We start from the raw sequence: 144,179 nt of genomic DNA, 5'->3' as shown, positions 1-144,179 counted from the left end.
TCGAGTCAGTTGATGTTCACAAGGCCCAGTGGTTGAAATTGAGACTCAAATGAATCTGAAGTTTAGAAATAAGAAGGACTCTCTCCAGGTTACATCTGGCTTGTTACTGTGTAGTCCTGAAGCAAATTGTAGGTTAAAATAAGGCTTTAAAATTATTGTGGGGGTTTTCTTCTGTCTACCATTCCCCCCCCCAACAAAATCCTACAGCCCAAAGCAACTAGTAATTAAGTGAATATTTTCCAACTGTAAATATATAAAATTTTTTTCATGTTACCTATTGATTTTCTATGACATGAATGATTACTGAGCTCCTACATCACCTCATGTTCCTTCTAAAAAAATACACATTTATCTCCCCCATCCACCCAATATAATTATATCAAAAATTGTATTTAAAATATTTTTATTTAGATCAATAGTTGATATTTCGTATATTACAACTACATAAACATTGTTTACTACAGAAAAAAAAATATTGTGGGGGTTTGCAGAGGGAGAAAGCAAGATGGAGTAGAAGCAGCAGTAACCTGAATGTTGGCAGCTGTGTTCCAGCCCCAATTAGGAGTGTGACTGGGGCCATGGCTGCCCTTCCAGGAGCCGTTACTTTATTTGCAAAAAAAGGGGCTCATCATCCACCATCTTTGAACCACTCCTGGGAGGGAACTTGCCAACACAGATATGGCAATTCTGGCCGTGTCATCTCTAAGATACTTTTCCAGCTTTCAAGCTTAATGTAAAGTGAGACTTGACATTGTGAGGCCGTGGCCTTGGGGACGGTTATGTGAGAAGCAGTGAATTTACATGCATGGGATGCTTCCAGTTCTACCGTGTCTTAATGACATTCACCACGGTCATAATTCATCAAGCTTACCTCTTTCCAAATAGACACCATGCTAGTGTAAGTCCAGTCCATCTGTAGAGAGAGGCAGTAGCCCCTGGACAGCTTTGGAGAGGCCCTCCACCTTGAATTATGTGGCAGCAGTCACATAATTGGCCCTCTGAATTATGCCTTCTAGACGGGCATCAGCATGAGTTTACCTGCCCAAAACTAGCACCAGCAGACACGGTTAAGGATGGCTTTATCCCTAGAGCAATTAGTCCATGTTGTAAAGGGATCCTAAGGATGCTGCCAACTATCTTGGGATAATTGGGACCTGACAGCAAATAAATCCTGCAGAATTAGGACTAGTTTTCTTATCCCAAAGCCCCAAAGTGAGGACCACCTTCCAAAAGCTCAGAATCCAAAGTCTGTTATCCCCTTTGTGGATAGCACCTGTCCTGGACTGCACGCCCTACACTCCTCGCCTGGAGTACCCATGCAGGCCAGCGACCCCAGCTGGCAGCACGGTGCCACATGGACAGCGGTCAAAGAACACCCAGATGCAAACTGCAGCTGAGGGCCAGACCTTTCGGGTCAGCGGCTGCTGTGCTCAGTTCTCTCCCTGCCTCCCCAAGTTCAAATGCCAGCCTGATTTCTATCTGGAAGCCTCCCAGCCCAAACATGGAACAAAAGTTCCCTCTGACAAGCCCATTCTGGGTTCCAAAGTATGTTTTTATGTTTGTTGGCAAATGGAAGTGTCACCAACAACAATAACAACACTGTTTGCCCTCCGCTGGAGCTACTTCATTTCTTCACATTTGTTCCAGGGCTGGAGCTGGAGAGATGAATAATGCAGGCTAGGCGGCTGGCCCGAGCCCTGACCTCGTGCCTCCAAAAGCAAACATGGTGGTGAACGTGGAGACTTGTTTGTTTGAACTCTCACTGGCTAACTTAACAAAGGACAAGAAAGCAAAAAGAAAAAAACACCTACCACCATCCCATGTCATCATTGTAGCCACTGAAGTTTTATTGTTTTGCTTTTTCTTTTCCTGTTTTCACTTCTCACTTTTTGAAACAAGGAGCTACAGCCCTCTACTGGTGCAAGAGACGACGCCAATTCACCAATCGTCGAGGCTACCCTGCCATCTTGTGGCCATCTTACCAACGTGCAAGTTTAGAGACAACCAACTGCCCAACACCATAAAACACAGGTTGCTTGAAGGAATCTTCCAAATATTTAGACAGGCTTTCATTGCAGACACCTTGAGAAGACAGATCTGATTATTTGGGGAGGATATAGATTGGGTTTGGAGTCAGAATGTCGTTCTGTATCTCAGCGCCCGTCCACCTCTTGAGGCATCACACTTGAGCAAATAATTTCATTTTTATGAAGTTGTTTTTTCATCTGTAAAGTAGAGGTCATAATAAATGCTTGATTTTTGAGTTTTGTGAAGCTTAGATAAGACTGCCTATAAAAAGTGACTTGTAAACTTTATACACAAATACACATAAATATGAGCTTCCCAGGTGGCTCAGTGGGTAAAGAATTGACCTGCAATGCAGGAGACACAGGGAAAATCCACTGGAGGAGGGCATGGCAACCGGCTCCAGTATTCTTGCCTGGAGAATCCCATGGACAGAGCAGCCTAGCGGGCTACAGTCCACTGGGGTCACAAAGAGACAGACACAACTGAAGTGACTGCGTAGGCACACATAAATATATGTTAATATCTCTAAAGAAGTAGATTATCTCACTATACTTGGTAAGACTTTTTTCAGAGACTCAAAGCCTGTTTCGCTACCTAACCTCCTTTAGGATAAAGCCTGAGCCTTAGGCTTAAAGGGAGAAGGACTTCACATTGTTCCACGCTTTCCTAAATGCACACTGTCAAATTCCTTAGCTTTCACTTTCCTGATGCAGGTAAAACCAGTTTCTTCAGCCTTTCTTCATAGGGCCAGCAAATCAGTCATGGGGAACAAGGAACATCAGTGAGTTTTGGAGGTTAAACTCTGCTTACCTGGAGTCAGAGAGTGCCCATCAACGCCTGAGCTTGAGTACTTGGCTACCTTGTCTTCTGGAAAAAGCCTGAGCCAGATGCAGCTGCTGAGGAAGCACCCGTAGAGGCCTGAGCAGCACAGGGCTGACGCGGGATGACTCATCAAACACAAGATGGGTTTGGCCGCTGCTTCTGTGCAGCTGTTTAGAGGAAGCCAAGAATTTCTGGCGCCTTGCTCTGGACTTGGTGAACAAACCCAAGTGTTGCAGTCCTCACTTTGTGCTAAAATTTCTGCCTGGCCTGGGTTGGCAGATTAGCCGGTACTGGGTCTGCTGATAAGAATGTCCAAGGCCCTAGCCTGAGCTCAGAGGTTTCCCACCCATGGACTGGCCCTTTTCGTCCTCCAGTTACAGTTTATCACACGTCTCATTGATGCAGGAGGCAGGCTTAGGGCACATTTAGCAGCAGGATCAATAGTTTTGCAGAGAGAAAATAGCATGCCAGCCAAAAGGACATCAAATCTTTGGGTGAGTGGTGAGGAGCTGTGACTCAGATTTCCAGGCCATCTGCCCCCCAGGCTGGGCTCCACTTCCACCTGTTTCCAAGTTTTGTTCATCCAGGCCTGTCCTCAGGAAGCCACCTTCAGATTCCTGAATGTTACCGGTGTGTTAGCAGGTGAGGGGACCAAGGAAGGTCCTGTGGCAGGTGAGGGGGATGGGGAGAAGGTCATGCTCCTGTCCTGCCCAGTGAGGGTCTCCTTCCCAAGGCCGAGCCACACCTCCACAGCCAGAGAGGCCACTCATTCCCCTTCTAGTCCTCACTGGGCTGCCCCAGAATCTCTCACAGAGACCAGCCTGTGGAAGAGCCTTTCTACACAGTCACCCCTACAGAGGTGATTCTTCCTTCTGCTACAACTGTGAGGGGCAGCAGTCAAGGTCTTTCTGTCTGGAAGCTATAAGAGAGTCAGGTTTTTCTTCAGAGTTTTCCTCACTTTATAAACTATTTATATCAGCCAAATGAGAGTAGGAACCAAAGGTATGGTGGCCAAACGTTCTGAGCTGAAGTTCATATGACTTGACAAAGCAAAGGCGATTGTCAGCGCACTGAGACTGCTGACAACATTATTAGTTTTTGTTGTGTGTTGGTAAAGATGGATTTTGGAAATTCAAGCACGTAGGTTTGAGTGCCAGCAACGTGCAAGAGGCAGCCAGATATCAGAGTGTGGGGGTGTCAGAACGCACTCGGGACTGGGTGCTCTCACATTCACACGCTCAACTGTGATCGGTGACGTGGAAGCAGGGGCACTATCAGCTTTAAATATGACATCTATGGCTGCTACATATATACACACACTATATATGTAGGGTAATATGTATTACACATGTGCTGTGCTCAGTCATGTCCAACTCTGACTCATGTGAGCCCATGGACTGTAGCCCACCAGACCCCTCTGTCCATGGGATTTTCCAGGCAAGAAGACTGGAGTGGGTGGCCATTTCCTACTCCAGGGGATCGTCCCCACCCAGGAATAGAACCCAAGTCTCTTGCACCTCTTGCATAGGCAGGCAGATTCTTTACCAATAGTGCCACCAGGGAAGCCTCTCTACAGACTATGGCTACAGTAAAGATTTTGACTGGCCTTTGTCCCTGTTCACCTCTAAACCCTTGGACTTCCTGGAGTCACAGGAGTCTTATTATTCATGGTGGCCCCTCAGACCACCTCTGAGTTTATGCTAATGAGGTGACAGGTGGTAGGTTCCTAGATAGTTTCAGGATGGGGTCTGGCAGAGCTGGAAAGACCCGCATGTGATTAGAGTTGGACTTTTGAGCCATGTGATGTCAGCCCCGCCTCTGGGGAGGGGAGTTGGGGTTCGGTCACTGTGGCCAACTATTCAATGGATCATCCCTGCGTAACTAAAACTCAGTAAAAACTCTGGCCACCCAGGCTTCCCTGGGTGGTGGTGACACTGACGTGCCAACACAGTAACAAATCCTGAGGACACGGGCAGAGCACATTCAGGCCCCTCCTGGCCTTGCCCTGGCTGGTCCCCATTTGTATCCTTTACAGTGAACTGTGTCATAAAGCACAGCACTTCCCTGGGTTCTGTGAGTCATCCCCACAAATTGTGGAACCTGAAGTGGTGCTTGGAATGCCCCTAGATTTTAGCCAGTTGGTCAGGGGACAAGGCCTGGGAACCCCCAACCCAGAAGCTGACTTCTGGAGTGAGGGAAGTCATGCTGAGGGTGTGCCTTAATTCATGAGTTACACTGCACATTGGAAGAAACCACAGAGAGCCCTGGGGAAATCAGGGCCCTGGTGTGGGCCCTAATGTTTGTTCACGTTCGCCTCCCTCGTTACGGAAGAAACATCCAATAATGCGTGTGGGTTGAGGGAGTAAGTTAATTCTGGAACAGAGTATTCACTGCCCATTACCCAGCATGGGATGTGGATCGTGCCTCATCTGACCTCCCAAACCAGCCCCATCCCCACCTGTACTCTTCTAAGTGTCTTTTCTGTCCTGGAGCTGACAAGGGCCCTGGGAGGATCTCTCTGTCCTTCCGTCCGTCTCTTCACCTTTATACTCAAATCCCCTTACATGAACTCTCATTAGCTTGTTTTCTCCCACAATCTGGGCCATAAGAACTTAGTGGCACTTTATACCAGAGTCCAAAAACCAACAATAACACGAAGCTAGTTGTCTTCCCTGGAAAGGGAAAGGAACTGCTAAAGAGGAATCTGATATGTTTTAAGAGACTCTTCCTTTGAACTGGAACTTTTACTCTTTTTTTAAATTGAGGTATAATTGACATTTAACACTGGGATTTGTTTCAGGTGTACAACATAATATTTTATATTTGTATAAATTGTTAAATGATTATCAGAATAAGTTTCGTTAACATCCTTCACCACACATTTACAGACTTACAATTTTTTTTGTGTGTAGATTTTTAAGATCTACTCTCTCAACAGCTTTCAAATATATGAGGCAGTATTATTAACTACGGTTAGCATGCCATACACTACATCTCAGAACTTGTTTGTAACTGGAAGTTTATACCTTTTTCCACCTTCATCCATTTCCCCTGCCACCTTGTCCCCACCTCTGGCAACCACCAATCTGCTCTGTATCTATGAGTTTGGCTTTTTGTAGATTCCACTTACAGATGATATCATACAGAGTTTGTCTTTCTATGTCTGACTTATTTCACTTGGCATAATGCCCTCAAGGCCCATCCATGCTGTTGCAAATGGTAGGAGTTCCTTCTTTTATTGCTGGATACCATTCCACTGAATATATACACCACATCTTCTTTGTCTGTTCATCCCTCAGTGGACACTTAGGCTCTATGTCTTATTGTTATGAACAGTGCAGCAGTGAACATGAGCGTACAGATATCATTCCCAGAAGTGGAACTGCTGGATCACGATAGTTTTATTTTCATTATTTTGAGGAAACTCCACACTGTTTCCCCTAGTAGCTGCACCAATTTACATTCCCACCAACAGTGTACACACGAGGTTTCCCTTTTCTCCATATCCTCACCAAAACTTGTTTTCTCCTGTCTTTTTTTTTTTTATGATAGCCATTCTGACAGGTGTGAGGTGATATCTCCTGTGGTTTTGATTTGCATTTCCCTGATGATTAATGATGCTGAGCACCTTTCCTGTGAATTGGGAATTTAGACTGTTCTACAGGGACGTTTGTTGATGATAATCATCTGAAAAAAAATCCCTAAACAATATTTTTAGAAAGACATTTTTTAAAATCACAAGCACACAAGGAAACCAAGGGTATGCTCATAATGACTTAGAAATTACGCCAAATCCTCAAAGCCCAGGTGGCAGGTAAGGATGGAATTAAAAGAGGACGCTACAGCACAAGGCAGGAAGGTGAGAAGATAGTGCCCTCGGGTGGAGCCCCCTGTGGGTGCTGCCCGCCAAGTGCACAGGGCAGGCTTGGGGAGCCATCTCTGAGACTGCCTTGGGGCAGCCTTGGGGGACTCATGAGCTGGGACATCTGGTTTGAAAGGTGTACCGCTGAAAAGGAGGGAGCCCTTTTGACACATCGCCTCACAGCCTGCCTCCCTCCCTGCAGTCCCCAGGCCCAGGCAAGCATGAGGAAATCCTGAGTGCAGTTTTGACCCCCATCAGGAGACACCAACTACATGAGAAAAAACCAACCCCGTGGGAAACAGACATCAAGCTCAACCAACAGAACTGATACTGGCGGACCCCAACGAGGCAGCCTTTGCAGGAGACAAAGGCCTGGGCAGCTGACATTCAAGAAAAGAACCAGGTTGGGCCAGGGAGGCCTGCTGCCTCCACTTTGCATCAGTTATTCCTGATGTTTCCACGGAACATTTCCTGCCCCACCCCGTTGGGTTCCTTTTCTGTGTCCCAGAGTTGGCCTCAGAATGCTCGAGTCCTCAGGACCTACAGGCTCCACAATTTCTTCATGAATGAGGTCCCCATCGTGTGTCTTTTCCCCTGGGATTTGTCTGGGTTCCAGTCTTTGAGTGTTTTTGTCCTTAAAAACTTTTACTGGTCTCACAGGGTCTCTGAGGTCTGGAAACACGTCTGAACCTTCATAAATACCTTCTGAATGAAGTGCACCGCTTAGGCACTTAAGGGTGCCTCTTGAGTTCCATCCTTGCCTCCAGAAGGTTCATTCTGCCAGCCTTCACCGTTTTGCAATTGAGCGACTGAACTCATAATTTTCTAGAGGTTCATCTTTAATTTTTAAGATTGCTGTTTAGTCTCTAGGTCATATCCAACTCTTCTTATAACCCACGGACTGTAACCTGCCAGGCTGCTGCTCTGTCCATGGAATTTTCCAGGCAAGAATACTAGAGTGGGTTGCCATTTCCTTTTCCAGGGGATCTTCCCAACCCAGGGATCAAACTCACATCTCCTGCATTGTCACACAGATTTTTTACCACTGAGCCACCAGGGAAGCCCAATAAATAAGTAAATAAAAATAAATATTTAAAAAAGCAAAACTTAGTATGAGGAACTATCCAGTCATTCCATAGTTCATATCCATTTTAATACATATATCAGTCACAGAAGTAACAGATTTCTAGAAGCATCTACAGCTGGTCCTAAGCTGCACTAATAGGTGGTTCTTCTGGAGAGAATAGCTGAGGCACAGCAGTAGTGTGATGCCCTGCTGAGTCACCTGGGCAAGGCTGGGGGCAGGGGACAGGGGAGGGGGCTGAAGGTTAAGGGCATGGTTTAGGAGGAGAAGAGAATCTCTACTGATTTTTCATTTTCTAATCATTTCTAATGAATCATTCTCATGTTATTTATAGGCAAATGGATAGCCCAGGCCTAGGCCCTTAGACTAAGTCAGCTGTTCGCATTAAAATGGTGACTTTCAAGTCTGGCCATGTAAACAAATACTTGTGCTGTCATTTATATTCTTTTTGTTGTTTCTGAAACTAATAGCTGGCTCTTTATTTTTATTTTTTGGCAATTTCTTATTAAGTACTGTGGATGTATATTATGTAAGTTTCAGGTGTACAACATAGTGATTCATAATTTTTAAAGGTTATATTCCATTTATAGTTATTATAAAATATTGGCTATAGTCCCTGTGTTGCACAATATGTCCTTGTAGTTTATTTACTTTATAGAGTAGTTTGTACCTCTTAATCCCCAACGCATACATCCTACCCCCTCCCATCTTCTTACTGGTAACCACTAGTTTGCTCTCTGTATTTGTCAGTCTGTTCCTTTTTTTCAGTACTCACTCAGTTCAGTTCAGTTGCTCAGTCGTGTCCACCTCTCTGTGATCCCATGGACTGGAGCACGCTAGGCCTCCCTGTCCATCACCAACTCAAGGAATTTACTAAACTCATGTCCTTTGAGTCGGTGATGCCATCCAACCATCTCATCCTCTGTTGTCCCTTTCTCCTCCCACCTTCAATCTTTCGCAGCATCAGGGTCTTTTCTAACGAGTTAGCTCTTCGCATCAGGTGGCCAAAGTATTGGAGTTTCAGCTTCAGCATCAGCCCTTCCAATGAACACTCAGGACTGATCTCCTTTAGGGTGGACTGGTTGGATCTCCTTGCTGTCCAAGGGTCTCTCAAGAGTCTTCTCCAACACCACAGTTCAAAAGCATCGATTCTTCTGCGCTCAGCCTTTCTTTATCAGTCCAACTCTCACATCCATACATGACCACTGGAAAAACCATAGCCTTGACTAGACTTAATTTATACTCACTAGTTTCTTGTATTTTTTGGATTCCACTTATAAGTGATATCATACAGTACTTGTCTTTCCTGTCTGACTTATTTCACTTAACATATTCCAATCCCAAAGAAAAGCAATGCCAAAGAATGCTCAAACTACCACACAGTTGCACTCATCTCAGATGCTAGTAAAGTAATGCTCAAAATTCTCCAAGCCAGGCTTCAGCAATACGTGAACTGTGAACTTCCTGATGTTCAAGCTGGTTTTAGAAAAGGCAGAGGAACCAGAGATCAAATTGCCAACATCTGCTGGATCATGGAAAAAGCAAGAGAGTTCCAGAAAAACATCTATTTCTGCTTTATTGACTATGCCAAAGCCTTTGACTGTGTGGATCACAATCAACTGGGGAAAATTCTGAGAGAGATGGGAATACCAGACCACCTGACCTCCATCTTGAGAAATCTGTATGTAGGTCAGGAAGCAACAGTTAGAACTGGACATGGAACAATAGACTGGTTTCAAATAGGAAAAGGAGTACGTCAAGGCTGTATATTGTCACTCTGCTTATTTAACTTCTATGCAGAGTACATCATGAGAAATGCTGGACTGGGAGAAACAGAAGCTGGAATCAAGGTTGCTGGGAGAAATATCAATAACCTCAGATATGCAAATGACACCACCCTTATGGCAGAAAGTGAAGAGGAACTAAAAAGCCTCTTGATGAAAGGGAAAGAGGAGAGTGAAAAAGTTGGCTTAAAGCTCAACATTCAGAAAACGAAGATCGTGGCATCTGGTCCCATCACTTCATGGGAAATAGATGGGGAAACAGTGGAAATAGTGCCAGACTTTATTTTTGGGGGGCTCCAAAATCACTGCAGATGGTGATTTGATTGCAGCCATGAAATTAAAAGACGCTTACTCCTTGGAAGAAAAGTTATGACCAACCAAGATAGTATATTCAAAAGCAGAGACATTACTTTGCCGACTAAGGTCCATCTAGTCAAGGCTATGGTTTTTCCTGTGGTCATGTATGGATGTGAGAGTTGGACTGTGAAGAAGGCTGAGCGCAGAAGAATTGATGCTTTTGAAATGTGGTGTTGGAGAAGACTCTTGAGAGTCCCTTGGACTGCAAGGAGATCCAACCAGTCCATTCTGAAGGAGATCAACCCTGGGATTTCTTTGGAAGGAATGATGCTAAAGCTGAAATTCCAGTACTTTGGCCACCTCATGCGAAGAGTTGACTCATTGGAAAAGACTCTGATGCTGGGAGGGATTGGGGGCAGGAGGAGAAGGGGACGACAGAGGATGAGATGGCTGGATGGCATCACTGACTCGATGGCCGTGAGTCTGAGTGAACTCCGGGAGTTGGTGATGGACAGGGAGGCCTGGCGCGCTGCAATTCATGGGGTCGCAAAGAGTCGGACACGACTGAGCGACTGAACTGAACTGAACTGAACACCTTCAAAGTCCATCCATGTTATCACAAATGACAGAATCTCTTTCTTTTTATGGCTGAGTTGTATTCCATTGTATGATATGCATAGGTATACATGCATATATACACATATGCATATCATGTCTTCTTTATCCATTCATCTGTTGATGGATACTTAGATTGCTTCCATATCTTGGCAATTGTAAATAATGCTGCTCTGAACATTGGGTTCATGTATCTTTTCAAATTATTTTTTTCATTCATTTTTCAGATATATACCCAGGAGTGGAATTGCTTGGTCATATGGCAGCTCTATTTTTAGTTTTTTGAGTAAACTCCATGCTGCTTACCACAGTGGCTATACCAATTTACATTCATACCAACAGTGTATGAAGGTTCCCTTTTCTCCACAGCCTCACCAACATTTGCTGTATTCTTTTTGATGATAGCCATTCTGACTGGTGTGATGTGATATCTTGTTCCTGTTTTAATGTCTATGATGATTAACAATGTGGACAATCTTTTCACGTGCCTGTTGGCCATCTGTATGTGTTTGGAAAAATGGCTACACAGGTCTTCTGCCCATTTTTAAAATTATAGTTTTTTTTTTACTGAGTTGTATAGCTTTTTACATATTTTGGATATTAACCCCTCATTGGTCAGATCATTTGCAAATGCTTTCTCCCATTCAGTAGGTTGTCTTTTTGTTTTGTTGATGTTTTCCTTTGCTGTGCAAAAGCTTTTGAGTTTAATTAGGTCCCATTTGTTTAATTTTGCTTTTAGTCCCTTTGATTTAAGAGACAGATCCCAAAATATATAGCTTTGATATATGTCAAAGAGTGTTCTGCCCATGTTTTTCTCTAGGGGCTTTATGGGTGCCAGACTTGCATTTGGTTTCTAATCCAATTGGAGCTTATTTTTGTCTATGACTTCAGAGAATGTCCTAATCTCACTCTTGTACATGTGGTTGTCCAGTCCTCACAGCACCACTTATTGAAGAGATGGGCATTTCTCAACTGTATATTCTTGCCTCCTTTGCTGTAAATTAATCTACCATGAGTGCATGAGCTTATCTATGGGCTCTTTATCTTGTCCTTGGTCTATATTTCTGTTTCCATGCTGGTACCATGCTGCTTTATTACTGTAGTTTTGTAGTGTGGTCTAAAGTCGGGGAGTGTGATTCCTCCAGCTTGATTCTTCATTTTCAAGATATTTTTGCTGTTTGAAGTCTTTAGTGATTCCATGGAGAAGGCAATGGCACCCCACTCCAGTACTCTTGCCTGGAAAATCCCATGGACGGAGAAGCCTGGTAGGCTGCAGTCCATGGGGTCGTGGAGAGTCAGACATGACTGACTTCACTTTCACTTTTCACTTTCGTGCATTGGAGAGGGAAATGGCAACCCACTCCAGCGTTCTCGCCGGGAGAGTCCCAGGGACGGGGGAGCCTGGTGGGCTGCCGTCTATGGGGTCGCACAGAGTCGGACACGACTAAAGCGACTTAGCAGCAGCAGCAGCAGCAGTGATTCCATACAAATTTTAAAATGACTTTTTCTAGTTCTATGTTATTTATATTTATTATCCCACATCTAATTCTAGGCTTTAAACATCTTTCAAAGCCTACTTTTTATACCATTCAACTCAGTCATTCCCCTGGAACATTCCAATCTCTTCTACATATAAGAATTCACAGTTGGCACTAGAATTCCTCTACGGCTGAGAACTGTCTTTGCTGAGACGATTACTTAGCTAGAAGATGAGCCCCACTCTTAAGGGGCTGGGTATTAGGTGGCCTTGTGCCACACCAATGATAGTGAGGCCACAGCGCTGCATGACAGAAAGGAAAGACTGGATATTCCAGGATGAACAGAATAAGGAACAAGGGGAAGGACAACCCAGTGGCCCCACCAGGGACCCCCAAATCTTCAGCAATATCTTCTAAACACGTCACAGTTTTGTTTAAGTGATTTTCTCTTGTGAAAACCAGAGAAGGAGCTAAGTCCCTTGTCAGGGTAAATGTGGTCAGGACAAAGGCAGCCCAGAAGAAGGCCAGACCTGGAACAGAGGAGGTCAGGGGACCCAGGTCCGCCCCCCACCCCGCAGTTAGCAGCAACCTCGATGATGTCTTCAGCTTCCACTAGCTTCAGAATTAGCAGTTTTCAGACCATTTCACCTGGACAGCCTCTACGGTCCAGGTGATGTCTGAGATGTCCATGATGTCTGAGATGTGGATAGGAATTTGTGTGCAAGGACGATAATCACCAGATTACATATAATACTGGGAAGTTGGAAACTTGAATATACAATAGGAATCTGGTTATAGAAACAAAGAGAGAGCTAAGTGAGGAAATAATTTACAGACATTAAAAATTATATTTTCAAAGTCTATTTAATCACATGGAAAAGTTCCTGCTCTAATATCAGAAAAGAAAAAAAATTCAAAATGTCATTGTTGGTATTAGTTTGAGTTTGTGTTTTGTATTAATAAGTGATCTTTGAAAAAAAAGGACTGAAACTTTAACACAGATTGTTCCAGAGTTTGTTGGATTACAAGTGACTTTTGTCACTCTCTTTGTTTTGCTTCTACATGATTTTAAAACTCTCCATAATGAGCAAAGTAATGTCACAATCAGAAAAAAATCAACATCACTTTTGAAGTGTGGGAGTAGAGTTTGTTTGCATTAAGTGGTTTACTTGGCAGACACAAGAGAGATGAGCGAGAGGAATGCTGCCCTTAAGTGATGCTTGGTCTTGATTTATTTATTTTGGTTTAGGTAGAGACAGCATTTGTTTAACAGAGATGAGAGGGACCTAGCCGCTTTTAGGAGAGCTTCAGGGTTGTCAGGACACACACACACACACACACACACACACACACACACAGAAAAGAAGACACCACAGTAGCTCCAGGTTCTATCCCTGGGTTAGGAAGAACCCCTGGAAAAGGAAATGGCAACCCACTCCAGTATTACTGCCTGGAAAATCCCATGGACAGAGTAGCCTGGTGGGCTACAGTCCATGGGGTCACAAAGAGTCAACCACGACTTAAGGAAAGAGCCTGATGAACCATTTAGGGAGCCTAGGTTATACTGAATATAATAACCAAGTAAGAAATGACTGGCTGTTCCGTTGCTCTTCAGCTGTGGGACTTTGGGCAAGTCACCAATACTCTCCAGGCCTGAGTTCCCACTTGTGTTATATAAAATAAAGGGATTAGGAAAGGTGATGTCTCAGCCCTTGCCTCTCTGGAGAGCCTGGATTGGCCCTAGACCATCTGCCCTAACAGGGCGCATCTTAATTCTAGAGACAGGATCTTGTTGAGCGGCTCTGCGTTCACCTTCCGCGACTTCTCCGAGTTTCCTCCCTCCTGGCATCAGCCTGGTTTGGCCTCCTCCTGCCGATGCGTGTGGCTCGGCGACGGCAGCTGAGCCGGGAGCAGAGCTTCGTGCCAGCCGCCACCTTCCAAGAGGCCATGTCTTGCCCGACTGCTTCCTGGGCTGCCCGCTGACCTCGCTCCACCGCAGCCTCCACCGCGCAGTCCTCCTGGGAGTCCTCATCATGACCGCAGGTGCGGCCTGCCACCCGCCCTCCCCACCGGGCTCTCAGACGCCTCAGGAGGCGTCAGCTGGCCCTGGCGCCTTTGCCTTTGGGAGTCCTGGCACCTGCCCTTCAGGGCGCAGCGCGCTGTCATGCCCTGAGGCCTTCAAAGGTGCCTCGCCCAGATGAGTCCCACTGGGCGGATAATCGCACCTCTTCCCACAAATGGGGAGCTGCGGTGGAGAAACTGCCTTGCCTTCCAAGAGGGAACAAAGACAGCAGATCAGCCAGGGCAGAAGTGAAGCCTCGGCACTCTCCCAGAGCAGCGTAGGCTTTCATAATCGGTCATGCGTCTTTTACCTCTTGAAACTTTGTCGGATTTATATATAGTCTCCATCTTGTCCCTCCGAACTCGGCAGGGCTCACCATCAGTCACTGGGCTGAACACCTGGAACTCTGTGGGGATTATCATTAGAAGGATGCGAGGCCAGGTGTGGTTTTGGACCGGAGACCTATTGGAAGAGAGAGGATTTCTCACTTTCCAAGTTTGCTCTGCTCAAGTTAAAACAATTAACCTCCTTTCCCCTTCAAACAACTGTTCTCCGCGGCTCTGTACTAGCAAGATGCAAGCCGAAGACACTGTCAAAAGTGGACTGTGCCCTTCAAAATCTTCAGATAAAAAGGTAGATTGGATTGTCCCCAGGGCTTCTTCCTGTCACCACTGCCCTCTTTTCTCCACTAATCTCACCACTCCCTTCTGGACCTTACACCTTCTGAAAACAGGAATTTTTTCTAATGCTTCGGTGGTGAAGAGATTGTAGCTGAGGGGAGTCTGGCCAAAGTTAGGCCCCCACATTGGGCCCCACACTCACCTCTCAGAGTTTGCCAGGCCTGCCCGCAGGGAGGAAGGACAGATGGCAAGGTTATTCCCACCCACCTGGGGTCTTAGCTCTCTTAACTGATGTAGCTGTCAGCACACTATTCCCCTTCTTGGGCTGCAAAATCTCCCAGGACACACACGCACTCAAAAACTCTTGGTAATAGTAATATTTTCAGGAAATCACACACCTCCTTCTTCTTTATGCTGATATTATATTACATAGCTAGCATGAATTCAATGCTTATTCCATTCTGGGCACTGTGCTGGCTGATTTTTATGCCCTAATGACTTCATTTAATCCTCACGATAATCCTATGAGGAGGTTTGTGGGATGAATCTAAGGCTTGTGAACTGAAGTGAATTATCCATGTCACCCAGCTAGGGAGGGGCAAAACCAGGACTTGAAACCTGGTCTCATCTGACAAGTGAGCTTTTCAGCCATCATCCAAGATCCTCTCCATGAGGCAGGGGCTCAACTGCAGGTGTCAAGGCGTTGCAGGTCTGGTGAGGTAGTCCTAGCAAGTCTTGGCACTTCCATCCCCAAGAGGGAAGCTCACCCTCACCCCTCTCACACAACCTGGCCTTTTCCTGAGCTTACAGACCAGGACATGAAGATCCACCACTCTCTCAAACACTTCCCAGTTCTGGGCTTTCAGATTATGGGAAATAATTCATCACAGAAAATTAACTCATCATCTTTCAGAAGTGATCCAACTTAGTCATTCCCTGGTGGCTCAGATGCTAAAGAATTGGCCTGCAATGCAGGAGACCTGGGTTCGATCCCTGGGTTGGGAAGACCCCCTGGAGGAGGGCATGGCAATCCACTCCAGTATTCTTACCTGGAGAATCCCCATAAACAGAGGAATCTGGCAGGCTACAGTCCATGGGGTCACAAAGAGATGGACACGACAGAGCAACTAAGCACAGCACACACAGTCATTTTCAAATTTGGCGGCACAAGTCACAACTGGGGAAACTTTTTAAATCCTGCAGACCGGGCTGTACCCCCACACCAATTAAATCAACTTTAAATTGGAACCAGCTAGCATTTTTAATATTTTTTCAAATGAGTGCAAATTTACAAAACAGTTGGAAGGTGCTCTGGACTGAATGTTTGTGTCCCCCCAAATTCAGCTGTTGAAATCCTAACCCCCCAGTGTGATGGTAATCAGGGGGTGGGACTTTTGGGGAAATTAGGTCATGAGGGTGTAGCCTTCATGAATGGGATTAGTGCCCTTATAAGAAGAGACATGTGGACTTGTTTCCTCTTTCTGCTCTCCGTGACATGAGGATCCAGTCACCTGCCAACCGGAAAGCAAGGTTCACCAAGAACTTGACAGTGCTGGCACCCTGGCCCTGGACTTCCAGCCTCCAGAACTGTGAGAAATGGATTTCCATTGATTAATCTGCCCAGTCTGTGGTATCTTATTATAGCAACCTGAACTAAGATACAAACACAATACAAAAAATTCCTTCCTGAACCAAGTGAGAGTAATTTGCCAACCTCATGCACCATCTTCCCCAAACATTTTAGTGTCTGTTTCCCACAAAGACTTTGTCCTATATAACCTCAATAGTGAAGTGAAGTCACTCAGTCGTGTCTGACTCAATAGAAAACCCTAAATCAGGATATTAATGTTGTTATAGCTCTACTAACTAGTCCTCAGATTTCATTCACATTTCACGAGTTGTCCTAATAACATTCTTTACAGGAAAGGGTCCAATTCAGAATCATGAATTACAGCTATTGGTCAGGTGTCTTTAGTCTTCTTCAGTCTGGAAAATTCCTCAGCCTTTCCTTGACTTTCATGACCTTGACACTTCTGAAGATTATTTTGTAGAATGTCTTTCAGCTTGGGTCTGTCCAACATTTCCTTATGAAGGGATCCGGTTCGCTCTTCTTTGACAAGAATATCACAGAAATGATGCTGTGTTCTCATTGTATCCTTTTGGGTGGTCCACTGTTTATTTTCCTGTTGCTGATGACATTTACTTTGATCATTTAATTAAGATGGTGTCTGCCAGACTCCTCTGTTGTAAAAGGACTCTTTCTCCTTTTGTAAATTAATTAGCGTTTTGTGATGAGAGGCAAGAGGTGAGCTGCATATTGAAAGACTGACTAACCATCAATTACTTTTACATCTCCTCAGGTGATTTCAGAATACAGCCAGCTTGGAAAATCAGTGGCCTAACTTCCTCCTATGAATAAAGCATCAGCAAAGACATGGGGCCTTTGTGACATGAGTTAATGTTAAGAAGGGCCAACTGTATTAGTTAACACTTATTGAGGTCTATGTGCCATCCACTGTGCTGGTTGCTTTATAAGCATCATCACCATCATTATAGCAGCTTACGGTTATTATTATCCATTCATTCAATAAATTCCTACTGAGCACTAAGTGTGAGCCAAACACTCTTCTAGGTTCTGCAGATATAGCTGTGCACAAAAGACACAAAAATCTCTTTTCTCATGGAGTCTACATTCTACTAGAGCAAACACTGTGATACTTACTTTATACTCACAGTTTATGACAGTGATGATACCTTGCCTCTCCTGAGCACAAACTGCAGGCCAGATTCTTAGATCAGCCTTACAACAACACTGTGAGGCAGGCACTTTTATCATGAACTTATAAACGTATGTCAGGAAAAGAAAGACTGTAAGCCATGTAGAAATACACTTACCACAACACTTGATACATTATGATCCCTTGAGTCCTAGCAAAGATGATGATGGATACTAGGATTTGGGGAGAATCATACTGAGTCAACAAAATGCCACTTTATACACATCAAGTTGGCAAAATGAGAAAGCCAGACTATATCAAATACTGGCAAAGGATGTGGGGAAATGTGACCTTTGAGCATTGTTGGTTCGAAGGTAGCTGGTGAGCCATTTCCAAGGGCATTTTCAACATGTATCCCTAGAACCCCGGAAAGCCACCTTTGGGTTTATACACTGGAGAAACCATCACGAGTTCACAAAGAGACATGTGTGTGAAGAGCTTCACACAGACTTGGATGCTGTCACAGAGCTGGAGGCAACCAGGGGCCCTTACCAGGGAAATGAACCAGCAACATATGTTACAGGTATTTGGTGAAATACTTTGCAGTAGACAGAAGCAATTACCCAGACTGCATAAACCATGTATAACTCTCAAAATCATACTGTTAAGCTCAAAATGAAAGAAACAATATTTATAGCACAACACTTATGAGAATTTTAAAACAGCACACAAAACACTCTGTATTATCAAGGATGTCTCCGCACACATATGTGTGATGGAAGGGGGACTGGAAGGAGAGGCATTAGATATATGTCTAGGTATGCACAGAGGGGCAGGGGAGGAGGAAGAGGAGGGCAATGGGATTGGAGCTGGGAGACTGACTGAGAAAATAACTAATTAAACAATAGAAGAGACTTGTCAGGACAATTCCTTACATCTTGTGAATTTATGAGTGTGATCAGTTTGATTCTGTGGCTGACTTTATTCTGCCTGGAAGCAGAATAAAAGACAGTGCATGAATGTCTTTCAAAAATGTTATATAAGCACTCCAGAAAGAGCTCGCTTACACTCAACCCTCTTCAAACCCATCCTCACAGAAGAAGCAGAGTCTCTGAAACAGACTGACATCCTTTTGCATCAAGCTGACCGCATGAAATCAGGCCTGTGTCAGTGCTCACCCTGAGCCACCCCAGGACCCCTGACGCATGTTTTCCATGATGCCCTCCTTCAGTGACAGAGGGCCAGGAAAGAAAAGAGAGTTGCCCAGATCAGGAAACTGGCCTTGGCTCTGCAACTTACTGGCTGTGCGAGCTCGATCACGATGTTCATCTTCTTCAGCTAGTTCCTCATCTCTCAAAATGGGAATCACACCAGCTATCTGAAAAGGCTGTTTTCAGAAATTAAAGGAGATTCTGTACGAAGGAACGCGGCCGTGGCCCCCCTGCCTCCCTCTGGAGAACCTCAGTGGGACCTGAAGTCTCTTGTCCATAATTCTAAACATCCTCCAAATGCTGGGCTCACAGTTGGAAGTGATGGGGATACACTCCCTCGTCTCCTCACTCTGGGCCATGTGGAGGACAGAGCAATGGCCGTCCACACGTGGCAGAATGGTGGTTCCATCATGCCTGGACCCGAGGTAGGTGCGGACAGTGAGCTCCCAGAGGACTGCTCAGGGTGGCAGAGCCTTTTCTGAGCTGTTTGTCCCAAATGACTGGACAGTTTCTGTCCTGCATCTCCCTCAAAATAAACGGCACTGCTTTCTACCTATGCTGGGAGAATCTCCCTCGAAATAAACGGCACTGCTTTCTACCTATGCTGGGAGAATCTCCCTCGAAATAAACGGCACTGCTTTCTACCTGTGCTGGGAGAATCTCCCTCGAAATAAACGGCACTGCTTTTTACCTGTGCTGGGAGAATCTCCCTCAAAATAAACGGCACTGCTTTCTACCTATGCTGGGAGAATCTCCCTCGAAATAAACGGCACTGCTTTTTACCTGTGCTGGGTGGCCTCTTCAGTTCTTCCTCCTGCCTCACTCCAAGTCTAGTCACCAGCTCAGTCCTGTTCATTCTCCCCCCGAGAGCCTCTCCAAGCCTCCTGGACCCCTTCCTGGGGACCTGTGAACTGGCAAGCTCTCAGCATCTTTTCTCCAGGAAGGCTGCGATACTGTCTTGTTTTATCTCCCTACCTCCTCCAGCCCCATCCTCCAGGCAAGAAGGAACCTTCTGACACGTGGTCTAACGTCTTCTTTACTACTCCAAATTCTCGCAGGTTGCTCTAGACGAGCTCAGCTCACATCACTGCCTTCCGTCTCCCCTGCCCCAGTATCGCTGGATTTCTTCCACTGGGAACTTGCCAAGGCCCTGGGCTCCACCCAACCGTCATGTGCAGGCTCTCCAGCTCACTTTGTGCAGCTGGTCCCTGTTGGCTTTGGGAGCTCAGCTCTGCTCTGCAGACTGGCCTTCTAAGGCCTCCTTACCACCCCTACTGATTCGCATGGATGCCCCTGCTCATGGCTTTCAGGAGTTTTTTCACAATCCTAGTTTGCTTGTGGCCTTTAGTCCCTTTTTTTTACAGAACTTCTTCCTCCAGAACCTGGCAGGGTGCCAGAGACATAGTAAACCCTTGTGGGTGCACACGCTTAGTCATGTCACTCTTTGCAACACCATGGACTATAGCTCACCATGTTTCTCTGTCCATGATATTTCCCAGGCAAGAATACTGGAGTGGGTTGCCATTGTCTTCTCCAGGGGATCTTCCCAACCCAGGGATCGAACCCGGGTCTCCCTCATTGCAGGCGGACGCTTTACCATCTGAGCCACCAGGGAATCCCACTCTTTACCCCTGGTGCCACCTCGAAAGACCGACATGGCCTCCTCAAATTCATGTCCACCTGGAACCTCAGAATGTGACTTTATTGGTCAAATCCACCCCACTTGTCTTCACTAATCAAGGTCATTTTTAGACTTGCACGTCCTCCAGGTAGCCCATAGCCTAAACAACAAGACGTTTGCCCGAGGGACTTCCCGGGTGGTCCAGTGCCTAAGGTTCCACGCTCCCAATGCAGGGGACCCAGATTGAACCACTGATCTGGGAATTATATCCCACATGCCACAACGAAGAACCTGTTTACCACCACTGAGACCTGGCACAGCCACATAAAGTTTAGAATATATATATTTTTTAAAAAGATATTTGCCAAAGTTGTTATCTAGGGACACAGAGTCAGCAGCATGTAGTTGGAGCTGAGCTGGTTGAGACTGGATAGAACCATCGATCCTTCAACTGGGTGTGTGCAACTTGGTGCCCCTGTGAGTGTGCATGAGCAAAATGATCACCCCTTTATCCAGTCACCTTTCCCACACTTCAGGCTGCCCTGCTTCTTTACTCCTTGTCTCATAAGCACCCCCAAATTCCTTGCCTCCAGGGAGGTAAATTTGAGATGTTTTCTCCCATCTCCTCACACGGCTGCCTTACAAATAAACTCTCTTTGCTACAAACCTCAGTGTCTCTGTGTCTTGGTTTGCTGTGCCTTGGGCCAAATGAACCTGGTTCAGTAACACTTGTCTATATCCAGTCTGGGATCTTAGTCTGTTTGCACCAGGTCTGGTGAGCCTTTGTATTAGTTTTCCAGGGTGGCTGTAACAAATTGTCATAAATTCAACAGCTCTAAACTACACAAATCTGTCCTAGTTCTGTTGGTTAGAATTTTAACTCAGGTCTCACTGGATGAGAATCAATCATTGGCTGGGCATGTCTCTAGGAGAAACTCTATTGCTTGCCTTTTCCTGTATTTCTTACCTCGTGATCCCTCTTTTTTCAGCCAGGAAGGGTTTGCTGGATCCTCCTCATATTGTATTCCTCTGACACTAACACTCCTGCTTCCCTCTTCCACTTGCAAGGACCCACCCAGATAGTTCAGGATAATCATCCTATTTTAAAAGTCAGCCGATTAATAACCTTAATCACATCTGCTACGTCAATTCCCCTCTGCCACTTAACAGTAATATGTTCAGTTTCCAGCAATTAGGGGGTGGACACCCTCAGGAAGCCGTTCATTATGCTGCCTACCACACCTGGGAAACCAGATCAAATGGGAATGCCAACTATACTGCCAGGCAACTTTGCTTATGTTAAAATTGTCTGCTGATTGGTAAATCACCTAAGGACTGGGAGGAGCTATGAACCGATTATAAACACCTGAGGTGGGCATCATATCTTGGGCAAAGGGGGAATCCATTTCCTTGCCTTCCCCAGTATCTAGAGGTCACCACACGTCTTCAAGGTAAGCAGCGTGGCATCTCTCTGACTCAGCTTCTGTCGTCACGTCTCTGACCACAGCTGGGAGGGGACCGTTATTCTGCCTACACCTATAGCCTTCCAATACCTCATGCCACCTCTGTGATCCAGAAGTGGAGGAGGCAGACCACAGCTCACCCACACTGCTGGCTTCCGAGAGGACGTTAAGGTATACTCCCCTCCCTGCACTGGGTGCCAGTCTGTGGCTCCTGGGCAGCCATGACCTCTGGCCATCCTCAGTGCTTCAGGTTACCTGTGGAGGAGGTAGCCCCCTGGGAAGCCAGGTTTCCATTCTAGCCTTCAAGGGAGGGAGAAATGTCTCTTATGACCCCAACAGCAACAATATCCGCAAGGCTTCCCCTGACTTTTCGTCTAGATTTCCAGATTTCAGAACACGTTCTACAGCCTGGGGAACCATGCTAAACTCAGAGATCTGGTGGTCACCTACCTTCTCCCTAACGCACCTTTCCTGCCCCACCTTTCAGACCTGCCTTGTTTGTAAAGCCATCACTGGTATCATGAATCTCTCTTCTTGACAATGCGCTTGGGGTCTGAGCCTCTGTTTCCTGGTGCTAAACACCCACTCATCATTGACCTGAGCCCCAGGACTCCAGACTCCCAGGAATCCATCCATGCACCAGCGCATTCCGTCACTTCTTCAACAAGTATTTCTGAGTATGAAATCACAGCCAGGCACCACACCGAACAGAGCAGGTACCAACGCAACATGGAGCTTACAGTCTAGTCGGGGAAAGGTTGTGAAACTAACACAAGAAAAATAGAATTACTAAAGGTGAGGAGCTGTATGAAGCCAGTAAAGGGTGCCATAAGAAAAAGAAAGAACGGGAAGAATCTGCCTGCAACACAGGAGACCTGATTTCTATCCCTGTGTTCGGAAGATCCCCTGGAGGAAGGAACGGCTACCCACTCCAGTATTCTGGCCTGGAGAATTTCATGGACTGTAGGGCCCATGGGGTCGCGAAGAGTCAGACACGACTGAGCGACTTTCACTTTCAAAGGAGAAAGAGATGGCATCTCTGAGGAAAGGACATTGACACTGAGACAGAGGACTGTGATTAAACTGACGGGAAAAGAGAGAGAAAAGCAAGTGCAAAGGCCAGATCCCTCAGTCTTTCTCAACCAGGTTAAGTGTCTTGGATTTCATCCTAAATACAGGAAAGTCATTGTGAGGTTATTAAGCCAAGAATAGGAAGAACATTATCTCATTCATATTTTACAAAGATCGCTAGAGCTGACTGCGGGTGGCAGTGGAACCAGGGGTCGCTTCTGTAACCCCAGGATAACGGGAGGTGACTTCACAGCTGCATTTATGAGTTCTATGCCTTCATCCATCTTCATTTTGCTTTGTGATAGTGTTGAAAAGCACTAAGTTTCTTCTCAGGTTAAAAAAAGGCAGGGACAGAAGTATGAACCCACTTCCCATTAATGGTCTGAACAGTTGCTGAAACACCTTCGGCTACAGTAAAGATTCCAACCAAGCTGTGAAAAGGTGAGACCATCTTTTCTGACCCAGTGAATGGTAATTTCAGTAGGTTCGCATTAACTCACTTAACGGGCAAGAGTCTAGTAGTGGGAGGGTCGAAGGGCCGAACAAAGGCTCCAGAAGAGGAACTTGGCACAGCTACGAGTTTGTTCAACCAGTGAATTTATTAGGATGACTTCACAACTAAATCTGTGTTTCTACACAACAGGGGAGCCTCTTAAACTCCATGAAATCCTTTTTGGGTTTTAGAAGCACCTTTTTCTAGGACTTATCTGTGACCTTTCTGATCACAAAGATACTGAGCTGGGGCCCTGGTGTGCTATTCCTCACCTACAGACTCACACGTGTCCAGCTCCCAGAGCACAACAGTCAACCTCACTGAAAAATGGGGTCCAAACTGGGGGTATAAGCTCTCTTCTGGCCTGTAAGTCTGGACACAGACGTGGCACTTTTGGAGACTGGCTTTGCCAGACAGAGGCTCTGGTTGGCTCTCCTGTCCCACCCATGAGCACCATGGAGCCCAGCACAGTCTTAACGATCACCTACTGGTTATTGAAGCTCCAGTACTTTGGCCACCTTATGAGAAGAGTTGACTCATTGGAAAAGACTCTGATGCTGGGAGGGATTGGGGGCAGGAGGAGAAGGGGACGACAGAGGATGAGATGGCTGGATGGCATCACTGACTCGATGGATGTTGAGTTTGAGTGAACTCCGGGAGTTGGTGATGGACAGGGAGGCCTGGCATGCTGCGATTCATGGGGTCACAAAGAGTCAGACACAACCAAGCGACTGAACTGAACTGGTTATTTATCATAGCTGCATATTAGATCTTTTAAATTATCCATATGAGATTCTGGAAAAGGCATAACTATGGGCACAGTAAAAAGATCATTGGTTGCCTGGAGTTCAAGGGGAGGTAAGGATGAATAGTGGAACACAGAAGATTTTTGAGGTGAAACTACTTTGTGTGATACTATGATGATGGATACATGTCCATCATCTATAGATTTGTCCAAATGCATAGAACATACACCAGCAAGAGTGAACCCTGATGGACGCCATGGACTCAGTGATTATGATGCGCCTCAGTAGGTCCATCAACTGTAATAAATGTACCATCTGGTGGGGGTGTTAATGGTAGGGGAGGCTATGCATGTGTGGGGGCAGGAGGATACAGGATAACTCTGTACCTTCCTCTCAGTTTTGCTGTGGACCTAAAACTGTTCCCAAAAATAAGTTCTATTTTTTAAAAAGTACTTTAAAAACTATTCATGCTTATTATATGGTATATCTAGATGATGAAATATTTTGTGTGTATGTGTGTGTGTGTGTTTGTGAGTCACTCAGCCATGTCTGTTTGTGATCTCACGGACTGTAGCCCTCCAGGTTCCTCTGTCCATGGAATTCTTCAAGCAAGAATACTGGAGTGGATTGCCATGCACTTCTCCAGAGGATCTTCCCAACCCAGGGATCGAACTCACATTTCCTGCATTGCATGTGGATTCTTTACTGACACATGCTACAACATGGAAAATACTTGAAACCGTTATGCTAGGAGAAAGAAGCCAATCACAAAGGGCCACGTATTATATGATTTCGTTTATGAAATGTCCAGGAAAAGCAAATCCATAGAGACAGAAAGTAGATTAGTAGTCGCTTAGGGCTTAGTGGAGGGGAAATAAGAGTGACTGCTAATGGGTACATGGGTTTCTCTTGGGGGTGAAAAATGTTATAAAATTAAAGCTGGTTATACAGTGCTGTTGGAGAAGGCAATGGCACCCCACTCCAGTACTCTCGCCTGGAAAATCCCATGGAAAGAGGAGCCTGGTGGGCTGCAGTCCATGGGGTCGCTAAGAGTCAGACACGACTGAGCGACTTCACTTTCACTTTTCACTTTTGTGCATTGGAGAAGGAAATGGCAACCCACTCCAGTGTTCTTGCCTGGAGAATCCCGGGGACGGGGGAGCCTGGTGGGCTGCCGTCTATGGGGTCGCACAGAGTCAGACACGACTGAAGCGACTTAGCAGCAGCATACTGTGCATATCCTAAAACCCACCGAATCGACTTTCAAAGGGTAGATTTTTTTTTGGCATATGTATGATATCTCCATAAAGTTGTTAAAATACATTCACAGCTGTGCCCTGTCCTGTCCCATTACTTTAGACTGTCTGGAGATGAAACCCAGGCAGCATTGGATTTTTAAAACTCCCTCAGTTCAGCTCAGTTCAGTTGCTCAGTCGTGTCAGACTCTTTGCGACCCCATGAATTGCAGCGCGCCAGGCCTCCCTGTCCATCACCAATTCCCGGAGTTCACCCAAACCCACGTCCATCAAGTCGATGATGCCATCCAGCCATCTCATCCTCTGTCGTCCCCTTCTCCTCCTGCCCCCAATCCCTCCCAGCATCAGAGTCTTTTCCAATGAGTCAACTCTTCGCATGAGGTGGCCAAAGTACTGGAGTTTCAGCTTTAGCATCATTCCTTCCAAAGAACACCTGATCTCCTTTAGAATGGACGGGTTGGATCTCCTTGCTATCCAAGGGACTCTCAAGAGTCTTCTCCAACACCACAGTTCAAAAGCATCAGTTCTTCGGCACTCAGCTTTCTTCACAGTCCAACTCTCACATTCACACATGACCACTGGAAAAACCATAGCCTTGACTAGACGGACCTTTTTTGGCAAAGTAATGTCTCTGCTTTTGAATATGCTATCTAGGTTGGTCATAACTTTCCTTCCAAGGAGTAAGAGTCTTTTAATTTCATGGCTGCAATCACCATCTGAAGTGATTTTGGAGCCCAAAAAAATAAAGTCTGACACTGTTTCCACCATCTATTTCCCATGAAGTGATGGGACCACATGCCATGATCTTCGTTTTCTGAGTGTTGAGCTTTAAGCCAACTTTTTCACTCTCCTCTTTCACTTTCATCAAGAGGCTTTTTAGTTCCTCTTCACCCTAGATGATTCTAATTTCTAGTAAAAGCTGAGAACCACTGGCCTAGCCTAACCCTCTAGGAAGCAGCCGAGGACACTGGGGTCGGAAGTTATTGTGACTCACACTCTCACTTTGCCAGGTCAGCAGTAGGACCTAGGCGGGGCAAGCAGCCCTCCTCTGTGCTCAGCCTCCAGGTTAAATGCAGAGCAGACGAGGGTCTGCCTGACACTCCAGCCTCGCTGCTCCCTGGCCTTCCTCACCCTCACAGTGTCTCTTAAAACAGTCTCTTTCCAAAGTATCAAAACTGCCTTATTTGTCAGTATTTCTCTTCCTATCCACTGCCGCCTCCTTGGCTCTGATTTCTGGGTCATTTCTCTAGCTGTCCTGCAGACCTCACAGCTCCCTGTTCTGAAGCCCTACTTGTCCCGTTGCCTTCCAGTTAGTTTCCTACCTATTCTGAATTTGCATGTACATTTAACACAGAGGATCATTTCTGTCTTCAGCTGTGAGGTTCTATCCATTCTACTTTACAGTCAGAGAGGAGAAGCTATTCATCACAGGGGTCCCATTTGGCAACCAAGTATAATCGGCTATTCATAATTTCCATTTTGAGCTAGATGACTGATTAAACTTTAAGGGATCTTCACTACAAGTTAACATCCAGGGTGAGAATATAAAAAGCTTATAGCATGTCATTTTTAGGAATCACTACTGTTAGGAAATTAGGAACATGTTACAAGCAAGGCTTTATCAGATAGCTTAAGAGAAAAAATAAAAAAGGCAAAGTCAAGCATTTTCAAAAAGAGGGTTTTTAAAAGGTTTTTAAATGTACAATTTTGAATACAATTCGATCGATGAAATGTGTGGACTTTCGTGTTTTCTGAGCACTAAGATACTTGTAATACTTCTCAGTTGAAGAAAGTAAGGGGGTTATTTTCATTTATATTTGTATCCTTTCTCCCCTTTTAGATTTTTAAAGGTCAAGGGTCCTCTCATTCATCTGTTCATCTGACACCCGGCCCCCTACATCCCCCACTGGAATCTGGCACGGAATTGGGCTCAACGTGTTTCAAACAAGCTCAGAGCTGTGACCCTCAAATGGAAATGGAAGTCAGTGAAACAGCACAATCAACCTATTTCTTATTGTTATATTACAAACTATATCTACTCAATAAATATCTACTGAGTTCTTACTCCATACCAAGAACAGTTGTAGGATCAAGCTGGACAAAACTGTCAAATCTCTGGAGACACTTTCACTCTATTGAAAGTAAATCTCCCCATGTGAGCTGGTGGGGACGTGAGGAATGAATGCGGGGGAAAATCAGAGAAATAAAAATAAAGATACTTGTGCCATTTTCATCACTCCCTCCACACTAAATTCATGGTTTCCTTTTTCTCTGGAAATTGAGACCAGAAGAAATATCGAGGAAAAAATTTCTAGAATCTGAATGGTCACATGAAGTTCCCATCTCAATTTCACATAATTTACATCATTTAATCTCACAGCCCGGAGGAATAGATGCATTATTCCCCATCATAGGTAAAGAAGGCAAGACTCAGAGAGGACATGTGATGTGCCCACAGTCACACAGCAGATGACACCCAGGTTCCCAAGGAAGCACAGAAGCCTCGGGGAGTTGGAGGTGTGGGAAAGGGTAATGTATCTTGGCCTGAACACTGGAGCATTGCTCTCAGAAGTGGGAGTGAGAGTAAGTATGACTGCAAAAGCAGGCCAGAGCCTGGCCACCCAGGCCTTGAGGATGGCTTAGCACTCATCTCGAGGAGAGTGTGCACTTAGATCAGTTGCCCCAGCATAAATATTAGGAGCATCCCTTTCACCATCAGAAGCGTCAGGGACTTCCCTGGTGGTCCAGTGGTTGGGAGTCCACCTGCCAATGCAGGGGACGCAGGTTCAGTCCCTGCTCTGGGAAGATTCCACACGCCAAGGGCAAGTAAGCCTGTGTGCCACAACGACCAAGCCTGCGCCCTGGAGCCTGTGCTCCACCACAAGAGAAGCCACTGGAATGACAAGCCCGTGCACTGTAAGGAGGAGGAGCTCCCGCTTGCTGCAGCTAGAGAAAGCCCACAAGCAGTAGTGAAAACCCAGCATAGCCAAAAATAAAGTTACTCTCATTTCTCCCGCTGCCCCCAACTCTGGAGAGCCCAGAGGTAGTAGAGTGAGCTGAGCAACAGGAAAACCAGGAGCTTCCCCTAAGGCTGCTAGTCAGGCCTCAGCTTTGCATTGGCTGGAAGATGAAGCTCTGACTTTACATTCAAAACTGAAACTACCCCAATTCCTGAAAGCTTGGGACTTTTCAAGACTGAAGAAGTTATAGGCTTTGCGCAAGAGACTGTCCAGGAGTAGAAAAAGAATATCTGACCAAATGTATTTGAGTGCAGTGACAGGAAAAAAATAATAATAGTTTTTCTTCTGGTCATAAAATAGCAAGTGTCTAGAAAAGGGGAAAAGGATGTTCTTGAGTTACTTTAGTAAAAAATAACAACCAAAAAACCATCCAGGATGATAAAGTGTATGGCCACTGCTATGGTCTAAATGTCTGTGTCCCCCCCAAAATGCACATGTTGAAATGCTAACCCCTAAAGTGATGGCATTAGGAGATGGGGCCTTAGGTCATGAGGGTGGAGCCTACAAGGGTGGGATTAGAGCCCTTACAGAAGAGATCCCCCTCTTCCTTCTACCATGTGATAACACAGTGAGAAGCCATCAGCTATGAACCAGGAAGTGGAGTCTCAACCCCACTCAACCATGCTGGTGCCTTAACCTTGGACTTTCAGCTCCAGAATCGTGGGAAATAAGTTTCTGCTGTGTATAAGCCTCCCAGTCTGTGGTATTTTGCTCTCGCTGCTAGAACACACTAAGACAACCACTCTGTCTCTCAGCATGGAGGTGGGAATGAGACCTCAGCAACAGTCCTAACCCTGTTTCGCTGGCTCTTGCCCTGACACCCTTAATTAGAAGCTATCTGACTTTGCAAAAGCCTCTCCATGTTTGTGGGGTCCTTGGAGTTTATGTGCTCACAGGGTCCCCTCATGTCCTTTAGCCCTGGCCCTTTATTGCTTGCTGCCCATGAAGGTCGGTGAGGGCTGCTACCAGACGCTGTCACAGGTGTCGTGCATGCCTGGAGGTATACACCACCACCCCCAATCCCCCAGCCTGTGTCACATTTCATTACCTACACAGTGAGTCCTGAGTCTTTTGTGAAAGTAGAGCCTGCAATTTCTGCCTGCAGCGCCCTTCTGCAAAGACACAAAGACATGGTCATCAGGGCTTCCTCCTCACGCTCATTGTTTTTGTTGCTTCAACTCTTCTCCCCAGACTTAGCCAACCTCCTCCGTCTACTCTAGCCTCTTCCATCATCCTGCTTGCTCAGACAAGACTGAATCTCAGCTTGATCTCAAGCCCAGACCACTGACAGTCTGGCTTTATTCAGCAGACAACAGGAAGCCTCTGATGGGCTTTGAGCAGAGAAGAAACCTCATCATTAAGAAGATTCATCTTGGCAGTAGTTCCGCAAATGAACTCGTGGGGGAGAGAAACTATACTTGCTTCTATCCCAGGGCGGATCCGCTTCAGGATGACGGCACTCTGGTGCCACCTGGAGGCAGCCAGCCTCAATTACAGAAGCAGTTTGCTGAAAGCTGAGTTCTGAAGCCAGATTTGCATATCAGAAAGTCACAAAGCAACTTTTCAGTGCTGCCTGGAAATAGGCCTGTTGGTACCGACCAGGCTAAAAGGAACCAAGCGTCAAGGAGGAGGCTATGCTGGAGGCTCTAGGAGCCACCTAGACCTCCATGCCTTCCTCCAAGGAGGTTGATTTATAAGGAGATTCTTGAGTTACTTCAGTGCTGAAGCCTCCCAGGATGGGCTGTAGACACACACCCCCAGCCCCTTACAACAGATTTGCAAATCAGCATCTTTGGCAAAATAAAGGGTGGTCCTTGCTCAGAGGAAGGAAGAGGACTCACTCCTGTTTCAAGTGACACATTCATTCCAGGTGGCTGGGCTCACTTCCTTTAGAAGTCCTCACCCACACTGGAGAGAGAAAGTGTGTCTTGGACAGACAGTAGAGAGGCTGTTATGGGGAGGGTGTTAGTCAAGAGCCCTCCCTATGAGCCTGCGCAGGTTTTTCCAGTAACTGTTTTTTTTCCCCTAATGGCCCTGTGATTGATTTACAGCACAACCCAGGAAGTAAGTAACAAAGAGGGATACTAGGATTGTAATGAAGCAGTTTTGAGAAGGGAGACTAGACCTAAATCTTTGAATCCCGAATTCTTTCTGCCAGAACCCACTGAATTACATACTTCAGTATATAATTCTTATAATATTATGTAATGTGTTTCTCCTCTCTTTCAAAACAATTTCTAATTCCTTATCAATTTTCTCCAGGTTACTGAGCCATGGAAGTTTTTTACAGCTGAAATTTCTTTTGCTATTAGCTCTATCTCCTTTTTCATAGCAATGTTTTCTTAAGAAACTGTTTCATTGTAGACAAACAAGGTCATTTCTCTGAGTCTTTGCCAAGACTGCACTGGACTTTGGCTTCTGAACGAATAGGAACTTACAAGCAGCCTAAAACCAGTCATCCTGATTTGTGCAAGGAGAAAAGGAACGCTAAATTACTCACATAACACTCAAGCAGCCCTGTAAGGTTTATATTGTCACGTGCATTTTAAAGATGATGAAACAGATACTCAGAGATACTCAAAGTAGCTTTGCCCAAAGACACAAAGCTAGACAGTTGAAGAAGTAGGATTTTTAATTCTAGGGCTGCCTGATTTCAGAGCCAACTTGTTATCTATAGCACAGGAGTTTAGGCAGAGGAAATCCCAAAGTACTAAAGACGGCAGTGTGAATCCTAAGGACGAAAGGAAAATGCGTTGGGTCTCAGGGCCCACGGGGAGGGGCTATGTTGAGGGAACCCCAGTGCTGGTGGTCCAAGAGAAGAGGTATTGGGGGCAAAGAAAGGCTGGGCCCAGGAGGGGTAACAGTCAGATCTGGGGTGGCCCCAATGGTGATGATGAGGAAGAAGCCCTGGGAAGGAGTTTTGCCTCCAGCGTCAGTGCCTTATGTCTGCCACTGAGGTTCCCTCCACCCCTTTCTTCTTTTTTCTTCTCTCTGGTCTCACACCAGCCCACTTTCTTCTTCTATCAGTTTTACTTAATTGTGGATATCATGGTGGAGTCAGGGGAAATTCAGGCCTCTTCTTTTGACTGAGCATAACGTAATGCCTTTCACTTCCTCCTTTCATTAAGGGCAAAACGTGTACTATAAAATCAAAGTTCACCTTCTGCAGCTGGCTTCCAGGAGAGTTATCTTTTCCGTGCTTTTCTTTTAAACTGCTTTCAAGCTTTCTCTTCCCTCCTGTCCTCTCTCAGAGGCCTTAGTATTGAGGGACTGAGCTGCATGGAGGTGGGGGGAAGGGAGGTGTCCCCCATGGAGGCCATGATGAGCTTGGAATGGGTTACACTGAGCAAATAAGTAACTTGAGCAAGTGAGTAAATGTAGGGAGGGCAGTGAGAACCAGGCTGGAGAAATGATGGGAGGTGAAAAGGAAAGACTGAAAAGGATCTTGTATTGTTGAGGTATTGGATTATAAGTATAGAATAAGTTAATAGTTTTAAAATATATAAACATAAAAATATAAACCTGCATACATAGATATAGATGATATATACAGATATATATAGAGAGAGATACACAAAGGCATATAAACAAACTCTAGCCCTATCAGCTGAGAGGGCCCAGAAATTATAACATCCCAGTAGCTGTGAGCATATGGACCATCTAACATTGGTTTCTCCCTACCATTCTTTACTAAAAGGAACCAGGAATAAAATAAGCCTGGCAATCTTCTTATGCCAGAAAGTAATGAGATGCTTAAAGAATGACTAGGATGTGTCAAAAGGACACAGGAACAAGCTGAAGGAGATCCCACTGGCTAAATCTGGGACAATCTAGACATCAAAATGATATGATAATATCTTACTTTCATTTACTAAATGAAATAAGAATCTGTATTGATAAATGAATAAATAAGTTAATGGGATGTGTGTGTAAAAGCTCTTTCTTATAGTAGACTGCCAAGCTGTAAATGGAAACAAAATGATGAAGATAGAAAACCATCATACGACACCATTGCAGTGATTTATTCGGGTAAGGGTCCACAATGAATGTAAAATGATTAGTGGAGGTTGATAAGAACTAGGATCTTGGGATCTCAATCTCCCCACGAAATGCTTACCTTTGCCAAGGAGAAAGTAGTAACTTGATGAGAAATCTGGAAGATGCCTGCACAACCAAGCTATCAGATCAATGTCCCATGGCTAGACAGGATGACATCTTACGCCATATGTAAAGCCCAGCTTCTTTTCCATGGTGTTACTGCCAAGAATGAATAGTGAGGTCTGACCAAAAGGAAATATCAAACAGAGCCATATCTGTGGTCATCTTACAGAATAAAAGGCCTATGCTCTTTAAAACCAAAGGACATTATCAACAGAGGATAATGGATAAGGAAGATGTGGTTCACATATACAGTGAAATATTACTCAGCCATTAAAAAGAATGAAATATTGCCATTTGCAGCAACATGGATGGACCTAGGGATTGTGCTACTGAGTGAAGCAAGCCAGACAGAGAAGGAGAAACACTGCATGACATCCTTATACGTGGAATCTAAAAAGATATAATACAAATGAGCTTATAACAGAAAGAGACTCACAGACCCAGAGAAAGAACTTACGGTTGCTGGAGGGAAGGATGGGGGGAAGGGATACGTAGGGAGTTTGGGATGGATATGTACACATTGCTGCATTTAAAAGGAATAACCAACAAGGATTTACTGTATAGCACGGGGAACTCTGCTCATTGTTATGTGGCAGCCTGGATGGGAGGGGAGTTTGGGGGAGAATGGATACATATATACTTATGGTTCAGTCCCTTCACTCTTCACCTGAAACTATCCAACATTGTTTGTTAATCAGCTATACCCCAATACAAAACAAAATTTTTTAAAAATCTAAAGGACATTAATGACAGAAAAACTCTGACAAATTACTCCAAGTTGAAGGAGATTTAAATGATGTGGCCATTGAATGCAATGTGTGTTCCAGGATCGACTGGATCCTGAACCAAAAGGGAAAGAGAGTTGGCTGAGCTGGCAAACTTTGAAGGAGGTCTGTGGACTGGATGTTAATGTTGTGCCCTTGTTAGTTCCTCATTTGAAGGGTTTGCATTAGCGTCCTAGGACTACCATCACAAATCACCACAAGTGGAGCTTAAAATGAGAGAAATCTATTCACTGGAGTGGGTGTGTTCAGTCGCTCAGTCATATCCAACTCTTTGCAACCCCAGGGACGGTAGCCCGCTCGGCTTCTCTGTCCATGGGATTTCCCAAGCAAGAATACACAGCGGGTTGCCATTTCCTACTCCAGGGGCTCTTCCTGACCCAGGGATCGAACCTGCGCCTCCTGCATCTCCTGTGTATCTTGTATTTTGCAGGCCGATCCTTTACCACTAGCACCACCCGGAAGCTAAATTCAAAATTGAGATGTCAGTCAGGGTTCACTTCTGAAGACCAGGGGCAAAACTGCCCCATGCCTTTCTGCTAGCTTCTGAAGGGTGCCGGCAATCCCTGCCATTCCCAGGCCTGTGGCAGCATCACTTTAGTGATGCTTCCATCTTCACATGGCCTTCTCCTCTGTATGTCTCTGGGTCCCTCTTTGCCCTCTCCTCTCACTATAAGAGCATCAGTCTACTGGATTTAGGGACCACACTAATCCCAAGTGATCTCATGTCGAGACCTTCAATTCCATCAGTCTATTTTCAAATAAGACCACATTCTGAGTGAGGGAACACTATTCAACCCACAATAGGGTTTTATCCGGAAACACACGCTGGAGTGTTAGGGATGGCAGGGTGTTGTGAATGCAGCTTGCTCTCAAAAAGTTCAGATAGTGATAACGAGGGACTCAAGAATTCTTTGTGGAATATTCTCACAACTTTCTATACAGTTGAAATTATTTACAAATGAATCATTTACATTTTTTAAAACCTGCTTTTGACCTTTATTGAAGGTTTTCAGGGGGCAATATTCAAAAAACAATAAGGCAAGATGTTCAAGCTTCCACAGGTTCGGCCACCATTTGTCATCTTGTTTGAGGGTCTCAAAGTTTGGGGACAACCCTCCTTGACCGGGTAGGAAAGAGCATGAGAACCCCCATTCCTCTCAATGTCTTGCCCTTTCACATTTTCAGCATTTTCCAGGGCTTGAAATATTGTTTTGGGGTCAAGAAGATCAAATTTCAGAGGGAACTGATTTAGAATCTGGTCATAACCATGAGAAGTTTGGAGTTTCCCTGGTGACTCAGATGGTAAAGAATCTGCTTGCAATTCAGGACACTGGGGTTCGATCCCTGGGCCCAGAAGATTCCCCTAGACTAGGGAATGGCTACCCACTCCGGTATTCTTGTCTCAAGAATTCCATGGACTGAGGAGCTTGGAGGGCTACCGTCCATGGGGTCACAAAGGGTGAGACGTGACTGAGCAACCAACACACATGAGAGGGTTTGTTCTAGCAAAACCTGAGAGAGTAGGGGCTCATCTGGTTCCTAAGACTGGGTGCTGAGCCCTTGCCTCCAGGGCTAGGCCCAGGGCCACATGTGCTGCGTGCCTTCAGTGTTTATTTTTAATCTGACTTTAGACTCATGTTTAGCCTTTTTGCTCTTGCTTTGTCTTTCCTGATTTTCTTTTCTTTTTATTCCTATCAAAGAAAAGTGAATGTCACTCAGTCGTGTCCAACTCTTTGCGACCCAGAACTCTCTGAATTCTCCAGGCCAGAATACTGGAGTGGGTAGCCATTCCCTTCTCCAGTGGATCTTCCTGACCCAGGAATCAAACAGGCATCTCTTGGATTGCAGGCAGAGTATTTACCAGCTGAGCTACCAGGGAAGCTCCTATCAAAGAAAGAGAAATACAATTCCTTTTTGCCCATGATTTTACTCTCAGTCTAAAATCTATCTCTGCGTGTTTTTAACCTTTTAATCTAGCCCATAAAAGGGCTTTGCCTTTTATTTTTCTGCTTGAAATTTCAGACACTTTGCCCTTTATTGTTTTTCGTTACCTTTCAGATTTAGTGGGTTGTTGATTGCTCTTGTTTTATTTTTCTTACGTTTACTTTTTACCTTTAATCTTTCAAACTTCCATTGGCCCTTTATCATCCTGCCCTAATTTTCCTTCGTTTCCTTTTCTTTCTCTTCCTTGCAATGACTGGCTTTGACAGTGACTGTTAAGAGGATAGTCCCTAGGGTATGAGGCATTTAGAGCAGTGACCGTGCAGGCTGTCTTCCCCATCTGTGTCTCAAGCCTCTAGTCTAGTTCCCACCATAGTCCTCACAGAATCCTTGCCCTGTCTTCAGAAATTTCATGCACTCCAGGGCTAGGATTCTCTTAAAAATATTGTTTACATCTCACATAATCCAATCATCTGTGTTTTAAAGTCAGCGATCTTTAATATCTACCCAAACCTTGAACAAAACGTGCTGGTGATCTGTGACATTTTACAAGGCGAAAGGACGGGGTCAAGGAGGTCACAGCAGCCTGGCTGGATGTGGTTGACCCACTTGGCCCTGAGCCCTGGACAGGAATTCTGCAGAAGTACAGTCATCAGGCCCATACAAGACTTGTTTTCCTGTCTGTTTCCAATATGCTTATTTCCGAGGTGTGTCACCTTCCTTCCAGGCTGGCCAGGAAAGGTTGCTGGGTGTGTGGTCCTCCAGGCTTCCCTCCAAAGACAGTACTGGAAAAACTGGCCAATGTGGAGATTATTCTGAATGAGTTTTTAAAATAACAACGCAGTTCTCTCCAAGGTGAACCTCTATTATCAGGATCCATTCTGTACCTCCCAGATGCACTTGGAAAATCTTAACAAGAGATGAATGGGAGTCTCATTTTCTCTCCATATCATAAAACATCTCTCATTCCCTACCCCTGCATCTCTGTATCTGACTTTTGCCATTTCCTCCAGGATGGAATGGCCTTTCCTGGTGGCTCAGTGGTAAAGAATCTGCCTGCCGTGCAGAAGATGCAGAAGACGCAGTTTCGATCCCTGGGTAAGGAAGATGCCCTGGAGGAGGGCATGACAACCCACTCCAGTATTCTTGCCTGGAGAGTTCCATGGACAGAGGAGCCTGATGGGCTACAGTGTACAGGTTCACAAAGAGCCAGACCTGACTAAGGAGACTGAGTGTGCACTTCAGGACAGAGTATTGGTTTTGTTTTACTGTCTTCACTAATCCAGGGAAGAAGAGGAGAGTTCCAAAGACCCCTTCTCTTCCTGCTTAACTATACTAGCTATTATCTCAAAGACCAAGGAACCAATGCCGGGGTAAAACCAGCACCAAGTATGTCCATCATGATTGTACATTCAGGTCCTGGGGAAAGGACCACCAGATAGATCAGTGAGCCCAGTGGACTCCCTATAAGCCAGACTCAGGCCAGAATACCATTTATTACCCGGTCCTAGTATGTCTCCATTCAAACAGGGGTGCCATGATCCTCTAACTCTGAGGGTGATCAATGTCATTATGCAAGAAAATAACCACAACAATCACTGTAGAAAGCCTAGGACAAACATTACTACATACAATTGTGATGTTGTGGAGTTTTCCTTGAAATAATCCAGCTTCTTCTTCAATCAGTGGGTCTGAAAACTATCTCAGGACCAGAAAATGGGAAAAGGATTGTGACTTTTAATTGTGGCAGCTGCTCCTGTCTATCCTTTACTTTTCTGATTGTTAATATTGCCCGTGTTTGGTGCCCATCTATAGCAACACGTCTTAGCAACACGTGTTCTATTAACCATCTCCATAACTGTGTAGATTTGGTCCCTTGGCTGACCAACTGACCTGCCCGTCACCTCCTATCTCCTGCAGCATGTGGTCATTGGGGTGGGTTTTCCAATCTTATACTGTACAGATATATTATGGGCCGCTTTTCTGACCTTTCCCTCCACTTCCTGCCACAGCATTTCTGGCACATCTACTTGATTGAACATGGGCCATTGCTTCCTCCAATCTTTTGGGAGCTATCTTTGCTCTGTCACCTGGGATCTTTGCCAGAGAGTTAAATCTTATATCCCAGGAGAAGGCTCCAGTATCTATAAAATTTCCCTTATCCAACTGTATTTTCTATCTCATAATATAAATATATATCCAGAATTTGTCTAAATGGGTTTGGTAAGACAGCAGACGTGGAAATGGTTGTTAGGAAGGAAGACATTTATACTCACAGATACCCAGACACAGGAGGCACGACACCCATGCAGAACCACATGGGGAAAGAGAAGGGATGGCTTCGAGTCAGAAGAAGGAAGAGGAGAGTGTGACCCAGAGCCTTTGGAGGGTTTTCTTGGAAAGGAATAAGTGAGGCAGGTGCTATTAGGGGAGACACAGACTGAAACTGCCCACCCTGGCCAGGTACCATAGTAACCATTTGTTTAAGTATTTTACAGTGGGAGATCCTGGTAAGGAACACAGAACTAACAAGCTACCACCAACCAGAAAATTCAGGAAAGGTCCAAAGGAGATGCCACATGTCCTACCAACCTCTCACAATCCTCCTTTTTGGAATCTATCTTGACTGAGCAATGTGTGTACCACCAGGAAAGACCCTGAATCAGAATGATTGGTCAGAGACAAGCTAGAAACTAATCCCATTGCCATAAAACCCAAGACTGTGAGCCACGTGGCAGAGCACTTTTCCTGGGTTCCCTCACCCTGCTGCTCGCCACCTGGGCGCCCCCTCCCAGTAAAGTCTTTTGCTTTGTCTCCTCAGACGATTCGCTTCTGAGTGTTAGACAAGAGCCCACTCTCAGGCCTTGGAAGGGCCCCCCCACTTCCTGCAACAGTATTCTGAGTAGATTTAAGACTGCAGAGTTTGAATAATTTCCCCAGGTTCTGGACTATAAGAGTGTCCGCAGTTGTCCCATACCCAGCCCTGGGGTGATACTGGCCTGGTGTGTGGGAGTCTCTTAAAGGAGACAGCTGGGGAATATGGGGTTAGGATGGGTTGGTGTGCATATGAGAAGTGCACTCTCATGAGAGTTATTTGCTCTCTCTAGGAATGAGTAGCCCTGGGAGTAGCAGTCTGTACAGAATCAAAGACCCAGATGCCAGAGCACTAAGAAAACAGAGAATAAGAAAATATATTCAATACATCCCCCACTCTCCCCCTACCCCCCATTCTCAGACTCAGCACTCTGAGAACCTGGCCTCTCTGTACACTGCTGGCTCCCTCCAGGAGATGTTGGCCAGGCCCTGCAGCCCCTTCAGTGTATAATTCCTTTTCTCCCTTAGCAAATTTAGCTCTTTCCCAGCTGGAGAATGGTCTCTTTTCATGCTAGTTATTGGCCTACCAACCAAGAGGACAGGTGAGGGCAGACCCTGATGAAGGTGCCTGCTGTCACACAAGGGAGTGGCCTCTAAAGTGTCTCAAGGCTTGTCGGGATAGACGTTAGACCTTAATATGGAGAAGGGAGCTGATTCTGTGGACAGAAGAATCAGGAGCATCAACCCAGACATCTGCACTTTGTATTTCCAGATCCCATTCTTTACTCAAGAGAGTCCTGACTTGGACAGAGCAAACCTTTCTAGGCTGTGTGTTCCACACTCTCTAGAGCTCAGCTACTCTTTCAATTATAAATCCTGGGCTGGTCTTCAGCTTTTCTGCCCTTTGGCTACAGGGGCTACAGATTCCTTTATATGCTGCCAAGAAAACCTCTGACTTTTGTAACTACCTCGTAATCTATGCAATCACTGTCAGCCTTTCATTTTCCAAAGCATCAATTGCCTCCCAGAAATAGCCATCTAAATCCATTGTCCTTCTAATTCCTTTTCCCCCTCTTTTCTTAAATGTGTAATACATTTCACCTATGAGTGCATTTCATTTCACTGGCATATCATCCCAGTTCACTACTGGTCAAAGCTTTATCATTTGCACTGCTACCTTCTACCAGGGCTAAGATGGTCCACAACTACCAATTATGAAGTTAACTTTGCCAACTGGACAACAGGTGCTTCAGCTGCACAATCCCATCTTAGCGTCCTCTTCTTGGACTATTGCTGATAGCAACAGATACAGGTTGAGTCCCTAGGAAACAGACTGTGAGATGGAGATCAACATGCAGGAAGCTTATTAGAGAGTGTGTTCTTGGGATTAAACTCCCTGGAGAAAGAGAGGGAAATGACTGCAAGGAGAAGTTGGGCTGTGCTGTGGTCTCAACAAAAGCCTCAGCTGACCCCATGGGGAACTTTAATACTGGGATGCCCCTTCAGAGTTGTCATGATTTGGGGCAAGGCATGTGAGGCATTATACCCTCACAAATAGCAGTCATTGGATACAGGCTACCCCAAGAAGAGGATGTGACCTTGAGCAGGATGGACCTCCGTAGCCAAGGGTAATTTCTGGAGAAGGCAAACAGCTCAGGTCTCTCAGACAGCGGCACTCCCGGAGTCCTTCAGATCTTCAGGGGACCAGGGATGGGCTAGACCATCCTGCATCTTGCAGTCTGGACATGAGCTATCATTTTTTAAAGGGTTTTTTTTTTAATTTTTAATGTTGTTATTGTTGTTCAGTCTATCAGTCATGTCTGACTCTATGCAACCCCATTTATTGCAACACACCAGGCTTCCCTGTCTTTCGCTATCTCACGGGGTATACTCAAACTCATGTCCACTGAGTTGATGATGCCATTCAACCATCTCATCCTGTCACCCCCTTCTCCTCCTGCCTTCAGTCTTTCCCAGCATCAGGGTCTTTTCCAGTGAGTCAGCTCTTCTCATCAGATGGCCAAAGTATTGGAAATTCAGCTTCAGCATCAGCCTTTGCAATGAATATTCAGAGTTGATTTCTTTCAGGACTGACTGGTTTGATCTCCTTGCTGTCCAATGGACTCTCAAGAGTCTTCTTCACCACCACAGTTTGAAAACATCAATTCTTCAGTACTCACCCTTCTTTACAGTCCAACTCTCAAACTTTGTAATATGCTGTCTAAATTTGTTGTAGCTTTTCTTCCAAGGAGCAAGCATCTTTTAATTTTATGTGGACAATTTTTAAAGTCTTATTGAATTTGTTGCAATATTGCTTCTGTTTTACGTTTTGGTTTTTTGGCCCTGAAGCATATGGGATCTTAGTTCCCTGGGATGGAACCTACACCTCCTGCATTGGAAGCTGAAGTCTTAACCACTGAACCACCAGGGAAGTCGCTGGACGTAATTTATTTCAACATCCTTATTCCCCCTCAAGGTGCATGCTATCTGCTTACACAGATGGTCTCTCTCTTATGATTATATAACTCGTATTTACGTTTCCTTCTCCATGACACAATTAGTTAATTTTAGGACTTTAACTACCTGGATTTTTAATACATCTAAACAGCAAGGAATAGAAATGGGAGCATTGATTTCCTATGGGTAACTTCTCTGGAGACAGATGTGTTAACATAAATCAAATATTTCTCACATTTATTTAAAGAGCAGGATCTGGAAACTCAGAATACAGAAGACTGATAATTTTGCTTTGAAGTTCTTGAAAGAGATTGTTGGAAATGCTATCCCCCAAGATTCTGCTTTCTGCTATGAGAACAGTGTGACGTTACATTAACAGCTCGCCTGCGTAGATACAAGAATGATTTGCTAAGTTAATTGCCATTTGAGGTTTTGAAAGTAGGCAAAATGTGAATGAAACCACCCTTTGAACATTCTGGTTGTTTTCTTTGAAAGAGTTTTGTGAGGAGAAGTATTCCCTCTTGACACAGAGGTCATTTATTACAAAACGTTTCTCTATGTAAGAAGATCACTGGCTACGTCCCGAAGAAATTTTTCACAGGAAGTCTTGCCACAAAGGAATTTGACCTATGTTTCCATAGCCACTGATCAGTGTGAAGGTTGTTTGGTTTTTCTGGAGCTAGGCCAACTCAGGTGGGAATAAAAAGAAATTGTTTCAAGTTCAGACTAAACACAAGGACTGAGAAGCCAGCAGGAGTTCCCTATGACTCCCAAGAGTGAAATGATACGTGTATGGTGGCCATGCTATGTGCATGGTCCGCAGGAACTGGTGATGGTTCAGAGGTGCTCAAAGACACTGGGTTCAGTTCAGTCCAGTCGCTCAGTCATGTCCTACTCTTTGCAACCCATGAATCGCAGCACACCAGGCCTCCCTGTCCATCACCAACTCCCGCAGTTCACTCAGACTCACGTCCATCGAGTCCGTGATGCCATCCAGCCATCTCATCTCTGTTGTCCCCTTCTCCTCCTGCCCCCAATCCCTCCCAGCATCAGGGTCTTTTCCAATGAGTCAACTCTTCGCATGAGGTGGCCAAAGTACTGGAGTTTCAGGCTCAGCATCAGTCCTTCCAATGAACACCCAGGACTGGTCTCCTTTAGGATGGACTGGTTGGATCTCCTCACAGTACAAGGGACTCTCAAGAGTCTTCTCCAGCACCACAGTTCAAAAGCATCAATTCTTCGGCACTCAGCCTTCTTCACAGTCCAACTCTCACATCCATACATGACCACTGGAAAAACCATAGCCTTGACTAGACAGACCTTTGTTGGCAAAGTAATATCTCTACTTTTTAATATGCTGTCTAGGTTGGTCATAACTTTCCTTCCAATGAGTAAGCGTCTTTTAATTTCATGGCTGCAGTCACCATCTGCAGTGATTTTGGAGCCCCAAAAAATAAAGTCTGACACTGTTTCCACTGTTTCCCCATCTATTTCCCAGTGATGGGAAAAGTGATGGGACCAGATGCCATGATCTTCGTTTTCTGAATGTTGAGCTTTAAGCCAACTTTTTCACTCTCCTCTTTCACGTTCATCAAGAGGATTTTTAGCTCCTCTTCACTTTCTGCCATAAGGGTGGTGTCATTTGCATATCTGAGGTTATTGATATTTCTCCCAGCAATCTTGATTCCAGCTTGTGCTTCCTCCAGCCCAGCATGTCTCATGGTGTACTCTGCATAGAAGTTAAATAAGCAGGGTGACAATATACAGCCTTGACGTACTCCTTTTCCTATTTGGAACCAGTCTATTGTTCCATGTCCGGTTCTAACTGTTGCTTCCTGACTTGTGTATAGGTTTCTCAAGAGGCAGGTCAGGTGGTCTGGTATTCCTATCTCTTGAAGAATTTTCCACAGCTTATTGTGATCCACACAGTCAAAGGCTTTGGCATAGTCAATAAAGCAGAAATAGATGTTTTTCTGGAACTCTCTTGCTTTTCCCATGATCCAGCGGATGTTGGCAATTTGATGTCTGGTTCCTCTGCCTTTTCTAAAACCAGCTTGAACATCTGGAAGTTCACGGTTCACGTATTGCTGAAGCCTGGCTTGGAGAATTTTGAGCATGACTTTACTAGCATGTGAGATGAGTGCAATTGTGTGGTAGTTTGAGCATTCTTTAGCATTGCCTTTCTTTGGGATTGGAATGAAAACTGACCTTTTCCAGTCCTGTGGCCACTGCTGAATTTTCCAAATTTGCTGGCATATTGAGTGCAGCACTTTCACAGCATCATCTTCAGGATTTGGAATTCCATCATCTCCACTAGCTTTGTTCATAGATGCTTCCTAAGGCCCACTTGACTTCACATTCCAGGATGTCTGGCTCTAGGTGAGTGATCACACCATCGTGATTACCTGGGTCATGAAGATCTTTTTTGTACAGTTCTTCTGTGTATTCTTGCCACCTCTTCTTAATATCTTCTGCTTCTGTTAGGTCCATACCGTTTCTGTCCTTTATCAAGCCCATCTTTGCATGAAATGATACATGTATGGTGGCCATGGTATGTTCATGGTCCACAGGAACTGGTGATGGTTCAGAGGTGCTCAGAGACAGTGGGTAGGAGAGCCCAAACAGAAGGCCTGAGTTTATGGGGTTCTTTTTTGCTTTTATCATTTTTCTTTTCAGTTAAAAGAAAAATAAATCAATTTGCAATTAAATTTTGTTATTCATATCAACAGTGTAACAGTAAACTATGTTTGGGTTGATCTTGTTGTACCGCATCCCCTGCTTACAACACAGACACCAGAATTCTTAACAGTGAAAAGACAGTGGTTTTTGGGATAGAGAAGTGAAGGGAGGCCAGTTCATGAGTTAGATCTGGGCCCCACTTGTTTATGTCTCAGATCCACAGAGGTTTTTAATGGTGGTAAGATTAAGCAAATAAACAGTCAGATGGCCAGTTAAATTTTCTCTTGTTTTTGGCTGCACTGGGTCTTCATTGTTTTCTCTAGTTACTGTGTGTGGGCTTTTCATTGTGGTGGCTTCTCTTGAGGATCATGGGTTCTAGGGCGTGGACTCAGTAGTTGTGGTGCACAGCTTAAGATTCCGAGGCATATGGAATCTTCCCAAACCAGGAACTGAACCTGTGTCCCCTGAACTGGCAGGCAGATTCTTAAGAACTGGATGACCAAGGAAGACAAACCCAGTTAAATTTGAATTTCAGATAAATAATAAATACTTTTTCATACAAGTATATCCCAAATGTTGCACAGTTCAGTTCAGTCGCTCAGTCGTGTCCGACTCTTTGCGACCCCATGAATTGCAGCACACCAGGCCTCCCTGTCCATCACCATCTCCCGGAGTTCACCCAGACTGATGTGCATCGAGTCAGTGATACCATCCAGCCATCTCATCCTCTGTCATCCTCTTCTCCCCCTGACCCCAGTCCCTCCCAGGATCAGAGTCTTTTCCAATGAGTCAACTCTTTGCATGAGGTGGCCAAAGTACTGGAGTTTCAGCTTCAGCATCAGTACTTCCAATGAATATTCAAGACTGATTTCCTTTAGGATGGACTGGTTGGATCTCCTTCCAGTCCATGGGTCTCTCAGGAGTCTTCTCCAACACCACAGTTCAAAAGCATCAATTCTTCGGCGCTCAGCCTTCTTCACAGTCCAACTCTCCCATCCATACATGAACACTGGAAAAACCATAGCCTTGACTAGATGGACCTTTGTTGGCAAAGCAATGTCTCTGCTTTTGAATATGCTATCTAGGTTGGTCATAACTTTCCTTTCGAGGAGCAAGCGTCTTTTAATTTCATGGCTGCAATCACCATCTGCTGTGATTCTGGAGCCCCCCAAAATAAAGTCTGACACTGTTTCCACTGTTTCCCCATCTATTTCCCATGAATTTGCATAGTACCCTATAAATCATATCCCATTGTATCCTGTATTTTGGGCTTCCCCGTTGGCACTAGTGTTAAAGAACCTGCCTGCCAATGTAAGAGACAAAAGAGACACAGGTTCAATCCCTAGGTCAGGAAGATACCCTGGAGAAGAACATGGCAACCCATTCCATTATTCTTGCCTAGAGATTGCCATGGACACAGGAGCCTGGCAGGCCCATAGGACTGCAAAGAGTCAGACATGACTGAAGCAAGTTAGCACACATGCACACATCCTGTGTTTTACCTGGCAACCATACTGCATTTTCAAGTGAAAACTGTTAGGCTCTGCTTGGGGATTTGCAAGGTGAATAGGACCAACAATGTGACTGCCCATGACAAAAGAAAGGAAATGAGCTGAACCATGAAAGAAGTGACAAAGAGGAAACTAAAACTGAGTTAGACAACCAAACAAAATCGGGCTATCCAATTAAATAAAAATAAATGCTTAATGGATCTTACATGCCAAAATAGATCAGCAGACTTGGCTTGGCAAACAAGTGAGACCAATAGCAAATAACTGCTGCAATGAGCATGTACTGGTTTGCAGTCCAAGAGGAGTAGGGGTGTGGCATGATGGCAGTTGCCATGCGTATTTCCAGTGAGAAATGAATGCTAATGCTGACCTGTGGTTTTAGAATTTTAAGAGGTAGGGCAAGCCTCCACTGTGATTAACTCACTCTCCATGGAGAGATCTGGCAGGAAAATCCTTTGGCCATTGTCAAACCAGAACAACAAAGCATCCAGGGATTCTTTGGGGGTCCTTTGCACTGAAGATCAGTGCCAAAGGTCAGGTGCCCACAGGTCTCTCAGGGCAACAAATTCTGTCTCTATTTGCCCATTCAGGTAATTAAGGGGTCCCTAAAGCTACCTAGATAGCATATTCAAAAGCAGAGACATTACTTTGCCAACAAAGGTCCATCTAGTCAAGGCTATGGTTTTTCCAGTGGTCATGTATGGATGTGAGAGTTGGACTGTGAAGAAAGCTGAGCGCCGAAGAATTGATGTTTTTGAACTGTGGGGCTGGACAAGACTCTTGAGAGTCCCATGGACTGCAAGGAGATCCAACCAGTCCATTCTGAAGGAGATCAGTCCTGGCTGTTCTTTGAAAGGAATGATGCTAAAGCTGAAACTCCAGTACTTTGGCCACTTCATGCGAAGAGTTGACTCATTGGAAAAGACTTTGATGCTGGGAGGGATTAGGGGCAGGAGGAGAAGGAGACGACAGAGGATGAGATGGCAGGATGGCATCACTGACTCAATGGATGTGAATCTGAGTGAACTCCGGGAGTTGGTGATGGACAGGGAGGCCTGGCGTGCTGCAATTCATGGGGTCGCAAAGAGTCGGACACAACTGAGCGACTGAGCTGAACTGAATTGAAAGCTACAATAATTAAAACTGTGTACAACAGTTGCAGAATTAAGAGATGAAAGAAATAGTATTAAAAGTCTTTCTCAATTTCTGTGATGTGATCATATGATAAAAGTAAAGCATAAAGTGTTCACTCAATGACAGTGGGACAATTGGCTCACCATTTGAACGAAAATAATTGAAATTGATTCCCTTGAGGAGGATTAACATAATTGTCTTTTACTTGGTCATCTAAAATCAGAGCAGTTATCTTCCTCAAACAAAAAAAAACTCTCCCAATGGGCATTGGGTCCTAGAAGGGACTTCCAGAGAGTCCACTTTCCCCCGCATTTCTCCTAACTAGATTCAGGGCCACCTTTAGATTTGATGCTTCAAGAGCAGAGGGAGGTGACTCCATGAAGTGGGGAGATGAGGGGGAGAATACAAGAGACATGTATGGAATTGACAGCCCTGAAGAAAGCAATCACGAAATTCAACCCACAAACACTTAGAGACTTAAACTTGCCTTCCTAAGCCAGTATATAGCCATTGCATATTTAAATACATCAAGAGTTTCCCTGATTTCTAAGTCCCTCAAAGGCTCAAGAGTGTCCCCAGCTCTGACAAATTTCTAATGAGAAAATGATATATAAACATGTTATTTTAAAAAAAACAATACCTTACACCCCAGCTTTTGTTGTTTGTAAATCTGTACCCCACCATCACATGTAATCACAGACATTCAATACATAAGAGTATGGAGCTTGTTTCAGCAGATTAAGCTCTGAGACCCTGACAGGTTACTGCTGTTTCCTTGAATTCTGTCTCTTCTAAGATGCTAGGGATGCACCATGGGCTCTCTGAGATTGCTTCTAACATGTGACTCTGTGATTCTATAATCACTAAAAGTGCATTGTTTGATGGGCTAGTTGACATTTAGACAGGGCTGCTCAATCTTTTTGTTTGAAACACTGTCATTATCATTAACATACTTGGGTAATGTTACTGAGTCTGGGAAAACAGAAAAAAAACAAAAGTCTTAATCTGAATAGTTTTGATCTTTTTCCACCAGATTTTCTGTCTCTAGTTGGACTTTTCTAGGTTTTGGAAGCAATTCAAAAGGACAAATGTAAAGCCACAGCCCTTACATCAGTAATCAGAGGGGGGGAAAATGATCAGGAAAAAAAGAAACCAATCATTCACTTGATTCTCTTCCTTTTCCCTCTTGCACTGAGGCCATTGAACTGGTTTGCCCAGCTTTGGAGTAACTAGTAAATTTTGAATTGTTTCTTATGAAGACACTAAAACAGTGGTCCCAAGACAGATTGGGGAAGACAGTACAAGACCAACTTAAGTGTAAAGAATATCCAGTGTACCAACTCTGCTATAAACAGAATAACCTTTTTCAAGTGAACTATTCAAAGATCGTGAGTTGGAGATGACCTATAACTACAGAAGAACATTTAGTTTACTCAAACATTTTCTTGGTGCCTTCAAAAACAACGTTTGTTTTCTTGGAGAGCATAGCATAGCTGTGACTCAGTCTTGACTCAAAATTCCCTGACCAGTTGAAGAAGAGAAAAAACAATTCAGTTCTCAGGAGAAAAACAACAATTCAGTCTGGTTTAGGAGGAGTCATCTTGAGCCAGTTTCCAGAAACGTGATTAAGCAGCTTTCCTGCCCCACAGAAAATATCACTTTTCTTCAAAATGTCACCTGTCCTCCAATTTGGAGGAACTGGGGGCAAGTCTCACAGTTGAGCAAAGAATGCTCTCTTTGCCTCAATTTCTGTGCCTGTTAAGCCAAAGATATGCTTTCTACTTCTCCTGCTGGCCTACCTTTATCACCAGGACTGATGTGGACTGAGCATTAACTTGGTGACAGGTACATTACTTACCCCATGTATTCATCATAGTAATTCTAAGATACTTTTTTCGCCATCTTATAGAATTGGAGCATGAGCCGTCAGAAGGTCAACAGCTTTCCTAGGCCCCACACCTAATGAGTAAAACCAGAATTTTTGTGGGCAAAGTCTTGTACAAGCACTTTTAAAATGTCTGTTTTTCTCTAATCGAGGTATTATATACAAAAAATATTTATCTATCTTAAGTGAGAAATTTGATAAGCTTTAATAATGATATGAAAGCTGGTAACCACTATCACTGTCTAGGTATATAGTAGTTCTCTCTCTTCAAAAACTGCCTTGTATCATCTTAACAGTTGATCCCCTCTCCTTACCTCCATCACTGATCACATTCTCTCACTGTAAATAGAGGACATAAATACCTTTTATTTTTAAAAGGCAATAAAATACCTTTTATTTCCTTTCTCATCTTACTGCCTTCCCTAGGACTTCGAATATCGTACTGAAAAATGTTAGTGGGCTTCCCTTGTGGCTCAGCTGGTAAAGAATCTGCCTGTAATGCGGAAGACCTGGGTTTGATCCCTGGGTTGGGAAGATCCCCTGGAGAAGGGAAAGGCTACCCACTCCAGTATTCTGGCCTGGAGAATTCCATGGACTGTATAGTCCACAGGGTTGCAAAGAGTAGGACATGACTGAGCGACTTCACTTTCACTTTTCACTTTCATGCATTGGAGAAGGAAAGGCAACCCACTCCAGCGTTCTTGCTGGAGAATCCCAGGGATGGGGGAGCCTGGTGGGCTGCCACCTATGGGGTCACACAGAGTCGGACACAACTGAAGCGACTTAGCAGCAGCAGCACATGCTAGCAAAGAAATGCTCAGAATTCTCCAAATCAGGGTTCACAGTATGTGAACCATGAACTTCCAGATGTTCAAGCTGGATTTAGAAAAGGCAGAGGAACAAGAGATCAAATTGCCAACATCCTTTGGCTCATCCAAAAAGCAAGGGAATTGCAGAAAAACATCTACTTCTGCTTTATTGACTACGCCAAAGCCTTTGACTGTGTGGATCACAACAAACTGTGGAAAATTCTTAAAGAGATGGGAATATCAGACACACACCTTACCTGCCTCTTGAGAAACCTGTGTGTAGGTCAAGAAGCAACAGTTAGAACTGGACATGGGACAACAGACTGGTTCCAAATTGGGAAAGGAATATGTCAAGGTTGTATACTGTCTTATATACAATAGGGTTATATTGTATACAGAGTATATTATCTTATATACCCTGCTTATTTAACTTCTATGCAGAGTATATCATGTGAAATGCCAGGCTGGATGAAGATTGCTGAAATCAATGAAGCAATGAAACCAAGAAGATTGCTGGAATCAAGATTGCTGGGAGAAATATCAATAACCTCAGATACACAGATGACATCGCCTTTATGGCAGAAAGCGAAGAAGAACTAAGGAGCCTCTTGATGAAAGTGAAAGAGGAGAGTGAAAAAGCTGGCTTAAACCTCACTGTTTAAAAAACAAAGATCATGGCATCTGGTCCCATCACTTCGTGGCAAATAGATGGGAAAACAATGGAAATAATGAGAGACTTTATTTTTTTTGAGCTCCAAAATCACTGCAGATGGTGACTGCAGCCATGAAATTCAAGGACACTTGCTCCTTGGAAGAAAAGCTATGACCAACCTAGACAGCATAATAAAAAGCAGAGACATTGCCAACAAAGGGCCATCTAATCAAAGCTATGATTTTTCCAGTAGTCATTATGGATGTGAGAGTTGGACCATAAACAAAGCTGAGCGCCAAAGAATTTAGGCTTTTGAACTGTGGTGTTGGAGAAAACTCTTGACAGTCCCTTGGACTGCAAGGAGATCCAACCAGTCCATCCTAAAGTAAATCAATCCTGAATATTTATTGGAAAGACTGAAACTCCAATACTTTGTCCACCTGATGCAAAGAACGGATTCACTGGAAAAGACCCTGATGCTGGGAAAGACTGAAGGCAGGAGAAGGGGACAACAGAGGATGAGATAGTTGGATGGCATCACTGACTCGATGGACATGAGTTTTAGCAAGCTCTGGGAGTTGGTGATGGACAGGGAGGCCTTGCATGTTGCAGTCCATGTGGTTGCAAAGAGTCGGACACAACTGAGTGACTGAACTGAACTGAAGTGATAATTACATTACTTGACTTTCAAGTAATGTTGTTGAATGTTGAATCAGACTAACATATCTGGGATAAATCTCACTTGATCATAGTATATAATTCTTTTTATACATTGTTGGATTCAATTTACTAGTATTTTGTTGAGGAGTTTTGCACCTATGTTCATGATAGATAATTGGTTGGTAGTTTTCTTTCTCATAATGTCTTTGGTTTTGATATAAGGGCAATGCTGACCTCATAAGATGGATTAGAAAGAATTCCTTTTAATAGGTTATGGAAGATATTATAGAGAGTTAGTCTAATTTGTTCATTCAATGTTTGGTGGAATTTAGCAGTGAACTTATCTGGGTCTGATGCTTTCTGTTTTGGAAGGCACCAAAATTGCTTCAATTTCTTTAATAGACATGAAGAAGTGAAATGAAAGTCGCTCGGTCATGTCCAACTCTTAGCGACCCCATGGACTGTAGCTCACCAGGCTCCTCTGCCCATGGGATTCTCCAGGCAAGAATACTGTAGTGGGTTGCCATGCACTCCTTCAGGGGATCTTCCCAACCCAGGGATCGAGCCCAGGGATCAAACCCAGCTCTGTGCCATAGCAGGCAGATACTTTACCGTCTGAGTCACCAGGGAAGCCCAAGAATACTGGAATGGGTAGCCTATCCCTTATCCAGGGGAACTTCCTGACCCAGGAATCAAACCCTTGTCTCCTGCATTGCAGGCGGATTCTTCACCAGCTGAGCTAATAGATATAAACCTATTCAAATTGTCTGTTTTTGTGTGTGTAAATTTGGCAGGTTGTGCCTTTCAAGGAATTGGTCCATTTCATCTAGGTTTTCGAATTTGTGGGTATAAAGTTGTTCATGGTATTATTATTATTATCTGATATTAGTAACCTGGGTTCTCTCTCTTTGATTTCTTTTTAGCTTGCCTAAAGGTTTATCAATTTTATTAATCTTTTCTGAGAACTAGCTTTTGAATTTATTGATTTTCTCTGTTGATTTTCTGTTTTCAATTTTACTGATTTCTGCTCTAAATTTTACTATTTCTTTTCTTCTGCTTACTTTGGATTTAATTTGCTCTTTTTCTATGTTCCTGAGGAGAAAACTTAGATTCTTGATTTTAAATATTTCTTCTTTCTAATATATGCATTTACAGCTAAAAATTTTCCTTTAAGCTCTGCTCTCATTGTATCTCATGGATTTTAAGTTCTATTTTCATTTTCATTTAGTTCAAAATATGTTTTAATTTCTCTTGAGGTTCCTTCTTTGATGAATGTGTTATTTACAAATGTACTGTTCAGTCTCCATGTACTGGGGAGATTTTCCAGCTATCATTCTGTTATTGGTTTCTAGCTTAATTCCACTGTGGTCTGACAGGAGATATTGTATGACTTCCGTTCTTTTAAATTTGTTAAGGTGTGTTTTATGGCCCTGAATGTGACCTATTTTGGTGAGTGTTTCATGTAAGCTTCAGAAGAATGTATATTCTGCTGTTGTTGGATAAAGCAATCTACAGATGTCCATTACATCCAGTTGATTGATGGTATTGTTGAGTTCAACTATGTATTTATTGATTTTCTGCCTGCTGTATCTGTACATTTCTGATAGAGGGGTATTGAGACCTCCAATTACAATAATGGAGACATCTATTTTTCATTGCAGTTCTGTTAGTTTTTTTTGACTCATGTAGTTTGACACTCTGCTATTAGACACATACACATTAAGAATTGTTATGTCTTCTTTGAAAATTGACCCCTTTATCATTATGTAATGCCCCTATTTAGCCCTAATAATCCTCCTTGCTTTGAATCCTGCTTTGATTCAAATACAGGTAGTTTCACTTTATTTTTATTAGTGTTAACAGGTATATCTTTCTCAATTCATTTGCTTCTAATTTATATGTGACATTAAAGTGGGTTTCTTATAGACAACGTAAAGCTGGGTCTTGTTTTTGCCCTACTCTGACAAACTCTGTCTTTCATTTGGGGTGTTTAGACTAAAGACATTAAAAGTGATTTTGGATATAGCCTTCTCTTGTGGCTCAGTTGGTAAAGAACACACCTGCAGTAGAGCAGACATGAGTTTAGCCCCTGGGTAAGGAAGGTGCCCTGGAGAAGGAAATGGCAACCCATTCCAGTATTCTTGCCTGGGAAATCCCATGGACAGAGGAGCCTGGTGGGCTACAGTCCATGGGGTTGCCAGAGTTGAACACAACTTAGCGACCAGACCACCATGGATAGAGTTGGATCAATATCTAACATGATTTTTACTCTTCTATTGGTTGCCCTTGTTCTTTGTTCCTATTATTGTCCTTCACTCTTTTTCCTACTTTTGCGGTTTTAACTGGGCATTTTATAAGATTCCATTGTCTCTCTTTCTTGGCATCTCAGTTATACTTCTTTATAAAAAATGTTTTAGTGGTTGCTGTATAGTTTGAATATACATTTTCAAATATTCCAACTCTGCTTTCAAATAACACTATATAACTTCAGGGTGAGACCAAGTACCTGGTACTAACAGCATAACCCTAATTCCTCCCTCCATCCCTTGTGTCATTGCTGCCATTTATCTCACTTATATATAAGCACATATAAGCATATGTACATAAACTTATGCATGTGTAGGCATATATAGTTGAGTACATTTTTGCTATTATTATTTTGAACAAACTGTTCAAAATATTGTTACATCAATAAAAAATAAGAAAAGTAAGTATTTGTATTTTACCTTCACTTATTCCTTCTCTAATGCTCTTTCTTTATGTAGGTCTAATTTTCTGATCTATATAATTTTCCTTCTCTCTAAAGAACTTCTTTTAACATTTCTTGCAAGGCAAGAAATTCCTCAGTTTTGTTAGAAAAAATTTATTTACTTCTCCTTCACTTTTAAAGGAAAAGTTTAGAGGGCACATATTTTTAGGTTGGAATTTTTCTCTCAATACTTTAAATACATCACTCCATTTTTTTCTTGCTTACATAATTTTTGAGAAGTTGCGTGTGATTCTTATCTTTGTTCTTCTATAGGTAAAGTGTTTCCCACCCCCCGACCCCCCACTGGCTTTTTCTTTAACTGGTAATTTTTTTTCCCCTTTATCTTTAATTTTCTGTAATTTGAATATCTGTCTATGTGTAGTTGTTTGGCAGCTATCTTGCATGGTGTTCTCTGAACTTTCTGGATCTGTGGTTTGGTATCTGACATAAATTTGGGAAGTTTCTCAATCAGTTTGCAAATACTTCTGTCCTTTTCTTTCTTCCTTCTCCTTCTGATGTTCTAATTACATATATATTACCTTTTACAATTGTCTAACCGTTCTTGAACGTTCTCTTCTGCTTTTTTCAGACTTCTTCCTCTTTGCTGTTTAGTCTTGAAGGTTTCTACTGCTATATCCTCAAGCTCAGAGGTTCTTTTAGACACATCTAGTCTACTGATAAGTCCATCAAAGGAGTTCTTCATTTCAGTTATAGGGCTTTTGATTTCCAGCATTTCCTTTTGGTTCTTTTTCAAAATTTCTACCTCTCTGCTTACATTGCCCATCTGTTGTTTAATGCTCTCAACTTTATCCATTAGAGCCCTTAACACAGTAACAACATAGTTGTTTTGAATTCCTAGTCTGATCATTCTAATAGCTTTGCCATGTCTGAGTTTTCAGTGTTTCTGATACTAGTTCAGTTTCCTCAGAGTGTGTTTTTTGACTTTTAATATGTTTTGTCATTTTTTTCCCTTGACATCTGATATGATATACCAGTTAAAAGAAGCTGCTGTAAGCAGACTTTGGTCGTGTGGTGGTGAAGTGGGAGGGGGGAGGTGGTCTAAAGCCCTGTGGTTGGTCTCAGGAGTTGCAGTGAGCCGGTGTTGCTGGATTATGAACTTCACCAGTGCTTCTCAGTCCCTCCCTCTCAGGTGGCACAGGATGGCTAGAGTGGGCTGGAGTTGGGTACTTCCCTTCCTCTAGGTCACTTAGGCTCCAGTAATATCCCAGCAGGTTGGAGCCTGCTAAAATAGTTTTTCCAGCCTTGCTAAGAAGAACAAAATGCTCTGGTGCATTTCAAATATTTCCTTTTCCCATCCCCCTGCCAAAAGCATGAGGGGATCTTTTTCTTATTTTCACAAAAGTGTGGGACCCCTTTATGATTGGGTCCCCCTGGAGTTTTTGCCTCTGCCACTTGTCCACACTGAGCCTTCAGTGATTTATCAATAACATTTTAGCTTTTCCTACCCTAGCACTGGTTCTCACGCAGTTTCTTCTCCTGAGTTTCTGCTCCAGTAAGTTGTGATTCTCTGTATTCATCTTTCTGTCTCTCCCGTTTTGGAGGCGGCAGTCCGGTGACTTCACGTCTCTTGCATATCTAAGAAGTCACGTTTTCAATTTGTTCAGCTTTTCACTTGATGTCACAGTGGAGTCAGTGGCAATTTCCAAGCACCTTACATATGGAATCAGAAACTCAAAGTCCTTAACTGATTGTTCTTACTTTCATTAATCCCCTGAGCTCAATTTAGGCAATCTCCGGACAACGGTCTCTGGCTTTAATGACTGGAGTGAGTGTGCCCTCTTCGTGCTTTCCCGGAACCGTGTGCTTCCTCTTGCCCAGCCATTCATTCCTCTGTCCAATCAATGTCTACTGAATAACCAAACCCGCAAGTACTGAAATAGCCACTATGAATTTTAAAAGTCTCCTCACTTGAGAAGCCTAGAGCCTAGGTGGGGGAAATTAGGCAATTACCATGATAACTACGGTGCATGACCCAACCATTACTGGTCATTAAAAGCTTTCCAGTGGACAGGAATATAGAAGCCCTGAGGGAAATGATGAGTTAGCCAAGTGGAGAAAGCATAGAGCTCATTTATTTCTATGTCTGCTTCCCTTTTTTGATTCTAAACTTTTGCAAGACAAGGTCTAGTTCTTTTTCATGTTACATTTGTAGTTCCAATGCACAATAATCGTTTAAAGAAGCAAATAATTGAAATTTAATAACTGGACAATGAAGCAAGGGGCATATCAGGTTGGTGCAATTAAAGCACTGAAGTAAACTTTATGAAGAGTTCAGGGAACTGCAAATAGTCTAGGGAGATTAGAGCATGATGTCTGTGTGGAGAGAGGGCCTAAATGAGATGGTGGCTGGTTGATGGAGGACCAGGAATGTCAGATAAAGGAGTTTGGTCCTTATTCAGCAGACAGTGAAGGGCTCAAAATAGATGTTGAAATGATAGAAGCAGGTCAGTTAAAGAAGAAGTCCTCTCTAAGCACCCACTGCTTCTGGTAAGGAGTGACTATAAGCAAGTAAGTCCCAAATTTTTAGTGTTCCTAAATTCCACATCTGCAGTTAAAAGTTATTTTAAAAATTATACTCTTAGCTTCACAAATAAAGAATGAGTGCTGCTAAGTCACTTCAGTCATGTATGACTCTTTGTGACCCTATGGACCATAGCCCACCTGGCTCCTCTGTCCATGGGATTCTCCAGGCAAGAAAACTGAAGTGGGTTGCATGCTCTTTTCCAGAGGATCTTCCTGACCCAGGGATGGAACCTGCATCTCTTACTTCTCCTGAGTTGGCAGGTGGGTTCTTTACCACTAGCGCCACCTGGAGAATGTTTAAAATCCTCGATGCCCTGGACAAGACCCATTCTTTGGCTTGACTGATGAGGCCACACCTATTCCCCAGGACCATCTCTCCTGGGGCACCAGAGAACCCACCACATCCTAACCCTGGGCGCCCTGGGGGTTCACCTGGGAGTGCCAGTCTCCAGAGGCAGAGAGAAAGCTCTGAAGCTGAAGTTTCCTTGTCTATGGAAAGAGAGCTGCCTGGGACACGCTCTCGTTGCCAAAGAGGCAATGCGGGAGCCTGAGGAGAACAGACCAGGGAAGGACAACACTGCTCACAGGAGCCTGAGTCCCAGTCAGGCAGGCTCTCCTTGGGATGTGAGGCCCCGCATCTTCAGCTGTTGAAAGCACCCCCAGTGTACCCTCTGGAATGGATTCAGCTAATGGAGTTCTACCACTGAATTAAAATTTTCATTTACAGCACTGTGAATAATTAATTTGGGGACCTTTGTTAAAGCAAAGAATATGAAGAAGGAGATTAAAAAAGAGGAGAGGTCATCTGTTTTACTTTGACTCATGTAAGCAGTTTCTTTAATTTTGAGATTCACAGGGGCGAGAACAAGAATGCAAGGCTAATATGATAAATTCAACCACATGCTTTGTTCAGCTTGCTCAGGGTACTGGAAGTCGGAAACATTCCATTAGAAATCTGTTTTCTCTGAAAACTCTGGAAGACCTGTGTTCCCTGGGTCCACCCTCCTACAACAGCAGCTGTTGTGGGGGGCTGAGCAGCAATCACCCCCTGCAGGATGGGGAGCCCTCCATACCCACAGCCCCTCTGTCCTTAGGCTCCCGAGGGCTTCCACCCACTTCTGCCCGTCTGTCAGCTCCTCGCTCTTAGGGTTCTGTGTCTTCTGACCCCTGTTTCGCAGATTCTTTAACTCTTCTCAAACCTTCTTCAATTTCCAAGAAGATTTCTCTTGGTCTCTTTCCAAGCTCTTCCCTCAGAGCAGACAAAAGTGAGTGCTAGTTAAGCAGTCATGTCTGATTCTTTACCTCTTGTTCTCTAGTCCTGAGAATCTCATTAAATTACTTCTACAGAACACCTGAGATAGAACTCTCAGGGGGCTTGCTGGCCTTCCCATGGGTTATGAAAGAGTAAAGACACAGTTAAGAGAAATGAGGACTTTCTCGAGATCTGCCTGCAGCCTGTTTTGTAACCATAGTACACTTGGTAACTGGGCTTCCCTGGTGGCTCAGATGGTAAAGAATCTGCCCACAATGCAGGAGACCTCAGTTTGATCCCTGATCAGGAAGATCCCCTGGAGAAGGGAATGGCAACTGACTCCAGTTCTTGCCTAGAGAATCCCATGGACAGAGGAGCCTAGTTGCCTACAGTCCCTGCGGTTGCAGTCAGACATAACTGAGCAACTAACACTTTCACTTTACACTTGATAACTAGCACCATGCCCAGCACACACTAGGTGCTCCAGTAAGAAGCTTCAAATGAATGAACAAGCCTTACTACGGTCTTAATCAGTTTCCTCACTTAACCAGATGGTCTCCAAGGTTCATTGAGCTCTACTTTCTGTGATTCTGTGAGGGCAAAGGAAAGTTTCAGGTGGCTTCATACGGCTGAAAGACAGGATGATGGGCACAGACCCTAAAGTCTGCCAAATGTTAATCCCAGTTGACTGGAGCCTGTAAACATTTGTTGCTTCTGTGCTAAATCTAGATATACAAGATTTATGAGATGCAGAGTCTGCCTTCCTTATGAAGGCAACCTCCTGCCACTAGAGAATAAGGATATCAGTTGTTGAGACAGTAAGGCTCACTAGGATGATCCCCCTCAACCTTCCCTCTGTCTTGCAGCCCCCTGGGCCACCACCACCTGTGCTCTTTCGTCTTCTGCCCTCCTCTCTGGGAAGCTACTAGCAGCTCTCTAAGACAGAGCCTCGCGGTCTCCTGGCTAAGCACGTCTGCTGGTGGTTAGATGAGTGATGCCTCTGTAATTATGTGGGTTAAAACTGGAGAAGCTAAAATGCTCATTCTTCCGAGAGAGGCAAGCCAAACCTCAGATTACATTAGGATCCAGATGATAAATATCAGCTCCTTTCCTGGGTGCTGACCTTGGTCAGAGGAGTGAGGAAGAAAGCAAGGGAAGGCAGTGGAGAGTTAGGTCATTGTCGGCAAGGTCAGGGAGGCTCCTGTCTATAACTCTTCAACTCCTCTTGCGAAGGTACTTATGGCATCAGCTGTACTGTTATGTAGTTTTATCTCTATATTACTATATTGTATTGAAAATGCTGGCTTTCTGGAAGAGAGGTCAAAGTTCAATCAGACAAGACAAGTGATTGTCCCAGCCAAGCTGGCGAAGGTGGTAGCTTGCAACCATGGAGCCCTGCCCCTCACTCAGTACTCTCCTGTATCACAGTTGTCATTTCTCTGCTACAAGAACTGAGGCTAGAGGAAAACAGGACCCAGGCCCACGCAGTTGGTTTCCTGATGTGCAAGACTGCCCAGCCCCACTGCTTAGCATCTCCCCCTCCCCCAAAGCTAAGCCATTTAGTGTCACACACAGGTCCCGGGATGTACTCTGACCTGAAGCAGGAGGGCTTCGAAGTCAACTGCCAGACTCAACATGAAGTCTGATGTACTTGCTGTCCACATTGGTCTGGTCCTGGAGACCAGGCATCATGGTTTTGTTCCTAGACTCTCTTCCTCCCCAACACATGATCTAGTTTTTACCACAGGCTCCTGGATATTTTTAATTAATCTGGCAACTGCCCAGAACACCCTCCCTATCACCACCACCACCCATGCCTCCCAGATCTGAGCTGGGATCCCTTCTGGAAAGAGGAGGGATGAGCTAACATTTGCTGATGGCTTTCCTGTGCCTGCATTATCCCTTTCTGTCCTCACAGCACTTGTGCAAAACGGATCTAGTCCCCAAATATAGATGAAGAGCATTGAAGTCACTGAATCTTAGACACAATAAGGACATGTCCCAAGGTCGCCTGGCTTCTAAATGGAGGAACAGAGGTTGAAGCACGGTCAGTGTGGCTTGAAAGCTTTATGCTCTTACCCCTCCACCCTGGAGGCTCCCAGTGACTGAAGCAGAGCTCTAAACGCAGCTGTCTGGCCTGACCTGCCAGGCCCCTCTCTGACACCCAGCAACTTCTAAGTGTTATTCACCTTAGATTTGCCACAACTCTGTCCACTCCCTGGCTTGGGGTTACCCTCTATGGTACCTTGACTTCATGCTGTTAACCAGCCTTTGGGAAAAAACCAAACTCTGGAGTCACATCTGGACTTGGCCACTTCATAGCTTTCTCTGTGACCCTGAGCAAGTTTCTTGACTACTCTGAGCCTCAGTTTCCTCATATGTAAGGTATGATGTTAAAACTCACCTCAAAGAACAGTTGTACAGATGCGAATCTGACTACCCTTTAAAATCCTAAATTTAAAAGCTTGTTTCGCTGTCCATGAGTCTGGACTCATTATTTTAAAATCTTTGTTTTAAAGCTGAGTTAAGGGGAAAAAAAAAAAATAAAAGATGACACTTGCAGAGAACTTCACAGATGATTTTGCTATTGAAATCACTAAATTGCATTGTAGACAAAATAGGATATAATAATGTCTTTCTGGCATTTATTAAGAATACAGCCATTAGGCAACAAAGGCAGAAGAAAATTGCAGCGTTCTGTAAGCATATCTTGTAACAATGCCTCTTTTTAGGAGGGGCCTCCATGACCACTGCTGACAATTTTCTTTAGGCTCCATCAATGTTTTTCGTTGTTTAAAGACACACATTAATTTAAAGTCTCCTCCCATTTTCTGTGCAAATTACAGCATTCAGATGAAGTGGCAGCTGCTGTAATTAAGACACAGTTAATTGCCTATCTCCTTAATTGCAATGATAGGATTTTGACAGTTCGGTAAATAAGAATTGTTTCGTTTCCTCTGGCAACTTCAGCCTTGTTTCCTATCACAAGTGCTGAGTCACTCACTTCCAAGACAAGGGCTGTGGTCCAAGGAAGCAGGAGTGGGAGAGGAATCGTAATTTACCTGCAGTTCCTTTTCTTCCTGCAGGAACCTCCCAACGGAACCACCCAGGCCATTGCCCAATAAAATCCTTCCAGAAGTTTTATCCACATTATTCAGTCATCACATGAGAGAAAACGGGAAATCACAGAAACAGAAGGATGGGGCTGTGGGACAATGATTTGCTGCTGCTGCTGGGCACAAGATGCTGTTAGATGAGAAATCAGAAGTCCAGAGTATTTAAACACCCAAAATCAGGGTGCTACTGAGTGCCAAGCCAGGTCTTCTGACCCACTCTTCCCACTGTGCTCACAGGATGCTCAATGGAAGCATAGAAAAATGATGGTTCAAAGCCAGACCATTGGGATCATGTGGACCTGCGTTCAAAGACTGCCTTTATTGCTTGTGTAACTATGGGCGAGTTACTGATGGTTTCCAGGCCTCACTGGCTTCCACTGTAAAATGAATTTTGCATTCCTCACCTTGTATCATTGTGAGAATTAGGAAAAATAATCTTACAAAGTCCTTTACAATCTGTCAGGCTTGAGGTATGTTCTCCACAAATGGAAGTTACAGAGCAAATCTGACTCTTTTTCCAAAATCTACAGAAACAAAAACTTTTTTTTGCATTTCTTTCTTTTCCATAAACTTAATTTTGACTGTGGCTTATGTTCTAGGTTCCCATCTGAGGCATTTCTCTCTAGGATCTTGCCACTTTCCAGTGACACTATAGCAAGGAGCCAAAGTCCAACTGGCTCCTGGTGGTCCAATGGTTAAGAATCCACCTGCCAATACAGGGGACATGGGTTCAATCCCTGGCCCAGGAAGTTTCCACATGTTGTGGGGCAACTAAGCTCATGCACCGCAACTGCTGAGCTCATGTGCCCTCAAGCCACTTTCTGCAACAGGAGAAGCCACTGCAATGATAAGTCTGTGCACTGAGTAGAGAGTAGCCCCCCTTCTCTGCAGCCAGAGAAAGTTTGCATGCAGCAGCAAAGATCCAGCACAGCAAAAAATAAATAAATGAATAAACAAAATTAAAAAAAAAAGGCAGAACCCCCGTGTGCTTTCACCTAAACAAAGTCCAAACTCAAGGGTTGTTCGCTCGCTCCAAAATCATGAAGGAGTGAGCTGCTTCAGACTTACTGTTCTATCTTCCTAGATGCATCGCTTCCATCCTGTGGTCCCAGGGCTGCTGAATCTTGAGAAGGCTTTGCACTTTTGCATGGAACAATATTGTGGTTTGAGGCAATCTTATCTAGATTCTAAGTGGCCAGACCACCAGTGGCAACTGGATGTAACTGAGTGATGCGTACATACTTGTCACTCACTACACAGCCAGCGACGGCGGCACACTTGAGCCCAAGACATTAGCAAAGCATTTGTGTCTTTAACTCCCTGCAGTCCATTAAAAAGAGCACCGGACTTGGAGCCAGGAGTTCAGAATTGAATTAAGAATCAGAGCTCAGCCATCCTGTGAGTGATTTTTGACAGGTACCAGAACAGAAATATCAGCAGTAATTAATGCACTAGGTACCTGCTACACATTTTATATGCATTTCTTTACCCTCCACAAAAACCTTCTGATACACATAAGATGATTATTGCCACTTTTCAAACTACAGAAAGAGATTAAGAGATGAACTCGTAAAGTAGCACAGTGAGAATTTGAACCCAAGGCTTTGAAAGGTCAGATTTCTCACTCTAACTATCTTTCTTCTCACAAAGAGATGATATATGCCAACATCAGGCACATAGAGGCTGAGAGGCAAGTAAATGGTACATAGTGACCAGGTGCCTTCAAGGTCAGGTGCATGGCGGGGGCTCCCTAGAGGAAGAATGAATAGAAATCAGCCAGGCAGACAAAGAGAGACAAGTGTTCTAGACCCAGGAGCCAACAGATGATCTGGCACAGCCTTCATTGACCACAAAGTGGCTGCTGGGCTCCAGACATGTGCTTTCCCTCAGGAAGGTGTGGTTGGGAAAAGATGTCTCATTGATTAGTGAGGAAAATACTGCTCAGCAACTGCCCGACAGACTCTGTTATGTCCCACTGGCCAGACCATGTCATAAGACTACTGCAAGCCACGAGGAAGGACAGAGAAGTCACACTGCCGGTGGTTAGTCATGAATCATCCGCTGGGGCTGGGCCCATGGCAGCACTAACAGAGCTGAGGTTGTGTTGGCCAAGAAGGAAGCAGGGATGGGAGGCGGGGAGGCAGGCAGCACCTAGACTCGGGTCACCTTTCTTCACACTGAAGTCCAGGGGGAGCTGAGAACAGTGCAGGAAGAAGAGTCAGAGGAAGAGCTGAAATCATTTAGTGAGATACCAGAGGTGAGATTTATGGCTTGGGTGACTGGGCTGTCAGTGACTAAATTAATCAGGGAGCAGAAGGTTATAGCTGGAAGGCAAACTAATAAATGCATTGTTTTAGTCAGCCCAGACTGCCATAATAAAGCACCACAAACAGGCAGCTTTTTTTTTTTTTTTTTGGTCTTTTTTCAACAATTTATTTATTTTTAATTGGAGGATAACTGCTTTACAATTTTGTGTTGGTTTCTGCCATACATCAACATGAATCAGCCATAGGTATACATATGTCCCCTTCCTTTTGAACCTCCCTCCCACCCCATCCTACCCCTCTAGTTTATCACAGATCTCTGAATTGAGCTCCCTGCACCTAGAGCAAATTCTCCCTGGCTATGTATTTGACAGCCATTTTACTTTTTTGCCTTTTTTTTTCCATGAGGATGGTCTTGATCCCTGTCTCCTGTGCAATGTCATGAACCTCATTCCATAGTTCATCAGGCACTCTACATATCAGATCTAGGCCCTTAAATCTATTTCTCACTTCCACTGTATAATCATAAGGGATTTGATTTAGGTCATACCTGAATGGTCGAGTGGTTTTCCCTGCTTTCTTCAAATTCAGTCTGAATTTGGTAATAAGGAGTTCATGATCTGAGCCACAGTCAGCCACTTCATGCGAAGAGCTGACTCATTGGAAAAGACTCTGATGCTGGGAGGGATTGGGGGCAGGAGGAGAAGGGGACGACAGAGGATGAGCTGGCTGGATGGCATCACGGACTCGATGGACGTGAGTCTGAGTGAACTGCGGGAGTTGGTGATGGACAGGGAGGCCTGGCGTGCTGCGATTCATGGGGTCGCAGAGTCAGACACAGCTGAGCAACTGAACTGAACTGAACTGAACTGAACTGGATGTATATGTTCAATGCTACGCTCTCAATTTGCCTCACTCTCTTGTTCCCTCGCTGTGTCCACAAGTCTCTCTATGTAACAGGGCAGCTAAACCAATAGAAATTTATTTCTCACAGTTCTGGAAGCTAAAAAATCCAAGATCAAGGTGCTGGCTGATTTGTTCCTTGAGGAAAGCTCTCTTCGTGACTTGCCTTCTCACTATGTCTTTACATGGCTTTTCCTTCATGCACATGCAGAGTTTCTCTCTCTGTCTTCATGTTCTTAAAAGGACATTATATTCATCAAATAGAAACCGTGAGAGATTTTATTTTCTTGGGCTCCAAAATCACTGCAGAGGAGACTGCAGCCGTGAAATTAAAAGATGCTTGCTCCTTTGAAGAAACAAAGCTAGACAGCCTATTAAAAAGCAGAGACATTACTTTGCCAACAAAATCCAAAGCTATGGTTTTTCCAGTAGTCATGTATGGATGTGAGAGTTGGACTATAAAGAAAGCTGAGCACTGAAGAATTGATGCTTTTGAACTGGGGTGTTGGAGAAGACTCTTGAGAGTCTCTTGGACTGCAGGGAGATCAAACAAATCAATCCTAAAATAAATCAACTCTGAATATTCATTGGAAAGACTGATTCTAAAGCTGAAACTCCAATACTTTGGTCACCTCATTAGAAAAGACCCTGATGCTAGGAAAGATTGAAGGCAGGAGGAGAAGGGGATGACAGAGGACAAGATGGTTGGATGGCATCACAGTTGAATGGATGTGAGTTTGAGCAAGTTCCAGGAGCTGGTGATGGACAGGGAAGCCTGGGGTGCTGCAGTCCATGGGATTGTGAAGAGTGGATACAACTGAGAGACGGAACAACAAAATGTTCATCAAAGGGGCCCCACTCTCAATTGAACTCTAATTACCTCTCAAGGCCCCACACCACAAATACCATCACACTGGGGAATACGGCTTTTTTCTACATATACGTTTTTCAGGTGGCACATTCATTCAGTCTGTAGCAGGCATAAAATGATTTTATGACTCAGGAGACATTCTATTGCTTTGGGACTCTTCACAGACTTTCCTATCTCTTGGTCTGATGGAACAATCAAACAATTAAAGCAAGTAAAAGCATTTTTTTACGTAAGCTTTGTATAACAGTAAATTGTATCATGTAAACAGAAGGTAGTTGAAGTGGCTGCCTGATCCTATTTTCCTAGTGGCTCTGAACAGGCTGTGTGATCCTATCCTCTGACAGATGGGCTATGTCACTGCCATATCAATTTCAGCACCCAGTGGACCAGGAACCCCTGCTTCTGGGATCCGAAGACCTGTCCTAACGCTTGCCTTCCTGAGGCTTAGTGCTTCTCATCCTTCCTTCAATTTTTAAAGAATCATTATCTATTATTTCATTTTTGACTGCTCTGGGTCTTTGCTGCTCCCGTAGACTTTCTCTAGCTGTGGCAAGCAGGGGCTACTCTTTGCTGCAGTGGCTTCTCATTGCGGGGGCTTCTCTTGCTGCGGAACACAGGTTCTGGATGTGTGGGCAGCAGTAGATGCGGCTCACGGGCTCAGTGGTTGTGGCACAAGGGTGTACCTGCCCCGCAGCATTTGGACTCTTATTTCCTGGACCAGGGATCGAACCACGTCCCCTGCATTGGAAGGCAGATTCTTAGCCTCTGGACCACCAGGGAAGTCCCCCTCCCTTTCATTTTATAGTCTACACTAATAGCCTTCCAAGAAGTTAATATTTTCCATTAATCGTAATCGTTTTTGCAACCTACAAGCAAAAGAACTATCCAACTTTTTGGTAGGGTCTTTTTTTAAATCACTTTATTGAAGTATGATTGACATACATCTTGAGCAAGTCTTTAAAAGTATATAATATGCTGCAATATTCCATATGTGACAGTCTTGCCAAAAATGTTTACATAAAATTCAATTATGAGGACATGGGTTTGGGTGAACTCCGGGAGTTGGTGAATGGACAGGGAGGCCTGGCGTGCTGTGGTTCATGGGGTTGCAAAGAGTTGGACACGACTGAGCGACTGAACTGAGCTGAGCTGAATTATGAGGAAATGAGAAAATAATGGACTGAGATATTATGAGACAATTAGTGTGGCCCCTTAGAGCAAATCATTATCATAATAAGTCAACAAAATTCTGAGGGCTTCTGCTGTAGATTAGCAGAAACCAGAGACGCAACAGCTAAATATGATGTGTTAACTTTGGGTTTGGGTTTTGTTTGTTTGTTTTGACATTAAGTTTAAGCCAGCTTTTTACTCTCCTCTTTCACCCTCATCAAGAGGCTTTTTAGTTCCTCTTCACTTCCTACGATTAGAGTGATATTGTCTGTGTTTGAGGTTGTTGATATTTCTCCCAGGAGTCTTCTTGATTCCAGCTTGTGATTCAAGTCTTGATGTGGGGAAAGGTGCAAAATATGGAACGCTTCATGAATTTGCATGTCATCCTTGCACAAGAGCCAGGCTAATCTTCTCTGTTTCATTCCAATTTTAGTATATGTGCTGCTGAAGCCAGCACTAACTTCAGGGTTTGAATTATTTATAAAAAATCAGCTTTCAAAAACAATTCTGAGTCAATTTAGACTGGAAATGAGTAAATACTATAGAATTTTTAGTGTCACTTATGTGAGACAACGTACTGAAGTTGACCTGAAACAGACACAGTTATTTCTCCAGAAAAGATGATTTATTCAAGATCAATGAGAGTTCCATTTCTGGGTCTGCAGCCATGGGAAGCCACATAAGTCACCCCATGACAAGGGAAGGAGAATGCTTTTATAGTGGGGAAAAGGAAGTTGGGAGGGCTACAAATTGTCCATGGCTTTCATTGGCTGAGTCCTTGCCAGGAAAGAAGAGGAGTTTTTCTTTTTCCTCTGCTAGGCTCTGCTACCCTAGAAGGGAGTGAGAGCTTCCCCTTCTAGTGCTTTGACTCTAATTGAGATTTTTTATTCATTCATTTTTTACAATAGAAAATAATTTTATTTTTAGGAAACATACTGAAATGTTTAGTTGGGTCATGTCATCTACTTTCAAATGACTCACAAAAAAATTTATATGACTTCACTAATTATTTTAAAACTGCCCCAATTAGGTAAAAGGTATATAGATGCTAATTGTACTGTTCTTTCAACTTTATGAGTTTGCAGGGTTTTTTTGTTTTTGTTTTTGTTTTTTAGTTTTTTATTTTTCAAATTTTAAAATCTTTAATTCTTACATGCGTTCCCAAACATGAACCCCCCTCCCACCTCCCTCCCCATAACATCTCTCTGGGTCATCCCCATGCACCAGCCCCAAGCATGCTGTATCCTGCGTCAGACATAGACTGGCGATTCAGTTCTTAAATATCTGAAAAAGTGTGCTATAGGTAATTGTCCTAAAGGACAGATTCATGAGTCAGAGTGAAACAGGTCTATACTGCCCTATATAATTATAACGAACCTTTACAAACTAACAAGCTGCTGCCACAGGCATCATCTCCTATAAGCCTAATGTGAATGACCCTTATGTGGTAGGTTTTTTTTTTTAATCCAACTTTGCAGCAAAAGTGCAGAATTGACCAGCAGAGCTGCAGTTTTGGCCTGGGTTTGATTCTGATTCTCCTAGGCTTTCTTCACTCCCTGTGGCCAGTGCAGTAATGAGCACCTGGCAGGTTCTTCTTGAACATTCATGTAGGATTTACCAGATAAAGAGAAATTTTTTAATTGTTAATTTAAAATTAGAAGTATTGTGTTAGATAGTTCTCAAAGTTTTAGATTTTTTAGTAGATTTCATGACACTAGAAACTTGAGAATAACTTTTTTAATCAGGGAAGAAAGTTTTTTCTTTCTTTCCTTCTTTTAAGCTTTCTTTAAATGGAATACAGTTTAGTCACTACTTCCTCCTCCCCTCCCCAGCACTGGACTGGAAACAGATGGAGAAAGCAGGAATTGTGGCTCTTTAAAAGAGAGAGGGCTTTTAGCTCCGAGTGGGTCTCCCACATAAAGTTTCCTGGAAAACGCTCTGTGATAGAAGTTTGCTTAGCGGAGATTTGGGGGTATGTTCCTGCAGAAGTGGCTTCCCACGTGGCTCAGTGGTGAAGAGTCCACCTGCCAGCGGAGGAGATGCAGGAGATGCAGGTTCAGTCCTTGGGTGGGGACGACACCCTGGAGGAGGAAATGGCAACCTGCTCCAGTATTCTTGCCTGGGAAATCCCGTGGACAGAAGGAGCCAGTGGGCCATGGTCCATGCAGTCACAGACAGCTGGGCCCAACTGAGGACACATACACCTGTAGCAACAGGATCTGGCAAAAGGGTCAGCTGAACTGCACGTCATTTGCATCAGAGGCCTCAGCCAATGCCGCGGAGAGCTCCAAAGCTAGAATGGAGTTTCAGAGACGTCCCAAATTGGAGCCAGGAGACTGGACTTCTGTATATCCATGTTAAGCAGCCCCTGGAGGTGGTCTGCCTCAGGAACCACTCTTTTCAGTCATGGGAAATTCTCAGGGAAGGACTGAATACTTTCAGTTGGGACTCCAGCAGGTGGAGTCTGGGTGGGCTGCAGAGCCCTTTTACAACCTGGGCCAGGATCCACTCCAAGATTACAGAGTGCTTTTATTTGTCTTATCTCTTTAGGCTTTCAATCTGGAAGAGTGTCTTAGCTTTTTTTTTTTTTTTTTTTTAATCTTCCTTTGTCATTTTTAAAGAGTTCAAACCAGTTATTTTGTAGAAATATTTCAGCTTATCTAAACTTTCCTTAAGATTAGAATTCAGGTTATATTTTTTTGACTCATAATTTCTTTCCTCTCTAAGCAGGTCCAGCACTTCCCTGCAGGTTACATTGTTACTTGGTCTAAGTATTGTCTGATGGTCAGAAGAGGAAAAGTGGATAGATTCTAAAGAGGGAAGATGGACTCTGCATGATCTTCAAGCAAGAGAGGAACAATAACCCTTTAAAGAGAGGAGTAGTTCACTTCTGCAGGTCCAGAAATTCATATAAGTCTGTTTTCAAGGTTCCCAAGTACATTGACCTCTTCTTCCTCATCCCAAATCTTAAGTTGCCACTCCTCTCCAATCATGGCCTTGACATTGGCATGGCAAATTTGTTGACTATTCTCTGGAACTTCACTACACTTATGCCTAAGTCCTGAGACTGATTCTCATCAGTTTCCACCTTCCTGCCACAACAAATGAGAGTCTTTCTATGTGCTACAAAGGGAGGTCCTCAGTTTCACATTTTGCCTAAGTTAATGCTTAATCATCCTCATATTCTCTATCTTATTGCAAAGCACAGTGGTACTCATCAAAAGCCATCTAATTCCATTGCTCTAATAATTACTTCTTTCTCCAGCTTTTCCAATGCCTGCGAAACTGCACCTGCCCATGGATTCCTTCCTTTCATGTCCTCTAAGTGGAAGTCTTAACAGTTGCTCTGCTATAGAACGCCGGCGGCTCTCCCTGCTCACCTGCCACCGGTGGCGATGTGCTCACCAGTAGTCTTGGGTGATGCAATCCCAAAATTCAGTTCAGTCTATTTCCTCAGACAACTCACAGAACCAACTCTTTTAAGATTCACTGAGAAACAGACAACTCTGAGACAGAATTGTATGAAGATGCTTTATTGGGGAACAGTCTCAGGAACTAACTCTGTAATAGAACAAAGTGAGCTGGATCAGATAGAGGGAGAACTCGAGCTCAAATACAACCATTCAGTCTCAGCCAGTTGGTTCCACAGGGCCCAGGGAGCTGGGCTGCTTGTAATCTGTGGACCTGTCATCACCAAGTTTGGCCAAAGACTGTTGAATGGGATGTCCTTCTCTAGGCAATATTTCTCTACCTCAGGGATAAAGTGGCGGGAAAACCAGACCTGGAAAATGGCTTGTGTAACCCAGTCTTTGGGGGACTCTTCCATTTAAGGGCTCTTGGGTTCTCTGAATGGTAACAAAGAAAGGCTTCACCTTTGTATCACCGGAAGCATTGCCACCAAACAACAGAAGTAGCCCGTCCTTTGCCACTTTATAGGCTGGCATCAACTTTTCCACCTTACTGATGTAACTTTGGTCTGGCATCCTCTTGCATTACAGTCATGTCTTATCCACATAAAAAACCTGTTTGTCAAGGGTAAGAAATGGCTTTCCACTCCAGTTTTCTTGTCTGGAAAATCCCATGGACAGAGGAGTCTGGGAGGCAGCAGACCGTGGTGTTGCGAAGAGTCGTTCACGACTGGGCAACTGAGCACACACACATTCACAGGCCGTTCAGTGGTGAAGACACCAAGCTTCCACTCGAGGGGGCACGGGTTCGATCCTTGGCTGGGGAACTAAGACTGCGCATGTTGCACAGTGCAGCCAAAAAGTAGAGAGAAAAAAGAAACAAAGCAAGCAGGGAAGTTTTTGTAGTCCTGTCACATGCAAATGCAGATTTGTAGTGACTTCTGGACCTAAATTACAGGGACCTTTGAGAATTTTCCAGTGTCTTTCAGTGACAGAGCTAAGAATCCAGGTGGTAGGAAGTCTGTGGATCTTGATAGATTTTCTAAGAAAATGGAGTCAATAGCAACAAATGTGAGGGAAGGAAGGCTTTAAAGAGGAAATTAATGCTTCATTCCTTGCATGGTTTCAAAAGTATCCATTTTGTGCATCTGTGTCTGATCAGGAGGAACAGTTGGCTCAGAACTGTTTCATACCCTTCTGTGATATTCTTGACACAGGTCACCCCCAGTTGGTCTTCATATGTGTAGTCTGTGTTCATGTCACTAGTTGCTGGGGAAAGAGGTGATGTTATTATTTTGGAGTCACTGATTCCAATCTTGGCTCGTTGGCTGCACAGCATCAGAGAAGCCCATGAACCTCTCTGTGCCTTAGTTTCTTATCTCATGGAAGAGCTTGTTGCCTGACCCAGGGACTACCTCAAGGGCATTAGTGAGGACATGTGAGATTAGGAAGGCTGGAGAACCCTGAGGACCAAATTTCTCAGTGCCAACAATTTGCTGGAGTCATTTGGGATGTTTTTAAACAATGTTGGTGTCCACACCTTCCTCCTCCCCCACCACTGGCCCATTAAGTTAGAACCTCGGGCATCAGCATGCTTTGAGATGCCGTGAACCACTGCTTGAAAAGGAAGGACAGATACATTACTACCTTGGAAGAATCCAATAAGGTTTAGGAATTTTTAAAAAATTCCTTTTGGAAGGCCAGGCATTTCTTTAAGGATGGCCAGATGCTGAAGAGATACAATGAATTCTGTCCAATCAAGTTCTCTTTTTGCTCCACACTACAGCCTTTGGAAACTCAGCTGTGCTTTCATCTACTTAAATACTTTGTGAAACCTTGTTTTCAAATATAAAAAACACTTATAAATCTGCTAAACATGCATTAAGGTTATGAATGAATTATTGAGAGGAAAGCCCCTTCCATCTCACTGGATTCCTGTGATGACCATAAACTCCATTTCCCCAGGGGAAAAAAAAACCCTGCTAGATAAGTACAAGCCTTTATCAATAATTTCTCAAAGCATTTCAGAAAATTCCCAGGCAGCTACAATATCTGCATATATATGATATATATGATAAACTGCCATATATGGTAAACCCACAGCTAACATATACTCAATTGTGAAAAGCTGAAAGCAAGAATAAGACAAGAATGCCCACTCCTGCCACTTTTATTCAAAGTATTAGGATTTTACTCATAGCATTAGTTGCCCTGGCTGTAACAGTTAGACAACAAAAAGAATGAAATGTATCCAAATTGGGGAAAAGAAGTAAAACTGTCATTATTTGCAGATGGCATAATAATATATATAGAAATGATCATTTTATATATATATATAATATACAAAACTATTAGAACTAATCAGTGCATTCAGTAAAGCTGCAGGATACAATACAAAGAAATCTGTTGCTTTTCCATACACCAATAATGAACTGTCAGAAAGAGAAAAAAAGTAGACAAACTCATTTAAAATTGCATCAAAAAGAATAAAATACCTAGGAATAAACAACCAAGGAGGTAAAAGACCTATACTCTGAAAAACTATAAAATATTCATGAAAGATTTGAGAATGATATAAAGAAATAGAAAGATATCTCGTGTTCTTGGATTGGAAGAATGAATATTGTTAAAATGTCCATACCACCCAAAAGAGTCCATAGAGTTAACCCAGTTCCTATCAAACTACCAATGGCATTTTTCACAGACCTAAAGCAAACAATCCTAAAATTTGGGTGGGATCACAAAAGACCCTGAATAGTCAAAATAATTTTGAAAAAGAAGGAAAAAACTTGGAGGTATTATACTCCATGATCTCAAACTATGCAAAGCTATGGTAATCAAAACCATATGGTACTGGGCAAAATTACAGACACAGAGATCAATGGAACAAAATAGAGAGCTCAAAAATAAACTCATCAACATCACTAATCATCAGGAAAACGCAGATCAAAGCCATAATCAGATACCAATTCATAGCCCTCAAAATGACTACAGGCATACCTCAGAGATATTGTAGGTTTAGTCTTAATCTACAGCAAAGAAGGCAAGAATACACGTGGGGAAGAGATAGTATCTTTAAAAAAAAAATGGTGCCAGGAAAATTGGACAGCTACATACGATAAAATAAATCTAGGCTATGTTCTTACCCCATATTCAAAGATTGAAATGGATTATATACTTAAATGTAAGGTCTGAAACCATAAAACTCCTAGCAGAAAACATAGCAGCATGCTCTTTGATGTCAGTCTTAGCAATATTTTTCTGGATCCTCAGGCAAGGGAGACAAAAGGACAAATACATAAATGACAGTAAATTAAACCAAAAAGTTTTTGCACAATGAAAGAAACTGTCTATAAAATGTAAAGGCAGCCTACTGAATGGGAGAAGCTATTTGTAAATGGTATGTTTGGTAAGAGGTTAATAGCCAAATATACATTAAAAATTTGTATAACACATTAGCTAAAAAAACTAACACACTGATTAGAAAATGGACAGAGAACTTGAAGAAATATTTTTCCAAAGAAGACATACAGAGGACCAATTAACTGTCTCCTTTGATACCTTCAGTAGTAGCAGGAGGAAGCCTAATCTAGTCTTGGACCAAGCAGAGCTAGACTCATTTGTTCCAGGGGCCAACCCCTCAGTTCAGTTCAGTTCAGTTCATTTCAGCCGCTCAGTCATTTCCGACTCTTTGCGACCCCATGAATCGCAGCACGCCAGGCCTCCCTGTCCATCACCAACTCCCGCAGTTCACTCAGACTCACGTCCATCGAGTCCGTGATGCCATCCAGCTATCTCATCCTCGGTCGTCCCCTTCTCCTCCTGCCCCCAATCCCTCCCAGCATCAGAGTCTTTTCCAATGAGTCAACTCTTCGCATGAGGTGGCCAAAGTACTGGAGCTTCAGCTTTAGCATCATTCCTTCCAAAGAAATCCCAGGGCTGATCTCCTTCAGAATGGACTGGTTGGATCTCCTTGCAGTCCAAGGGACTCTCAAGAGTCTAATCCAACACCACAGTTCAAAAGCACCAATTCTTCAGCACTCAGCCTTCTTCACAGTCCAACTCTCACATCCATACATGACCACAGGAAAAACCATAGCCTTGACTAGACGGATCTTAGTCGGCAAAGTAATGTCTCTGCTTTTGAATATACTATCTAGGTTGGTCATAACTTTTCTTCCAAGGACTAAGTGTCTTTTAATTTTGTGGCTGCAGTCACTATCTGCAGTGATTTTGGAGCCCCCCCAAAAATAAAGTCTGACACTGTTTCCACTGTTTCCCCATCTATTTCCCATGAAGTGATGGGACCAGATGCCATGATCTTCGTTTTCTGAATGTTGAGCTTTAAGCCAACTTTTTCACTCTCCTCTTTCACTTTCATCAAGAGGCTTTTTAGCTCCTCTTCACTTTCTGCCATAAGGGTGGTGTCATCTGCATATCTGAGGTTACTGACATTTCTCCCGGCAATCTTGATTCCAGCTTGTGTTTCTTCCAGCCCAGCGTTTCTCATGATGTACTCTGCATATAAGTTATCCTCAATTTTAGCTTGCAAAGGGTAGTGCTTGCAGTACAGCGCCTCTCAGATCTTTGATCTTATGTTGTCTTTGGAATAATCTTTATAGAAAATTCTAGTGATTAAATAGTCCAGGTTACTTGCCACATGATTTTCCTTTCCACACCAATTTTTATCCTTTCTTTCATATACAGCTGGGCTCTCATGGAGACCAAAGGTTCTCTATTTTTAATAAGTCCAAGACTTGAAAGGCATTACCTACCAAAAGTTTCTAACTCACAGTGCATCACAATACCCTTTAAATGATGTAACAAAGATCAAGTCCTATAACTCTGCAGTGAGCCTTGGCAGTACTTGGAGACAGCTAAAATAACTGCTGTCCTTAGAGGACTGCTTTTAAGAACAAGGAGGTCTCGACCCATTTCAGCCTAAGCAGGTAACACCAGTTCCTGCCCAAACCTCTCTCTTCTCACTTAGTGGTTGCATTACTGAATAGGTGATTGCATTTTGAATGCTCTAGGGACAAGAGCTCACAATATAAAGAAACTTTGAGGCAAACCATTTTGTAAAGTGAAGAATTCTTTTGGAAACTGAATATTCGTATCTCAATTTTGAATTGTTTGAAGAGCTTTTCCTAGATCAACATTTTTTTCTTAGAAATGGGATATACCTATGTTAAGGCAACTGGCTCTTTATGATACAGGAAGAACAAAGTTTAAAACCTATTAACTAGATTGCCAGATTACTAAGTGGGCTGACTGACTGACTGATTCTTTTATTTATTTATTCATTCTGAAGTATGCAGTGAGCACTTCCTTGGATGCGGAACACTTTGCAAGACAGTGAGGTAGGAGGGCAAGGAGAGGGAAGATAAAGACCATCAAAACAACGTGGTTCTGGGATTTCCCTGGTGGTTCAGCGTCTAAGACTCCACAGTCCCAAACCAGGGGGCCCGGGTTCAATCCCTCGTCAGAGAACTAGATCCTGCATGCCACAACTACGACCCAGCACAATCAAATTTATCAATTGAAAAAATAAACATGGTTGCAGCATCCAGGAGCTTACATAACTTTAGCTGAGAGGCAAGACATTGTATGAAACTATTATCTTACTCGAAGATTCTCTAGAGCTTTATTCAAGGCCAGGCACAAAACTGCCACTCATTAAACGTTTTCTTAAATGATGAATAAATGAGTTCAGAAATCAATGAACCAATAAGAACCAAAGTGCATCATAGAATTAACCAAGGGCTCTGGGAATTCAGGGGCAGAAAAGAGACCATTTGGAACTCAGAGTCCTAGTAAAAGATTATAAAGGGTGGAATTTAGATTAGAAAAGGAGGAAGGAAACAACATTCAGGCAGCAAAATTCATGGTAGGATTTTGGGGGTTGGGTGCAGGAATGTGGAAGGGCAAGAGAGCAAGTGGGTAACCAACCTTCTTGAACTGGGAACCCTGGCTTCCTGAGGAAACAGAAGCAAGTAACTCAGTTACTCAAAACTATTTTCTAAATGTCCTCTTATGACACACATGCTCAAAAGCAGCTGGGAGCAATTGCCTTGGTGACAGAGTAACTCTGCAGTCAGCGAGGCTACTGTCATGCTCCTAGCAAGGGCGGGTCGTAGGAATTCTGAGAAAGCCGGCCGTCCCACATACCTTCTGTGCGCTGTCAGATTACGAGGACCTGGCTTGCTCCAGGGGCCTAACTTCCCCTGGTACAGAATACAGATGGCACACCTTCAAGGAAAGGGGACACCCAGGACTCTGGTGTTACACAGTACATTTCGAAAGCAAATTGTTGCCATGTGTATACCGGATTATATGCCACTCCCTTCTATTTCCCAAAATTACCAGATAAACAATATCAGAAACTAGGGACCCTGACACTAATATCCTGCCTCTGCCCTTCTTTGGACAGATGAATTAAATGATAATTTGCTGTGCTCTGCTGTGCTTAACTGCATCTGACTCTTTGCAATCCCCATGGACTGTAGCCCACCAGGCTCCTCTGTCCATAGAATACCCCAGACAAGAATACTGGAGTGGATTGCCATGCCTCCTTCAGGGTATCTTCCCAACCCCAGGTCTTCCACATTGCAGGCAGATTCTTAAGCACAGGGAAGCCCAAGAATACTGGAGTGGGTAGCCTTATCCCTTCTCCAGAGGATTTTCCCAACCCAGGAATCAAACCAGGGTCTCCTGCACTGCAGATGGTTCGTTACCAGCTGTCCTATCAGGGAAGCCTGATAACTTGCTATTTATCATGTATTAATGCTTAAGGTCCACAAGCTGATTAACTTACTAGGTAATTGCTGCTGGATCCATTTGACATTGTAAACCTTTGATTTAGCAAATCTTATTTTTAACTCTTTCCTACCATAAAAGTTGGTGTCAGTTTTTACAAACTTTTTCTCAATGTGGGAAAGCGCACCTCCAAGAGGAGAGCTTCTCGAAAGTTTCCTATCAGGGAAAATGTCCTGAAGCAAATGTGACTTACCCATTCTTAGAGTCTTTTCCTTTAGAATTCTGAAAGAGGGGAGGAGGGATGCAGCCCCTCAACTACCTAAAAGCTAACGTCAGAGGATTCTATTTCAGCAATTACTGAGCTTCAATTTTACATTGCCTTGTGCGACTCTCATTTGTATCTGACTTCATCTCCTCTACCACATAGCAGGAGAGCAAAACCACATACTTTTGGCTAAATGCTTTTTCCCAGTACCTGGTACAATGCCATGGGAAGGTAGTTGATCATTAAATGTTTGCTGAGTAAATCAATGAATCAGTGGCCCTAGAGGAGAGGCAGACAGGCTTTGGAATGAGGCACATCTGGATTTTTGTTGTTTACTGGCTGTGCTTAGTATATATGTCTGTGTGTGTGTTTAGCCACTCAGTAATGTCTGACTCTTTGAGACCCCAGGGACTGAGCCTTTGTCCATAGGTTTTCCCTGGCAAGAACACTGGAGTGGGTTGTCATTTCCTGCTCTAGGGGATCTTTCTGACCCAGGGATCAAATCTGCATCTCCTGCATTACAAGTGGATTTTTACCCACTGAGCTACCGGGGACTATATGACCTTAAACATGTAATTTAACATCTTCTACAAATTCAGGATATCAATAAACAACTCTCAGTACTCTCACGAAGACCGAGTGAAATAACACATGCGAAATGTCTAGTTGATAATAGATGTGAGCTGAGGTCTAGTTTTTTCCCATCCCCTTTCTACCAAAGCATGATTGCTTTTTTTCAAAATTACTTCAGCTATTTTATTAATATTTCCCTTGCACTTCCAAAGAAACTTTAGGAAAAAACTTGTCTATATTTATTACCAAAAATATTGCTGGGAAGTTCAACCAGAGAAATCAAATCAATTTGGGGAGAATTGTCATCTTTACAATGTTGAGTCTTCCAATCCAGGAACACGGTGTCTCTCAGGTCTTTGATTTCTTTCAGTAGTATTTTGTACTTTTTGGCATATAGAACCTGAACATGTCTTGTTAGATTTATACATAGTATTACATAGTATTTTCTTTCTTTCTTTCTTTCTTTTTTTTTGCTATTGTAAATAGTTGTGTTATAAATTGTTTTTTTTGTAAAGTATATTTATTTTTTAATGTGTTTATGATCTTATTAAAAACAGTTATTAGTTTAAGACTTTATTTGTAGATTCCTTGAGATTTTCTACAGGGACAGTTATGTCATTTGCAAATAGGGACAGTTTTCTTTCCTTCCAGTCTGTATGCCTTTTATTTCATTGCCCTATTGCACTTAAGACTTCCAGCAGCATGTTGAGTAGAGAGGTAAGAGTGACATCCTGTTCTGTTCTCGATTTTAAGAAGAAATCAGCCTTTCGCCATTAAGTATGATATTAGCTGTAGGTTTTTATGGATGTTTCTTATCAGGCTGAGAAAGTTCCTTCATGACTTGCTAAGAAATATTACCATAAATGGGCAGAATTTATCAGGCTTTTTGTTGCTATTATATTTTATAAAATTTTGATTGATCCATAATATACAATACCAGAAAGTTGCCAAAATAAATCCTGAAGTCAGCATGTTGGATATCTTGAATATTAACTTTGAGGAAGCTTGCTGAAATGTGCATCTCATATATATTTACCTTAGTTCACCTCCTGAACATCAGCATGAAAAAAAATTCTATTATTAAATTTTAATTTCTAGGCCTTAGGGGTCTATCATAGTGATTTAGGTACCAAAATTAATTATTGAAAGTGACTAAAATCTTCCTAAGAAAGAGCCATGAAGATACCCAAACCTTGACTTACTTCTAGGAACGTATCCTCAGAAATTAATTCAACTGCATCAAACATATAAAAGCTCAGCATGACCAAAATGTCCAACATTAGGGAGCTGGGTTTCATAAATTATAGCACATTCAGTTGTTCAAAGAATATTTGTTAAGTGTCTACCAAGTGTCAGTTATCATCTTTGGTCCTAGAGATACAGCCATGAACACAACATTCAAAGCTCTCTTTCCAATGGGGAAGACAGACATAAACAAGATACCTAAGTAAACATACAATATGGCAGGTGGTGATGAGTATTTTGGAGAAAAATCAAGCATAGAACATGGATGAGGAGTGCAGGGAGTGAAGAGGATACTGTTTTAAATAGAGTAATAGGTGAGCCTTACTAAACAACACAAAAGAACATTAAACATTAGAATTAAGAATATTCTGTAGCAGTGTAGAAAATTTTAATATATTGTATTAATTTTAACATAATATATTGTTAAATGAAAACCAAAAAATGTGAAACAGAATGCCTGCTGTGTTTTCAAGTTTTTAAGTATATATGCTGTCTATGTTGTTGTTCAGTTGCTAAGTCATGCCCAACTTGTTTGTAACCCCATGGACTGCAGCATGCCAGGCTTCCCTGCCCTTCACTATCTCCCGGAGTTTGCTCAAACTCATGTCCATTCAGTTGATGATGCCATCTAATCATCTCATCCTCTGTCACCCCTTTCTCCTCCTGCCTTCAATCTTTCCCAGGATCAGGGTTTTTTCCAATGAGTCATCTCTTCAAATCAGGTGGCCAAAGTCCTGGAGGTTCAGCTTCAGCATCAGTCCTTCCAAAGAATATTCAGGGTTGAGTTCCTTTAGGATTGACTAGTTGGATCTCCTTGTTGTCCAAGGGACTCTCAAGAGTCTTTTCCAGCACCACAGTTCAAAGGCATCAATTCTTTGGCACTCAGCCTTCTTTATGATCCAACTCTCACATCCATACATGACTGCTAGAAAAACCATAGCTGTTACTGTGGTTTTTAGCTTAACCTTTGTAGGCAAAGTGACGTCTCTGCTTTTTAATACACTGTCTAGGTTTGTCATGGCTTTCCTTCCAAGAAGCAAACATTTTTTAATTTCATGGCTGCAGTCAGCATCCGCAGTGATTTTGGAGCCCAAGAAAATAATATTCACATTTTTTGTCGGTCAGTCACTAAGTCATGTCTGACTCTTTTGTGATCGCATGGATTGTAGCCCAACAGGCTCCTCTGTCCATAGAGTTTTCCAGGCAAAAATACTGGAATGGGTTGCCATTTCCTCCTCCAGGCGATCTTCCCAATGCAAGGATACAGCCTGCTTCTCCTGCTTGCAGGGACACTCTGTACCACTGAGCCACCTGGGAAGCCCCACATATACACATATGAATGTATATATATGTGCATACATGAAATATAAAAATTTAAAATAGTTGTTTATGGGTGGTTTTAATACTGTTTGATAGCATTATTCAGTCTGAGCATATTGTATTTCAGTTTTTTAAAAAAAGAAAAAAGCTTAAGCTTTTGTAGAATTAATGTGAGTTTGAATGAAAGATAGGATGACAGTATAGGCAGAACTCATATTTGTTCTGGAAGAATTTTACTACAGGCACATCAGAAGGAGAATCTATTAAGGTAACTAAGAAATTATACATTGTAAAGGTGATAAAAGATATGTTGTTCGTGGTGCCTCTAACAACAGCTGTGCAGTGTTGGCTGTGAGTTTGTAAATGATGGCAAGTTTAACATATGTTCATACCTAAGTCACATTCTGATTTGGTGGGTGACTCTATTTTTTAAGATTAACTAAAATAAAATGCACTGACATATCTATTGCAAGCTACATTTTCTTATGTGTTCAAGAGATGATAACTAATCACACAAAATGTGATTTGGTACCCTATACGCATGGTAGTGGAGAAGGCAATGGCACCCCGCTCCAGTACTTTTGCCTGGAAAATCCCATGGAGGGAGGAGCCTGGCAGGCTGCAGTCCATGGGGTTGCTAAGAGTCGGATACGACTGAGCGACTTCACTTTCAATTTTCACTTTCATGCATTGGAGAAGGAAATGGCAACCCACTCCAGTGTTCTTGCCTGGAGAAGCCCAGGGACGGGGGAGCCTGGTGGGCTGCCGTCTATGTGGTTGCACAGAGTCGGACACGACTGAAGCGACTTGGCAGCATGCACGGTAGAGGCATTCTCTAAAGATGTAGCATGGCAAGGTCACCCTCCCAGACAAGGTCTTCTGATTATTCTGGAAGCTTAGGCTTAGACTCAAAGTGAGTTAATGTGTCCCTCTGAAAGGATTTCTACCACATAGCCAAGTCACAGCCACCCAGGACTGATGTTCCCCGTGGTGCTGATTCAGAATTTCTAGGCACTGAGCAATCACTCCACCATCAAAGGCACACTTGGTGTTGTCTTGGTTAGGAGCACAAATGTCCTAAATATCTTGCATTCTTCTCCGGCATGTCACTTCTAGTGAACTGAAATCCCAGCAGTGATGTTTTCTGAGTTTAAAAGAGAGCTCAATTGTGTTTGCTCAGATTCTCTCTTTCATTCTTTCTGCCTTCTTTTTTCCTTTTTTAAAATAAACACCAGTGCTGAAAGTAAAAACACACTTTGTAATGAACAGATTCTGTTGGATAGCTGAACTGTTCTATCAGGATCTTGTTTGAAACTTTTCAAGTTGCTTGAAAAACATAGAGGTGAAGTAAAGCAACCAGCTGGCCTGTGGACAGAAGTCAACAAGTTATACAAGGAAAAGAGCGAGGTATCACACTCTTTTTCCCCAGTTCTTTCTCCCTCCTGGTTACTGCTTCTTATGTATTATCCCAGCTTTGTTTTGGCTGATGGTCAGGGTACCCCATGGTTGTTCCGACACAGCACTGTGTTAAGACAACTGTTTCTGGAGCTAGGGAGTCTAACCATGGATCCTCAGAAGCTACTTTACTTCTCAGAATTTCAGTTTTCTTGTCAGTAACGTGTAGTGATAAACACTTAATAGGATTACTGGGAGGCTGATAGGAGTTAATACATGTTGGTGGTGGTGGTGGCAGTTAGTTGTTAAGTCATGTCTGACTCTTTCGTGACCCCATGGACTGTAGCCCACCAAGGCCCTCTGTCCATGCAATTTCCCAGGCAAGAATATTGGAGTGGGCTGCCATTTCTTTCTCCAGGGTGTCTTCCCAACCCAGGGATCGAACCCGTATCTTCTGCATTGGCAGGCAGATTCTTTACCACTGAGCCACCAAGAAAGCTCCTTAATACGTGTTACTGTACACATAATACATGCTCATAAATAGAAACTCATAGAGTCTCTTTTATCCAACATGATTTTTAGGTTAGAAAACACACATGCATCATTGACTCACATAACTCTCCAGAAAGATATCATAATCAGCAATGTGCTTAGCTGGTGCCTGAGTCCTGCTGTAACAAGCTTCAGAGGCTGAGTGGCTTGTAAACAATAGAAGTTTCTTTCCCACGTTTCTGGAGGCCGAAGTCAAAGATTGGGGTGCCAGCATGGTAGGGTTCAGATGAGACCCTCTTCCAGGTTGTAGGCTGCAGACTTCTTGTATTCTCATATGGCAGAAAGAAAGCCAGGGAACACTCTGAGGTCTCCTTCATAAGAGCACTAGTTTCATTCACGAGGGCTCCATGCCCATGAGATAATTACCTCCCAAAGGCTCCCCCTCCAAATCCCATCACATTGGGATTAGAGTTTCAATATGTAACTTTCAGGGAGGACACAACTGTTCACACACAGTTCCACTCTAGCGAGGCAAAGACTGACCACAAGTCACATGGGTCTCAGTACAATGTTCTCCTGCTACCCCGTGTTGATGCAAGTTGGAGTCCCAGCTGTCTTTGTATATGCATAATATATACACCTCGTACAAAATTCACAAGGTACACCAAAGGTAAACTAAAAAAGTAAGGCTTTCTCCCACCTCTGTCCCCCCAGGCACTTAGTGTCCTCCCCGTTGTAGACTCTTTCTTAAGTGAATACTTGGATGCAGTGGTTTTCTATGGCAAGTCCTCTCCAGTACATAAGCAGATGCAAAATGAAATTTTAGACTATAAAGAGTACTGGGGTGGGGTGCCATTGCCTTCTCCGAGAAACACTATATATTATAGGTTTAAACTGAAGCCAGCATATGAACAGAAAAGAGTTCAGCGTAGATAATGAGATGGTTATAAAATCATTGGAAGTGTTGGAAGAGTAGGCTCTGGGGAAGGTCTCCAGGAAGCTTCTCAAACATCTTCACAAAACTGACCCATCATAAGAGCAGCTACCTGTGCCCTGATCAGGAAGTTGCTTCCAGACAACTGAGTTCAGGAACCTGGTCCGAAAGCTAGCAGCACTGCCACTCCAGCTGCCTCTCTGCCCTCAAGAAGCTGGTGCTGAACATTAAACACAGCACTCAGCACTGCTTCAACACGATTGCCTCTCACACCCTCAAAGCCGGAGACTGGACACTGGCATTCTGCTGCAGAAAGAAACATTACATTGTCTTAACCAGTTTTACCAGTAGAAAAAGGCAAAGAAGCGGAAATCAGCCCCTGCCTCATTTTCACCTTCCAAATCTCACTCAATTACATCTGATTTGAGGATCCTAACCCATTTCCAGAACTCTAGTTATGAGGGCATGTGGAAGACGCAGTGCTTAGCCTACACACGGGCGCAGTAGGAAGACACCTCAAGAAGCGTGACAAAGGAGGCTACGTCCCCAACGCACACAGTACTTTTTGCTGCTGAAGAACAGCATGCCTCTGTGTACTGGCTTATGCTTTCCATTTCTTTTTGCTTCTTTTAGAGTTTATTTCCTGGGGCTTCCCAGGTGGCTCAGTGGTAAGGAATCGGCCTGCCAATGCGGAAGACACAGATTTGGTCCCTGATCCCGGAAGATCCCACGTGCTGCAGGGCAACTAAGCCCAAGTGCCACAACTACTGAGCCTGAGCTCTAGAGTCTAGAAGTCACAACCGCTGAGCCCACGTGCCGCAACAATGAAGCTCGAGCCTCCAAGAGCCCATGCTCAGCTCACAAGAGAAGCCACCACAGTGAGAAGCCTGCGCAGCACAATGAAGAGTAGCCCCTGCTCACCACAACTGAAGAAAGCCAGAAATAAACAGATAAATCAATAATTTTTTTAAAGAATCTGTTTCCTTCCCTAAATAGTCTAGCAGAAGCTATGAATGCTCCTTCTACTTTCAAGACAGACTTTGTAGTACTAGATAGTCATGCCTGGGAAATGTGTATAAACTCGCAATAAGAAACTTCACCTTAATTTTTTTTTTCAGAATCTTATCCATCATGACTGCCATCCGGCTACGAGAATTTATTGACCGCCGTCCAGCAATCCCACCCAGGTAATGGTCTTCCAAATGGAGACACCTCCAGAGCTGCAGCATGAAAGATAGACTCCTGGGGGACTAGAATTTTTCGCCCTGCTGCTTGCTCCCTGATTTAGAGATAACTGCTGCCAGAGGTTCTACTGACATTTCTTTGGGCTTAGAAAAAGCTGTTAAAAAAAAAAAAAAAATCCTACATTTATGGCAGCATCCAAGCGAACTGGCAACTCCAAATTTTAGTATTTAGTTATTTTCCACAATGTTTAGTCATCAAAGATGTGTCCTTTTGCTTCCAGAAATCACTGAAGGAGGAAGGGAAGGATGCTTTGTTCTTAAAAAGATGTTCTTTCTCTAAAAAAAAAGTCCTATTTTAGAGAAAGTATAGTGCCTGTCCTTCCCTCCCTGAAACGCACATGCGGAGGAAGGAGGATGTAGAGAAAGGGGTGGGTTCCAGAATTACTTGATTTCTGCCTCCCCACATGCCCTTGGCTTTCCGTGTGTGTGTTTGAGATTTTTGCCCACCACTGTCGGGCCTGTTTAATTGTGGTCTCATCTCCTGGGGAAAATGGAGACAATCCTCCACTGGCTGCTGCTGCCTGGAGCTAAATGGAGCCAAGTCAGAATCACTGGACCTGACTTAAGGCAGCCCATGGGGAGCTGGAGGGTTGGGGTGGAACACAGAGCAGAAGGCACTGGGCTGCTGACGTCCTCAGGCTGGGCTGCATCCAGCTCTCTTGGGCTCATCCATCAGAGAGGCACACTGTGCCTGCACTAGACGGGGCCCCCACTCACCACCTGAGTGCTCCCTGTGGGGCAGGTCTTTGTCTATTTTGTGTCTCTCCTGCCTTGCAGCATAGTGGACCAGTCCATCAGCAGGTTCCTCAATTCTGCCTCTAGGGTCTATCTCCATCAGACTGTTTTTCTTTATCTCCATGGCCACAACCTGGTCCAGACCACCACTGCCTCTCCCCTATTCCCCGAAAACAAGGGCCACTCTGGTCTTCCTCCAATCCATTCTCCAGAGAGAACCCCATAAAGCATAAATGGGATCACAACCTTCCATTGCATAAAACCGTGCAATCTGGGACCTCTCTTGTGGTCCAGCAGTTGAGAACCCACCTTCCAATGCAGCGGACACAGATTTTATCCCTGGTCAGAGAACTAGAATCCCACATGCTGCAGGTCAACTAAGTCTGAACTTCACAGCTAGGGATCCTAAGTGCTGCAACAAAGACCTAGCATAGTCAAAAAAATAAAACCAAACCCTGCAATTATTGCATTTTGCATGAAGCCTCCACACTTGCCAGGGCCTGCAGAGCCCTACATAAACAGACCCTGCTGATCTCTCCAACCTCCTCTTAACTCCAGCCCTGTGATCTTTCTTCTGTTGCTTCAGTAGGCCCGCACTCTTTCATGTCTCAGGGTTTCAGGACATGTTCCTTTCCCCTGCATCATTGCCTTCTCAACTCTCTGCTAATCTTCTTACTCGGTTCAACCAGCCCCCTTTCACTCAGCATGCCTCCACTGTTATCAGCTGTTCAGTGAGCAGAAGACGGTACCATCCTGGCTGGGGGAGGTCTCCTTTCACCTAACTCATCTCCTCTGTGAGTTCTCTTTCTCACACCTTTTTTGGTTTCCTGTATGTCTCCGATTATAACTTTCAATTATTTTCTGTTTCTTTATTTCCTGTCTAGATCACCCACTGGAATAATAGTTAACACTTATACAGCCCTTAATATGTGGCAGGCGCTATTCTAAGTGTATATTAACTCATGTAATCTTCACAGTGACTGGAAGGAAATTGAGGCAAGGACTGGTTAAGTGACTGTCCTGAGATTCCACAGTAGTGAACTAGCAGAAGGAGGATTTGAACCCGCTGGTCCGCAGCCAACATCTGTGCTCTTGGTCACTGCCCTTGACGTCTCCGGGTCAGCCCCCAGGGCGGGTCTTGTTTCATAGGCCACTCTGCCTAGCAGACTGCCACAGTTGGTAGGACCTCTGTGCACCTTTGTTGGGAAACTGAAAATGAATGAATCAATAAGAAAAACTCATTCTGGCACGTGTTTGAGGTTTGGCCTCCTGGTGATTGACGGTATCCACAGAAGGTCTGCCCTCTGCTGCTCCTCTCTGTAAGCATTTACCCAATTAATTCATCCTTAAATGCCTAACCCTTGGGCTATAGTAGGGAAAACTGAATTACAAACGAGTAGGGGCATCTCATAAAGTTAAATATTAAGTGATTCACAAGTAGTGGTGACCACATAAAATTCTCATAAAAGAATTACATTAGATACAAATTATCTTAGCCTTATTACTCAGGGGCAGGGCTGAGTATTGTGTTGACTTGTGGGGCCTAGAATGCTCCTGGAAAGATCACTGTAGATTAAATTCACTGTGGTGTGCAAAAGACAAAGAATTTGTTTTGGGCTTAAATGAACTTTAAAAACATCAACTGAAATGATCTCTGAGACATCAAGGGGCAGCTGTGAAGGTCAGATCATCCTGTCTTGAATGATAGATGGCAACACCAATGGGATGCTTCAGTCACCGAGGACGTTCACACATGTCTTGTTGACTCTCATGTAGTCATTAACGGAGATAGCATCACCGCCACTTTATTTATTTCTACAATTTTTTAAAATGTCATTTATCTATTTGTTTATTATTGGCTGTGCTGGGGGTTTGTTGCTATGCAGGCTTCTCTCTAGTTGTGGCAAGTGGGGGCTACTTGATAGCTGCGGTGCCCAGACTTCTCATTACCATGGCTGGTTCTGTTGCAGAGCACGGGCTCTAGGGCACGGGGGCTGCAGCAGTTGCAGCACGTGGGCTCAGCAGTCGTGGTTCCTGGGCTCTAGGGCCCAGGCTCACTGGTTGTGGCACACTTAGCTGCTCGGCAGCATGTGGGATCTCTCCAGATCAGGGACCACACCTGTCCTTCCTGCACTGACAAGTAGACTCTTTATGACGAGCCACCAGGGAAGCCCTCCCCAACCCCATTTTATTGGGGAAACTGAGGCTCCCTCTTCCTTGAGGAGATTTGTGAAGCTAGTAGAGTCTGGGGAATGAAAGCATGAGGATGTGGGAATGGTGGTCTCCCATCTTCTGTACTTACCAGCTCCTGTCCTTAGTAAGAGACTTATTTCCCCTGAGCCTTTGTTTCCCGACTGGAGCAGCACTTACCCCGCTCTATATGATTAGGCCTGAGGAGGGTTTTCCTTACCTGATTATGAACTCGCAGGTGGAAAGACAGTGTTTCTCATCATGGTAGCCCTGGCATCTAGCACACTTCAGAGCCTGCAATAAGCACTTGTTTTATTGAGCTGAAAGCAGCCTCCAGTTACACTGCTGGGTCTATTTCTCTTCCTATTGCTTTGGTACAGGACATCTACTTCCTGTCTGCCCACAATGAATCACAGAGTTCACACAAAAGTAAAGCTGAACTCTTCTGAAAAATAAGTCATCGCACCAACACAGAGATGACTCTGGATGTGAAATGGAGTTCAGAGAACTGGGTTTGACTCATGCCTCTGGCACTTATCAGCTGGGTGTTATTTAGAAAGCCCACTTAACCTCTGTGAGCCTTGGTCTCCTTTTCTGTAACGGATGTTAACGATGTTTACCTAGCAACAGGACTGTGAGAGTTAGATGAGATCATCTCTGCGAAGCTTTGTAACAATGAGGCCCAGCACAGACACAGCGCTGCACCATCACAGTGGCCCCAGAGGGATCCTCCCCTTTGGGTGTTGAGTTTTGCCTGCGGGGAAGCCCAGATCCTGCTCTGGTTACAGTCACCCTCCCGGGAACAGGTTTGCTCCTGTCTAGACTGAATGTGTTACCTCAAAGAGCCAAGCTGTCAGGGGCTGGTAAATACTGTGCCCAGACTCCTACTCCCACCCAGGGAGGAGAAAAGGCCTTTCTACCGCTGACTCAAGAATCTTACAAGCCAAGTCAGTAAAGTGGGTCTGAGCAGAGTCCAGGGCAGGGCTCCCAAACCAGGTCTGGAGGCCAGCCCTGCTTTCCTACTCATGAATCGATTTTTTCCTCACACCCAGCCCCTCCTCGGTAGAGGTCGGGTACTGTGAAGGCTCTGGGAGGACTGAGTGCCAGGCCAAGCCAGGCATATCTCTTAGGAGATAAAAATCTCTTCCAAACCACTGACATGTTACCCCATTCATCTACAGCTTTCTCCTCTCTGAGGTGAAGACCACGTGGGGGAACTTGGAAAGTCTACCCAAAGAGTTGGAAGAAAAGCATACCACGCCTTCATTCCTCAAACCTCTCCATGACCCCACCCAGCCCTGCCTCCAACACCCACCTGCTTACACACTTTCCTACTCTCTCTACTTCAAAAGCTACCCGGAGAGGGACTTCCCTGGGGGTCTGGGGGTTAAGACTCTCCGCTCCCACTGCAGGGGCTGCAGGTGGGATCCCTGGTCAGGGTACTAAGATCCCACATGCCACGTGTTGCAGCCAAAATAAAACAAATTTAAAAAATGAAAAAGCTACCCAGGGAGACTCCCGAGGGACTTGGGGTGGGCACGTTACCTGGTGCTGGTGAGGGGCTTCTCCAGTCTCAGACAGCTTGTACAGACCGATTCTAGGAGCAGGGCTTAGGCTGCTCACCCAGACTCATGCCAGGGAGGAACCCAGAGTCAAAACACAGCCTAGTGCAAATGGTATAGCAACCGTGAGAAATCAGTGTTGTTCTGGAACTCCAGGTGGATGCTTCACAGAGCATCCAGTGAGAAAATCTTCCCAAGGTAGGGCTTGGAAACTGGACAGGCACCTAAGAAAGCTGTGTCTCCCACTCCCCTGCCCTCAGGAATGTCATTTGTTCGCTATTATTGTGCCAGCTCCTCTTTCTTCTTATGACCTAATCCCCTGCTGTTATTTACTGTTCAGGGCTCAGTCATATTATCCTAGCCACTGGGCAGGCCCAGACACACTGTGGTTTTTCTGAAAATCAGAGCTCTCTGAGGTCCTGTTTGCATAGACAGGCAGACCCGCCCTGCTGACAGCACTTGCCTTTTGCACCAGCTAGACAGCAAAGTCCCCACTGGGCCTCACACACTCCACTCTGATCACAGCTCTGTCTGAGAGTTGGGTTCTATCATTCCCTCACCTGGAATCTCTTCCCTCTCTTACTGACTTGCTCAAACCCTAGACAGCCCTCCCTCTTTTGTGCCCCACTGACCCTTTATTCAGGTCATGATTTCAGCACATAAAGAGCATGATGAGGACAAGGACTGCTTTTGAGTCAGCTTTGTATCTGCAGAACCCAGTACTGTTCAGGGCACATTGTTGTCATTATTCAGTCACCTAGTCATGTCCGACTCTTTGCAACCCCATGGGCTGCAGCACACCAGGCCTCCTGGTCCCTCACCTTCTCCCGAAATTTGTCCAAGTTCATGTCCACTGCACGGTGATGCCATCCAGCCATCTCATCCTCTGATGCCCTCTTCTCCTTCTGCCCTCAATCTTTCCCAGCATCAGGGACTTTTCCAATGTGTCAGTTGTTTGTATCAGATGACCATCAGTCCCAACGAGCATTCAGGGTTGATTTCCCTTAAGACTGACTGGTTCGATCTCCTTGCTATCCAAGGGACTCTCAAGAGTCTTCTCCAGCACTACAGTTCGAAGGCATCAATTCTTTGTGGCTCTGCCTTCTTTACTATCCTGCTCTTACAACCATCCGTGACCACTGGGAAGACCATAGCTTGACTATACGGACTTTGTTGGCAGAATTATGTCTCTGCTTTTCAACACACTGTCTAGGTTTGTCATAGCTGTTCTGCCAAGAAGCAATGTCTTCTGATTTCATGGCTGCAGTCACCATCAACAATGATTTTATAGCCAAAGAAGAGGGTATCTGTCACTACTTTCACCGGTATTTGCCATGAAGTAATGGCAAATGATCTTAGTTTTTTTAATATTTAGTTTTAAGCCGGCTCTTTCACTCTCATCCTTCACCATCATCAAGAGGCTCTTATTTTCTTTGCTTTCTGCCATTGGAGTGGTATCATCCACATATCTGAGGTTGTTGATGTTTCTCCCGCCTATCTTGATTCCAGCTTGTCACTCATCCAGGCCAGCATTTTTCATGATGTGCTCAGCAGATAGGTTAAACAAACAGGGTGACAGCAGACAGCCCTGTCATATTCCTTTCTCAATATTGAACTAGTCATTTGTTCCATACAGGGTTCTAACTGTTACTTCTTGACCCTCATACAGGATTCTCAGGAGACAGGTAAGATGGTCTGCTATTTCCATCACCTCAAGACCTTTCCACAGTTCATAACGATCCACACAGTCAAAGGTTTTGGCGTAGTTGATGAAACAGAGGTAGATGTTTTTCTGGAATTCCCTAGCTTTCTTTATGATTCAGCAAATGTTGGCAATTTGATCTCTGCTTCCTTTTCTTTTCCAAGCCCAGCTTGGACATCAGGAAGTTCTTGGTTCACATAATGCTGAAGCCTAGAATACAAGATTTTATGCACGACCTTACTAGCATGGGAGATGAGTGCAACTGTGTGATGGTTAGCACATTCTTTGCTACCACCCGTCTTGGGAATTGGGTTGAGGATTGACCTTTTCCAGTCCTGTGGCCACTGCTGGGTGTTCCAGATTTGCTGACATATTGAATGCAATACCTTCATCCATTAGGGTTTTGAATAGTTCTATTGGAATTCCATCACATCCACTAGATTTATTAACACTAGTACTTCCTAAGGCCCACTTGACTTTGCTCTCCAGAAAGTCTGGCTATGGGTGACTGACCACACCACTGTAGTAATCGGCTTCATTAAGATCTTTTTTCATACAGTTCTTCCATGTACTCTTTCCATCTCTTCTTGATCTCTTCAGCATCTACTAGGTCTCTGCCATTTCTGGGTGAAATATTCCCTTGATATCTCCAGTTTTCCTGGAGAGTCTTTCCTCTAGTCTTTTCCCTTCCGCTGTTTTCTTCTAGTTCTATGCACTGTTCACTGAAGAAGGCTTTCTTGTCTCTCTGCTGTTCTTTGGAACTCTGCGTTTAGTTGGATATACCTTTTCCTTTTTCCCTTGCTTTTTGCTTCTCTTCTTTCTTCACCTATTTGTAAAGCCTCCTCAGATAACCACTGTGCCTTCTTGCTTTTCTTTTTCTTTGGGATGGTGTTGTTGGCTGTAGTATACATTATGCATAGTTAATAAATTCTGGTCAAACTGGAGGCATAGCTTAAGTTTCCATTCATCATTCAACACGTACTTGAGGAGCTACTCCATGCAAAGCTATGTACTACCTTCTGTTGACTCTTCTTGAAATCTTATGGCACCTACGGAGTAAGAACCTATGGAAGGTCCCCAAAGACCCCACATACCACAGACTCTACAGTCATCATCTCAAGCAGGGTCACTTTCCTGCGTTCTGTCCCCTGGTGAGTGGCAGCCTGTGTCCCAGTGTCTGAAGCCTCGTCTCGATGTCCTCCTTCTTCTTCATCCTCAACCCTCTCTCCTAGCAGTCATCTTAGCCAGGCCTCTTCTCCCCATGTGAACTTTCCCCCACAGAGTTCAAAGCTGCCCTACGTCCCACATACATTACTATGATTATCTCCTGACCAATCTTTGTACTTCTAGCCAGATTGTCGTCAGATTTGTTTTCCACATTGCCACCAGCAGAATCTCTCTTCAACAAAAATCTCATTCATCATGGTTTTTCTTTAAAATCCTACAAAGATTCCCTATTACTTATATCAGTGGTTCTCAGTTTTTTCAGATGACACTCTCCCTTGGTTTATAATAAATATTTCGTAATGTCCCTGATACTCTCCTGAAACAAAACCTGTAAATAACAGAATACAACTACATATCATTTTAAGACGCCGGTGTAATGCTGTACGGCTTCTCTGGCGGCTCAGTGGTGAAGGATCCACTTGCTGGTGCAGGATACACGGATTTGATCCCTGGGGTGGGAAGATCCTCTGGAGGAGGAAATGGGAACCCACTCCAGTATTCTTGCCTGGGAAATCCCATGGACAGAGGGGCCTGGTGGGCTACAGCCCATGGGGTCAAAAAAGAGTTGGATACAACTTATCAGCTAAACAACAACAACATAATGCTATAACTATCATCTAAAAGAAAAGTAACTAATTATAAAGAAGATGTATTTCAAAATGTGAGATCTGGGCACCATGAGCCCTCGGCTCCTCCTGAAACTGCTGTGTTTCAGCTGCAAACACCCAGCTCATCTCGTGCCCCAGAAGATTTCCCCCGACTCTCCACCTTATCACTTATGCTTGTGCTTCCAAACATCCTCACAGCCCAACCCACCCAGGCAAGGCTGGAACCCCTCCTCCAGGCTTACAAGTAACTTGTGCTTTAACCTTCACAGTGCTTCTTCATTTTTAGCCCCTATATATTTAATTATTAGACTTTCTTTTTGAACACTGAAAGTTCATAAAAATATCAAAAGTAGAAAAAAATAGTATAAAGAATCTCCATTTATCCATTTCAATAATTATCGACAGTTGTCCCACTGGCCTTATATATTCTCTTATTTTTTTCTTGATATTTTGAAATTAACACCTGACAAGTCAAATATTTCTTTATGAATCCTAAAAATTGGATAACAAAAGACACTCCTATTAAGAGATTCCAACGGTTTTAGGACCTTTGTGCCAGGAACTGAGGATAGAGACTGAATATATTTTTTTACTATACCACAGCTGGTTTTCCTCTGTAAAGAGCTAATCATATTAATTCCTTTTGTCTCTCTCTCCTCCTGTCCCCACTAGTATATTCATTGTTCACCAAGGAAAGGATCTCCATGGTTATTACACTGGGCAGCTGGCAAGAGTCCATTATGATTATAGTGTGAAGAGATCTCCCAGGTAAGACACTTTCCTAAATCTTAATGTACTAAAGTTGGACTATTGATTGAAAAACTGGGAATCACAATTTGCAATGATGATAACAATAATAATTATTATTTAATGGATGGAAAAATTTGGAAGGAAATACACCAAACTGTTGACACTGGTTTTTCATGAATAGTGAGATTATTGATATTTGTATTTCATTTTTATCTTTTTCTTTATTTTCCAGATTTTCTATGATGAATATATACTACTTTTATAATTAGCAATAAATATAAAATTATTTAAATCATCAAAGGAATGTAAGAAATACCATTAGTTTAACATTTTAACTCAATCAAATAACTTAATCTTCCTGACACTCATTTTCCTTCTCAATAAAATCACAAATTTGGCCTAACCAGTTTCTGCCTTTCTGCAGTGATTTTAACAGGAAAGGGAAAAAAGCAGGCACTTCAATGCTATTTTCTAGTTTGGGGAGGCTGTTCAGTTCAGTTCCGTTCAGTCACTCAGTCGTGTCCAACTCTTTGCAACCCCATGAACCACAGCATACCAGGCCTCCCTGTCCATCACCAACTCCCAGAGTTCACTCAGACTCATGTCCATTGAGTCGGTGATGCCATCTAACCATCTCATCCTCTGTCATCCCCTTCTCCTCCCGCCCTCAATCTTTCCCAGAATCAGGGTCTTTTCAAATGAGTCAGCTGTTCACATCAGGTGGCCAAAGTATTGGAGTTTCAGCTTCAACATCAGTCCTTCCAATGAACACCCAGGACTGATTTCCTTTAGGATGGACTGGTTGGATCTCCTTGAAGTCCAAGGGTCTCTCCAAAGTCTTCTCCAACACCACAGTTCAAAAGCATCAATTCTTCTGCACTCAGCTTTCTTTATAGTCCAACTCTCACATCCATACATGACCACAGGAAAAACCATAGCCTTGACTAGACGGACCTTTGTTGACAAAGTAATGTCTCTGTTTTTTAATATGCTGTCTAGGTTGGTCATAACTTTCCTTCCAAGGAGTAAGCGTCTTTTAATTTCATGGCTGCAGTCACCATCTGCAGTGATTTTGGAGCCCCCCAAAATAAAGTCTGACACTGTTTCCCCATCTATTTGCCATGAAGTGATGGAACCAGATGCCATGATCTTAGCTTTCTGAATGCTGAGCTTTAAGCCAACTTTTTCACTCTCCTCTTTCACTTTCATCAAGAGGCTTTTTAGTTCCTCTTCACTTTCTGCCGTCAGGGTGGTGTCATCTGCATATCTGAGGTTATTGATATTTCTCCTGGCAATCTTGATTCCAGCTTGTGCTTCTTCCAGCCCAGGGTTTCTCATGATGTACTCTGCATAGAAGTTAAATAAGCACAGTGAAAATACACAGCCCTGATGCACTCCTTTTCCTATTTGGAACCAGTCTGTTGTTCCATGCCCAGTTCTAACTGTTGCTTCCTGACCTGCATACAGATTTCTCAGGAGGCAGGTCAGGTGGTCTGGTATTCCCATCTCTTGAAGAATTTTCCACAGTTTATTGTGATCCACACAGTCAAAGGCTTTGGCATAGTCAATAAAGCAGAAATAGATGTTTTTCTGGCATTCTCTTGCTTTTTCAATGATCCAGTTAGAAACATCAATTTGAATAACTTCTGAAATATTTGATTTTAGGCAGTTTTCGTCCTTTCTGAATATCAATATGCATATCTGTTAAATAAAATAATTGATGTAAAATTCCAGAACATACTAAGTACTCAAAATATGATTGCTATTATTTTGAGTTCATCATCATAGTATATTTTAGAAACCACTTTTCTTCTCTTAATTGCCTTTGATATAGTCAACTCCTGACTATTCTTCAAGTAAAGAAAAGGGAGCCGTAGCAACGACAGAATAGCACACAGACCAAACTTAATAGATGATCAAACTGGAAGTAGCTTTAGCTTTTTAAATTCTGATTCTATTTGATAAATAAGATGTAGCCAGAGAAATGACATGTCTTGCCTGACATGTAGCTGGTTGGTGTAAAAGCTGAGTTGTGAACTGATCCACACTTTCTGATTCACGGTTCAAGGTTCTTTGTTCTAATTCAAACACATTCTTATATCAGAATCTTGTTAGGAACATGATCTCTGCCAGAGGATAAACAAGGAAGGAAACAACTGAAACACTCTCCCAGAAGCCAGCTCCACAGGGCACTCTCCACGTGTGTTCTGTGGACTCTGACCGTTCCCTCAGCTGCATTATCTGCCCCTCCTCTTACCACAGGACGCTCAGGCAAAGGGAACCTTGGCTCTGACAAGACCTGAGCCTGCCTGAGATTAGTCTTAGGGGAAAAGCTTAGTCAATGTTTTGTCAACCAATGACTTTATTTAAACTTCTGGTTAAGAATAAGGAAAAGACAAGCAAAAACGAAACAAACAAACAAGACAGGAAATTATGCAATTATTAGGACCAGGCCTAACTTCTTTATACTCATAATTTAAACAGACAGATGCCTATGGCTTACCTTCCCCAGATGTATTCTCCCACCAATGTGGTATTTTCAGAATTAGAGTCCCCCTTTTGAGTAAAAGTCTTGTCTCCAGAACACCATCAGTCTTCTTGAAAATGGAGATGATTCTGGTTCCATAGAAACATCCAGGGCAAAGTCAGAACAGGCTGCCAGTCTAGCAGGGGTGGGTGTAGGAGCACTCACCAGGATCCAGTTCGGGAGCCATCCATGGCTGTCAATGGCACAGAAGCGACCAGATAACAGTAACAGGCAGAACACAAACTCACAGGAGACTGACCCAATCATCAGAAGGCAAATGTTTTGCTTCACAGCAGGAGACCAGCTTTCATAGGAAAAGAAGTGCTCCCGCCCACCATGAAAGGGACCCACTTTCTAGGATCAAGAACCTTTTAACCACAAAACAAAAGCAAGTAGAGGTGAGAAGGAATTCTTGGTGCTTCTCCACACCTGCCTTCAACAGAACATTTCCCGCCCATCCAGCATCGCTCCACTGTCCAGAACCACACACACAGTCAGAGTCTTGCTTTCTTTTCCTGAACTTCAGGCGGAGGCATCCCATTTCTGCTAACAAATTCTTCTCTTTAAAGAAGGCACATCACAATCAAGTTTACCCAAGTATATAAACATAATGCATTATGATTAAATAATGTCAGTCACCCGTTTCAGTGTGATTAATCACAGTTATACAATCAAGTAAGATGACATCCTACTCAAAATGATTGGATTAAGATGTTCTTAAATCTCAGTTCAGTTCAGTTGCTCAATCGTATTTTGAACTGTGGTGTTGGAGAAGACTCTTGGGAGTCCCTTGTACTGCAGGGAGATCCAGCCAGTCCATTCTAAGGGAAATCAGTCTGGGGTGTTCATTGGAAGGACTGATGTTGAAGCTGAAACCCCAGGACTTTGGCCACCTCAGGCAAAGGGTTGACTCATTGGAAAAGACTCTGATGCTGGGAGGGATTGGGGGCAGGAGGAGAAGGGGACGACAGAGGATGAGATAGCTGGATGGCATCACTGACTCAATGGACGTGAGTCTGAGTGAACTCCGGGAGTTGGTGGTGGACAAGGAGGCCTGGCGTGCTGAAATTCATGGGGTCTTAAATTTCACCCGACATTCAATCTTTTTCACATATCTAGTAGTCCACCTTCTCTACTTTACAGTTCAAAAATACACGTGTTCATTAGAACATTTGAAAACACTGATAATCATAAATTTTTAAATTATCCATAATGTCATTACCCAGAGATAGATAATATGTAGAACCCTCCAGATCGACACAAAATAGAATGAGATGGCATTTTGAAACCCTATTTTGCCCAGTCTTATTGAGATATAGTTTATATATAACATTTTATTAGTTTAAGGTATGCAGCATAGTGATTTTGTATATGTTATTGTTGCTGTTCAGTTGTTAAGTTGTGTCCAAACTTTTGGGACCCCATGGACTGCAGCCTGCCAGGTTCCTCTGTCCATGGGATTCTCCAGGCCAGAATACTGGAGTGGGTGGCCATTTCCTCCTCCAAGGGATCTTCCCAACCCAAGAACTGAACCCACATCTCCTGCATTGGCAGGCTGATTCTTTACAGCTGAGCCACCAGGGAAGCCTGTACGTATTGCAAAATGATTACTATAATGTTTATAAATATCCGTCACCTCATATAGTTACAATTTTTTTCTTGTGGGTAGAACTTTTAAGGTCTATTTCTCTTAGCAGCTTTCAAATGTACAATATAGCATTGTTGACTATAGTCACCATGTGGTACATTACATTCCCACAACTTATTTACTTTATATCTGGAAGTTTGTATCTTTTGACCATTTTCATCCATTTCCCCCAGGCCCCAAACCTCACCTCTAGCAATCACTATGCTGTTTTCTGTTTTTATGAGTTCAGTGTTTTAGATTCCACATAAAAGTGAGATCATACGGTATTCGTCTTTCTTAACCTCGTAGCATAATGTCCTCAAGGCTCATCTGTATTGTCACAAATGGCAGGCTATTCATCTTTTTTAGGCTGAATAGTATTTCATAGTATATATGTTTCACACATTTTTTTCCATTCATTCATCAATGGACATTTAGATTATTTCAATGTCTTGGCCATTGTAAATAATGCTGTAGTGAAGATGGGAGAGCAGATATCTTTTTTGAGACAGTGATTTTGTTTCCTTTGGATAAACACACAGAAGTGGAATTGCTGGATCATATGGTGTTCTATTTTTAGGGTTTTTTTTTTTGAGGAATCTCCATACAGCTTTCCATAGCAGATGCAACCAGTTTTCATTCCCATCAACAGTGCATGATGACTTTTTTTTCTCCACATCCTTGCTACTACCTGTCAGTTTTAGTCTTTTTGATGATAGCCTTTTTGACAGGTATGAGGTGATATCTTATTGCAGTTTTGATTTGCATTTCCCTAATGATTAGAGATATTACTTTGCCAACAAAGGTCTGTCTAGTCAAGGCTATGGTTTTTCCAGTGGTCATGTATGGATGTGAGAGTTGGACTGTGAAGAAAGCTGAGCACCGAAGAATTGATGCTTTTGAACTGTGGTGTTGGAGAAGACTCTTAAGAGTCCCTTGGACTGCAAGGAGATCCAACCAGTCCATCCTAAACGAGATCAGTTCTGGGTGTTCATTGGCAGGACTGATGCTGAAGCTGAAACTCCAGTACTTTGGCCACCTCATGAGAAGAGTTGACTCATTGGAAAAGACCCTGATGTTGGGAGGGATTGGGGGCAGGAGGAGAAGGGGACGACAGAGGATGAGATGGCCCGAAGGCATCACCGACTCAATGGACATGAGCCTGAGTGAACTCTGGGAGTTGGTGATGGACAGGAAGGCCTGGCATGCTGTGATTCATGGGGTCTCAAAGAGTCAGACACAACTGAGCAACTGAACTGAATGATTAGTGATGTTGAGCACCATGATTAAAGCTTTCAACAAACTGGGCATAAAGGGAACATACTTCAACATAATAAATTCGACATATGACAAGCCCACAGCTCACATTATACTCATCTGGAGGTACAGGAAGGTTATAACCAATTTCGGGGTCATCAAACACCAGTATGCACCATAGTGGTTAGTCTGGTCAAAATAAAGCACTAGTACCTTGAGGGAACTAGATATGCGTACAAAAATTACATTTCAAAAGGGTGCTGGGAAGTAGCCGTGCCTGAACAGATCTAGAGAAAGTTTTGATGCAGGTCACCTTCTGTGACCTGTGATTAGAAAGGAGGAGGGATGCTAAAGGGAAGAACAAGGGTCTGGAATCCTTGAACCGTCTACTGACAAGTTTGCTAGGGCTAACCTTGGAGTTGCAGAGTCTTGTCAATACTATGTTAGTAGCCTTCGGGCCACTTTTAGGGAATGGATTTCAGCTGGTGAGAAAATGAAATGCTTTTCTTCTACTCCGTGGGCATTTAGCAAGCTGTTTCTATTTTCATTTAGACCTCTCATAGACTTGGAAATTCCATCTAAGAAGAAACGTCAGTATCAGCCTCAATTAGACCAACAAACTCTCATTCGGTACATCTGTTTTCAAAGATGTTCAAAGCCTGCCGAACCATGGTATAAAGAAACCTCTTACCAAAGAGACTATTCTTTGCCATTTTACAAGATGGGTAAGTCAGATCAAGGGTTCTTATTGTCTGAGAGCAACTTTGCCTGGGTCACATTTGAGCATCTCCTGTGGGCTTGCTGTCTCGGGGAGCATGTTTGGGACCAGTCACACTGGCAGGGAGGGGTATTCACTTGTGTCTGGTGCAGGAAGAAGAATTTAGAGAGCTGCCCCTGGGCTACATCCTGCTTTCCTAGCTCCTCATACAGGAGCCTTTAAGGCTGAAAATTCATAAATGTCCTTGGTAGAAAGCAAGCTCAAGTCTGACCACTCCTCAGGGCCCCTTGTCACTTGACAAATTTGTTATTGTGCCATACTGTTGAAGGATCTTCCTTTCCTCATTCAATTTAAATGGATTTATGACAATTATTTAATATTTGCAGGTACGTTTCAAAAAATTCTAAGTTCCCTCTGTAGTATTTCTCCATGCTGCAGCCCGTGTGTGAGTGCTGAGGGGCCAAGGCCCCCCACAGATATGACCCTGGGGAGTACACGTGGATAGGACCTTAAACTTGACTATATTCCTATAATCACTGACACTTTGGATTTTAGTCACAGTATCGATTGCTCTATTGAGACTTTCTAAATGAGTAAACCCCAATACTTCGGGGGCTCTTACACGGTGGCAAGCATATATTTGGTCCTTCTAACAGCTCTCTGCAGTAAATGCTATTATTTCCCCCACTTTATAGTGACCAAATTGCAGAGACAGCCCCAAGTCACAGAAAATAGGAGAAGCAAAACCCAGACCCAGGCCATTTCAGACACAGAATTCAGCCCTAGCCCAAGGTCTGTGCTGGACCTTTAAGCTATTTTACCTCTGTCATGGCTGAGCATCACTTGAACTACTATCTATCCAACAGTTTTCTTTAAAATGAGCCACTTTTTTTTAAATCTTGAAATTAAAAATAACAAAACCAGTAGAAGTATAGTGAGAGGAATAGGATGGGGAATGGGAAGAATCTACCCCTCTTTTTTTCTCCCCTGAACAAAGAGCTGCAGCCTGGAGGGAATGCCAGAGCAGGGCTGAGACTCAGTCCCAAGGGGACAGGAAAAAATAGCAATTGGGAAGAGCGGGAACCCAGCAGAACCAGGCAGATCTTGGAGAGTGGAGCCAGGCATAGGGTTGGTGATGGATGAAGCTGGGATTGGGGCCAGAGTAACAGGGCGAGTTGGGATAAGAAGCTGCAAGCAGGCTAATCTGGGTTCTGGGAGGTGAGAGAAGTTTGGAGCCTGAGAAGAGAGGGAGCTGAGGGGGTAGGGAGGAGGGTGAGGGCTGAGATAGGTCATTGGAGGAGGAGGTATGGAGTGGTAGGAATCAGGGCACCTTGGGAGGGTTATGTTAAAGTTGGTTTCAGGAGGAGGACACAACCTGGGGCTGAGGTGGGATTAGAAAAGAGAAGGGGTGGTTGGGAAGCATCAGTGGGGCTCCCATCCTTGTAGAAGCAGTTTTTGGAGGTTGACTGAGTGTGAAATCTATTTCCTTTGTATGAGGGAATCTAGGTGACCTCTAGTTTCCAAAGTGATGGTAAACACTTCTTTACCATTTCTCTGCTATAAGGAAGTCTTGTTAGACAGGCACAAGAGGTTTCTCTCTTGCTTATGTCAAAAGACAATTCCTAATTCTTTCGAAACCTATAGAATCAGGTGAATGTTTAGCAAAGAAAATACCCAGGCTAAGTGCCACGAGAGGAGCTAAAAGAAAGTCCAGACTATGATCTCAGCCTCAGGAAGCTCACAATCTAACTGGGACTCACAATCTACATGGACTGTAGCCCACACGGCCTCTCTGTCCATGGGATTTTCCCGGCAAAAAGACTGGGATGGGTTGCTATTTCCTTCTCCAGGGGATCTTCCTGACCCAGGGATCAAACCTGAGTCTCCTGCATTGGCAGGCAGATTCTTTACCACTGAGCCCCCTGGGAAAAAGTACCAAGTAGAGGAGCAGCAGCTGAAAGATGAGATCACTGGGGCCTGGAGCAGCCAGGAGAGCAGAATGCACCCTTGGGGACCTAAGCTTGATCTCGATGGATAACACTTGCAGGTAGCAAAAGAAACAAGGGGACATACCAAAGGCAGTGGATGAAAAGAAGGGGGAGGTTTGTTGGGGGGCGGGGTAGCAGAGCAGGGAGGAACCCCAAGAGGACCAGGCCTGATTGAGCAAGGTAGAACAGAAGTGGGAAGCCAAATGCAGAGTGGCAGAGTGGGCGAGAGTGACTGGAACTGAAGAGGAACTACAGGAGCCTGGAAAGTTGAATCTGCATAATCAGAGCCATTATAGGCTCAGAGTCAAGGGGGCAACCCAGTCAGCTTCAGAGGATGTTAGCTTAGCTTCCTCTGTTGGATGATTAGCTTAGCGTCAGCCTGTTGGACTGCTTAGCATGGGCAGAAGACACAGCCAGCAGGTGAGAAGAGCAGCTGGGAGGCGGTGGCAGATCCATGGATGGAGCGGTGCGAGGCAGTGAGCAGAATTCAGGCCTTAGAGTGCTACAGGCCTGGCACATTCTAGCTGTGGGGTGTCAGGCAGGACACTCGACTTTTCTGAACATTTCTGTCTATAAAACAGAGATTCAAAGTCTGCATTTTAGGATAATTGTTAAAATTTAAAATATCTGTCACGTGCCCAAAGTGCGCTAACTGATTTACTCATACGTGTGTCACACTCACCGTTGCAATGAGTCGTACTGTCCCCACAAAGTAGGTATTTTTACCAACTCCGTTTAGCAGAAGAGGAAACAGAGGCTTAGAGACCTAAAAACCTGTTCAAGCAAGCAGCTGCTAAGTCATCAGTCTAGGTCATGTGCAGAGATATTACACTCCTAAAACTTGCTCTTAAACTGAACTGAGGAAGTTTCATGGGAAATGGGAAGAAGACTCATACGGCAGAGCCTCAGGAGAGAGAAAAGACAGTACCGAATAAAGAATTCACAGGAGAGCAATTAAAGCTAATTGCACAGCGTCCCACTTGTACTGCAAGATTGTTAAAGCCTCTGATAGAAATATGGAAAATATGGCACTTGAAAGTGTGGCCTAGGATCATTTCCTGCTTAGTGAGGTTTGAAGCCTGACCGATTCAAGAGATAATTTATGTTGAAATATTCAGGGCTCCGTTTATCACTCATTGAGGTATGTTAGTTTTCTATTGTGGAGTAACAAATCATTCCAAAACCCAGTGACCTAAAACATCAGTAATGATGATTTTTATTAATACCTCTCATCGTTTCAGTGGGTTAGGGTTTGAGAACTGCTCAGGTGGGCAGTTCTTGCTCAGAGTCTCTCTCAAGGTAGCAGTCTATGACAGGGAAAGCTTCATCGTGTGAAGGCTCAACGGGGGCTGGAGGATCCACCCTCAAGGTGGGTCACTCATATAGTTGTCAAGTCTGATGGCTCACATGGTTGTCACAGGCTGGTTGGGGACTGGAGTCTTGCTTTCCATGCTGAGCATCCTGATGGTGTGACAGTTATCTTCCCCTAGAATGAGTAATCTGAGATGACGGTGGGAACTGCAATGTCTTTTATGGCTTAAATTTGAAGGTCATATTACAGTCAGCCCTGAAACGGTGTGGGAGGGGAGTCAGACCCAAGGGCATGGATACCACCAGAGGGCAAGAATCATTGGGATCCATCTTGGAAGCTGGCAGCTATAAGATGATTCAGTTACTGGTTGAACACCCAGTACGAACTATCTGTCTGCTGGGAGTACGGTGACCAGGATAAACAAGACATCTGCTTTCATGGACCTGACACGCTAATGGGGGATATGGAGCATGAGCTAAGTCACTTCAGGCATGTCTGACTCTTTGCTACCCAATGGACTATAGCTGGCCAGGCTCCTCTGTCCATGGGATTCTCCAGACAAGAATACTGGAGTGGGTTGCCGTGCCCTCCTCCAGGGGATCTTCCCCACCTAGGGATTGAACCCATTGTCTCTTACGTCTCCTGCATCGGCAGGCAGGCGGCATTTTTGTTTGTTTGTTTTACCACTGACACCACCTGGAAAGCCCATACGGAGCGTAACCAAGTACATTTTAAAAAGAACTTCAGACTGCAGTAGTGCTGTTAGGGAAGTAAACAGAGATGAATGTAGCCAAGGGAGATTACTTTTAATACTGCAGTCAGGGAATATCTGTATATAATTTTAGCTGAGCCCTGGAAAATAACAATGAATCATATAAACAGCAGTAAGTGCTAAAGCCTGAAGGTTGGAAAGGGCTTGCATGTTTGAGGAACAGAAACGAGGCCAGTGTAGTTCGGTGGGCAGTCAGTGAGGGTGAGAGTGGTAAGTTGCTTGGATTCTATTCTGAGAACAATGGAAAGACTTGGAATAATTTTGAACAGAGGAGTAGCATATTATTTGGGTTTTAAGATCAGTCTGCCTGATGTTAGGACACTGGAGAGGAATAAGAGGGAGGGTCTGTAGACCAGTGAGGAAACTGTTTAGTAGTTGAGACCAGAAATGATGGTGGCTTGGACCACCAGGCAAGACAAAAAGGAATAAATGGGTCCCGGAGATATTTTGGAGCTGACATCAGTTGAACTTGGTGATAGATCTGATGTGAAGCATATTTTCATTTGTTCATACATATTCCTTCAGTAACTAATTTGAGAGTATAACTATAGGCCAGTGTGAAAGGTTTCAGCAACACCATGTGAAGCAGAAATAGACCCAAAGTTTCTACATTCAAGGAGCTTCCGGGGGGAACCAGCATAGAAATAAGCATAAAATTTCACTGGCCATAAGTCTTATGAAGCAGTTTATGTGGTATTATAAGAGCATATAACGGTCAGAAAAATGATGAGTTGACAGCTGAAAGATGAGCTAAAAGTTAACTAGGCAAGAAATGGGAGAAGAGCTTCACTAGGCACAGTGCGTGCAAAGGCACTGTGGTAACAGCACAGCATGGCTGAAGAACTAAAAAATGAATGTGTTGGAGCCCAGAAGTCAAGAAGGATGTGGCTAAAGAGATGACAAGGTCAGGGAGGGCTTGGGGACCTCCTTGGTGGTTCAGTGACTATAACTCTGCACTCCCATGCAGGGGGCCTGGGTTCAGTCCCTGGTCAAGGAACTAAATCCCACATGATGCAAGTAAGAGTTTGCATGCCTCTGCTGAAAATCCCACATGGCACTAGGAAGACTGAAGATCTCACTTGCTGCAGCTAAGACCCAACGAAGCCAAATAAATAAATGCTTTAAAAAAGAAGAACAAGGAGGGCTTTATGAGCCATTTTCAGGTTTGGGGCCTCTAGCTTGAGATTACTGGGAAAGTTTTGGGAAAGTTTTAAGGGGTTCATGCAGAGTCACTTCAGTCGTGCCAAACTATTTGCAACCTTGTGGACTGTAGCCCACCAGGCTCCCCTGTCCATGGGATTCTTTAGATAGAATACTGGAATGGGTTGCCATTTCCTTCTCCAGGGGATTTTCCTGACCCAGAAATCAAATCTGTGTCTCTTACGTCTCCTGCATCGGCAGGCAGGTTCTTTACCACTAGGGCCACCTGGGAAGCCCCCACGTTTTAAGGGGGAGGTGACACAGTTACAATTGCAGTTTGAAAAGATTACTCCAACCATGGAGAAGAAAAAGGGACAGGATGGGGAGTAGAGTGGAACCAAGATGGAATAAGAAGGGTCAGGAGATGATTGCAGGGGTTAGGCTGAAGGTTTTTAACTTCAGCTACATCACTTTTAAAAATCCAGATGCCAAGGGTATACCCAATACCAATTAAGTCAGAATCTCCTGGTGGGAGGAAGAAGGTCCCAGGCATCAGTAATTTGTGAAACCCCCCAGATAATTCCTTTGTACAGCCAAGTTGGGAACCAGTGCTTCAGGCAGCTGATGATGGCAGGCAGTGAAACTGACCAGGGTACTAGGCCTTCCCCAAGCAATAGAAATTGACTAGAGGCCAGACAAGAAATTCAGGCAAGGTTTGTATTGGTGCTCCTGTGCTAGCTGCAGGAAGGAGCAAGAACAAGTAACAGGTTCCCTTGTTTGGTAGATGGTAGAGCTGGTTCCTTTTATGGGATGTGAGTAGAGGTGTGCTCAGGGATCGGGCTTAGGTGTTTTGCCCACCTCTTTGGTGGTGGTGTGTGCAGGGGGCATGTGCAGTGCCAAAGCTCCTGAGATGCTCTTTTTGCTTCCAGCTCCTCAAAAGTGGCAAGTTGGGATTTTTGCTTTTTTTGTATCATGTTGTCTATAATTTCCCCCAACTGCCTGCATGCAGTTATTTTTAGTCCCTTTTCATTTCTTTGTACTAATATTTTGTTACTGGAGAAGTTTTTCCAGGTGTAAGCATTATAGCACTGCAGCAAAGGGTCCCAGGTGCCCAGTCTGTCTAGCAGCAGCACAGAATGCATGCGTCCCTGTATGCTAAGTCGCTTCAGTCGTGTCCGACTCTGTGACACCATGGACCGTAGCCTGCCAGGCTCCTCTGCCCACAGGATTCAGCAAGAATACTGGAGTGGGTTGCCATGCCCTCCTCCAGAGGATCTTCCCAACCCAAGGATTGAACTCATGTCCCCTGCATTGGCAGGGGGGTTCTTAGTCACTAGCACCACCTTAAAGCCAGAGGAACCAGCGATCAAATTGCCAACAGCCGCTGGATCATGGAAAAAGCAAGAGAGTTCCAGAAAAACATCTATTTCTGTTTTATTGACATGCCAAAGCCTTTGACTGTGTGGATAATAAACTGTGGAAAATTCTGAAAGAGGTGGGAATACCAGACCACCTGACCTGCTCCTTGAGACATCTGTATGCAGGTCAGGAAGCAACAGTTAGAACTGGACATAAAACAACAGACTGGTTCCAAATAGGGAAAGGAGTATGTCAAGGCTGTATATTTGCACCGTGCTTATTTAACTTATATGCAGAGTACATCATGAGAAATGTTGGGCTAGATGAAGCACAAACTGGAATCAAGATTGCTAGGAGAAATATCAGTAACCTCAGATATGCAGATGACACCAACCTTAATGGCAGAAAGCAAAGAAGAACTAAAGAGCCTCTTGATGAAAGTGAAAGAGGTGAGTGAAAAAGTTGGCTTAAAGCTCATCATTCAGAAAGCTAAGATCATGGCATCTGGTCCCATCACTTCATGGCAAATAGATGGGGAAACAGTGGAAACAGTGTCAGACTTTATTTGGGGGGGCTCCAAAATCACTGCAGATGGTGATTGCAGCCATGAAATTGAAAGACGCTTACTCCTTGGAAGGAAAGTTATGACCAACCTAGACAGCATATTCAAAAGCAGAGACATTACTTTGCCGACTAAGGTCCATCTAGTCAAGGCTATGGTTTTTCCAGTGGTCATATATGGATGTGAGAGTTGGACTGTGAAGAAAGGTGAGTGCCAAAGAATTGAGCTTTTGAACTGAGGTGTTGAAGAAGACTGTTGAGTCCCTTGGACTGCAAGGAGGTCCAACCAGTCAATCCTAAAGGAGATCAGTCCTGGGTGTTCATTGGAAGGACTATGTTAAAGCTCAAACTCCAATACTTTGGCCACCTGATGCGAAGAGCTGACTTGTTTGAAAAGACCCTGATGTTGGGAAAGATTGAGGTGGGGAGGAGAAGGGGACGACAGAGGATGAGATGGTTGGATGGCATCACCAACTCAATGAACATGAGTTTAGGTAAACTCTGGGAGTTGGTGATGGACAGGGAGGCCTGGTGTGCTGTAGTCCATGGGGTCACAAAGAGTCGAACACGACTGAGCGATTGAACTGAACTGAACCACCTTACATGGATTTTAGAGATACTTACGTGGCAATTATTTTATAAACAACTATCAGGCAGGCAAAGGGCTGGTTTGCAAGAGACCTAACAGAGAATTATTACGAAGCTGAGCACTGATTGAATCGGGCTTTTGTTTAATTCAAGAAACTGACTCCTTGAAGGAGTATTTGGGGAAAGGCCTTTCACAGAATAAGAGAAAGTACTATTACAGTGTTTATCAAGGTGTAAGACTGTTTTTAAATCTTATCCATTTGACCAGTCTTTGTCATCAGACTTTGAGGGCCAAGTTCATGTCTAGATTAGCAATTTGCATTTCATGTTCAGTTCTTACCTCTTATTTGGGAACAACTGAAGAACAGATTACATACAGACTATGACAGATTATGGTTATTGACTAAGAAATTCCTCCTCAGTAAAAGTTCTTTCTCAGCACATAGGGGTCCATTTATTTGGGAAATATTTATTAAGCATTGACTATGTGCAAGACACAGTAGCACAGTAGAAGAGAAGATTCTGTTCTCAGGGAATTTATAGCCTGGGAGGGTGAGATGGCCCCTCAGATGAAAGTTGCCCTTGTTGGCACCTTGGTGCCAAATAATTAAAAAACCTCATTCTTCCAAAATAAAATATATTCTTTTAGAAGCAGTGTGACACTTAGATTCTGACCTTTAGTTTTCTCACATGCAAAAAGGATAAAAATAGTATCTACCTAATAGAATTGAGATACCCATATAAATAATTTAGCATCGTGCCTGTTAACATTAAGAAACCTCCAAAACTGTTAGCTATTACTAATGATCAAGAACAAACATGTACCACAATAAATGTTTGTTTTTTTAAAAAATAACTAATACACTGGAATGACATCTTTCACTGGGATTAATTTCTAAAACTAGAGCATAAAGTAATAATCATATATAATGAAGGTTATCCTTTAATAAAATTTCTTAATTGCCCAAAGTGATAATATTAAATAATACTAAATCATTAAATCATTTGGAATACATGGGATTCTTCAGCAAGTTGGTTAAATCTTCTCTGTAGTTCTTAACTAATTTTTCACTTCATTTTTCAGCAATGCATTTAAAAGCAGTCATCACATACAAATCCACATGAACAATAATTTGACTTTGTCAAATGATATAGAAGTCTAAAAAATCATTTCAGTTCTTTCCATAATATTCCCCACCTCCAAATTTGTATAGTATACTTCAGACTTGATAGCACCCACTGTCAGAAGGCATATATACGCACTAAGTGGAATAGCAGGAGAAATCCCCCCCAAATGTTGCTGTGTTCTTAAAACATTTACTCTCGAATTTTTCTGGTTAAATGTACCTAATTCAGCTCCATCATAATTCTCATAACAAAGATCACTAAGGCTATCAAGTAGGATTCCTAACACTTCTAAACATCATTAATATATTTCCCTGGAATACAGTGTAATCCTTAAGAAGGTCAGAGTTATTATTCAATACAATAGTAAGCTTTGAGAAGTCATATGGTTACCAACTACAGACAGCATCACATTTAGTTAAACCTGATTTTTAAAATCTTTCAGAGATGGCATTTCCAGCTATATTTCCTGAGTAAATGAAATGTTATTCATTCTTAATATTAAGAAATGTTTTATTTCTTTAAATGCTATTGAAGTGCTATGGAAGGTGGAGAGAACAATGAAAAGATTAGGGACTTTGGGGCCCGATAATCCTGGGTCAAATGTGGGCTCCTCCTCTCACAAGCCCTGTAAACTCGGGAAAGTTCATTGGTCTCTTTGAGGCAGTGATAGTATCAGTGGGCCTCTGAGGATCTGTGAATTTTGGGAATAGCACCATACCTGATAAAGTTTTTTACACTATCATGAAACATTCCAGTCTTTGGTCTGTTAGGTGAGGTGTAATGATTGCAGTATCCAACCCAAACTCCTTGAACCCATACCTTTAGATGAGCGGAACTGCTGGTGACTGTAGCCAAGGGCATATAAAACACGAGGGCACTGCAATGGGTCTGTATTTAGGGATGGTAGCAACTACATTTTGATACAAACATGATACAAAGTGACCTATTAGGGCTTAAAGGGCCAAGGGAGTATCTAGAATTAGAATGTAAGAATACGAACTTATGCAATTTATTTCATTTTATTTACATTTTGGAATAATCTAATAACATGCCTCAATCAGAGACTGGACCACAAAAACCTTTTGATTAAGCCCTTTCCCCCCCACATCTTTTAAATATATTCCTTGTTTTAAACCTTATAAATCACTTTGTTATTGTACACAATTGTTGCTGAAAAGACAGTGTGTTAAAACTGAGTAGTCTTAAAATAAACCATTAATTTGTTTTATTTTCCAGATTGGGACCAGAAATTAGCCACAGTTTCATCGAATCCTAGACCACTCAATTCACTGCCAGAGCACTACTGTTGTGAAGGGAGGTGGCTTTGAAAGAAAGGGTTTTAAACTAAAGTAACCATGGCATTTTGAACAAAACATTTGGCATTCTTAAGTGGCTCCTTTAGACTAAAATGATGGTTAACAGAATTACCTTTAAGTGTGTATCCTGATGGCTACAGTCCTAAAAATATTTATGCATTGCAAATTCTCTTCCAATCAGTTGGGCAGCCTAGGGCAGGGAATCAAGATCAGCCTTAAAGAGTTTTTCACCTGCACCTTAAGGCCCTACTACCAGTCTTGTTGCTAATGTCGCCAAACCATTTCACATTTAGTCCAGTGGTTACATGTGGGACCAGCTAAGGAGATAATTACATTTGTTCAATAACTGTATCACTGTTAGGAAAAAAAAAAAGAAGAACCTAAAGATGTAGCCAAGGAGGAAGATTCCTGGCATCACAGACCCTGAAGGTGCTTTGGATGCAGAACCCAGTATGGCAGAGGGCTACTGTGAGAGGGTTAACTGAACGTCTCCATACAGAACAATTAATATCCCTATACTGACAAGAAGAAAGCCTGACAACTAGGGATCACCTCCCTAGGCAAAACGATAGAGGTTCTCTAAAGAAATGCTCCCAAAGAAAAGAATCTTAAACATTCTGTTCCTTAGGGACTCCCCAAGCATAGTAGTTGGTCCCCCACTCATCACCCCAAGGTGAAGTCTATCAGTTAATAAACCACCCCCAAGAACAGTTATATATACACACATATATATGTATATATACACACAAATGTATTAATATACATATATCTCCACTGCCTTAGTCTTAAGTTGTGAAATAATAAATCGGGTCCATCATCTAACTAATAAGCATGCCACAGACAAAACGATAAACATTAGAGGTATTTTTCAAAGAAATATTTCACAGAACTTAAGACAAGAAGCCTCCCAAATGAAAGCTTTGCTTATCTTTCTACTGGTTGTCAGTGGTCTATTTGTTGCAGTTTTTTCTGTTTTAGGGATATATGTTGACTTTTTCTAAACTTTTATTTTTCTCAGTTGTTTTTTAAAAATTTTGTTTATAGTGTTTTAAAAATTTTAATTTGGTCAAATCTCTACATTTTTTTCTTCAGGGTTTCCAAGTTTCCTGTTTTTCTTTAGAAGGCTCTAAGAGTATGTATTTTCTGATATTACTTTTATTACTTAAAACTTTATAATTTAATTTTTATTCTATTATAAATTTCTATTCTATGTTGAGATTGTTTCGCTACCATTCTTTTTAATGTATTCTTTTCCCAGTGAAATGGAGTGCTTACATTACGTTCCCACATATGCTGCATCTATTTCTGGAACGTCTAGTCCACTTCCCTTACATATCTGTTCTTTCCCATGTCAGTATCACATACTTTGAGTTTAGTAGCTTTATACTGCTTTAATATCTGGTGAGTAAAAACCTCCTCTCTCAACACATCCCTTTTTCAAAAATATCTCAGACACTCTTACATATTCATTTTTTTCACCTAAGTTTCAATAATTTTTGTCCAGTTACAAGGAACACCATGGTGATTCTGGTTGGAATGGCATTAAATTCATATACTCATTTGTGAAGGGAAGGCATCCCCACTTAACTGTAGTAATATATATAAACATATATACTAGGCAGGTCCTCTCCACACTGAAATATCTTGTTCTGTCATTTATTTCCCTTCTACTAAGTTTTACAATTCAGAGTTTTGTTTCAGCGGTTGTTCTGTGCAGTCATTATGCCTCCTGAAACATATACATATTAGCCTACAGTCCTCATATAAAACACGGTTTGGCTGTTTGGCTTTACCTTCCTCTGGTTTTTCTTGCCAGCCTCAGCAGCCTCACCAGTCCCTTGCTGTTCTGTTCAGCTGCTCAAACTTTCCAAATTATTTCGAGCCTCTAGGTCTTTGCATATTGACTACTTTGTACTCCAGCCACTTATCTTTTTGGTCTGTTTAAATGCTATTTCTACTAAAGGCCTTCTCTGACCTTTCCCAAATTTAGATTAGGTTCTCCTGCATAGCACTCCGGTACTTTTCCATCCTAGCATATGTTTGTTTAGCATGCTCTCCCCACTACAATAAACTTTAGGAAGACTGTGTACTTACTTATCACATACCTAATACCCAGCATATATACTTGATCAACAGAAGATTATTTTAATACAGTTGCCTATGATTTTAAAGACTTAACTGTATCTGAAGAACATCTTCTCTCAACCAATTTAATTAGTAACAGCTCACTTTATTTTTTAACTTTTTGGCTGCACTGCTCAGCCTGTGGCATCTTAGTTCCCTGACCAGGGACTGAACCTGCACCTACTGCCGTAGAAACGCAGAATCGCTGGACCACCAGGGAAGTCCACAAACAGCTCACTGTATTTGCTTCTGGGCCATTATTAAAAACACGTTTTAATAATGTGAAGCTTATAGCCCAGATAACGGACTCTAAAAACTATCTAAATACTTTTAGTAAAGATAAAAGACACTTAGATCCTTTCAAAGATTCTGTTGTTGAGTTTTCCTCACTTTACCCCCACAGACTATAAAGGTAAAACTCTGTCTTATACGTACTAGTAGTATTACTATTATTTCTCTTATCAGAACAAAAACACAATACACAAAACATACTAGAAATAGTTGGTTCTTTTTAATCAGCTATTGATGGTATAATAAAATAAATTTAAGTGGCACCTAATTTAAACATTTAAAATAGTTCATTGAAGGATAATCTACAATGCAGTATGTTAAGCCAAATAGTCAAAATAACACCCTTTTTTTTTTTTCAAGAAAGAAGAAATAAAGGCATGATCAAAATTATGACCAACAAGTTGGTTTCATCTGGACACTTACAGATGACTCTGTAGGCATACTGGCAGGCACGATGTTCAAATATCAACCCATCCGACTTTAGAAATAATGCTAAGAAAGCTATACATTTCAGAACTAATGTCTGAAATTAAAGAAAAATATCCACCAAATATCACAACAGATCTTTTAATGACTAAGTTTTTTAACATTACAATTGTTATTTTAGGGAACACTTTTTTTTTTTCTTTGAACATTTACCCAAATGTTCAATATGCTAAATAATTTACACAAGAGAAATAAGTTTTGTGTTCTGTACAAATTAGAGGACTCATGAATATAATCCCTTCCTACCACCAAAGCTCAAATTTGCAATGGTCTCAGCAGAAAATAAACAGTTCACAATTTAAACAGAATTTATAGCATTACAAAAATTTACAGGACTCCTCTCTTATCATTTTCTTTCGAACAACAAAGGTTACAGTGACAGAAATGAATGATCAGAATGTAAAAATATTTGTGCAAAACTGCATTAATTGTTCTTACCATTCAATAGAGGTAAAACCTATGAACACACAGTCACACAACAATAATGAAGAAAACTACACTGAAAGTAATTCTATTTTAGATTTCAAACAACATTGATTATATTATTACTAAACATTCAAAGAAAACGTGGCACCATGAGCAGCAGGAGCAACAAATGATTTGGCAATTATGCCAGCTAAGGAAGCTGACACTGGAAAATGCCAAAGTGTATCTCCACACCAGCCATCCATCTCAAAGACTGGAAACAACTGTAGGGCTTAAAACTCACTTCAATGTCTTTATTCTTGGAATTTGCAGATCATAAACGAAATATTTAAGAAAGTCCTTTCCCCGCCTCTCCAGGAGTGTTTCTTGCATCACTGGAAATCCTTAGAAGAGCTGAATCATAGATTCTCTGGATTTACCTACACCAATCCATTTAACTGGGAGGGAGAAAAACAGGATAAGAATAGCATTAGTCCATGTATAATGTTCAATCTTTGGGATTAACAGATCCCCCACTTTTCTCAGTGTTACCATTTAACCTTCCCCCCATGTCTTTGGCTATCTTTTTCCTCTAATAGCAGATTATGCCAATTCCTAAACAGAATGTGCAGTCAACATCTAGGACAGGGTATATGCCTTAAACTTTTCCTGTATCAACTGTACAATGTTTACCACTCTTCAGTTCCTAGTGATTAGTAAAATACTGGCCCAAACCAGCAGAGACCTAAAGAACCTTTAATCAAATTCCTAATTAACTAGAAAAGAAAGGCATCTTTAATAAACAGATGACAGCAAGAGGACATGGAAGTGACACTGTAACATCCATATCTCACAACAAGTAGAAATATCTGGAAGAGAATACTATTTAATTTGCACAGCCTGAGAATCTGGCTACTGTACCAGTCTAGGGGAATCTCTCCTCATCGGCACGACATGGGCTAACCGTTATGGCGTTTTATAGATGTCACTGTTAAACTCACTGCTTTTTATATTTCAGAAGACACTGACGAAGTACAATGAGCAAACATGCTTACAAGATTTAATGTCAAGCTGGGAGACACAGCTAGCAATATGGAAAACAAGATTCATGTTTGGAGATGAACCACAAATATAATCAGCAATATAAAATCAGGTTAAGTGAACAACAGATTTTATACAGAGGATATTTTCCACTCTACCTTTTGTCTCTGAAATCTCCAACAGTACCAAAGGGAAAAAAGCAATGTTTTAAAAGACAGATTTCACATAACTAGTTCATAGCCATGATTTAGTTATATCTAACTCCTTGGCCAGCTTATTTTTTTTTTTAATAAAGAAGTTTTATTCTTTATTCTTTCGTTTTTTTCAAGTTGGATTTCCTATCTTCTGCATCTATTATTTCCTAAAATCTAGTCAAGAAACTTCACCAACTCTCAAGGGTGGCTTAACCTCAAGTGGAAAAGAAATCACAAACCAGTTTTGATGGTGGTAAAGACAAAAGGATTTATTATTAAGAGGGAGAAAGAAATAAGAATGAATGTCATAGGGCAAAAAGAAAAAAAAAGACTAACAAAGAATTAAAAACAGGGTCAAAAAGGGTGAGAGGTAATATATTGTCTTGAGGCATGTGAAGGATTACAGAAAGATATTTTATCTTTTCCTGGGCATCTGTGCAAATCATAAGTACTCTACAGAGGAATAATCTGTTTTATGCTATTTCAAAGATAGTTGAAATCAAAAGTAGAAAAAATAGTTGTTCATAAAGTATATTTACCTGGAATTTGAAGTTCATCTTCAATAAATCGAACATAGTTTTGTGCATTAATAGGTAGTTCCTTAAAAGTCCTTGCATTTGATATGTCTGTGTTCCATCCTGGGAGAGTCTTATACTGAACTTCAACTTTATTTAAGACTTCTTGGTTTGCTGAAAGTTAAAGAATAAATATATTTGCCCGTGGTGTACACTGCCTATTGTCAAATGAGTTTTTAATACATCATAGGTTCACTATCTCTTACACTGAGCCAAAAAATGTTTTGAAATCTATAATTTTTCAGAATTTAGGGAGGTGGAACAGTACACTATCTAGTATTCCATAATCAAACATATTTTTGCAGCAATAGGATTATTCACCCTAAGTGGATAGTGCTATTAATTCTAACATCAGTTCAAGTCAGGTTTTGCTGTCAAATGAGTTTCGGTGCCAAACTTACAACTTTTCCGTTTTCAGAGCTTTTTAGACTTCCATACTATGGATTGGGGGCTATGGATCCGTATAATGGCAGCAATGTCACAGAAAGAAGGTTTGCATACGTGCTCTCACCTGGGAAATCCTCTATTGTTTTTGTGACTGTATACAAAGACTTAGCAGAAAAATTTCTTCATTATCTCACCTAACCAGTTTCTCTGTATTCCCTAATAGAAGCCGAAAATGTACTAAAACAAGAACAGTGTCTTTGACCAGAGGTTGTATGGTGGATGCTATGGTACACTGTCCAGACTTCCTCTTCAGGAGTCACACACTAATCCCCCAGCTATGGGAGTAGTGCCTGCTGAGAACGCACAGTTCAGAATCTCCTCAGCGGTATCCCTGGAGCAGCCCATACCAACAACTAATCAAAATGGGGATATGAAGGACCTGCCTATTTACCTTAACTTGGGACTACTCTGGAGGACTATTCTAGTCCCAGAGTTTCCCATGGGACCAACTGAGGGTTTTTCATGGAACTTCTTGGCAGTTCAACTTCTGCTTAATCCTGCTACTTCTTTCCCCCTCCCTTACAGACGTTGTTGCTCAGAGCGCTTGCGAACAAACTACCTACACATACATCTCTGTAACATTGACTGTTTCCCAGGGAACCAAAAGTAAGACAATTGGTGCCAGGAGTGGTCTGAGGAAGAAGGCTCTAGAATGGGGTGTGGAAGCTGGATTGTTGCCAGCAGGCTGGCAATGAGGATGATTGCTAGTGGTAGAGGGAGTACAGCCTTTGGCATGTTCTAGTAGTGCAACTGTTCACAGAAGGTGAACTGGGATGCATGGTGGGAGGTAAGGCACTGGCAACAGCTGACGTACTGAGAAATGAGCACAAGGGAAACAGCTCTGGATGGATGCCATTCATGAACTGGACAAAGACAATCAAAGGTTAATGGAAACACCTAGAGAGAATCTCATCTCCTACAGTGGAGAGCAGGAAGAGCTGAGGATCAGGCTTAGGACTCAATCATACAGATGGCAGAGCTCCAGAGAAAGCTGAACTCTCAAATCCAGCGAATCTGCTACAACAAGGCCAGATCCTGTTTGAGAAAAAAGTGGGACACTGAGACTTTTCAGACATCTGGCTGAATCCTTCTCCAGATTCGCTGATGGCCTGCAGAATGGCTGAGGCTTCCCCTGGCTTGAGGATGATGCAGAAGCCTCTGAGGGCCTCCTCTCCTGACATGCAAACATAAGTTGGCCAAGGAGTCACGGGGCCTGCTAAAGGAGGAGAGGAAATATATTCTGAAGGATCTGTGGGACTGAGCCAGTATTTACTAGTAGGAGCGAAAGGAATATGTACAGAACTGGATCCTAAAGGTACAGGATGAAAGGATTCTGCAAGCGGTGGAATAAAAAGTTTAATAAGAATATATGGATACACGAGTTCTCTCCTATGATCCATGATACAATGAGAATGCATCATGTTAGGAACGTTCGTGGACATCTAGAGAAAGTGAGGAACCACACTAAGTCGCACTGCTTGCAACAGACCATAGAAGAAGAAATCAAGAGACTCAGTGGGGCTTCTCCTTTTAGCCACGATGGAGTATATGGTTCTAGACGAACTTTTCTAGCATAAATAACTGTAAAACTGGACAAAATACATGACAGCTCTTTCCAGGCAGTGGTCAATAGGTAGCACAAACTGTGGTCTCTGAGAGGAAGAAAACTCAAGCAATTCCTGAAACTACTTAACTCTCTGCCAGGGACAATTTCTTAATCAAGCAAAGTCAGGACACTGGAGTCAGTAGGGAATGGTGGTCCCACTGACCTGAGAACATAGATATCAGATTTCAGGAAAGCTGAAGCAGCTAGAATCATCAAGGGCAAGCATCAGAGAGGAGAGAGCTATACAGAGAGGGTATTCCTCCGCCAGAAATGGGTATGAAGGTACCATGGCTAAAGCTGAACTATACACACACGGTCCCATGGGAGGCTTACCGGATAGCAGCTGTCACACAGCTGAGTGGGACAAATATTCTAGAGGTCAAGCAGTGCTGGTGAAAGGGAAGGGAAAGGGTATATTGGAGCTCCAGCACTGCCAGATTGGAAAGATCTCTTTACACCTTGTTAACTCTCCTGGCATCCAGCTGAGACAACAGAAAGGCTGTTCACTAAAAGTAAAAACCAAACTTTAGCTTGAAATCTACTACAGACTCCCTCACCCTGCCCGCTCCCCTACCCCCTACATCCACCCCTCAACAAGGCCTAAACCTAAGCTCTGCCAAGACCCACAGAGACAACTTGGAGACTGTCTCATACTAGTTTAGAGAGATTTGGGAAACACCTTGCATTCTCCATATACTATATGAACAAAGTATTAAAAAAACCAAGCTATACAAGGTTCAGGATGACAAGCCAGTAATTCAACTGTCCCCTAAAATAAGAACCAATACTTTTCAGAGTAAGATAACAGAATCCAAGTCTCTACAACATATTATGCCCAATGTCCAATATTCAACCAAAAGTCATGAGACACAGACACAGTGATCCACAATCAAGGAAAAAAATAGTCAGAAGAAGCCAAACCGGAGATGGCCCAGATGTCAGCTAACAAATAATGACTTTAAACATGCTTCTAAGAACTCACAGTTCTCAATTCCCAAGGACTGGTCAAAAACCTACCAGTCTACCAAGTTCCATTAAGCTAGTCAATATTTCTTCATTTGACATATTCTTAGTCTTCCAGGATGACTAAACAATTTAACAGTTTCTATTTCTGGAAAATGGAAATATTTTTGGAGCTTCCTGAGTAATTGAAGAACTCATGTAACTAAAGATATGCCTGAAGAAACTCACTGGCTCTAGTAGGAAATCTCCTTACATCCATCTACTTTAGACACATAAGTTAGAAAAAAATCATTCCTGTAGCTTGAAGGACACAGTGGGGTTAATGTATTAAGAGCCTGCTTACCCTGACAACTCAAGCAATTCCTGAAACTACTTATCTCCTATCTCACATTTCTCAAGGAATGCCTACAGAGAGGTTACTTTCAAAGTAGGGAAGATAAGATTCAGGAGCAGTATAACTGGGCCCAGTGGTACCATGTCTCTTCTTTCCTATTTCAGGTATGAACACAAGCTTGTCATGACACAGCACCCAAATCCATAGCAACTATGAAACAAATGCTAGTGAGTATACTTGTATTGTTCACAAAGGGCATTTCAAGTCTGTGGCTGTATATCATAAATTATACAGAAGAGTTTTATGAATTGCTCTGATACATACACCTAATAAAAGAGTACCTGGAAAATGAGGTATAATTTCACCATCTAATTTGTATGCAACTCCAACTTTGATTTCTGTAAACATGTCCAAAATATCCAATTTGGTAAGCGCCAACCTAATTTTGGAAGAAAAGGAGATGTCAACAACTTGATGAAGGAGTAAAGGAGAATTCATACAAAGCTAAAAGTTCCAAAGCAATTCTGAAAACTGGTTAGAATTATATTTTAAAGCATACCACACATAAAACACTACAGGGCAATATATGGATATATTTTCCTCTATTAAAAACAATGACTTAACTGATCACTTTTCTAATAACTGTAACAGATTTTCACTGATTGATAGATCCACATCCTCTCACTCAGTTTCTCAGGATCAACTAATACATATCCAGAGAGGGCGGCCTGGAGTAAAGGATGCATTCTGTGGCTGACACAGCAAAACTGACTATTCCACGTGAAGGACAAGATACGTGTACGCTACATACACATATGCGATCAAGCCTCATTTCTTCATTCTCCTTTAACACTACACTTCTGGTCAGAAATTGTCAAAGGAGAGTGATGATTTTTTCATAACACATCAAAATCTCCCAATAAATTGACTGGAAAAGAGTTTTCTAGGAAAATCTATAGAAATTAGATAAAACACTAGGTCCGAGATTCCTGTCCACAGATTATTTTTTTACCCTTTATTCTAATATTTGCTAAAAGTTAAGCCTAAATAATACAAACATGAATACATTTTTATATTTATTCTGTGTATGCAATATTAATAGCAACTTTTGCTGAGCATTTTTAGTGTGCCAGGCAGCATGCTATATACTCTCATCTAGATTTCAAAATACCCCTTTGATGTAGATAGTACTATTATTTAGATTTTAAAGATGATGAAAAAGTCATAGAAAGATTATCTTACCCAAAGTCACATGGCATAATGTATGGATCTGATATCTGAATCCAGAAGTCAGATGTCAATCAAGCCTATCCACTGAACCAGTTACGTTGCCTCCCCTCTGATATACACACTCTATGTTGCTCCATCTACCTACTCACCTTTCCACCTGCCTGTCTTACCTCCCTCTGAACTCATCTGCATGTAAGAGCATCAAGATTTTCTCTCCCAACCTTGGATGTCTAGGGAGAACAACTAGGCTCTCTCTGCTTATGCACCCCTCCCCTGTATTTTGGTCCACTTCTGAACTGCAATTTCATTTGGAGTCTAAAGAGTGAAATTTTTGTATTAGTGCACTACCTCAAGTTTGCACTCCACAAAATTTAACCTGTAGTCATGAACTGTCATTTATGAAATACGTGTTTCTAAGAATACTCACGCGGTAAAGCCATTAATCATATGAGCATATTTGAGCAAAACAAGGTCCAACCAGCCACATCTTCTTTTCCTTCCTGTCGTTACACCAAACTCTCTACCCCTTGTTTGTAATAATTCTCCAATTTCCTAAAGAACAGAAAATAAAACTTAAGGATTAGAATACCAATACTCTAAATCTAGTAGATCACATAACATGGTATAGATCATATAACAAGGCATGAAGTTTCTTAGAGATAAACATCATTCAGAAAAAATAACTAAATTGGAAGGTATAATTTCACAGAGATAGATTTTATGTGAAGGAGGCATTATTTGAAATACATTCACTTTTGACTTTATTTTTTAACTACTGTTTTAAGACCAACATTTTTTTACATTATACAGATAACTTCTAAAAATTTAGATTAACATATATAAATATTGCATATTAAAAACTAAGCTGCTAATAAATATTTACTAAAATAGGTAAGTTAGTCCAATTTGTTCTAAGAACTGTAGTTTGATGATTTTCCTGAAAACCATAAGGCAAATTCCCATCTAGTAGTTGCTACCACAACTACTACCTAACTACTACCACAACTATTCCCATCTATCATATATCTATTTCTTAATTTATATCTTTCTGATTAAAGCCATCATTTCATTATTACACATATTCTCATGGAATTACAACTAAAATACTGCTTTGTCAGGTTTGAATTTCAGCCTTGTTTATCTGTGTGGCCTGGGGCAGTTCCTTCAGTTCTCCAGGCCTCAGTTTCCCCATATGTAGAATGGGGATGGTAACAGCACCCAGCTCCCAGAGTTGCTGTGAGGATACAAAGAGCTACTAAGTTTACAGCAATTAAACAGTGGCTGGCCTGAGGTCACCACCAAGTAAACAGTAGGCTATGATTAGACAATGTCTGGAGATCACCTTCCTCAACCTTGACTCCTAATAAGCTCTTGGTGAAAGATACCTGTTATTTTTAAATTCTCCCTCCTCTACTATCTTAATCCCCTTTGTAACCCACCTTCACTTGCCTGCAATTACAGTTACCTTTAAGTGCCCACTAATCTCTCCCCTTTTGTTGCCAATCTGTTGCCACTAACAATAAAGGTATATGTAATTTTCTTTAAAGTTGTGCTGATTAATCTTGCAAATTAAGTAAAATGCATAAAAGACAATAATTCATTAAGAAAAAAAGCATGATTTTTCATTTTCAAACTTTTGAATCAGATTTAGCTGAGAAACAGGCTTACATTGTCTTGCTCTGTAGGGAAGGCACCAATACCAACTCTAGTTGTATAAGCTTTCACAACTCCATACACTTCTCCAACGTTTTGAGGGGGCATACCCAAGCCAGTACACACACCTCCAACTGTACAGTTCGAAGAGGTCACAAAGGGATAAGTTCCTAAAAACAGAAACAAACAGTAAAATATACACAAATGATAGACGTTATTTTTTTAAATTCTGCATTTGAGTATATTCTAGGTATTTGACAGACTTATGGAACCACCCTTTCAAAGCCTCGATGTTTTATTCCTGATTGTTTTTGTCTGTAGAGATAAAAACATAGGTGGTTAAGCTACAGCTGTAGTGCTATACTACAGACGCTCCTTGAGTACATGCAATTACTCGGTTCTGTCCAGTAGGTACTCACCTAATTTAGTGCCAAAACTCTGATGCTATCCTACTATGCAGATTTATATTTTATACTTTCCTGTTAATTTAAAACAGGAGTAAATTTATTTTACTCCCTTGATACGGATACCCCAGCAGCCTGGAGTGACAAAAGTACACCAAGAATTCTGTGGTATTCCACAGTTTATGAGCTTTTGATGTCTCTTCAGGGAATAAACCCCAGAAATGACAAGAGTAATCAAAGGTGTACTTCCTACCCTCCTCAACCCTGACCCCAAGATCCTCTTCATACTTGAACTATCCCCTATGCTAATTAGACACTGCTTTCTTCCAGATTGGATAGGCACATATGATATCAAGAATATATATCTACTGTACAGAAATACACTTTAATTGGCTTACTTGGAGTCAAAAGTCAATGAAATGTTAGTAACAACTGAGAACAGTCTTATACTGAGAGATCATGTTCAGCTTGAAAGGCCAACAAAGGCAGTAGTTTGAAGATGATAAGCATCAAATTTTTAAACTCAGAATCTCACATCCAGGCAGTTAATTAAACAGACTTCCAGAGATCTTAGGATGTGCATGCTTAGTAACAATGTATATTATTAGCTCTTGATAGTTTTTGAAAGGTTGAATTATAGGTTCTTTCACAGAATTCATCTAATCATCTTTCAGTTCCAAGGAAACACAGTCTGGAATTGCTATAAACCAAACAACAACAAAAATCCCATTGACCCAAAGAGTGATTTCATTTTTCTAATGAACTGCAAAACACAAAATATTCCCTTTTTTAAAAAAGGGTTAGGATAAGATGACAAATTTTCATCATTTCTGAATATACCAGCAAAAAGCCTTATTCTAAAATCCTTTAATGCTAACATTAATTATGCATACCTTAAGCAATTTAGGACTCAGTTATGCTCCCCGTAAACTGTATCTCACTTACCAAAATCAATATCTAGTAGTGCTGCATTTGCACCTTCTACCAAGATTTTCTTTGGTGGTCCATGGAGAGCTTCATACAGGAAATAAACTCCATCTCTCACCATTGGTTTAATCCTTTCCATATAACCCTATATACAAAGACAAAAACCAAGCTCGATGTATACTATTAAATTTACAATGTAAACTATGTGAGTAAAAATTACCCAACTTTTGATGATGAAAACTGACAACTGGAAAGGAGAAAGGGATTGGTGACAATGCTCACCCTATTGCAACATTTGGATTGGCTTTGGTCTCTCATGCTGATTCTCCAGAACCAGAAAAGAGACACTATTTGAAGAGAAGCAGTACTCTTGCCCGGAAAATTCCATGGACGGAGGAGCCTGGTGGGCTGCAGTCCATGGGGTCGCAACTGAGCAACTTCACTTTCACTTTTCACTTTCCTCTTTCCTGCATTGGAGAAGGAAATGGCAACCCACTCTTGCCTAGAGAATCCTGGGATGGGGGAGCCTGTTGGGCTGCCGTCTATGGGGTCGTACAGAGTCAGACACGACTGAAGCAACTTAGCAGCAGCAGAAATACAATGAAACTCAAAGGTTCTACTTCAACCTCACTGCAAATAATGATAATCTTCTGAACAGCCCAGTACTCATACTTCATATACCAGCTTTTAGGAAAATACAAAGAACTGAATATTGTGCTTTTATATTTTGTAGGTATTAAAAAAGCAGCACTTAAGAGTCCATATAACCATAAGCGCATCAAAGTCTTTCTCGAAATGTTGTGAGGGCTACCAGTGACATTGCCAAGCAAGCAAGCATCAATAATTAATTACTAATATTCTTTTCCCACTGTATTCCATTACAGTAAAATACCTTAGCAGTATTACTAGTAATATCAATACTACCTCACATAAACATGATTAAACTTTCTCAAAACATGTTTAAAGTATAATAATACTGCTTAATTCTAGAGATACAATTAAAAATATAAATAAGAGTTCCCCCAAAGCCTATAGTATAACTGCAATAAAATTTAGTTTCAACCATGTTTAGCCAGACCAGTATGGAAATTCCAAGATCCACTCATGAGCTCACTGAGTATGTTATACCAATTGATGGACACATAATCCCCCTCTGGCTCTAGCAGCCAGTCTCATGCTTCTTCCTGTTTTAGTCCTTTATTTTTAATGCTGGAATGACTGTACCATTCATCATGTTCCTTAAAGTCCTGGTTCAACATACAGCAGTCCCCCCACATATCCTAGGGGAATATGTTCCAAGACTCCCAGGGGATGCCTGAAACCACAGACCATACCAAACTCTACATACACTGTGTTTTCTATATCCATACACACCTTTGATAATATTTAAGTTATAAATGAGGCACAGCAAGAGATCAACAATAACCAGTAATCAAATAGAACACTTATGTCAATATACTATAATAATATAATAATTGTGTAAAACACTGTAATACTTTTGCAACAGCAAAACTAGCACAAATTTCTTTTTCCTTCTTTACAATTTCATGGATAGAAGACTTATTCTTACTGTAGACCTTAGCAACCACAGCGTATTTTTCTCTTTCCTTATTAAGTCAAGAACTTTCACTGTATGGTTTCTCTTTGGTGTATCCAAATTGCCAGCATTACTGCTCTTGTACCTTGGGGGCATTAGTAAGTTAAACGGGTCACTTGAATATAAGCACTGTGATAACAGGACAGTCAATCTGGCAAGGGAAATGGCTAGTCAGCGACTAATGGGCAGGATGCACTGGACAAAGGGATGACTGATGTCTTGGGCAGGACGGAGCAGGACTGCAAGAGGTTTCATCACGCTACTCAGAAGGTCTCAAATTTAAAACTTAAGAGTTGTCTCGCACTTGACCACAGGAAACTGAAACCACAAAAAGCAAAACCAAGGATAAGGGGGGAATACTGCTCAACACCTATTAAGAATCTTCTTACCTAATTCTGGTCATTATTATTCATATCCGTTACATTCATATGGAATATGTATAGAATAGAATTGAAAAAATACACCTGTATATTAGCATGTAAATATTTTCAAATTGCTACTAATAAATTTAAAATATTTGTTGCATGACAGAATGAAAACAAAGTGGCAGTCTATTCTAAGCAATGTACTGAAATCCAAATACCTAACATTCACAATGTCCCTTGAAGGTCACTTTTTCAGAAGAAATTCAGTGAGTAGGTAGACCTAAGGTCTGCTACAACTCTAAAATGACATATAAACTATGTAAATTCTTATTCAGTTCTGGAACTGATGTCATATTTATTCACAGGAAAGAAAGAATAACAGTCAGCAGCTTGAAACTCCAAAGATTTTGGAGGAAGGGAAGGGTGGAGAGGATAGGCAACTTGTTAACCGACCAACTTAGGCACCAACTGTGGTCCTAATTTTTGGTCAATAACCTTCTATGTCTCTAAAGAGTACAGTGCTTTAGAGCTGTCCCTTTAACAGACCCTTTAGAGTATCAGTCCTAAATGTGCTGGTTAGCTTTAAAAGTTATCATCTCTCATTTGTTCTTTAGTTGATCTATCCTCCAAATGCTTATGAGTGATTTTTATATAATACAAAGTTAGTCCTTTTTTTCTGCTCAAAATTATTGAGTAGCTAACCTTCCTATTACTGTATATAACATCAACATAAGACTTATGATTTGGTTCCTACTATGTCTAACTTTTTGTGATCTCATTCACTGTAGCCTGTCAGACTCCTTTTCAAGTACTTTATTCTTGCTCCCTGGTTCCCACTGGATGTTTTGTTAAAGCCACATCATGTAAAGTTACTCAAACATGCCACGTCCTTTTAGGCCTATATGCTTTCAGACTTACCTTCAGTTTTTGTAATTCACCTTCAATGTCTATTTCCAAAGTAGGGTATATAGATTTGTACTGGTTAGCCAGAACTTTGAACCTGAGAAAAAACAGACAAATCAAGACCTTAGCTCTGTTTTAAAATATTCTGAATAATTTTATTCCATTCAAGTGATTTCTGGAGTTAAGTGGTCTTAATAACAATCCCCAAAATGAAGTTACACTCTGAGAAACAGAATCTAATTAAGGTCAGTCATATGAATAAATGATACATTCAAAATATGTTTTGCTGATATGAATATCAACAATATAATTAAGGTGATGTGTGAGGGGCAGGAAGAGCAGGGAATGACTCAAATCTGTAACCACAAGACTTAAATCTGAATTAATTATATTATACTCTGTGAAAGATAAAAGGGGATGGTCTAAAATAATGCTTTTAGGAGAGTCAGCGGCAGACATTAGCAACTTGTCTCCAATATTCTCACTGGAGGTGCCCTAACAACGCAGACAGACAAACTGCTGACTGAAAATGGATACAGCAAGTGATCTTTGAGGCTGTTATTAGATGCAACCAACTAACTCATCATTGAGACACCATATAGTTTACCGATGATTATTAGGTTTCCCATGGAGATTTTTCTACAGTGATTAAATGTCAAGGTGGCATTCCTACTTTTCAAGCTGAGCTTGATACATGTTAGTTCACAAATACTTGATAACCTAATTATTTCTAGGTGAAAGGATACAGCAGTGTCTTTGAACTTGAAAATCTAAGGATCAAGACCCTAGGATATGAAGACCCCACCATAGCACTGCCACATCCCCCAGGAAACATGTCTATTTCTCAGTAAAGCATTCTAAATTCCAATCTTTAAATATAATTTTGGCTTTGTCTTTCTGGGGGTACTCATATGATATCGACATCATGTTATTTTCATGAAGCTAATCTCAAATTAAGGACCAATTCAAATTAATAAAAAATAACTTTAGTATTTCAAAAGAAACAAAAAAGCCAACCACCACAAATCAACTAGAATACAGATTTTTATCAATTTGCATATTGAGTTTTAAAAATTCTAAAAATCCATTTGCTCTTTCCATTTCGAAATACAAGATAGTTACCTCTCAGAGAAGCCATCAAAGTCAGAAACAAGATCGCACATCCTGAGTCCACTCCGAGCAGCTTTGGAAGAATAAACTGGGCCAATGCCCTTTTTTGTGGTACCCAAACTTAAAAATAGATCAAAACAAGCTCTGAGTTAGAAAAGAAAGATCCAGCTCTTAATGGTCAGCTGACCACAAAGAATTAAGTTACTGTGAGTGTTTTCTATTTATGCTATTTGCTTTATGTTTATTTTCATGATCTTACTGATTTTCTCTGAAATCTAAACAGGACAGTCTAATAGCTATTTTTCTTAAACTTCTGGCCTAGAATTGAAACAAAAAAAGACTAGATATGCTTAAAACTGCACACACACACCTACCCAGAAAACCCCACAAAAAACAGAACATACTTTTTTCCTGCTTGTTCTTGTCTCTGTTGTTCCTGGATACCATCAGCTGCCTGATGAAAATCAAATACTGAGGGAGAAAAAACAAAATCAGCTGTCATTGACTCAAAAGTAATATAGGAAAGCAAAATGTATTTTGTTTTAAATTACTTAAGTTACAAATCCCATCAGCCTAGCCTCTTTATGACAAATATAATCCTAACTGGTATATTATTATGAAAATATACCTGATCATTCATTCCTATTTATTGCAATCTATCATATTTTTACAAATGAGTCCTTAAGACAGTAATTTTGGAATACCCTACCCTACAATTCTATTAAGCTCATTTTACTAAGATATTCTCTGCAAGTTTTGTACTCTAGAATAATTTGGGGGTTATGTTGATCACCTCCCTCTTCTCTTCCTCATAAGCTAATAGTGGAGGTAATATTAAAAAAATAAATCCCAGAGAAATCAGGAGAGAAGAAAAAAGAACAAATAGAAAACGAAGAGTAAATATAAATTCAACCATACCACTAATTATACTAAAAGTAAATAGTTTAGATACTCCAATTAAAAAGAACATTATCACAATGAATAAAAAGCAAAGTCTCAATACACTCATTGACAATAATTTAGCCATAAATATAAAGATATAAATAGGTTAATAATATGTGCAAATAAATAATATATGCAAATTTGAAATCATTTATTTTCAAATAGAAGTAGCAAAGCCTCTTGAAATACTACTTATTCATTTGATTAGCTAATTCTTCAAAAGTAGGTAATCTTAACCTAGTCCTTATCAGAAACAGAAAAAAAAAATTAATAATATTTCATGTACTTAAACTCAATTCATCCTACTTAGTTTTCAATAAAATTAAAGATCAAATCATCTATTAAACGCTTTCATATGTTTCTGATAAAAAGACAGTTATATATAAATATACTGCATCCCCTTACCAATATGAGCTCTGTCAGATATGATAAGCCTTTTCTCCCAGCCTTCCAGACCTAGAAGGAAGGGAAGAACAGACACGTTTAATTGAACATTTGTATAATAATTTTTAAATCTTAATTTCCTTAGAAATACAATGTTTAAAAGTGTTTTTCACTGAAGTAATCATTTTAGTATCTTTTCTTCTGTATAGGAAATATATTTAACAAGAATTTTCTCATCTGTCATTATACAAACTCATTCACAAATTCTGTCTTTCTAAATGTTTTGCTCTAAGCTGTTCCAAACTCAAGCCAGCCATAGCCACATAAAATACTTTTAAGCATCCAAAAACACAAATGGTACAAAACATCATTTTGTCAGCGGTGGGGAGTGAGGAGCAGAGCATGGGCAGAATTTTGAGAAAAGGGAGTTAATTTTGGGAATAGTGCCCTTTCTCAAGACAATTACAAAAAATGTGATTAAACAAAATAATAAAATGTTCTCACTAATTCTTCCAAAGTACTATCAATTACTGTACTTATCACACTGAATTATAAGAAGATCTATGTATCTTCCCATTTAAGTGTAAATGCCTGAGAGTAGGTGTCATGAGTTTTCATAATATGGGGCCTGGCATCCAATAAATGTTCAAAGAAAATGACTATTGAATGAATAAATAAATGAATTTAAATATTTTTCTTTAAAGACAGAACCTTAGGTTATATATATTCTAAGGATTAGCCACCCAGCCCAGGTTATATGCATTCTAAGGATAAGCCACCAAATACTAATTTTGAAAATTAGCATTTGAATAGTAAAAATTAATTACTTTTGATAATATTCAAAGATTTGTTTTAAAAATATTCCTTATAAAGAAGATATTAAGCCCTCCCATAGTTGTTGACATGTAAACACATATGTATTCTAAAGTTAGCTTAGGCAATTTTACAAAGTAAATATTACAGAGAAATTCAGTAAGGTGATTCAGCTGGGTTAGGTAGGGCAGAAGGAAAAAGAGGAGGGCAAAACTGTAAAGGGGGATGAAGAACAGCGGAAAGCAGCATGGGAACCTCGACCTGACCAATTAAAGAGAGCAGACACACAAACAGGTAAAATTTCAGGGGAGACTGCAGAGAGAGAAGCAAGACAGGATTCTTTTAAGTCAGATTTAGTTGTCAGGAACACTTAAGGATGGATGGACTGCTACTTCTATGCATGAAAGATAAACTTTAAAAATTTAATAGGACTTAGTGTATTAAACATGAGTTAAGGGGAAACTACACTAATGATTTTTCCCAATTATGTTTTATTTGTACTGTCACAGTCCCCTCAAACCCTAGAAAGGCAGCCAAACTGAATGTAAAGACTTTCAAAACTCCAGAAAACGTAAGAGAAGGCAGGAAATCAAGTCTCTCTCTTTTTTTTTTAGATGGAAGTGGATACACTGCATAGAAGAGTTTACCTCACTTGGAGGGAGGGATCTAAACAACCCTCTTTTGTCCTGGGTTGTAGTAACCAAGGGACTTCCAGATCGTCTCGGAAAGGAGGCTAATGGTGTACAAAATGGGCTAAGTGGCTTCCTGAAACTGCCTTAAGCTAATTTTGGTTTGTGCAGAAGAGGATGCTAGCAAGCACAAGTGACACAATGAGCTTGTTTCCTAGAGTCGTGCCACAAACATATAGTAATTCTAGCTACCTAAAGATAAGGTTTGCAGACAACCAATGTGTAAAAAATCAGGACTTACACAATGAATTTGCTATGCTTGTCTTTTGTTTAGAACACTGATTATAATGAATAAAATATAATAAAAATTAAAATAAATAAAAATTATGACATAAAAATTATGTCCTACAATAACCTGCAATTTTAAAGTAGAAGATAAAAATGTGACTTTTTTCTGGAATGACAGTCCCTTTAAAACTTTACCCCCGCCCATCCCCCCCAAAAAACAAATAACTGGTTACCAGACAAAGCAGACTCATTCTTTCATACCTTTTCCTTTTTGAACATTTTTTTCTGCCTCCTCAAACAATCCAGGTAGATGAATCACCACACCATTTCCTTAAAAAAAAAAATACAAACAAATAAACCCCAACTTTAGACATCTATATTTGTAATACATAATGATATTTAAACAAAGACATTTATAATAATCTTTATCTAAAACAGTAGAAGAGTGATACACTTTGATTAGTAGAACATTCTAATTTATCAGGGAGTTACCACGGAAATGACTCCAAGTCTTAAAAAGTAGTAAAATGTAAATACACAATAGAACATAATACACATAATATAAAACACTTAAAACGACACTCAATAAGCTTTGAAATTTCTTTGAAATGAAGTGAAACTGTTATTTTGAAAGGAACCAGTTATATAGTTTTAGGCAAACTGAACCAGATCACAGTCTTTCAACTTGGGGACTCAAACCAATTTGTGGCCATAAAATCAATTTACTGGGTTGTGATTAGCATTTTTAAAAATAAAAGACTAGAAGAGAAAATGTCAGACTGTATCTTATGTTACAAGCATTCAGAATCCATCCATGAAACACAGACTTCTTGCTTTTCTTACTATGCTTCATAGTGCTTGGAAACCTGATTTGATGATCCAACACTTTGCTACACAGTTAAGAATGCCAATAAGAAATAAATGCAAAGTAATCATTCCAAAAAGTATTAGGGCTAAAAGATCTAAAAGATGTGTTAAACAGTGAAAGTCAGGTATATTCCAGGAGGTACCACTGTCAGGATTAATAAGCAATCAATAAATCATTTGATTAGAGATTAAATAAGCTTAATGAAAAATAAACACTATTATCAACTGGGGGAAGAAAATCCCTAAGTTCAGTTTACATACTTACCAATGAATGCAGTAACATTCGGGTTAATTATTCCACTGGGTAAAAGGTGAAAATCATACTCCACAGAATCTACAACAACTGTATGGCCAGCATTATTTCCTCCCTGAAATACAAGATTGGGAAAACTAAACCTAACAATGAATATGACAAGCAATATAATTCCTTCCAAAGTGAATTAATGATTTCCTACTAAAATGACAATGTTACTTGAGGCAACCCAAGTATCTGCCGCGAATACTTATTCTCTAGAGGCTTACAACAGTTTGGCCATCCTCTCTCCTTTCCCTACTTGAGTGATTATTCCTAACAGATCTAGAAATTGGAGAATTCAGATTTCTGGAAGACTGAAAGACATATTCCATCTTAAAAAGAGAGAAAAAAATGAACAAAGTACAGGGAAGAATCAGCTTGTTATTCTATTTCTGGCACCATGTGGAACATGTAGCAATCTACTTAATTATCCATGACACTGATCTTTAAAATATCCTTAAAGCTGAAAAAGTAATCTATCCTAACTTGATAGAAATATTCATATAATTCTCACTGTCCTAAAAGTGTGACAAGCAACTCTGACCTAAAATTATTATTCTTATATTGATTTATCAACTAGGATATCTCCCAAGCAATTCCCTCAACTATTAGTTATCCTGAAGACTAATTTTTAAATTTTAAAATCAGTCTTGTGAGCTTGGTTAGTGACCAGTTCCTTGAATCTGCTTGTCTCTGGCTAAAGTAATACACTGGGTCAAGGAACTTCTAAAGCTGAGCATCATAGTAAAAATCCATGGTGAAATTTCTACTCTATGAAACAAAATGTGAAACTGAATTATAAAAATCAGGTACAAAAAAAAAAAATCAGGTACAAATGAGACAGTATTAAGTGATCAGACAATTTTTCTAATTTCTAAGCTTAAAAAGCATGAGGAAAAGACACAAATCAATTTGATTTATGTTTAAACGTCTACAGAACACTAACAATAATTTAAAAATAAACAACAAACTAGGAATATATCTGAACAAATAAAAAGTTTAACAACATCTTTGCAGGACGTGACTGGTTTAACTTGATCACAAGGCTACCAAATTTACGTACTTTTACCGTCATCATGAATTCACAAAAATGCCAGAATAGGTCCTGCAAAAACATTTTTCAACAAAGCAAATACTTATTTACAGTGTTTTGCACTGTACAAAGAATTCCTTGCTTAAAGACTAGAGTTATGTCATGTATGTTTAAAAGAAAAAAAAAAAGACTTGGCAGTGGTAGCCTGAAGTCCACCAGATAACCGGTAGGTGACAAGACACAGGAAGACAGAAGCAGGGATTTAAGCAATACCTCCTTCACTTGATACCATCAAAGGAACAGGTGAATATTTTTTTTTTTACTGTTTACTTATTTGTAGGCAACATCTGCAAATGGATATAAAAGGCACAGTAGGATGTACAGTAAAAAGTGAAGTCTCTCTCGTACTCTTCTCTCCCCTTCCCTGCTACAAGGCTGCTGTTTCCACCTGCTTTTTGTGTCCTTCCCTAAGTAATTCTGCATATACAAACACATATTTGCATATTCCACTTATGCAAATAATAGCAAAGATATATACCTGGGCAAATTGCTTTTCTACCTAACAAATCTTAAAGCTCATTCTCTATAACCTTGCAAAGAAAGGGAAAACCTCATTCTCTCAACAGCTGCACTGTATTCTTTTTTATAAGGACACATATATTTACTAAACTGGTCACACAGAAAGGCATTTGGGTTGTTTCCAACCTTTCGTCTTTATTAACAATGTTGCAATATACTTCCTGGTACATACTTTATTATTATTTTACCCTGGGCAAGTTTATGACCAACTCTGACAGAATCCTAAAACATTACATAAACTAAAGAATATACTGGAAAAAAAAAAGAACATATTGATCTTAGTCTTTCTTAAATAACCCACAGGACAATTCTCACTTGGTTTTTATGGGCTTTCTTTCATTCTATCCCTCATACTAATATTAGCCTTTTTATCACAACTTTCTGTGATTTAGGAAACTTCCAAGTTTCAGGAAAAATATTTTCAGAGTATGAAAACTGATTAAAATTTCTTCAAATCTTAGGAAAATGTTGATTTGTTATAACTATTTACTCTAAATTGTTATAAAACACTAAATTTAATGAATTCATATTAAACTGTTATAAAGTACTAGTGACTTTGAAACAATCAATAAAATGTTATTATTTAAGCAGAACCAGTTTTCTTTTTAATTCATTTGCTTAATATAAAACAAACTATCTACTCTGTAATTTTGACGTAGACTTTCAAAATAAGTCTCTTTACTCATTTTTTTTACACAGTTGTTTTTAAAGATATACTAATATAGTCATTTGGATAAATAATTTTTAACTCAGTTGTTCTTGTGTATAACAAAGCCTAGTACTCTCTTAGATAATATCTTACTAAGACAGGACGTAATGATGGAAAGATAGTGGCTGATATATTTGTTTGTTTGAAACAGGTCATTGTGATTGGTGATAAATGACTTGAGGGCAATATATATTCTTTGAGTTTTTCCAAGTTTACACACAGGTGGTGGTTCAGGCTGGAAAAGTTCAGCTGCAAAAGGCTTGAAATTACACTTTCGTGAACAGCTTGCTCATTCAAACATTAAACAAGATTGTTCAATAATCAATGCCTTAGTAAGGATTACAATATGGTTTAAATCCCACTTAAATTGTTTGATTGAGTAGGAAAATATGGTTAAATATATTCAAGAATAACCCTAAATTATCCTGCTGAGGAGTTAAGAGAGAAAATGTGTGTATTAGCTAGTATGTTTGGTCACTAATGCCCTACGAGGGTTGGGGTGTAAAAGCTTCTAATCTTGAAACACTTGCTGTGCAGAAGAGTCCTGAGGTGAACTGAGACGGAGCCACTCATAAGGCATTTTTTGACAAATCTATATATGATAAAACTTTTAGTATAGGGTCATTTCACAAAAAGCCTCAGATGAAGCTTCAAATTTCAACTGCCTGTTTGGATGCCAACCTAAAATATGTGTAAGTTTTGCGTGCAATGTGCTTAGTTGCTCAGTCGTGTCCAGCTCTTTGTGACCCCATGGACTGTAGCTCCTCTGTCCATGTGGATTCTACAGGCAAGAATACTGGAGTGGACTGCCATGCCCTCCTCCAGGGGATCTTCCCAATCCAGGTATCGAACCCAGGTCTCCTGCATTGCAGGCAGATTCTCTACCATCTGAGCCATCAGGGAAGCCCATAAACTGTGTGGAATATACAAAATTCTTCTTGGGAGCTGAGGAAATTGTTCTGAAACACAGGTCCAAGCAGGGGTCACATGTTAGCAGCAGACAGCAAAAACAAAGAGGTTTCAGTAGAACTACCATTGCCAATCTCACCCAACCACAAACACCCACGACCACATTACCAGGGCAGATAGTCCTCCTTCTGTATCCACAGGAGATTGGTGCCAGGACCCCCAGAGACACCAAAATCCACAAGTGTTTAAGTCCCTTGTATAGTGCAACATTTGCATATGACTTATGCAAACCCTCAGGGATACTTTAAATCATCTCCAAATTACTTATAATACCCAATACCACACAAATGCTATGTAAATAGTTGCCAGCATAGCAAATTCAAGTTTTGCTTTTTGGAACTTTCTGGATTTTTTTTTTTCAATTTATTTTTGATTGACGGTTGAATCCTTGGATACAGAACCCATGGATATGGAGGCCCAACTGTACTCTAAACTGCAGACTCCCACATTTGCGATGAACAGCTTCTCACATGGGCAACTCTCTGCAGTATGTACCTAGATAAGTAGCAAGGACATATACGTTTAATTATGTTTAATGTTTCTCCTAACTAGCGCTGGGAAGGCCAGATAAATGATAGAAGATAAATATATCTTTCATTCTACTTTTAACAGATACCTCAAAGCAAATTTGGAAAAGTATCCTCCCAGATACAACATTAACCACATATTTATATTAATAGCTATATGTAAACTACCTCTTGTTGCTTTGCTAAATTCCCATAACACTTATGATCCCACTCATTCATGCAGCATTTAACAAATACTTCTAAATATCACAGCTGTATATTTTATACTACTTAACTAAAAAACAGAATATGTTCAATTGTTATAGAAACAAGAGCTGTGGAACAGTAATGCTGTTTTGCAGATCAACCATATCAATCGAGAAAATATTTCTTTATGAGTCTTAGATGTCTTCACTTTTGAACATTTTTAATTTTGAAATATACCATCTAAAACCCCATTAAACAAATGAGTGGGGCTCAAAGGTGGCTGCATATTGTGTGGCAAGTCTCTTTGAGGAAAAACATAAGTTTATAATGCCTTATATATTTTTCTTACATTAAATAACAAGAACAAATGTAAAATTCAGCGGGGATATAAGATGACAAATATAAACTCTTTAAATACAAGGGCTCAATACTTTGCTTCCCCCACAGTGACCAATAAAGTTCTAGATACTGTTAGTACTTATTTGATATGGACTAATTAATGAGAGAATTGATATGGACTAATTAGTGAGATGGTTAGATAGCATCACCGATTCAATGGACATGAACTTGAGCAAACCCCGGGAGATAGTGGAGGACAGGGAAGCCTTGTGTGCTTAGGGTCAAAAACAGTTGGACAAGAGTTCATAACTGAACAACAACAACAATGATAATTTTAGAAAAGTAAAACTCTACAATCCTTTGAAAATAAAGCCATTCTACCACCTCTTCAAAACAAAAGGAAATTAACAATATTAAAGTGAAGAATATTTAAAGGAAAAAATCCAGTCATCCAATCAGCACTCACCACAATCACAAAAACATCCTCTAATTTGGTGTTTATTTTACTGATTTTCTTTGACCATTATTTTTACATTAAAATTGAATATAAATATTAAACAAGCTTCTTAATGACCAAAAAAACCACAACTGTACCTCATTGAAATAAATTAGAATATTATTATGATGGAGGTGGGGGAGAGCAGAACTAAAATTCTATGTTCTCCAAGATGAAGAGCAAAATTTCTTGTATGTACTTCTAGGGTTTAAAAACCAATACAGCTAAGTCTCATTATTTTAATTATAGTTAAAATAATAAAAACCTATTTAACACCACACATTTTCCCTCCAGAAAAGCACCAAAGGTCTACAATACATTAGAAAACAACTTACAAATGAGAATAACCCTGAATTGTTTCCTCATTTCTTATCTTCCCATGAAATGAACTGAAGGTCAGTTATACCTTCAGTATACTGAGTCCCTCTGCCTCCCCTCCCCCTTACCACTTACTTCATAAATCATAACGTGTAATCATCCCCTCTGGCCTCAGTAATTGATCCAGAGGAGGAAACCTGATCCAGGCCTGAGCCAATCAAGCTTCCCTCGGGAATTTGATTGTGAGAGATGCCTATCACCTAAGAGAGCATCCTAAAGAGAAAAACCGCCAGTTCTGCCTGCTGAGATCCAAGGAGCTGCCTAAGGCCAGGCCACTCCAAGGTTTAGCCATCTAGGTATTCTTTTAAACATAGCCCCATTTTGCTTAAGTCAGTCTCTTTTCCATTGTTTGCAAAGAATCCAAATTATTCACAAAACAAAGATGGTATGTATACAGCCCATTCTCTAAATTCACATCCTGCACTAGTAATAACTGAATATAAGATGATTAACTTATGTACACCTGAAACTAATACTGTAAATCAACTATACTTCAATTAAAAACTAATTTTTTAAAAAATTAATTTCTAAATTTTAATATCTATGCCGTCAAGAATAAACCTCTAAAACATGGTACTGGAGGACATAGGGATAATATAACATTATTTGGTTGTTTTGTAACTGTTCTCTTAAATATCATAAAAGCCATTATAAACTTATGATTTTCCTCAAAGAGACTTGCCATTCAATATGAAGCCACTTTGGGGCTCCATTGGTTGGTTTCTTGGGGTTTTAGATTGTATATTTCAAAATAAGAATATTTAGCTCTTTTATACTGTTTTCAGGTACACTTTTTTCCCCATTTGATTTTAAACTTAATAAAGTCAGATGACAAGTGTTTTAAATTTTCTTTCCATAGCTCCTCAGAACCAGAGGCTATCAAGCCCAACTCTATATAAAAGTTTGGATCAGGAAATGTTGTTATATGTAAGTTTCTAAGAAGGTCCAAGAGAGGAAAGAGAAGAAAAAGGAAAGGAAAAGAAAAAAAAAAACTTTTTTTTAGAATGGAATGAAATGACACTAGTCGGCAAAAGTGACTCCTGAGTCTTGACTTAGTTCGCTACTAGGTCTTCCTCTTTCCAAAATCACTCCAACTAAGTGAATTTCTGCTGTGAGAGGAGATGGGAACAGTCAATGTTACAAGCCTGAAAGAATGGTATCTCTTTTCTATCTAATAGCAAGAGTGTTAAGGGCTAACAATTTCATGCACATAGCACAGAGGCATTACTCAGGCCACTTAGTTTGGCCTCCAAAATAGTCTGTATTTTCTCTTTGTCCTTGTTCCTCTGAATACATGAATACTACACTGTAATCATAGAGCTCGAAATGAACATCAATCAAAAAAAAGCCAGAATAAACACTATGGATTACAGCAGAGAGTAGCAATGCCTCAGACCCACACCTTTGAACTATTCTAGCAACCAAAAAAGGGTTTCCACTTCATATCTAGTCTTCAAGCTCCTTAGAAACCTAACAGTCTTGTTTTGAGTTGGTGCTGATTACCTGTGCTGATTTTCTTGGTAAAGACCGTTCCAGCCCGTGTCCTGTTGTTGATTTCACTATTTGCCAATACTAAAACACAGCAATCCGCAGCAATTAAGGAATTATAAACAAAGATGACTGTTCTTTTATAAAAACACTCAAATTACTGCAATTAGCTTGTGATTCCACAGTAGAGCAGGTTTAAGTTACCAGCAGTAAGCTGATCAAATTAAACTATTCGACAGTAACCAGACACACTAGCTAGGAAAACATATACAGGGTATCTGAATTTCTTTTTAGCAAAGACATCCAAGTGCACTGCTCAGTTATCTCTTAAAGGCTTAAGACATCTGCTTTACCTTACAGGATTACATTTACCTTCCAGTCTCATACACAGATAAGTGTCACATGAATGACAAAAATCTCAGGTATCTTGTATTTTGTACCTTAAACTACATTATAAAACAACTCACAAGGAAAATGGAAAGAGGAATAGACTTGGAGAATCTCAGGTTTCTGATTAAGAAGCTCCAGATTCTAGGTGCACGTGTGTGCTCTAATATACACATTTAACAAGGGTCAGAGATGACCACAGTCATAGACAGAAGGATCAGACATGCAACCAAAACAATGCATAAACCAATGTTATGCAGCTCTTTATAAATGCCAGATAAAAACTCCCCTAATCATTAAAACATTTATGGAGATATTTTCTTAAAACACACTGACATTGAACTGCAGATTTCAAGTCAAAAAAAATTTCTCTCATGAATAAAACCCTTCCTTTAAATGGGTTTTCAAAACATAATACAGACAAAAGACCCATTTTTAAAAATGTCATGGATCTCCCATTTTTTAAAGAGGAATTTTATTACATTGAATTAAATATAATTAAAAGTTGGTTCAATGTAAAGAACCATCCATCTTGGAGCCAGAGTAGCCATGGGAACTGTCCCCCCCCCCCACCTTCTTTTTAATTAAAGCATACAACAAACTGTGGGAAATTCTTAGAGAGATGGGACTAGCAGACCCCCTTCCCTGCCACCTGAGAAACCTGTATGCAGGTCAGGAAGCAACAGTTAGAACTGGACATGGAACAACGGAACTGGTTCCAAACTGGGAAAGGAGTACATCAAGGCTGTATACTAGCCCCCTGCTTATTTAACTTCTATGCAGAGTACATCATGCAAAATGCTGGACTGGATGAATCACAAGCTGAAATCTTCAACCCTGAATATTCATTGGAAGGACTGATGCTGAAGCTAACGCTCCAATACTTTGGCCACCTGAGGCCAAGAGCTGACTCATTGGAAAAGACCCTGATACTGGGAAAGATTGAGGGCGCAAGGAGTAGGGGTTGACAGAGGATGAGATGGTTGGATGGCATCATCGACTCAATGGACATGAGTTTGAGCAAACTCCTGGAGATAGTGAAGGACAGGGAAGCCTGGCATGCTGCAGTTAATGGGATCACAAAGAGTTGGACACGACTTAGCAACTGAACAACAATACATAGTTGATTGACAACGTTGTGTTCGTTTCAGGTAGACAGTGAAGTGATTCGTTATACACATATATATACTTTTTCAGATTCTTTTCCCTTATAGGTTATTACAAAACATGGTGTTCCCTGTGCTATACACACTTTACTGTTCTTTTCAAATGCTTTCCCCAGACAATACTGAATACCTCAACGTCCCTTTTTCAACTGATAAAAAGTACTCTCACATCACCAATCTTCACTTACTGTTATGTAGCTAATCCACATTAATCTTTGGTGTCAATACTGACTTAGTCCCCAAAACATACATAGATTTGTATCCAATTACTGTTAAGTAAGCTATTAAGTATATTATCAATTTACAAGTTTACTCTAGATTTGTTCTAGGCAACAATTTTTCCTAAAGATACTTAAAACTACCGAACTAATCCACCCTTTCTCACCAAAACTAAAGAAACAGAATAATATTGGTCAGATTACTGAAGATAAGTTCATAAAATTTAAAAATTTATGCCTCAAAAATAAAGATAATGCCATATTATCTATACTAATACAGTAAGCTTAAATTGTGAACTACTTAGAGATCTACTGCCCTCAGCAAAGAAAAACTGTTTAAGAGAAACACATGGCAGTCAACTGAAATTTGTTGAGGAAATGCACAAAAATTATACAATTATCAGTTACCTATTTTCTCATAGATAAAGGAGATAAAACTTTAAAGGAGTAAAGCCTTTGAACTTACTAGTACAACATAAAAAAATACTAGCTAAAAATACTATGTAACAATTGTTAATCCCAGGAATGCTGGGGATTCCACATTAAGCTCACATCAATAGTCAATTAAACTGCCGAGGAATATATTAAAAATAATAAGGCTTCCCCAGTGGCTCAGTGGCAAAGAATTCGCCTGCAATGCAGGAGACACAGGAGATGTGGGCTCAATCCCTGGGCGGGGAAGATCCCCTGGAGGAGGGCATGGCAACCCACTCCAGTATCCTTGCCTGGAGAATCCCATGAACAGAGGAGTCTTGTGGGCTTCTGCTCATAGGGTCACAGTCAGACACAACTGAAGCGACTGAGCACGTATTAAAATAATACAGGAAAGGGCTAAACTACAGAATTCAAAGAAATTTCTAAGGGTGATCCAGGGCACACAACATATATTTGTTAAGTATTTACTTCCTCTCTGACTCACATGGCTTCCCTAGTGGCTCAGATGGTAAAGAATCTGCCTGCAATGCAGGAGACCTGGGTTCGATCCCCGGGTTGGAAAGGATCCCCTGGAGGAGGGCATGGCAACTCACTCCAGTATTCTTGCCTGGAGAATCCCATGGAGAGAGGAGCCTAGCAGGCTACAGTCCATGGGGTCGCAAAGAGTCGATACAACTGAGTGACTAAGCACACACTGCCTCATGTAGTACTGGGTGCTATGGACGAAAACAAAAAGGGAATGAGTCCTCTTTCTGAGAAACCTACATTCTAATAGTACTAAATCACTTCAGTTGTGTCCCACTCTGCACTGGCAGGTGGGTTCTTAGCACTAGCGCCACCTAGAAAGCATTATATTAGGGAAAGCACAATAATCCAAGAAAGAAAGATTTAACCAAGTACACCACACAGTGGTAATCACTTATGTACAATCTTGGAAAATACTATATATAGAAAACAATCCTGATATGAGACAAAGAAACAGCAATTGTTATAAAACTGGAAGAATGGCTTACCTTAATTGCTAATTCTCCACCAGCTTCAAAATTATGGAAGGTGGTTTAGAAGATAATTTTAGCTGTACAAGGTCAAGGCATTAAAAAAACACTGAAGTTATTTTCTTTTAAATTATCTCTCAACCTTTCTGAGTATTTCAAGGAGAAAGTCTCAGTTGCTGCTGGTACGTCTTTTGCATTTCTTCATCACTTGCTAATAGCTGGTTTCAGACCCTTCAGCAGATACCCACATCTAGCTACAAACATTTTTTTCATTGTGCTTAGTTTTATGGCCAGCTTTACATATAGCATGTGACAGGACACACTTTCCCTTTATAATTAATTTTACTTAGTATTTCCTCTTTATTAACATTAAAACCCTGGGGAAAAAACACAAAGAAAGGAAATACTGTTCTACCTACCCTGATCACAGGCAACTAACCTCATGCCTGTCACAGCCAAGACTACCAAGCTTTACTTTCACCAGAACAATAAACAAACCCATGCTTAAGGCCTGATATAAAGTACAATAGTCAAAATCTCTGTAGTTTCTATTCGACGAAATAAAGAAAATAGAGACTAATTTACTTTGAGGGAATTGGGGTGGGGGGACAGTAATAGACCTTCTAATAAAACTATTTTTGAGTTGCCAGGAAGGGGCCTTCCTATTCCCATATTTTAACCTTTTGAAAAACCCACACTAACACCTTTCTCCATCCCCACCCTGGCAATACTTTTCTAAGTAACAGCTGTCCACTAGACTATAAACGCCTTGTGAGCACAAGCCCTGCCTTTGTCAGCTAAAACTCTGGGGCTAAGTGGTCCCCTATAGATATTTACTATGTGATTGCTGGATGAATGAACTACGCCAGAAATTGGTCCTATACTTAATTCTTCTTCTCTTTTTCTTACAAGACCTACTGAATTAAGTCATCCATCCATGCAAGTCCTACACACTTATTTAAGGATCTAAAGTATAAGTATCTAACAAGTTATAACTTCCTATAAGTCCCAAATCTAAAACGATGATGAAAATGCCAGGGCTTTGCACCTATTCTTTCCAAAAAGACATTTTATATTTAAAATAAATAGTTAAATGCAATGTCAGCTTTTCTTTTAAAAAACTGTATTTTTATTGGGAGAAATTCCTTATTTTATGATTCCATTAGAGACACATTATATGTATACCACTTCTGGAGAAACACTATAAAAGTCTGAGTTTATGGCACGAATATGACAAAATATACTGATTAAACTCTAAAAAGTGCATATTATTTTCAATAATACACAAAACTTAAATCATCAAACAGAGCAATTCAAGTCCAAAATGTCCTTCCAAAAGTTGACTTTTCCCAGCTCTCTGTACATCTTAAGAATTTCAACAGTCCATAACTATCAATTTTATAAGTCAGGAGAACTTCACTAAGAGATGTCAGCTTACTGGGACTGACCAAATAATATAGTTACCAAAGTGAATCACAACGGATATTCTTAAATCTATTCATTACTTATCTACCAGCATTAACAAGAAATAAGAATCCTTTGGGTTCTTAAAACACTAGAAGAATATAAATTTTTAAAATTATATAAGGAAGGTAGTAAGTCAAAATTTTACAGGTGAGTCAAGCCTAACAAGTTTGCTCATACATGTCTCCTCTATCTTCAGCTAACATTCTAAAGCCACACTTGGCTCCTTCTCAATCATTTCTCTCCAGACTTTCCAAGGGCATCAGATCAGATCAGCCCATGACCTCCTTCAAGACTACTTTTTACAATAACATGGTAATACCCTCTCCAACCAACAAGCAAGTTCTACTTCTTCTCAAAGTGATTATTAAAATTGAGGATCTTTTAGAATAAATGCAAAGTGGTTACATCCCCCAAAACTTCTTACAATCTATATTTATTCTGTTATTTATGTTAGCTATTTCTGTATAAAAGAATTTGCCTGCAATGCAGGAGACCCGGGTTCGATTCTTGGGTTGGGAAGATCCCCTGGAGAAGGAAATGGCAACCCACTGGAGTATTCTTGCCTGGAGAATCCCACGGACAAAGGAGCCCAGTGGGCTACAGTCCATGGGTTTGCAACAGTCAGACAGGACTTAGCAACTAAACCACAACCATTTCTGTATTAGGAAGATATCAGAAATGACAGCGAAGTAGATAAAAGGGCCTCAACCTCTCCTCCTGCCCAGAAAGAGTTAGGTATTCCCGTACTTTGCCATAGCACAGCAATCTAGGATCTTTAGAGAAAAGGAAGGTGATGGTCAGTCTTCTGGAGCAGCTCCTACAGTAGTGTGAGGCAACACCTTTAGGGGTGTCATGAAGTAACCTCCTATGTTACTTACGTGTGTAGCCAGAGAGGTGGAAGAATAGAAGGTAAGTGGTGGCAGTGTTAGTGGTAATACTAAGAAGCAATTGGTGCAACAGCGATCTTAACCCAGAAACGGGCAGGATGGATTTCCTCAAGCAAAAAACAAGATTTCTCATTTAACTTTTGATGTACTTATGATTACTTTTTTCTGCCTGCCAAAATGGTATTCAACTTCAGGTAGAACACTTCTAATCGAGCAGGCCTACGAACTTGTTAGAATGCACACGGCATTATTATGCCATGTACACAGCTCATGAAGAAGAAACATTCTTCCAACCTAAACAGCAGTTAACTTCAGACATTACATTACCATTCGTTCTGAAAGGGCTTATTGCTCAACTATTTCGAATTTTGAAATTCGTAACAGTTACCTATGAGCTTTTAGAAAGGCCTAGTCTCTTGGCTGCTTCAAACCAAACGACAAATAGGAAGAAGGTTTATACTGAAAACCACGTGTCTCCCGGTAGGAAGTATATTATTACTATTCCATTTCCCGAAAGTTCACTCTAGGTGTGAGCGTTAACAATGTAAATATTTCTAAATACTAGATTTGACACTTGTGGTGTTCTTTCATTTGCCTCACTCGTAAAAGAGCTGGGATGCCCACCTTTAGGACCAACAAGTAAAATTAATCTTCCTTAGTATACCGGGTACCGAGTACAAAACGGGGCCATTACACGGTTATAAACGCCCTTAAGCCCAAAAGTGGGTTCTCCTGTCAACAGAGTGGACCCGATGAGGCAAAGCTCGGCAAGCTCGGGCCTGCAGGTGGGGGAGTGGCGAGCCTGGCTTTCCGGGCGTTTCGGCCCACTTGGTATCCCCTGGGCGGATGGGTGATGACGGGGACGATTTTGCGGCCCCCTAGGGTCTCTGCGCGGAGTCGCCAGCAGGCCTCGGGCGGTAGCTCCTCAAACTCGAGCGGTCTCCCATCTCCACCCCGGCCCCAGTCCTGGGTTTGAGCACTGGTCCTCGGACCGAACACTGCAACTCCCCAGGCATCGCGCATCTCAAAGGCTCTCAGAGTCAAGCCGCATTTTCCTCCTGAGCCATCTCGAGCCCGCAGCCCGAGACCCAGGTCAGGGGTCTCCGACCTCCCGCCATTTCTCCACGTCGCCGCAGCTCGTAGTAAGAGGAAAGAACCTCAAGGTGACACCTTATTTCGGACGGTGGATGCGAGTTCCGGGCCCGAGCTAAGGGGCCGGCTTCCCGTCAGAGCCCTGCCGCCTCACCTGGCAGCGGCACACGATGTCGGCGTCCTGCGCCAGCAGATCCACCACCTTCCCCTTGCCTTCATCGCCCCACTGCGCGCCGAGCACCACCGTCACCCGGTTCCCTCCAGGCCGCGCCCTGGGGCGGCCGCAGTCGCCGTTGGGCAAGGAGGATGCCGCCGGGTTGGTCTCGGCAAACGCCATGGCTCCGGAGACACGAGGAGAGCCCGAAGGGGACGCGAGTAGCTTGGAGTGCGCGAACTGAACTGCCCTACGGCCGCCAGCCACATGCGGAGGAAGAAGGAGCCAGAGCCAGCCCGCCCCCGCCCCGCCTGCCGGGTCGCCACCCTCCCGCCAGGCCCGCCCCGCGCTCCCACCGCCCTCTCAGAGGGGCACCAGGACCTCCCCGCGCACGCCGGCCTTGGCAGCACCGCCCCAGGAAAAAGCCACGCCCCTTCCGCGGCCGGGCGCGCCCCTCCAGTACGAACTCAGAACGGAAAGGATGGGGGCGGGGCTTCGAGCGTGCTTCAACCTCAACGCCCCGCCCACCAGCCCTTTCTCGGGCTTTTCAAACTGGAGAGGCGGGGAGGTACGTGCCAGTGCGTCAGACTACAACTCCCGGCAGCGCTCTGGTCAAAGCGGTGTATTCCGGTGATTTGGTGTCTGCCATGTGCACGTTTCAGTTTGTGAAAAATGTTTAAGTTGTTTCTTAATTTGCTTTTATTAAGGAATGAGATAGTGTATACAAAATATGAAGGGTGGAATTTCAAAATACAAATGGGATGAAATTGGAACATACTATAGATTTAGAATTGGAAAGTAAAGGTCTGAAAGTAAGAGATGCGAACGGGCATCAGAAAAGGGCAAACTCGAATGTAAAGCAGTAATGTTGAGGTCATTAGGCCTGAAAATCTACAGAATACGCAGAGTCCTGTATCTTATTAGAATTAAATGCCAATGTCATTCTAATGTATGCCAGAATACAGTAACAACCCTATGAGGTAGGTAACACTATCTTATCCTTATTTTACAGGGTTTAAAAGTTAGTTAACTACCTCTAGTGAGGAGTGAATTGGTACCTAGATGGTCAGTCCAGAGCCCAAGTCCTTTGTGTAGTGTTTAGTGTTTCAGTTCAGTTCAGTTCAGTCGCTCAGTCGTGTCCGACTCTTTGCGACCCCATGAATCACAGCACGCCAGGCCTCCCTGTCCATCACCGTCTCCCGTTTCAGTTGCCATTAAAGCTCATTTTAAACGGAATCAGGAAGCCCCAAAGGGGAAAGCTCTCATGCGGGTACCACTCCGAGCAGATTGCCTAACAAGGAAGAAGGAAGATAAGAATATTACTTTTCTTTTAGGAGAAGGGAAGACATTTTTCACATAGGAATTTTATCTCCTGCTTTTAAAAAATGGAAGGCAGTTTCCTCCTTTGCCCCAGCAACAATGCTCTAACCTTTGAAATCTTTATGTCACTTTAGTTAAATGAATAAATATTATTTTATAATGATCTGTGATCCAATGTAGTCACATCCAAAATTTTTGATATTTTTGAAAATCTTCCCCCAAATCAAGCTATAATTGAAGTCTTTTTGACCTTAAACTAACTTTGGGATTTTTTTGGAGGGCCCCTGGAGCATCTCAGAGGATCTGTTCTCTCTGTTCGTAAAAAGGGAGATATTAAACTAATTGGACTTATTTGGGAAAGTGCAGGGGAAGCATTGTCAAGTAAATAATACTAAGCCCTCTTTATATTGCATCTGTGTTATAAATCTTCATAAATATAACATTCCTTGAAATCTGATATTTCTGGTGTGTTATTACCATTCATAAGGGCTCCCCAGGTGGTACTAGTGGTAAAGAAGTTGCCTGCCAGTGCAAGAGACATGTTCTGCCCCTCGGTTGGGAAGAGTCCCTGGAGGAAGACACAGTAACTCACTTCAGCATCCTTGCCTGGAGAATCCCATGTACAGAGGAGCCTTGTGGGCTATATAGTCCATAGAATCACAAAGTGTCAGACACAACTTAGCACATACACACACATGCACCATTCATAATTCTAGTTATTATCTTATAATGTGCATCATAGAACTTACCAAATTCCTTTGTCCATTCTACTATAATGAGCTCCTATTGGATCTCTAATAATGGACATTTAAGGCTTTTGTCACCATAGAGAGTTACTGTTTTACTCTGATGCTTTGCAAAAATATTCCTATAAAAATGCTTCATCTTCAAGGAGAATCGTGGAAAAGACCCCTGCCCCAAAATAATTAGAATGCAGATTTCTGATAACTTTAAGATCATAACACTGAACTAGGTAAAAACTTATAAAGCTTTAATGGAAAATTGATTGATTCATAAAGCCACTAACCCAAGATCAACAAGAATTACAGGAGATGGAATGAACAAATGAGAATGACTACAATTCATATGATTTTTTATGCTGGTTCTCTAATGTTCTGCTTTTCCTGAATGAAGTCTTTTAGAGGATGATTATAATCTTTATGACTTCTTATGCTA

General features: G+C 42.0%; 2 protein-coding genes across 3 annotated transcripts; one reads left to right on the top strand and one right to left on the bottom strand.

Moving 5' to 3' along the window:
- C16H1orf100 (chromosome 16 C1orf100 homolog) lies at window positions 72,877-107,362 on the top strand. Of its 2 annotated transcripts, XM_005690559.1 has the most exons (5): window positions 72,877-72,963; window positions 82,113-82,181; window positions 90,935-91,030; window positions 96,976-97,148; window positions 107,226-107,362. In XM_005690559.1, the coding sequence occupies exons 2-5, from the start codon at window positions 82,126-82,128 to the stop codon at window positions 107,315-107,317; spliced, it is 417 nt and encodes a 138-aa protein (XP_005690616.1). In that variant the 5' UTR covers window positions 72,877-72,963; window positions 82,113-82,125; the 3' UTR covers window positions 107,318-107,362. The 2 variants fall into 2 exon arrangements, with proteins under 2 accessions (XP_005690616.1, XP_013825536.1); XM_013970082.1 differs by lacking the exon at window positions 72,877-72,963 and having other exon boundaries at window positions 82,119-82,181; window positions 97,072-97,148; window positions 107,226-107,352.
- On the bottom strand, window positions 109,919-141,998 carry ADSS (adenylosuccinate synthase). Its single transcript, XM_005690557.3, has 13 exons — window positions 141,684-141,998; window positions 128,149-128,251; window positions 127,278-127,346; window positions 125,308-125,358; window positions 124,365-124,431; window positions 123,973-124,080; window positions 122,866-122,947; window positions 120,004-120,130; window positions 118,670-118,824; window positions 117,429-117,553; window positions 116,113-116,210; window positions 112,386-112,535; window positions 109,919-111,069 (listed from the first exon to the last, which is right to left on the bottom strand). The coding sequence occupies exons 1-13, from the start codon at window positions 141,864-141,866 to the stop codon at window positions 111,017-111,019; spliced, it is 1,371 nt and encodes a 456-aa protein (XP_005690614.2). The 5' UTR covers window positions 141,867-141,998; the 3' UTR covers window positions 109,919-111,016.

Source organism: Capra hircus, chromosome 16 (genome assembly GCF_001704415.2).
Source record: "Capra hircus breed San Clemente chromosome 16, ASM170441v1, whole genome shotgun sequence".
Taxonomy (NCBI): Eukaryota; Metazoa; Chordata; class Mammalia; order Artiodactyla; family Bovidae; genus Capra; species Capra hircus.
The sequence above is the reverse complement of the archived record's forward strand: the minus strand, read 5'-3'. Positions and strand labels throughout refer to the sequence as shown.

Coding starts and splice junctions, on each gene's coding strand:
- C16H1orf100 (XM_005690559.1), top strand. CDS start 82,126: ATGACTGCCATCCGGCTACGAGAATTTATTGACCGCCGTCCAGCAATC. Junction 82,182..90,934: donor CGTCCAGCAATCCCACCCAG/GTAATGGTCTTC, acceptor TGTCCCCACTAG/TATATTCATTGTTCACCAAG. Junction 97,149..107,225: donor TTTGCCATTTTACAAGATGG/GTAAGTCAGATC, acceptor TTTATTTTCCAG/ATTGGGACCAGAAATTAGCC.
- ADSS (XM_005690557.3), bottom strand. CDS start 141,866: ATGGCGTTTGCCGAGACCAACCCGGCGGCATCCTCCTTGCCCAACGGC. Junction 117,554..118,669: donor TCCCTACAGAGCAAGACAAT/GTAAGCCTGTTT, acceptor TCTGTTCTTTAG/GAAATTGGAGAATTATTACA. Junction 116,211..117,428: donor ATGATTAATGGCTTTACCGC/GTGAGTATTCTT, acceptor TTCCAAAATTAG/GTTGGCGCTTACCAAATTGG.